Source organism: Symphalangus syndactylus, chromosome 10 (genome assembly GCF_028878055.3).
Source record: "Symphalangus syndactylus isolate Jambi chromosome 10, NHGRI_mSymSyn1-v2.1_pri, whole genome shotgun sequence".
NCBI classification, from domain to species: Eukaryota; Metazoa; Chordata; class Mammalia; order Primates; family Hylobatidae; genus Symphalangus; species Symphalangus syndactylus.
Window position 1 is genome coordinate 28,786,305 of NC_072432.2, and position 144,179 is coordinate 28,930,483.

Sequence of the window (144,179 nt, forward strand, 5' to 3'; positions counted from 1 at the left end):
TCATTAGTGGGCCATGAAATGAACTTAAGTTATAATTGACACTTAAAATAAGGAATAAAATGGAAGATAAAACAGAATGCAGTATAGGCAGTACCAATACATGCTATTTTATGAAACATCTCAGTTATACATACATACACACGCCTTTATGTAAGGATGCTATACAATTTCTAAAATACTCAAGAATAACTCATTTATTTAAATGCTATTAAAGATGTTGAAGTGTATTTTTAACATAAAAGATATTTTGACATATCAAGTAAAAAATAGATGACAGAATAGTATCCCTTTTTTTTTAAAGTCAGTGTGTGTGTGTGTGTGTGTGTATATGTGTGTGTGTATCGGGGTGTCTTAACCTTGGTACTATTGACATTTTGGGACAAATAATTATTCTTTGTAAAGGGCTGTCCTATACAGGATATGATCTTTAGCAGATCATCGATCTCTACCCACAACATGCCAGGAGCAGCTCTCCTTCCAGTTGTTAAAACTAAAAAATGCCTCCAGACCTTGCCAAACTGCTGTGGTTGGGAACCGCTGATACAGATATAATTGAAGAAGTTGTCACATTTATAGGCGGTGTTTTTTCGCTTTTGTTTTTAAGAGATAGTGTCTGGCTCTATCTGCCAGGCTGGAGTGCGGTGGTGTGATCCTAGCTCAATGCAGCCTCCAACTTCTGGGCTCCAGCTACTCTCCAGCTTCAGCCTCCTGAGTAGCTGGGACTACAGGTATGCCACACCATGCCTGGCTAATTTTTTAATTTTTTGTAGAGACATGGTCTCGCTCTGTTGACCAGGCTGGTCTCAAACTCCTGGTCTCAAGTGATCCTCTCCCTTTGCCTCCTGAAGTGCTGGAATTACAGATGTAAGCCACTGTGCCTAGTCCTGGGAGAGTTTTTTTGTTTGTTTTTGAGACAGAGTCTTGTTCTGTTGCCCAGGCTGGAGTGCAGTGGCAGGAACACGGATCACTGAAGTCTTGACTTCCTGGGCTCAGGGCATCCTCCCACCTCAGCCTCCTGAGTAGCTGGAACAACAGGCTCATGCCACCACATCTGGCTAATTTTTAAGGGTTTTTTTTTTATAGAGACAGGGACTTGCCACATTGCCCAGGCTGGCCCCGAACTCCTGGACTGAAGCAATCCTCCCATCTCTGCCTCCCAAAGTGCTGTGATTATAGGTATAAACCACCGCACCCAGCCCCTGGGAGGACTATTATTAAAAAATTGTTTCTCTCTCTCTTTTGTTTATTTATAGGTTTTGACTTTTTTGTGATGACCATGTATTATTTTCATAATAATAAATCCCATAAAAACTATTTACATTTAAAACAATGTGTTGGCTTCATAGTAGTTACATTTATAATTTCAACCAACAAGAAGATTCTTAAGGGAAAAAATACGTTCCTGTGAAAGGGAAACAATTATTTTTTCTCTGCAATCTCTACTCAACACAGAACACTTCTGTGACCAGGTGTAGGGGTTTTTCTCTACACACCAAGCAGTTCTGTGGTGGACACCAACAAGGTGTCCTATAATTCAATTTAATTCTGACACTATCTACCTGGAGTTAGAGTCAGATCCCAGAGGTTGAGTGCTCTGTCCCACAAGACTGACCTCACTTCAGACATCAATTGCAAGCAGTAGGTTGTCACCTATACCTCTGACCGACTGGTTACAATCTTGAGGTCCCATGATCCCCTACTTTAGTTTGATTAATTTGCTAGGATGGTTCACAGGACTCAGAGAACTAATTGTGTTTATTAGTGTATTATTACTAATGAAGAGTGTTACAAAGAATAGAGATGAAAAGATACAGAGGCTGAAGTATGGAGGAGAGAGAATAGAGCTTTCATTTTCCAAGAGTTTTTATGAAGTTTAATCTCCAGTGCCCCCCACAACCTCTTTCCTGGAAGTTGGTGGGTGGGGCTGAAACTTTTGACCCTCTAATCCTCTAATCACTTGGTCTTTCTGGTGATCAGCCCTATCCTGGGGCTAATCAGGGGTCCCACTCTAAGTCACCTCATTAGCAGAAACTCTGCCTCTAATCCCAGCATTTTGAGAGGCTGAGGTATGAGGATCGGTCAAGCTCTGGAGTTAGAAACCAGCCTGGGCAACATGGAGAGACCTCCTCTCTACTAAAAATAAAAAAAATTAGCCAGGCATGGAGGCACACACCTGTAGTCCCAGCTACTCTGGAGGCTGAAGTGGGAGGATCAGTTGACCCTAGGAGGTTGAGGCTACAGTGATACATGATTGCACCACTGCACTCCAGCCTGAGTGACACAGCAAGACCCTGTCTCGAAATAAATAAATAAATAAATAAATAAATAAATAGCAAAAATAAAAAAATAAGGTAGAGCTACATATTGTGACATGAAACATGTCCAGTATGTACTAATTAAGTAAAGAAAAAGTACAGTGCAGAGAAAATATGTACCATATAATCCTGTAATGCCAAATTTTTACTCACATGTATATGATATATATAATCTATATATGCATGTTAAAAAGTCTGAAAAAATATATAATAAATGTAAACAGTAGTTACTACTGGAGTGGGAGATGAGGGAGATGGGATGGGATGTAAAGGAATTTTACTTCTATTTTTACACGTGTGCATTGCTTTAATTTTTTAACACACTTTTTTTTTTTTTTTTTTTTTTTTGAGACGGAGTCTTGCTCTGTCCCCCAGGCTGGAGTGCAGTGGCGCGATCTCCGCTCACTGCAAGCTCCGCCTCCTGGGTTCACGCCATTCTCCTGCCTCAGCCTCCTGAGTAGCTGGGACTACAGGCGCCCGCCAACACGCCCGGCTAATTTTTTGTATTTTTAGTAGAGACGGGGTTTCACCGTGTTAGCCAGGATGGTCTCGATCTCCTGACCTCGTGATCCGCCCGCCTCGGCCTCCCAAAGTGCTGGGATTACAGGCTTGAGCCACCACGCCCGGCCTAACACACTTTTTTAAATTAAATAAAAAAGCAATATTAAAGTAACAATATCTATCATCTTTTTTCTTCTTTTTTTTTTCTTTTCTTTTTGGCCACCCAGGCTGGAGTGCAGTGGCATGATCATAGTTCACTGCAGCCTCAACCTCCTGGGCTCAAGCAATCCTCCAGCCTCAGCCTCCTGAGTAGCTGGGACTACAGGCACTTATCACCATGCCCGGCTAATTTTTATATTGTTTGTATAGATGGGATTTTGCCATGTTGCCCAGGCTGGTCTTGAACTCCTGGTCTCAAGCAATCCTCCCCTCTCATCCTCCCAAAATGCTGGAATTACAGGCATGAGCCACTGTGCCTGGTCCTCTTTTCTCATTTCCTTAAGTCTTGGTAAAATAGCTTCATAGTATCTGGGCATTTTTACAATTGAGCTCTTAGTCAAGAAGGGTGTGTTTCTTAGTCTGGCCTTCTACCCATATAGAAGGAGGGTGGGGTGTGGCTGTTGCCTGCTCCCCACAGAAACACCCTTATGGTCTCTAGGAGGGGTAAGTCATATTGTTATCACGTTCACTTATTTACAGACATTTAGCTACTAGGTAAACATTATAAAGATTGTGGATTTTTAAAATGTTGCCACACAAACAGCCAACTGAGTTATGTTAGAAACATCCTTGGTAACAGATTTCTGCATTTATTGCAGTTATTCAACGTTTGGGTGTGTGCGGGTGTCTTGTTTTTCCTACTTTATGTTAAGCTCTTTACAAACAAGGGACATATGATTATACTTCTATTTAAACCTGGGCAGGCCTAGTTACTGTTAGCAGACCTGACCATCGTATCAGTTAAGGCAACTAGAAGCAGGCAACAGAGCACAGAACAAAATGGTTCTAGTCTACTGTTCTCCTGTTCTAATAGAAATTAACTGAATTCAGGCAACACTTGAGGTTTTGGGGCTCCTCCCTTTCACCATATGCTGGAATGATTCAAGGCTGTGTATGGGAAATGATCATTCTATTTAAATTATGCCATTTAAGCCTCCCTGTTGAGTAACAGACTTGACTTCTCTCAACAGTCAATTGGCTCCACAAGATGAAGAATGCCATTGTGTGAGTAGAGATTTGAACCCTATTGCTAATCACTAGATGACCCCTTGGGCTATTTATCAAAAGGACCTGCACCTTTTCTAAGCCTAAACTCAAGAGTCAATGATTATCCATTTTCACCATCTTTTCTCCATACTTTGTCCTATTTTTTTCTCCTACAAAAACCAAACACCTTAGCCCAGCATAGTTGTGCATGCTGTAGTCCCAGCTACTTGGGAGGCTGAGTTGGGAGGATTGCTGAAGCCCAGAAGGTGGAGGTTATAGTGAAGTGAGATCATGCCACTGTACTCCAGCCTGGGCATCAGAGCAAGACCCCATCTCTATTTAAACATAATAATAATAATAATAAAGAAAGAAAGAAAATAAGAAATTATAGGCCAGGCATGGTGGCTCACACTTGTAATCCCAACACTTTGGGAGGCTGAGGCAAGCTGATCACCCGAGGTCAGGAGTTCGAGAACAGCCTGGTCAACACGGTGAAACCCTGTCTCTACTAAAAATACAAAAATTAGCTGGGCGTGGTGGCACGCGCCTGTAATCCCAGCTACTTGGGAGGCTCAGGCAGGAGAATCACTTGAACTTAGGAGGCAGAGGTTGAAGTGAGCTGAGATTGTGTCATTGTGCTCCAGCCTGGGCGACAAGAGTGAAACTGCCACGGGGGGAAAAAAATATATATATATATATTTTTTTTATATATATATGAAAAAAACCCCAAACATCTACTGATTATTTGATCTAGTTATCATATATTGATTTAAAGTTTCTGGAGTTAAGAGGTCTTTACATAATAGAATTTTCAGTGATTCTCTTCTTTAGCATAATGTTCAAGTTATAAAAGTAATACATAAATTCAATTTCAGAAGAGCCATAGGTTTAAATAATTAAGGGTAGCCTTCACTTCTGCCTGGTAATTTCATTTCCAGCTGGTGACATGTCAGCCTTGGTAGATGAGCTGGAGAAAGAATATCGAGGTGTTTGCATGACACGATGCTCTTTATTTGTTTTTTCACTTTAAATTGTCAGTTCAATAGAACACAAAGAATGAATATATATCAACTCCACACATCACTTCCCAAGACGCTTGCCTTTATTGCTGAGGCACCATTTTTATTTGACAGCATTCAGAAAATATTCTGGGCACTTTTCAGAATCTCATAGAACCATATATAGAACCAGCGAAACAAAATATGACATATCTGTGTACAATTCCCATATGATTTGTGGAATGCTCAACAAATGTTTACTTTACAAAATGTAAAAGTATTTTTTATATCATGAAGATTACACAAACAGTTTATAAAAAATTATAAATTCAAGTAGCATTTCTACTAGTCTAGCGCCCTAAATATCCGTTTCATCTGGGCATGAATGATTTGGTTTCAGTAAGCTTCAGCTCATTTATATCATTTAAACAATTACATTTAAGCTATCATATAGAGTACTGTGAATTTGTCAGAAAAAATCATTAAGATATATAAAATGTTGTCCATGATATATGCAATAATGTCACAAAATAAGTATTGTTGCTGCTGAGACATTTATGGTTAAAATATAATTATCTTTTTATCTCAAGCAATGAGCATAGTACCTGGCTCATGGTAAGGTTTTTAAAAACAGCTTTTATTTAGATATGATTTACATACCATAGTATTCATTCATCCTTCAAATGTATAATTCAATAGTTTTTAGTATATCCACAGAGTTGTGCAACTATCACCATAATTTTCTTTTCTTTTCTTTTTTTTTTTTTTTTTTTTCAGACAAGGTGTTGCTCTGTCACCTGGGCTGGAAGGCAGTGGCAGGATCATAGCTGACTGCAATCTCAAAGTCTCAAAGTCCTGGGCTCAAGTGGTCCCCCAGCCTCAGCTTCTTGAATAGTTGGGACTACAAGTGCACACTACCATGCTCAGCTGATTTATTATTATTAATATTATTATTATTATTTTTGGTAGAGATGGAGTCTTGAATGTTGCCCAGGCTGGTCTCAAACTCCTGGGCTCAAGTGATTCTCCTGCCTCAGCCTCCCAAAGTTCTGGGATTATAAGCATAAACCACCTTGCCCTGCCATAACCCATTTTATTTTTTCTTTCTTTCTCTCTTTTTTTGTTGAGACAGGGTCTCCTCTGTCACCCAGGCTGGAGTGCAGTGGCACAATCACAGCTCACTGCAGGCTCGAACTCCCAGCATCAGTGGATCCTCCCAACTCAGCCTCCCAAACATCTGGGATTACAGGCGTGTGCCATCACGCCTGGCTAATTTTTGTATTTTTTGTAGGGATGGGGTTTTGCCATGTTCCCGAGGCTGGTCTCAAACTCCTGTGCTCAAGTGATCTACCCACCCTGGCCTTCCAAAGTGCTGGGATTATAAGCATGAGCCCCTCGACCAGCCATAAGCTATTTTCAAACTATTTTGATCACTCCAAAAGAAACCCACGCCCTTTGGCAGTCACTCCACATACCCTCCTCATCTCAGCCTATTGTCTATTCTAGACATTTCATATAACTGGAATTATACAGTATGTGGCCTTTTGCATCTGGCTTTCTTCACGTAGCATGTTTTGAAGATTCATCCATATTGTAGCATGTGTCTTCATTTTGTTCATGGCTGAATAATATTCCATTGTCTGAATATATCACACTTGGTTTACCCATTCATCCTTTGATGGATATGTGGGTAGTTTTTACCCTTTGGATATTATGATACTACTACTATGAATATTGATATACAAGTTTTTGTATGGAGATATGTTCTTATTTTTCTTGGTTATATACCTAAAAGTGGAATTACTGGATCATACGGTAACTCTATGTTGAGGAACTGCTAAGCTGTTTAAAAAGTATCTGCATCATTTTACAATCCCACAGGCAACGTATGAGGATTTTAACTTCTTCACATTTTCTCCAACATTTGCTACTGTCTTTTTTTTTTTTTTCCCCTTGATACAGTGCCTCATTCTGTCACCCAGGCTGAAGTGCAATTGTGTGGTCATGGCTCTCTGCAACGTCAAACTCTTGAGCTCAAGCAATTATTCCCCCTCAGCCTTCCAAGTAGCTGGGACTACAGGCCTGTGCCACCATGCCAGGCTAATTTTTATTTTTTTATTTTTTGTAGAGATAGGGTCTTGCTATGTTGCCTCGGCTGCTCTTAAACTCCAGGGGTCAAGTGATCCTCCTGCCTCAGCCTCCCAAAGTGCTGGGATTATATGCATGAGCCATGGCTCCTAGCCTAGGAATTTTTTTTTCTAGCTTAATTGGATGTATTTAATGTTTATCTAAAGACACAGGATTCAGCTTCTTTGCACAGTTTTTTAAAAAATCACATTTATAGTCTTCCCATGTTTTAATATACAGTATATAGCAAAAGCTGTACTAGTTATTCTATGCTAAGCTTTGGGACCCTTCTGAGGAGCTTACAGTTGAGGAAGGGAAAACAGTCATGGAAACCATCAGAATAAAAACAGCTCACTTCCTGAAAACTTATACTCTTCAATCGTTCTGATCATGTAGCAATTTTCATGCATATTAATTTTAATTATGTAATTACATTATAGATAATTATGTGAACTCACGAGAAATCAGATTTGCCTCCCTAATCTCGTCGCTGTTACCTGCAAGGCCTTGTCTTCTCTTGGCTTCCAAGGGCCAAAAACAACATCCAGTTCCAAAGCTGCCATCATATCTGCTTTGAAGGTTTCCTGAAGTATCATCTCCTCCAGGAAGCCTTTCCACATTGAGATACAGAGTGGACAAGGATTCCTACTGCCAATATGCAGTCTTGCATAGTCCACTGCCCCCAGACAAACTAAAAAGATTTTTGAAAATACATTCATATGTTAATGTTTCGAATCTTCACCTCTTTGTTTTTGTCTGTTGCTAACTTGGTACATCAGAAGTAGTGTGTCTTCTGTGGACCTAGTGTTTGTTTGTTGTCGTTGTTTTCTGCATTTACCCCAACCTGTTAAAATCTATTCTTGCTTTAGGATTTAAATTCTAATATTTTCCTTATCTCCCTTCAGACTCCAGTTATGCTAGTCCTGCTAGGCACACGGTGGGTATGGTAAATATTATTTGATGATGGCCTTGTTAACGGTCTTGCCTTCTGTTTCAGAACACCAGCTAATGAAAGAGTTAAGCGTGAAGTTTTTCATGCACAGAGCAACAGATGCCCAACAAATCAGTGATGAAATCCAAGGATGGTAATTTCCTTTTTCTAATTAGCCATGAGAGCTTCAAGCTCCCAATGGGGTAGTTACCAGAATTTGAAAAGTTAGACAGTCATTTACCTTCTTCTGAGTTAATTTACATAAGCGGCTGAAGTGACCTGAGCTGGGACCCTGCCAGTCATACTGCCCAAAGATAATTAAAAGCCCTGGCTAGGGTCAAGGTACTTGGATAGTAATCTTGGCTTCCCTACTGTCTAACAAACCTTGGGAATTCGCTTTCCATCTACTCATTCACTTAGTAAATATTAATGACGTCCAATTATGTGCCAGGCACGGTGTTAGGGGATGGAAATTTAAGAGCAAGACCCAAGTCTCTCAATTCACGGAATTCACATTCCACTGGAAAGGTGGGGACCGGAGTACAGCCTACATCACCTACAGGTTCAGTCTCCCTATCTCTAAAATGTCAGGACAACCTCTAGGTTCAATTTGAATGTTTAGGCCCTGTTAATTTAGCATTTGATCAAAGCTCAGAATATAGCAAAAGTCTCCCACTACTCTGGCTTTCCCTTACAAAGGTGGGTATTACAAAAAGACTTGGTAGAAGTATTTTCTATAGTCTATCTTGCCTCAGAATGCAGGTCACGACTTTCTCCACCGCTTTTGACCTCTGGCTAGCAATCGCACCTATTTTCAAAAGGCCGTAAGTGATACTGCATTTGGTATTCTGAGAAAGGCTGTTTATAAAAGCCTAAAAGGCTTCCTTGCTTTCGCCCAAGCCAGATATTTGCCAAATGGCATAGGTCAGAGCTGCAGAAAAGTTGGTTTCGTCTTAGCAGGGCAGGAGAATCCACTAGTGGACTCACCCTTAACAAATGAGTACAAGGAAGTGCATAGAAAAGACACAGTGGTAAAACTAGCTGGGTACCTGTCATCCCTGCCCAAGGCAAGGCTGGGGAATGGGGATCGCTTGGGCCCTGGAGGTCGAGGTCACAGTGGGACGTGATGGCGCCACTGCACTCAGCCTGGAAGGCAGAGCAAGACCTTGCCTCAAAAAGAAAAAGAAAAAAAAAGGAAAAGACGCGGTGGTCCCAAGAGTGATGGCTAGGGCCGGTAAGCCCAACACTTTGGGAGGGCGAGGCGGGAGACAGCTTGAGGCCAGTAGTTCGACACCAGACTGGGAAACTGTAGTGAGACCCTCGCCTTAAAAAAAAAATCAGCCGGGTGCGGTGGTGCACACCGGTGGTTTCCAGTTACTCTGGAGGTTGAGGCGGGAGGATCGCTTGAGCCCAGGAGGTCAAGGCTGCAGTGAGCTACGGACTGCGCCAGTACACTCCAGCTTTGGAGACAGGTGAGACCCCCATCTCTAAAAAGATAACAGAAAAGAGGCAGTAGTGAATGCAAGCAGGGATGGTAGCCCATGACTATGCAGAGGCCAAACAGACTTTAAGGCAGCATTCCGTTCTCCACACCCATGCTGGAAGCTTTCCTGCCACGCAAGTTTTCCGAGCATGCTAACTCGCCCCAAGCAGCTTCCATCCCGCAGCATCCACTGCAGCCGCTGAGGAGAGTGGCGCAGCGCAGAAACCAGTGCCCAGGTGGGGGAAGCGGTCCGTGGGAGTCACGTGGGCGGGAGGCCCAGCTAGGAATCCTAGGACTGCTTAGGCCTCCGCGCCCCCGGCCTCGCCCCGCCCGCGCGCGCGCGCGCCGAGGGCCACGCCCGTGACGTCGGCGGAGCGCGGCAAGGGGCGGGGCGCGGGCCAGAGTGGGCGGGGCGAGCAGGCTAGGCTGAATCGGGCGCCGCAACGAGCCGCGCATTCCAGTGAGTCCACGTGACGCGGCCGCGAGGCCTGAGGTAAACAACCGCGGCCCCGCCTCCCGGGCCTCCGCGCGCACCGCGCTCCTCCTAGCCGGCGGGACGCGCTCCAGCGGGGCGGGCGGCTTCCTCCGTGAGTCCCCAGCGGCCGCCGCGGGCCGGAGCAGCTGCAGCGGGCGCGGCGCCCCGGGTCTGCGGGCCGAGCGCACCGGCAGGGGTCGAGCTCGCGTCCCGTCCCCGCCCCCCCGTGCTGTGGCGCAGCAGGAATTTGGCCGGGACCCGGGCGCTATTCGCGGCTGCTGACGCGCGGCAGCCGGCGGCCTTTCGCTCATCTCTATTCTGGGGCCGTTGGGTCACCGCGCTCCGCCGGTCCCCTCCCCCGGGCCCGGAGGGTGTGTCCCCCGCTCCGGGGCTCGCCGCGCCTATAAGGGGCCGAGCGGCGGGCAGGGACATGCAGCTCTACAGCAGCGTCTGCACCCACTACCCCGCCGGGGCCCCGGGTCCCACGGCCGCCGCCCCCGCGCCACCCGCCGCCGCTGCCCCTTTCAAGGTCTCGCTGCAGCCCCCGGGAGCCGCCGGCGCCGCGCCCGAGCCCGAGACTGGTGAGTGCCAGCCCGCCGCGGCCGCCGAGCACCGGGAAGCCGCGGCTGTCCCCGCCGCCAAGATGCCCGCCTTCTCCTCCTGCTTCGAGGTGGTGTCCGGGGCCGCCGCGCCCGCCTCCGCCGCCGCCGTCCCGCCCGGCGCGTCCTGCAAGCCGCCGCTGCCGCCGCACTACACGTCCACCGCGCAGATCACCGTGCGGGCCCTGGGCGCCGACAGGCTCCTGCTGCACGGGCCCGAGCCAGCTCCCGGCGCCGCGGGCTCCGCCGCTGCCCCCCGCGGCCGCTGCCTCCTGCTGGCCCCGGCGCCCGCAGCCCCGGTCCCGCCGCGGCGGGGCTCCTCGGCCTGGCTCCTGGAGGAGCTGCTGCGGCCCGACTGCCCCGAGCCCGCGGGCTTGGACGCGACACGGGAGGGGCCCGATCGGAACTTCCGACTGAGCGAGCACCGCCAGGCCCTGGCCGCCGCCAAGCACCGAGGCCCCGTGCCGACCCCGGGGAGCCCCGATCCCGGCCCCTGTCCGTGGGGCGAAGAGCACTTGGCGGAGAGGGGCCCCAGGGGCTGGGAGAGGGGCGGCGACCGCTGTGACGCGCCCGGTGGGGACGCGGCGCGGAGGCCCGACCCAGAGGCCGAGGCACCCCCCACCCGGAGCATCGAGGCCGTCCCGAGCAGCGCGGCGGAGCCAGTGATCGTCTCCAGGTCGGATCCCAGAGACGAGAAGCTGGCCCTGTACCTGGCCGAGGTGGAGAAGCAGGACAAGTACCTGCGGCAGAGGAATAAGTACCGTTTCCACATCATTCCAGACGGCAACTGCCTCTACCGAGCTGTCAGCAAGACGGTGTACGGGGACCAGAGCCTGCACCGGGAGCTGAGGGAGCAGACGGTGCACTACATCGCCGACCATCTCGACCACTTCAGCCCCCTGATTGAGGGCGACGTGGGGGAGTTTATCATCGCTGCTGCCCAAGATGGGGCATGGGCTGGGTACCCGGAGTTGCTGGCCATGGGGCAGATGCTGAATGTGAATATCCATTTAACTACTGGAGGGAGGCTGGAGAGCCCCACGGTGTCTACCATGATTCATTATTTGGGCCCAGAGGATTCCCTGAGGCCTAGTATTTGGCTCAGTTGGCTCAGTAACGGACACTATGATGCTGTGTTTGATCACTCCTATCCTAACCCAGAGTACGACAACTGGTGCAAACAAACTCAAGTGCAAAGGAAACGCGACGAAGAACTTGCCAAATCTATGGCCATATCCTTGTCTAAAATGTACATTGAACAAAATGCATGCTCTTGAAATGTCTCAAAACCTTACACCCTGGGAATCATTGCATATATAACTTGTGTTTGGAGAATCACATGAACTTTAATCAGGGTAATAGCACTTTCAAACTTGCTAGTAGATTTTACTGTAGGTGTAATGCCTTAATCATCTTTTTGAATGTTTTCTCAGAGCTGAAGGTTGCTGGGCACCTAAATGATGTTTCATGATAGCTTTGGGTGATTTTACTGCTATTTATAATTTGCTGTATAAAGTGAGCTCTACTTAATTTGCAAGCTGATTTCTCACAGTGTAAATTTGTTCATTCCTGGTAGTCTATTTTCTATAAAAATGTATTTTTGCACAACATTTTTAAAAACTGGTGTACCTTCATCTATGACGTGTTCCATTTTGACAAACAGCTTTCAGGCGTAAATCCAGAGAAGTGCTTTATATGAAATGTATTATTTTGAACAGAGTTTGTGATTTGGTAGTTATTTTATGTTGTTGAAATTTGAATTTCACAATTCTTAGATAATTATTTCAAATGGATATTGATGCATTCTTGTTACCAGATGTTTGGCCCATTCCATTTTGATGAAACAGAGCTGTTGTTTTGGAGTCATTATTTTTCTAGAAATGGCGAATCTTTCAAAGAAGATTACTTAATTGAAGGTTGTGGGAAGGTGTTTTTTTGTGGTTTTTTTTTTGTTTGTTTTGTTTTTCTCTTTTAAGGGATAGTACCAGGTCTTACTTGAATGAAAGTCTGATATTTGCTGATGGCAGAATGATTATTCTGTACCCTGGTTGATGTGTAGAGTAGATTGTCTGGTGCTCTCAGTTGTTTTTATTTACATTTGTCATTTTGTTGTAAGAGAATGTTAACATGGTATAAAACTCTGTGACAAGATAAGCCTCCTGCTTTATATAACTTCTTGGATCCAGCTAAGAGATTTATAAACTAATGGCATAAATGTCTGGAGCCAACCTTGGCAGTTATAGCAGGAGAACACTGTCTTAATATTTCTTTACATTCTTTCAAAAGGCAAAATAGGATTGCCCTGTATTAATGTAGAAATGTCTGTAAACAGAGCTTGGTTTGCTGGGTCAAACAATGTTTCCAACTTAAAATCTATCTTACTGCCACTTTAACTACTTTTAGTCATATTTATTAAGTAATGCAGTTTGTACTTTTTTTATTTTGTAACATTTTGTGATTTTTTTGTACAAAACTGTATTTGTACAATAGAGCAATTCCCAGCTGATGGAATGAATGAATAAAATGCAGAATTATACTTTTACAATGCCTTTTTGGATAGAGTGGTTTTTAAATTGTGATGTTTGTAGGAAACTTTCTTACTCATATGCATGTACACAAGTTTTTTTTCCGTAAAGATGCCACAGCAAGAGAGGTTTCCTAAATTCTCACATGAAGAGGATAGGCTAATCATGAGTAATTTCAAAGGATAAGCGTGAATAAAATATAATTTAAAAGTGGAATAATCCAAGAAATTGCTCTAATTTCTAATTATAATTTCTGTCTACAGTTATAGCTGTACCTGTTGGCTAATGAAAAAGGAAGTGCAAGTTTTGTGTCAGCCAGCAGAATGTTTAATTAAATGTCATACTTTTGTATTCCACTCACTCTCAGTATAGACTTTAACGTTTTAAAGAGTAACCAAAGAGATGCCCTAATTTTTGTCTAGTCTGGCCTCTTGAGACCACGGGAATCTGTTTTAAGATGTTGAAAAGTGCATGCTATAGTTTGAATATATGTGTCCCACCACCCCATATTCATGTGTTAATCCCCATTATGGTGGTATTAAGAGGTTGGGCTTTTGGGGAAGTGATTCAAGGCATGAGCGCTCTGTTTCATGAATGAATTAGTGTCTTTTATAAAAAGATCTGGAAGCAACTAGCTTAGGCCCATTTTGCTCTTCTGTTGTTCTGCCACAGGAGGACACCTAGATCGTGTCATCTGTGAGGAAGGGGCCTTCGCCTGACGTGGAACCTGGGAGCGCCTTGATCTTGGGCTTCCCAGCCTCCAGACTGTGAGAAATACAAATTTCTGTTCTTTATAAATTATAGGTATTCTGTTGCAGTAGCACAAATGGACTAAGTTGGTGCACCTGTGTGCATAATGTTGGGGTATGTTTAATGCGTAAGAAAAGCAGCTATTTTGGATATTTTACTTTCCAGTTAGTAATTTAGACAGCACAGTCATAGACACAACTGAACTTGATTGAGTTCATTGGTTAACGTTCTTGGAAGGATGCCGTTGAATATCAAGGAAAGAATTTGTCAACGGTTTCAATGTTTACTAATCACAGATCTCTAGATTTTTGTGTAGGTAAGTTTTGCTTCATGGCTTCAGTAAGTAATTTGGGAAGAAAGAAATTCTATTATTTGAATTACCTGGCTACCCCTTTTTTCCACTTTATTTAGAACTGTATAACATTTGGAGATGCTTAAAATTTTATACAAGTATGAGTAGAACACACAAGAATTCCAAAAAAGCCTTCTGTAAGCCTATTACTGTTTTAGGGTAGCTTCCTCTGTGTTCCGTTTCATTTTCAAATTAGGATTCCAAGTCCTGATTTCTTTTTCTTTTCTTTTTTCTTATGTTTTTATTGAGACAGGGTCTCCCTCTGTCACGTAGGCTGGAGTGCAGTGGCACAGTCATGGCTCGCTGCAGCCTCAACCTCAGAGCTCAAGTGATTCTCCCACCTCAGCCTCCTAAGTAACTGGGGCTGCAGTCGTCCACCATCACACCCAGCTAATTTTTTAAAAAAATTTTTAGTAGAGATGTAGTCTCACTGTGTTGCCCAGGCTGGTCTTAAATTCCTGAGCTTAAGTGATCCCACCTCAGCCTCCCAAAGTGGTGGAATTACAAGCATAAGTCACCATGCCCAGTCCTGTTTTTAAATTTAATTTTAAAATTTTATTATTTTTGAGACAGGGTGTTGTGTCCCCTAGGCTGGAGTGCAGTGGCACAATCATGGCTTACTACAGCCTCTACCTCCTGGGCTCAAGTTAGTCTCTCACCTTGGCTACTGAGTAGCTGGGACTACAGGCATGTACCATCATGCTCAGCTAATTTTTTATTGTTCATAGAGATCGGGGGCGGGGCGGGGGTGTTCTCCCTATGTTGCCCAGGCTGGTCTTGAACTCCTGGCCTCAGGCAATCCTCCCACCTCAGCCTCTCAAAGTGCTGGGATTACAGATGTGAATCACCACACTCAGCCTTGAAGAAAAAAATCTGGAGATAATTTCATTACTTTGTTCAAGTTTATCTTATGTGCTTTTTCTCTTCCTAAAAAAAAGTTAAACTTACACAATTTTTTACCAAGTTTTGCACTTTACCATGACATTTAGTGCTCATGTGGAAGAAAGGCATTAGGGAAGAAAAGTAGATTGTAGTCCTTTGGACATTTGATAATTTGATATGTAGGTAAATGTACTGGATAAATTCAAGTATGTAGCATGTTCACATTAAATAGACAGTTATTTGTTACATCCTAAGTTCAGACATCATTTTTTGTGTACATCTCTAGAGTGTCTATAAATCTCAAAGAGGCACTGAGAAACTAGATGACATTTAATTCAGTTTGATTTCCCAGATTTACTAAGCTCAATAGGCACATTCCCTGTTGAATCCCTGGGTTCAAACCCAAGTACCTAGTAGAGCGTGTGCTCAGTAAATTGCTTTTTTCTTTTTTCTTTTTTTTAGACAGTCTTGCTTTGTCGCCCAACCTGGAGTGCAATCGTGTGGTCTTGGCTCAGTGCAACCTCCACCTCCCGGGTTCAAGCAGTTCTCCTGCCTCAGCCTCCCGAGTAGCTGGGATTACAGGTGCCCGCCACCACGCCTAAGTAATTTTTTGTATTTTTATTTATTTATTTATTTACTTTATTTATTTATTTATTTATTTGAGATGGAGTCTCGCTGTCACCCAGGCTGGAGTGCACTGGCATGATCTCGGCTCACTGCAACCTCCGCCTCCCAGGTTCAAGCGATTCTCCTGCCTCAGCCTCCTGAATAGCTGGGACTACACGTGCGTGCCAGCACGCCCAGCTAATTTTTTTTTTTTTTGTATTTTTAGTAGAGATGGGGTTTCACCGTGTTAGGATGGTTTCGATCCCCTGACCTTGTGATCCACCTGCCTTGGCCTCCCAAAGTGCTGGGATTGCAGACGTGAGCCACTTGTGCCTGGCCTTGTATTTTTAATAGAGACGAGGTTTTGCCATGTTGGCCAGGCTGGTCTCGAACTCCTGACCTTGAGTGATCCACCCACCTCTGCCTCCCAAAGTGCTGGGATTACAGGCATGAGTCGCTATGCACCGCCAAATTTTTGAATGAAGGAATTAATTGAGAAATATAGCTTTGGAAAATATTTAGTTGGAGGATGTGAAATTAAATGAAAATGACTCTGAAGGTACTGGGAATTATTAATGACTATGCACGTTTTAAACTCAAATAATAGAAAAAGATATTGCAGTATTGAATTCTATAACTGACAAAATGGTTTTTGAAACGAAAAATGAGAATTCATTGATTTTATCTTTCTGTCATCTTCCAAACATCTTGAGAAACCAGGTCAACTATAATTATTTAAAAATAGAACTTCACTAATCTGCTATGATCTTGAAGGTGTTGCCTTCTCCAAAATTACTTACTCTGTTTTGCTTTGGGGGTCACTGCCATCCCACATCCAGTCTCTAGCAATTCCTAGTTTGACTGTTTTCTCTGTAGCCTGGTTGAGAAGGAAATGTTGAACAGAATTCAAGCATGAGTTAGGACTGTTGTGCTCAATAATACTGGCTGCATGCTTATGTCATTGGTCAGTGGGACCAGGGCAAGTAGTGTAAATCAGATCAGAACAGCTGTTGGAAAAAAATGTATTTCTTCCTGTTGTAAATTAGGTCAATGACAATGATTCTATGAGTAAAGGTCAGAGAGGGTTCACTGTCATCAGTTAACTTACAGTAAAACCTTATCTAGCCCTGTTTCTCACAACTGAATTTTCTAAATAACTGAACAGTTCCTTTTTGTGTAAAATATGAAACAAAAGGCCGGGCGCGGTGGCTCACACCTGTAATCCCAGCACTTTGGGAGGCCAAGGCGGTGGATCACAAGGTCAGGAGATCGAGACCAGCCTGGCTAACATTGGTGAAACCCCATCTCTAATAAAAATAGAAAAATTAGCCTGGTGTGGTGGCGGGTGCCTGTAGTCCCAGCTACTATGGGGGCTGAGGCAGGAGAATCACTGGAACCCAGGAGGTGGAGGTTGCGGTGAGCTGAGATCACACCATTGTACTCCAGCCTGGGCAACAAGAGCGAAACTCCGTGTCCAAAAAAAAAAAAAAAAAGTTATGGTGTACTGATTTTTCTTTATAAAATAACTGAATATGAGGCCGGGCACAGTGGCTCTTGCCTGTAATCCCAGCACTTTGGGAGGCCAAGGTGGACAGATCATGAGGTCAGGAGTTCGAGACCAGCCTGGCCAATATGGTGAAACCACGCCTCTACTAAAAAATACAAAAATTAGCTGGGCGTGGTGGCTCACACCTGTAGTCCTAGCTACTCGGGAGGCTGAGGCAGGAGAATCGCTGGAACCCCGGGGGCAGAGGTTGCAGTGAGCCGAGATAGCGCCACTGTACTCCAGTCTGGGCAACGGGGCAAGACTCCGTCTCAAAAAAAAAAAAAAGCTGAATATGGTTTAATCCTTTAGTGCTTGCAGATGGCTGAAATGTGACAGTTCATTTGTACTTAAAGGGATCTCAGAGTTCTGGGACTTTTTTTTTTTAAATTTGTTCCACGATGGGATCTCACTCTGTTGCCCAGGCTGGAGTGCAGTGGCATGATCATGGCTCACTGCAGCCTTGAATTCCCGGGCTCAAGCGATCCTTCCATTTCAACGTCCTGAGTAGCTGGAACCACAGGTGCATGCCACCATCCCACGCATCTCCCTGGCTAATTTTTTAATTATTATTTTTGGTAGAGATGAGGTCTCAAACTCCTGAGCTCAAGTGATCCTCACCCTTCAGCCTCCCAAAGTGCTTGGTTTACTGGCCTGAGCCACCACGCCCATCTAGTGCTGGGAATTTTATCTCTGTGATTATACTTTTCCTGTCTACTTCCTCGCATTATAAAAGCTCTTACCATTGTCACTTTCCAACCTCAATTCCCACTATGATTTTCTATGTTCAGTTAGATACACTAATCAATGTGCTTGTCAGAATTGACTCTAAAATCGTAAGAAATGGGTTTCTCTTTTTTAAATAACACAACTTGTCATACTAGAAATGAGTTTCTAATTCAGAACTGTGATGCTCTGCTGTGAGTAACGTGTTTAAGCTTAGTTTTTGGTCAACCAGAGTGCTTTTTTCTGCTCGCATTGTCTTCTCTTTTCATTGTTTAGTGGTATCCTGGATTTGTCTGATTAAGGGATCTCTGAGTGTGTGCAGTGGCATATTCAGAAAACAAATGGGTTGGCTATATTAAGTCTCAAAATTGGAGCTGATTTGTCATGGCCTAGTTAATATTTTGTTTCCTCCCTACCATATATAATCCTTCATAGTGTGTCCCTGCCATTGTCTTTCTTCTATTTATACTTTTTTTTCTTTTTTTTTTTTTAGGGCTAGGGTCTTGACCTGTCACCCAGGCTGGAGTGTGGTGGCATGATCATAGCTCACTGCATCTTTGAACTCCTGGGCTTAAGCAATCATCCTGCTTCAGCCTCTTGAGTGGCTAGCATTATGTTACCCATGCTGGTCTTGAATTCCTGGGCTCGAACAATCTTCCTATCTGGGCCTCCTGAGTTGCTGGGATTAGGCATGGGCTACTGTTCCCAGCCGTTTATAAATTTTTAATTATGTCATTTTTGAGATACGGTCTTGCTCTGTGTCACCCAGGATGGAGTCACAGTTCATTACAGCCTTGACCTCCTGGGATCAAGCAATCCTCCTACCTCAGCCTCTGGAGTAGCTGGGACCATAGGTGTGGGCCACCACATCTGGCTATTTTTTTTTCTTTTGTAGAGATGGGGTCTCACTATGTTGTCCTGGCTGGTTTTGAACTCCTGGCCTCAAGCAGTCCACCCACCTTGACTTCCCAAAGTGCTGGGACTACAGACATGATCCACCATGGCTGACATATATATATTTAAATATAGAGACAGGGTCTCACTGTGTTGCCCAGGCTGATCTTAAACTCCTGGCCTCAAGCAATCCTCCCACCTCAGCCTACCAAGTCACTGGAATGACAGGTGTGAGCCACCACACCTAGCTTGTTTATACATTTTTTATTAGTTTTCTGGTCCACAAAGCTGCGGTAATTACAAGGGAATTCAAATATTAGGTCCTCATGCAGACTCCAAATCAAATTGTGCATAGATGAGTCCAGTACAGATATGACGGTTCTCTTTGAATTTCCTCTCCCTAATACTTCTTTAATGTGTGTATATTACATCTACATAGGTAAGAAAGTTTAGTCTTCCTCCTGAACTTCCTTTTTCTTTAGAGTAAAATATTTTTTTCTCATATTGATTAGTGTTTAATAGAGTCAGTAAATACCCTGCATTGATATGCTGACAAGTAGATTTTGACAATTTGAAAAAAGCAAAGGTTGAATTAATTCCTGTGGGGGTCTATGAGTTTTATATTTTAAAGCAGTTAAAGTAGGGAAAAAAATGTACACACACAGGACATTTTATACTTGAAACGAATTATTTTGGCAAGTGAGGATGCCAAGTAGAATGTCAGTGTATAGAGATTTAGCCTTAACGATACATGCTTGAAGTAATAATTGAGTCTAAACAAATGTTCCACCTAGATTAGAGGTTGTCTGTTTGAATAATTTTAGGGATGGACAATGTGGTTGTATTTCTTAGCTTATAGGAACAAAAAGCTGGTGTGCAAAATAGGTGCTTGTGAAGGGAATTTATACCGGTGTGTCATGTGACACTTCTGCAGCCAATTTATAAAATAAATTCAAATAAGGCTTTCAGTTCTGATGACAAACAGGAAACATTCACACTTTTTGTTTCTCACAGTGAAATACAAGCTACACTAGTGGTGTAATAGGAATGAAAGAAGAAGGAAATGCCACAGTTAAGTGGACAACTGCAGTCAGGAAATTCTTAGCTGTTACTTTGCTACCTTCGCCATCTTGCTGAAAAGCACTGACTAGACCTAAAGGGAGTAAACAGTTAATGCTTTTGCTGTTTACTAAATCTAAACAATGCTCATGTCTCCATAAACAGTAGGTACAGAAACCTCAGTAACTGCTTACACAGAATTCTAGGCCAAAGAAGAGAGAGATTTAAGATGTATGTTAAACTTGTCAATATAAAGTCATTCTCTGACTGATTTTTCATTACCAGTTCATTTTCTTTTTTCTTTTTCTCTTTCTTTCTTTCTTTCTTTCTCTCTCTCTTTCTTCTTTCTTTCTTTCTGTCTCTCTCTCTTTCTTTCTTTTTTTTTTTTTTTTTTTTTTTTGATGTAGTCTCGCTCTGTCGCCCAGGCTGGAGTGCAGTGGTGCAATTTCGGCTTACTGAAACCTTTGCCTCCTCGGTTCAAGCGATTCTTCTGCCTCAACTTCCCAAGTAGTTGGGATTACAAGCGTCTGCCAACATACTTGGCTAATTTGCGTGTCTGTGTGTGTGTGTGTGTGTGTGTGTGTGTGTGTGTGTGTGTGTTTTCAGTAGAGATAAGGTTTCATCATGTTGGCCAGGCTGGTCTCGAACACCTGACCTCGGATGATCTGCTTAACTCAGCCTTCCAAAGTTGGGATTCCAGGTGTGAGCCACCCCATCTGGTCCCTGTTCATTTACTTGATCGTGACTGTTGGCAGAAGCTAGTACTGCTCAGAATGTGATTTGCTGCGATGGCTCTACTGATTTGGAAGGCAACGTGACCTTGCAAGCCTAGACAATACAGTTGTGTTAGGCCAAGCTGCTATAACAAAAAGTTTCTTTCTCACTTAACTCCTCCAAGGGGAGCAGTGCAGTCAGAAGAGCAGCTCTGCCCCCAGGGACTGTCACCATCTGCACAATGACAGTCTGTAGTCATGTCTGGTCTGATGAGAGGGAGCAGAGTGCACATGCTGAGGTGGCATCTGTCACTTCTGCTCTCTCCAGAACATGTCACGTGCAGCACATCCAACTGGAAAATACCATCCAGACAGTTCCCAAGGAGAAGGATAAATGGAGTTTGGCATAAAAATCACAGTCTTCTTTAACTTCATTTATTAGAAATTGTTTAGATCTTGCTCCTGCAAAGTAAAAATGAAAAAAAAAATTACTAAAATAAAAAACAAAAAAGAAATGGTTTACAGCATATATATACATACACACACACACACACACACACACACACATACGTTTAAAATATCTGCATATATTTTTAGAAACAGGATCTTGATATGTCACCCAGGCTGGAGTGCAGTGGCACAATCATGGCTCAACCGCCTGAACTTTCTAGCTCAAATGATTGTCCCACCTTAGCCTCCTGAGCAGCTGGGACTACAGGCATGTACCACCACATCTGGCTAATTTTCTTTTTTTTTTTTTTTCTTTGAGATGGAGTCTCACTCTGTCACCTAGGCTGGAGTGCAGTGGTGAGATCTTGGCTCACTGCAACCTCTGCCTCCCAGGTTCAAGCGATTCTCTTGACTCAGTCTCCCAAGTAGCTGGGATTATAGGCGCCTGCCACTACGCCTGGCTACATCCGACTAATTAAAATTTTTTTTAAAATTTTTGTAGAGATGGGGTTTTACTATATTTCCCAGGGTGATCTCGAACTCCTGGCCTCAAGCAATCCTCCTGCCTTGGCCTCCCAAAGTGCTAGGATTGCAGGTATGAGCCACTGCACCTGGCCGTAAAATATCTTTAAGAAGAAAAATATATCATAATATTGAAGTATCTGGGAATAAAGTGAATAAAATATACATTAACTCATTTCCCATGGCAAAGATATAAAAAGATACAGAAGTATAATTAACTGTGGCAATAATTTAGGATTCCGGTTCCCATCAGCTTCTCAACAGGTATACACAGCTGCTGAACCTTCTATATTTTGATAAGGCTGCTACTTTTCTATTTCCTTTCCTTTTTTTTTGAGACAGAGTCTCGCTCTGTCGCCCTGGCTGGAGTGCAGTGACATGATCTCAGCTCTGCAACCTCTGCCTCTTGGTTCAAGCAATTCTTCTGCCTCAGCCTCCCATGTAAGTAGGACTACAGGTGCATGCCACCACACCTGGCTAATTTTTTGTGTTTTAGTAGAGAGGAGGTTTCACTGTGTTAGCTAGGATAGTCTCGATCTCCTGACCTCAGGTGATCCACCCGCCTCAGCCTCCCAAAGTGCTGGGATTACAGGCGTGAGCCACCGCACCCGGCCTTTCCTTTTCATTCTTCTTCTTTTTTTTTTTTTTTTTTTTTGAGATGGAGTTTCGCTCTTGTCACCCTGGCTGGAGTGCAATGGCGTAATCTTGGCTCACTGCAACCTCTGCCTCCTGGGTTCAAGTGATTCTCCTGCCTCAGCCTCCCAAGTAGCTAGGATTACAGGCACACACCACCATGCCCAGCTAATTTTTGTATTTTTAGTAGAGGAGATGGGGTTTCACCATGTTGGCCAAGATGTTCTCAATTTCCTGCCCTGAGATCCGCCCGCCTGGGCCCCCAAAACTGCTGGGATTACAGGTGTGAGCCACCGTGCCCGGCCTCCTTTCCATTCTTACTTGTTCTTTAGTATGTCAGAAACATCTTGAAAGTCTGGCCTTCAACACAAACCCTGTTTTCTTCGGAAAGAACAATACGTAAAAACTTTTCCTTTTTAGGTTTCACAGATTTCGCTTCTTTAGGCTCTTGCTGGTCCTCTTCCTCTTTCTCTATTTTTAAATTTCCTTCTTTTCCACTACCCTTCTTGTTTTTCTTTTAGAATAATTGTATGTCATCTGCTCGGCTTAAAATTAGATGTTCCTCTCTAATATTTACTAATTCACCCATTTTACTTTACTAACTTACTAAGTCTTTAAAAGTAAATGACTAAGCCTCACCCCAATTCTCGAAAAAGGAAAGGAAAAAAACAAACAAACAAAAAAGCCCAGCCCATTATAGTGGGCTAGAAGCTCCATATAAGGGTTATAGTTTGGATTTAAGGATGAGGCCAATCCTCTGAAATTAAAGAATCATCATAAATGGGTCAGAGCAGAGAAGGGTAAAGATAGCCTACCCCAAGAAAGGGCCACTAACATCCTTGTTGAGGAGAAGGGGACTTCCTAGCGTAGTCAGAGGAGCTATACTACAAGCACAACCTTCATAGGAGTTAATCAGAGTGATTAATGTGAAGAAAGTTGTAATTCATTCAAACAGTATACTACTGCAGCAATGCACTGGCAGAAGAAACAGGCAGTGAGTGGTCTGCGTGAACCTTGAACCAAGAGAGCCAAGGAAGAATATCTCGGTCACTGCGACTCTCATTTTATCTAGATGGGAATGTACCCTGGGCTAGCCACACCAATGTGCTGAATAGTTAAGAACAATATAAGGAAATGCTTTTTGGAAGTAGGAAGTAAATATTCATTCAATAAATATTGACTGCCTGGAGGGTAGTAGGCACTATGCTAAGCCCTATGTAACTCTCAAGCTGTGTGGTATTAGATGCTTAGTAATTGGAGGCTATAATGATCATATCTTGCTCCCAAATTACTTTACTCGTGAGAGAGGTCTTTGTAGTCAAGCGGGTTGGGATTCAAATTGTGGCTAAAGCACTTAGTGCAAGGATACTTGTTTTGTTTTGTTTTGTTTTGTTTTTGTGACAGAGTCTTGCTCTGTTGCCCAGGCTGGAGTGCAGTGGTATGATCTTGGCTCACTGCAACCTTCCCCTCCCAGGCTCAAGTGATTGTCCTGTCTCAGCTTCCGGAGTAGGTGGGACTACAGGCACCCGCCACCACGCCCAGCTAAATTTTTTTGTATTTTTAATAGAGCCAGGTTTTCACCATGTTGCCCAGGCTGGTCTCAAACTCCTGACCTCATGTGATCTGCCTGCCTCGGCCTCCCCAAATGCTAGGATTACAGGCATGAGCCACCGTGTCTGGCCCATACTTGTATTAGGTATACACTGTACGAGTATACGTAAGTTAGGTAAGTACAAACTTACCTAACTTAGGTAAGTTAGTTAATATGTTTAACCCAGCTTCATCATTTGAATAATGGAAATAGTTATTGAAACTCCATTTCAGAGGGTGATTATAAAGATTGTATTAGAGATAACATAATGAATACATGTCAAGCATAGAGTTAGCATTCAGTAAATGTCAGCTACTTCTATAATTATTATCTTTAGAATTACAAGACTAATTTATATGCATTTAACCTGGTTTATAACTTTGCCTTCAGGTTAATCCTGAACTTCTGTTTTATGGTTATTCTAATTTCAGATTACTTTTAATATTGATTGTTAGACTGGTATTAAATCAAACTAAATTTCGGCTTTAGAGGCCTCCATACCAGTTGTGTGTAACAAACTGCAATCTAACTCAGTATGTAAACAGATTGAAAGCCTAATTTATAAGTATGATTTTGTAAATAGCTGAGTCTCAGCCAATCAGAGCAGCCGAGTTTCAGCGACTCATAGGTGGTTAACTGTTTAAACCAGGTTCAAATAAGGCTGCACTGAGTTGCAACCAATGGAACTGTTTCTGTGCCTCATTTCCTTTTCTCTGTCCATTAATGTTGTTTGACTACTTGTTGGTTGTAATGACAGAGTCTTTCTGAACATGTTCTGATTCTGGGGCCTGCCCCCTTCATGAATCATTCTTTGCTCAGTTAAGCTCTGTTGATTTAATTTGTCTCAAGTTTTTATTTTAACACTGGCATTAGTACTTTATCATTATATATTAATAGGTTTTGCTTTTCTTTATTCATGCAAATATTTTATCTTAATATTTTTGCAATGGTGTATTTAATATCAAGATTTTATTTCAAAATATGAAAATTATAGGTACTTTTGAAAACAGTGAGTATTGACAAGTTTCCATTCTGAACATTTATTCATATTTTCCTTTATTGATAGTTTCAACTGGCCTAAAAATATCAAAACCACGTTTAGCTCAAGAACAGAAAACCAAACACCGCATGTTCGCACTTACACGTGGAGGCTAAATGTTGGGTACTCATGGACATAAAGATGGTGACAGCAGACACTGGGGACTACTGGTGGGGAGGGAGAGGGAGGGGCAAGGGTTGACTAACTAAATACTGGCTGCTGTGCTCACTACTTGGGTGAGGGATTGTTTATACCAAAACTGCAGCATCATGTAATGTACCCATGTAACAAACCTGCACATGTATCACCTGAATCTAAAATAAAAGTTGATTTAAAAAAAAAAAACATGTTTAGAATGGACACTTTTTTTTTTTTTAAGAGGTAGGATCTTACTCTGTCACTCAGGCTGAAGTGCAGTGGCATAATCATAGCTCACCTCAGCCTTGAACTCCTGGGCTTGAACGATCCTTCTGTTTCAGCCACCCAAGTATCTGTGACTACAGGCATGCACCACCATGCCTGGGTAATTTTATTATTACGATTGTGCTTATTATTTTTGTAGAAATAGGTTCTTGTTATGTTGCCTAAGCTGGTGTCAAACTTGTGGCCTCAAGTGATCCTCTCATCTCAGTCTCCCCAAAGTTCTGGGGTTACAGGCATGAGCCACAGCACCTGGCCTGTTCCCCTTTTTTGCTTTTAAAATCTTGCTTCTAACAAAGGCCCAATGAGCTGATATCCAAGGTTACTTGGTTTTGAGTTTTCCAGGCAACTGTCCTCATTTTGACTCAAGAAAACTCATTAAATTATGTCTTGTGCCACAGCCTCTTCCCTTTAGGTTGACAAAAACTCAGCTTTAATTTTGTCACTAGAAGAGAGGAAAAATCTTTCTTCCTTTCATCCTTCTGGATTCCTGGCTGAGTCTTTGTAACAAAAGAGATTAATAAGAGGAAAACCAAGTGAAATTTGTTAACGTAGTTAGAGTAGGTAGTTAGGCAGACATGAGCAGGACAGGAGAGCCACCCACCCCTACGCCCTAGGAGTGTCAGGTGACCATAGGTGATGGTCAGGCCATTGTTAAACTGTCTCTCTAAAATAACACTTGGTCACAGCCAGTGCCGGGGAAGACAGTTTCCCAGTAGACAGAACACACCTGAAGCTGATGATCAGCAGCTTCCTGATAAGATCTCAAAAGTTGGACTAGTGGGCTCACACATGTACACTAATAGGCAAAATGGCAGAGTTCAGCTGGTAAATGACCGTCCTCTAGGAATGCTTAACTGTTAACTGGTAAGAGAAAAATACCTAGAATGAGCACGTGCACAACTTTAGTAAACACACCGTGCATGTGGCCCTTCCCAAGTGCTAGCAGGCCACTGCATATGCAGACAGCCCACCCCATATGCAGACAGCCCACCCCAAGGGAAAAATCAGGGGAGGAGAAATGAAAACTCTGGAACCATGCTAACGTATAAAATCTCAGGTCAAGGGCTGGATGGGACGCTTGGATCATTCAAATCACTGTCTTGGCCCTCTTCCAAGTTGAACTTTACTTCCTTTCATTCCTGCTCTAAAACTTTATAATAAACTCTCACTCCTGTTCTAAAACTTGCCCCAGTTTCTCCCTCTGCCTAGAAACTACTTCTGCCCTGTGGCTGAATTCTTTCCTCCAAGGAGGCAAGGATTGAGTTCGCTGTAGACCTGTTGGATTTGCCACCGGTAACAACATGTGTATTTGCACGTGTAACACAAGGAAATACCCAGAAATGAGTAACTCAAAGGAGTGTTTAGAATTTAGGCTTATAGCACCAGGTGCAGTGGTTCATGCCTGTAATCCCAGCACTTTGGGAGGCCGAGGTGGGAGGATCATGAGGTCAGGAGATCAAAACCATCCTGGCTAACATGGTGAAACCCCATCTCTACTAAAAATACAAAAATTAGCCGGGCATGGTGGCACGCACCTACAGTCCCAGCTACTCAGGAGGCTGAGGCTGGAGAATCACTTGAAACCAGGAGGTGGAGGTTGCAGTGAGCCAACATCCCGCCACTCCACTCCAGCCTGGGTGACACAGTGAGACTCCATCTAAAACAAAGCAAAACACAACAAAAACAACAAAAAAAAATGGAATTTAGGCTTATATACGGTTAAATGATGTTAAAGCTAACTCCTTTTATTTTTTAACTTTGGACTGAAAGTTCTCCAAAAACAGGGAACTGTAACCTAGTTGGATGTGTAAACAGACTGTAACCTACTCTTGAGCCAATCACAGAGTTTTGGCCAATCACTGATGGCCAATTGTTCAAACCATGCTCAAATAAGACAAATAAGTTGTAACTAACGTGGCTGCTTTTCTACCTCACTTCCATTTTCTGTATGTCACTTTTCTTTTTCTGTCCATAAATATTATCCCACCATATGACACCAAACAGAGTTGCTCTGAACCTATTCTGGTTCTCGGAGCTGCCCAATTGGGGAATCATTCTTTATTCAATCAAACTCTTTAATTTGTCTGAAGTTTTTCTTTTAATAATAATGACAAAGGAAAAGTGATTTGGGGCCTCTGAGCAGGGGAGGCAAGTTTTAGGATGGTGACCAGGAAAGGTATAGTAAACAAGGGTAAGATTTGTTATGCAGATTTAAGGCAGTGCATTCTCCATTGACAAGAGTTATCCTTCTCTTCCTGGTACAGAGAGAGAGGCACCCTTACAAATGGAGATTCCCGTTATAGATGTAAATTCCCCTTACAAAAAAAACCTTATACTCTGTCCTCAGAGCTTCTCTGTGTTTGCTGTTTCTCAAAATAATCAGCTGAAAATTATCTTTATGTTAAAGAGGATTTAGGATGGCATATTTAGTTTCCTACATTACTCGTACGACAAATAAATACTCGTTTTTCACATTTCACTGCCAAAAGGAAGCATATGATGATATTCTTGGTATTAAAGAAACATTATAATTTTCAGGGCAATGAAAACCCTCATAGATAGAGACCACTAGTTTCAGTAGGGTATGGGTGTGTGTGTGTGTGTGTGTGTGTGTGTATGTGCATGCGCGCACGCGCGCGCAGAAAATGGCCCCAAGAGATTTAGCGCTGGAGTGGAAATGGTCATTATATTTTTGAGTCTCCCCAGGTGGTTTTGATGATCAGCTAGGTTTAGGAAAGCTTGAACTAAGGAAGACCTTATGACTCTCAGTGAGTGAGCAAATTCTCTGTGAAATATAGAAAGATTAGGAGAGAGAAGATGAAGAATAAGAAGTATGAGGAAAATTCATAAAATCATAAATATTATGAATAGTATGAACGTAACCATAATAGGTTTGTTGCCTGATACATACAGCAAGTCAATACATCAAGACACTGGGTTGCAGCAGAGAAACAGGTTTAATCGTAGGGTCAGTGAACCAAGAGATGGGGAGAAATCTCAAGTCTATCTCCGCAAGGAATTTGGGGTTGGAGTTTCTGAGGGTTTTGGAGTGGGCCAAAGTGTGGAGATCATTGATGGATTGAAGAACACAGGGCGTCATGGAACAGGGAGATGAGGAAGTTGTATTCTCATGCTGATCTCATTCCTCTATGTGAGTCTTCAAACTGGCTGCCAGAATTCATGGATCTGAAAAACATCTTAAGCAATCCTTAAACAAAAGCCTTATGATTCTAATGTCAGAGATCCTGTCTATAGGAACAATGGGGATACAAATCAATTCTTACAGTCTTACGACCCTAATGTCAGAGATCTTAGCTATAAGAACAACAGGGTTGCAGATGGTCAGGATCTAGTGACATGTGACTTTTAGCAACAAGGAAGTGAGCCTGAGTGCAGTCTGATGAATGCTTAATTATAACTATATTTCTGTCCAGAACCCCGAGTGCAATTCTTGCCAACCCCATGTGGTGGTTTCATGAACATGGATGTGCTCATCAGATAAGAAATGCCAAGATGAAATAAATTTATTCAATTTGATTCTTGTACATGTAAATAAGTCCATATTTACACATGTATATATATACAGAGAAGATAGTGAATTCTGAGCATTGTAGAACCTTCCAGGGGAAGAGCCAATTGCCAGGTCCTAAGAGCTGCCCTTGGCCACCTCTCCAATGCTACTGAAGACAACGTTATGGGGAAGGTCAGCTTCACTCTGCTTCTTAAAGATGAAGAGTGGGGAATTATTCAGGATTCTTTAGGGTACAAATGCCAGAAACTTCATTGAAACTGGCTTTGTAAAAACAAACAAAATAAGGATTGGAAATTTATTGATCCAAGTTGCTGAGTGGGATCCTGGCATAGCTTACAGAGTGGAAGAGAAAACTACAGGAACCAAGACCTCAGGGCTTAGAATCAGGTTGATGTAGTTTGAGTATCTGACCCCTCCAAATCTCCTGTTGAAATTTGATCCCAAAATGTTGCAGGTGAGGCCTAGTGGTGAAACCGCCTTTGCAAAATTATGACTGAGACGGTGAGAGATCTAACTTAACTGACTCCATCTTGCTTCTAATTTCCAAGCTGTCCTTGTTTATTCCTGGGCGTAGGCTGAACTAACTTTGGGAGAAAGTTAGTTTATAATTTAAACAAAGACGGTAATAGCCCTTTCCCAAAGCAGACTTCCTTCTTTTTTTTAATTTTTTTATTTTTTTTATTATACTTCAGGTTTTAGGGTACATGTGCACAATGTGCAGGTTTGTTACATATGTATCCATGTGCCACGTTGATTTCCTGGACCCATTAACTCGTCATTTAGCATTAGGTATATCTCCTAATGCTATCCCTCCCCCCCTCCCCCAACCCCACAACAGTCCCCGGAGTGTGATGTTCCCCTTCCTGTGTCCATGAGTTCTCATTGTTCAATTCCCATCTATGAGTGAGAACATGCGGTGTTTGGTTTTTTGTCCTTGCGATAGTTTACTGAGAATGACGTTTTCCAATTTCATCCATGTCCCTACAAAGGATATGAACTCATCATTTTTTATGGCGGCATAGTATTCCATGGTGTATATGTGCCACATTTTCTTAATCCAGTCTATCGTTGTTGGACATTTGGGTTGGTTCCAACTCTTTGCTATTGTGAATAGTGCCGCAATAAACATACGTGTGCATGTGTCTTTATAGCAGCATGATTTATAGTCCTTTGGGTATATACCCAGTAATGGGATGGCTGGGTCAAATGGTATTTCTAGTTCTAGATCCAAATGCTCATCATCACTGGCCATCAGAGAAATGCAAATCAAAACCACAGTGAGATACCATCTCACACCAGTTAGAATGGCCATCATTAAAAAATCAGGAAACAACAGGTGCTGGAGAGGATGTGGAGAAATAGGAACACTTTTACACTGTTGGTGGGACTGTAAACTAGTTCAACCATTGTGGAAGTCAGTGTGGCGATTCCTCAGGGATCTAGAACCAGACTTCCTTCTTGCCTGGGGACTAGATTGCCTCTGTAAGCCTAACATTAGCCACAAAATTAGAAACTATTGTTTAGGAGTCATGCAGCTAGAGGCTACAGGATTCTGACGCTCCCTAAACTGCTTCTAAGACCAGTGCTTGAGATATTTTGCAGACCCTGAACTTGATGGATCAGCTGGCCCCACCCAGATCAATAAACTGGCTCATCTGATCTTGTGGCCCCCACCCAGGAACTGACTGAGCACAGGAAGACAGCTCCAACTCCCTATAATTTCATCTCTGACCAGTCAGCACTCCTGGCTCACTGGCTTCTGCACACCCATCAAGTTATCCTTAAAAACTCTGCTCCCCAAATGCTCTGGGAGACTGATTTCAGTGATAATAAACTCCGGTGTCCCACACAGTGGGCTCTGCATGAGTTATTCTTTCTCGATTGCAATTCCCTTGTCTTGATGAATCGGCTCTGTCTAGGCAGCCGGTAAAGTGAAACCCTTGGGCAGTTACAGTGGGAGGTGTCTGGGTCAAGGGGGCAGATCCCTCATAAATGGCTTGGTGTCAATCTCATGCAAGTGAGTTCTCACTCTGTTAGTTCCCATGAGATCTGATTGTTTTTTCTTCTGTCTTTTTAAATTTTTTATTGTTTTGCACACTGAAATATGTACATCTAAGAGATCTGATTGTTGAAAAGAGCCTGGCATCTCCCTCCCCTCTATTGCTTCCTCTCTGCCATGTGACACCCCTGCCACCCCCTCACCTTCTGCCATGAGTGGAAGCTTCCTGGGGTCCTTGACAGAAGAAGGTGCTGGTGGCGTGCTTTCTGTACAGCCTGCAGATCCATGAGACAAACCTCTTCTTTATACATTACCCAGCTTCAGGTGTTCCTTTATAGCAAAGCAAAACAGGCTAAGACACAGGTCTTCCATGTTCCAAGTCTGTCTCTTCGCTGGGTTACCTCTCCACATGTCTCTGCTTTTATTTAAATGTTGTTCTTATTCTTCCCAGCATGCAAAACATATCCAGTGATTGACGGTGGTCCCTAACCAGCAAACTGAAATGAAGGAGTTCATTTCCTTGTCTCTATATCAGCAGTTCCCAGACTTTAGCAGGCATCGGAATCACCTGAGCTCCTGAGCTGCTTGTTACAGGACAGATTGCAGGACCCCACTTCTAGAGTTTCTGTTGTGGTAGGTCTGAGGTTGGCCCAAGAATCTGAATTTCTGTTTTTTTTTTGGAGATGGAGTCTCACTCTGTCATCCAGGCTGGAGTGTAGTGGTGCAATCTCAGCTCACTACAGCCTCTGCCACCTAGGTTCTCCTTCCTCAGCCTCCTGAGTAGCTGGGACTACAGGCAAGTGCCACGGCACCCAGCTAATTTTTGTATTTTTAGTAGAGGTAGGGTTTCACCATGTTGGCAAGGCAGGTCTCGAACTCCTGACCGCAAGTGATCTGTCTCGGACCAAAGCAGCTCACAGGTGTGAGCTGCTGTGCCTGGCCAAGAATCTGCATTTCTAACAAACTTCCAGGTGATGCTCATGCTGTGGGTCCTAGGACCACACTTTGAGGACTATTGTTATTTATTAATCCCAGAGAATGTGATCTTTCCTGTGGCTTTGCCATGCTGTTTGCCATGTATTGTTTGGTCCTGAAGGGGAAGAAAAATGCTTTCTTCTACCATTTTAGGTTCTTTGGCTGGTCTATAAATCAAGTTGACATAAAACAGATTAATAGTAGAAAAACAATTTTAATTACATACATATGTATGGGAGTCCCACAAAAATTAGAATCAAGGGAGTGGCCGGATGATTGAGATGCATAAATCGTCCTGAGCTACAGAAAGAAATAAAGGTTTGGGGCATGAGGGTGGTGGAGACAAATTGTGGGAAGGTGAGGGGAGAAAGTGTTTGGTGAACAAAGGCTGTCTTATTATGCGGATAAGTTTCTCAGGTGATCAGAGTTGCCTCAGCATAGGTCTCCTCCTGGTATAGATATTTTATAACTGTAAATGTCCTTTATTAAACCGGAAATTTATGCTTTATTTTATGTAGTTGAGTGGGAGGTAAAGAACTTTTCCTGCATTTCTTGATTTTCAGTTTCTTTTAGCTCAAAATAATCTACCAAAGTGGCATATTTTGGGTTGACATGTTGTGAACCTCTTCATTTTCCATTGTTTTCACAATTATAATAAACTCAGTGCTTCACCAGCTTTTCCTCATTTAATTCTCAGGATAATCCCATAAGGTAGGTGCTACATTGTTGTGACATATAAATGAGGAAGAGGAGAGGTTAAGTGACTAGCACACCATAGACCTCCCATATGTTATTTAAAGTATAGAAAGAGCATTAGATTTTAAATAATGGTATATTCAGCATATGTTTTCCACCTCGACTTCCCAAAATACTTTCCAAAAAATGGTGGAAAAAAATCATAATCCCACAAGGACAAAAAAAGTGGGAAAAGAGATGACAATAATAAAATAAAATGTGGAAACGACTTATTAATAGCAGACCAAAGGGCTGAAAACCTCACCAGACTCAGGGAACAGCCAGAAGCAGCCTCATGCTGCTGAATCCCAGAGACAGCAAAGAACTGGAAGCTCTTGGTTGCCCATGATGGTGACAGTACACTTGAGGTTAATGGAATTTGGAGACGTAGTTAAGCCCTTGGATGCCTTTGCCTAGGCTACACAGCTAGATGACAATAGCCTCCCTATTCCAGCAGAACCAGACAGACTCTGACCTTTTGGACTGTGTGTGTAGGGCTAAGGATGTGCTGCTGCACTGAAACTGGGCATTGTGTGAAAAAACTACATGCTGAAAGGTAAGGCCACATGCCCCAACACTTCTCCTTACTTAAGTCTGAGAATGCTGATGCCAGGTGATTCCTCTGTCCTCAGCAGATTTCTTTCTGAGGAAACAGATCAGACCAATAGAAAAGACCACAGAGTCTCTCAGTTGGGATCCTCAGCAAAACAGCCACACCAGATCAATTAGAGTGAAGCCACCAGTGGAGAAGCCCCTTGACCCCCGCACGCAGATTCCAATCAGCTTTTCAGTGCCCCTCTCTGAAATATCAGTGCCATGAATCATGAGGCATTTATGTCATCTCTAAAACAAAAGAGAGACAAAAACAAATAAAAAAGAAACAGCTAGTGGACAGGAAAGAGAAAGGAAACAAAGAATACAGGGAATGGAAGAAAATCTAAAAAAAGAAAAAAGTAAACAAACCTCTAATTGACATCTTCAGAGAAACAAGAGAAGATCTTGGATCCTGGAGAACAAAATTCTATTTTTAAAAATGAATTCTGTAAATTAAAAATAGCATAGCTGAAGTTAAATATTCAGTAGAAGGTTGGAAGATAAAGTGGAGGAAATCTCTCAGAAAGTGGAATAAGGAACAAGGAATGGAAAATAGAGACAAAATAAGAAAATGAGGAGATTAATCTAGGAAGTCCAGTTTGTGACTAAAGTGTTTCAGAGATAGAACAAAGATACTGGTTGAGGCCAGGCATGGTGGCTCATGCCTGTAATCCCAGCACTTTGGGAGGCTGAGGCCAGCAGATCACTTGAGGCCAGGAGTTTGAGACCAGCATGGCCAACATGGCAAAACCCCATCTCTACTAAAAATACAAAAATTAGTTGGGCTTGGTGGTGTGCACCTGTAATCCCAGCTACTCAGGAGGCTGAGGCAGGAGAATCGCTTGAACCCAGGAGGTGGAGGTTGCAGTGAGCGGAGATTGCACCACTGCACTCCAGCCTTGGTGAAACTTTGTCTCAAAAAAAAAAAAAAAAATTGGTTGAGAGGAAGGATTGGGCAAAAGATTTCTGAGAGCTCAATGACAGTCATCTTCAGATTGTAAGGTCCCACAGCGTGTCCACAAGGCCATCTTGTGCAGTCATCCAAGTTGTATCTATGGACTAAGATGGGAGTAGGGCTCCCTAAAGTGATGCAGTGCACAACCTACACAACCAGATGTGGCAGCCCAAGGAATGCAAAGAGACTCATGCTTTCAACTAGGAATTTTAGAGTACTAGGGATAGAAAAAATAGTCTCAAAGCTTTCAGAGAGGAAAAATAAGTCATATCCAGAATCTTAAGAAAACGAATGGCATCAGACTTCTCAACAGAAACATTATAGCAAGAAGACCATGGAACAATGCTTTGCAAAATGTTCAGGGAAAATGATTTCTAATCCTTGATTCTATACCCAGCTATCTCCCTTGGTACTCTTAATTATAAACAGCAGAATCCATACAGTTAGTTTAAGCAGATAGGAAATTTATTGATCCTGGACTTCTTAGGTTGTTCATGGACTTTCCTGGTGAGCCAGAGAATGCAGGCTTGTATGCCACGTTGCCAGGATCCACACCCAAAGACCACTGCAGGGACTACACTGGTGAAAACATCTCCACTACCATACCTGGCACAGACATTATACCTGGCAACAATGATGAAGAAGCTCTCCTACTGCAACCATCCCTCTCTTACTCACCAAAAAGATGGATTCTAGGCTGGGTGTGGTAGCTCCTGCCTATAATCCCAGCCCTTTGGGAGGTCGAGGCAGGTGGATCACCTGAGGTCAGGAGTCCAAGACCAGCATGGGTTCAGGGATGGGAGAAATTATCGTGACCATTTCTGCAAACAATCTACCATAGGGCATTAATACCTACTGGGGTGAACTTTGGGATTAGAAAATAGAACAGAAATAACCAGCAAGCAAATCTTTCTCTCTTTTTTTCCTTCCTAGTGGGCCACAGTAGTCCCCCTTTATCTGTGGTTCCACCCTCCTTGGTTTCAGTTACCCAAGATCAACCACAGTTCAAAACTGGGTGAGTATAGTACCATAAGATATGTTGAGTGAGGCCATATTCACATAACTTTTATTACAGTATATTTTTATAACTGTTCTATGTTATTAATAGTTATTGCTGTTAACCCCTTACTGAAAGGGTCCCCAATCCCCAGGCCATGAACTGGTACTGGTCCTTGGCCTGTTAGGAACTGGGCCACACAGCAGGAGGTTAGTGGCAGGTGAGCAAGTGAAGCTTCATCTGTATTTACAGCTGCTCCCCATCACTCGCATTCCCACCTGAGCTCCACCTCCTGTCAGATCAGTGGCGGCATTAGGTTCTCACAGGACCACGAACCCTACTCTAAACTGAGCATGCGAGGGATGTGGGTTGCACACTCTTTATGAGAATCTAATGCCTGATGATCTGTCACTGTTTCCCATGACCCCCAGATGGGACCATCTAGTTGCAGGAAAACGAGCTCAGGACCCCCACTGATTCTACATTATGGTGAGTTGTATAATTACTTCATTATATATTACAGTGTAATAATATTAGAAATAAAATGCACAATAAATGCAATGCACTTGAATCATCCTGAAACCATCCCCCACCTCCCACCATGGTTCATGGAAAACTTGTCTTCCACAAAACCGGTCCCTGATGCCAAAGAGGTTGGGAACTGCTGTCTTACTGTGCTGAATTTATAAATTAAACTCATAGGGACGTATGGGAAAAAACAGTGAATGTAGGGTTTGGTAGTATTTGAGGTTTCAGGCATCCACCTGGGTCTTGGAATGCATCCCTCAAAGATAAGGGGGGACCACTGTATTCTGTGGTGCACTGGTTCTATATGCTTTCCCTGGAGAAGGCCTGTGTGACCCAGCAACTGTCTTGGAAGCTTTCCTTCCTTTCCTCCTTCGCTTCCTTGCTTCCTACTCTTTCTGCCCTGAGATTGTACTCCCCTCCAATAAAGGATTGCAAAGAGGCTTAGCTTCAGGTTTTGTTCCTTCATATTCTGAGCTAAGACAGGATCACATCAGATTCTCGAGAGCATTAAAGGGGATAGAATGCTTCTGAGATAGACTCTGTAAGTTGCAAATTTTGTTATTCTTATTACTAACAAAAGTATATTATAATAAAATATTGACAGAGTAAAAATTACGTAGGCTATATTCTCAAATCACACAGCAGTAAATCTAGGAATTAATAAGTTTAAAGAAAACAGTGTAATTCAGAAATAAAAAATAAATAAAAGACAAAACCCATAAATGTTCCCAAATAGCATTTGGTCAATAATACAGATCATCATAAAATCGATGTAAAAAACTTAAAAAAAATATCCATGGTATGCAGCAAAAACTGTTCACATGAAAAAATTCTTAATGGTCTTGGTAAGAAAGAAAACAAAAAGGAGGCTGGCATGGTGACTCAGCACTTTGGGAGACCGAGGCGGATGGAACACTGGAGGCCAGGAGTTCGAGATCAGCCTTAGTAACATAGTGAGACCCCCATCTCTAATAAAAAAACAGAAAAACCAGCCAGGCATGGTGGCATGGGCATGTAATCCCAGCTATTCCAGAGGTTGAGGCACAAGAGTCTCTTGAACCCAGGAGGTGGAGGTTGTAGTGAGCTGAGATTGCACTCCAGCCTGGGTGATGGATTCAGACTCTGTGTCCAAAAAAAAAAGAAAGAAAGAAAGAAAAGAAAAAAGAAAACAAGGCATGAAGAAAGTATCCTATTTAAGATTTTAGGAAAAATTTAAAAAAATAAAAAATAAAACACACCAAAGGAAAGAAACTACTAACACAGCAGTAATGTGCTGGAGTCTGCTCTTACTGGCTCATGAGTGCTACTTGCTAAATTGTCAGGAATTTAATGAGGTTTTTAAACACAGTTATTATTAAAAATTACATAATATAAACTATTAAAAACAAAAGCAATAAATACTATAGTCAAAACTTCATAATTATTTGCTTTATTTTACTATCATACATGTTCTTGTGTTGATTTATGTCTGTTGCATCTGTGTGGTGGAAATACTCTAGAATGGTGGCCTACTGAGCATTCGTTTTCATCACTGCATTTACTGTCACATTGGTAGCTGGAAACCATCCACAGTGGGAATATTTACACCATGGTATTTGGTAATGCTACAAATCAGAGCCTCTGCTCTCTCTTTCTTCCCCTCTTCCTCCTCTTATACAGAGCTGCTTTTAAACCTTATCCAGCACACCTCTGACCATCTGTAAATAATCTTTCAAGAAATTTGAATTTTCCAGTTTGAGATTAGAATAAAAATGAAGATAAGGCATTAAGATGCTTTAAAAGTTCATAGTCATTTAGTGTTTTGAGTGCCCTAAATTGCAGGAATAAACTTCTGTTGTTGGGATTCTTGCCATTAAATAAATGCTAATTAATGCAAGATGTACCTTAATAGTCAGGAATGACCTTCATCCCCAAGCAATTCCCTAGACTGGGAGTAAGTAATGACTAGACTCTAAAGAATCTTTCCAGCTAGCAATCCGGGTGCTTTTGACACCTCAAAATCTAGAAATGAAGGAAAATCTATTGTATAAATATGGACTTTAGTCAAACGAAACATACTGTTTTTTTTGAGACGGAGTTTCGCTCTTTTCACCCAGGCTGGAGGGCAGTGGTGCAATCTTGGTTCATCACAACCTCCGACTCCTGGTTCAAGCAATTCTCCTGCTTCAGCGTCCTGAGTAATTAGGATTACGGGCATGCGCCACCACGCCGGCTAATTTTGTATTTTTAGTAGAGATGGAGTTTCTCCATGTTGGCCAGGCTGGTCTCCAACTCCCGACCTCAGGTGATCTGCCACCTAGCCCCCCAAAGTGTTGGGATTACAGGCGTAAGCCACTGTGTCTGGCCATTTTCTTTTTCTTTTTTTTTTTTCTAACATATAGGAAAAATTTAACTAGGTTGGTGAGTAATAGTGAAATAATAATGAATAGCAAAAATGAATAAAGCCCTCGTTCACCCTGGGGATTATTTTCTTTGAATTTGAAATAATTGTTAGTAACAAAATTTCTTATAGTAATTTGTGATAAATACATTTTAAACTGTAAGCTTTGTAAAAAAATTACGTTAAAAATGTTGGCTTGAGGCTGGGTGCCATGGCTCACATCGGTAATCTCAGGATTTTGGGAGGCTGAGGTAGGAGGATTGCTTGAGGCCAGGAGTTTGAAACCAGCCTGGGCAACCAGCAAGACTCTACAAAAAATAAAAAGTAAAAAAATTAGCCAGGTGTGGTGGCATGTGCCTGTAATCCTAGCTACTTGAGAGGCTGAGGCAGGAGGGTTGCTCGAGCCCAGGAATTGGAGGCTATAGTGAACTGTGATCACACCAATGGACTCCAGTCTAGGCAGCAAAGCAAGACCCTGTCTCTAAAAATTTAAAAAAAAAAAAATTGACCTGAGTAAAATGTTTGAGGCAGCACACAATTCCATTAGGCACCAATGGTTTAAATTCACTAAATTAAATTTGGGAGGAAAGAAGAGGCTCTCTTAATCTACTCTATATACCTCATCAAGTTTAAGTTTCAGCATAACAACATTTAAACATAATAGAGAATGGATTTCGGAGAAGGAGAAATTACAACATTATGAAAGTTAACTTACACAGTTTTACACATAACTCTTTATGCCTAGGGCATTTTATCCCTATATGAGAGAGTATTATTTTTGAAGTCTTTGCCTCAGTTTTTATGAACTACTTAATTTATGCCCAAGTTTCTTGTGGCCTATAGAATATATTTCATCCTTTTATTTCTTTGCCTCTTTTTTTTTTTTTTTAAAGAGCCAGATTAGGCTTTAGTTAGTTTGTTTGTTTGTTTTTTGAAGACATTCCCTTACACAGTAACTATTTTTTTAAAAATCTCCTTAAATAATGGTAAGATTTATTTTCTTTGTGGTTTTTTTTTCTTTTTTTTTTTTTTTAATTGAGAGTCTCTGTCGCCCAGGCTGGAGTGCAGTGGTGCAATCTCAGCTCACTACAACCTCCGCCTCCTGGGTTCAAGTGATTCTTGTGTCTCAGCCTCCTGAGTAGCTGCGATTACAGGCGCGTTCCACCATACCTGGCGAATTTTTATATTTTTAGTAGAGATGGGATTTCGCCATGTTGGCCAGGCTGGTTGCCTCAGCCTTCCAAAGTGCTGGGATTACAGGTGTGAGCCACCGTGTCCAGCCAAGATTTATGTTCAAATCAGGGGATTTTCAACTTGAAAATAAGCCATTTCCAAAGGTATCAATGAGCTAAGCCTGATATCTAAACTTTTATTTTTCTTTTGTTTTCTTTTCCTTTTTTTTTTGTTTTTTTGGTTTTTTTTGCTTTTCGCTATCTCAAAGTCATCGGAATGAAGGATTTTTCCTTTTAATGATGCATTTCCTGGGCTGATTAGAGTGTGGTGAAGCTTTGTGACTCTCCTTTGATACAATAAAACACATTAATGTAAATTTGCCTCATTGTTCTGTATGTATTTGCTGATTCTGTGCACTTGAACCATTCGGATTATATTGATAAGAATATTATATTTTGAAGGTAGGGAATTAAATGATCGTTTCTAATCATGTTAAAATATGTAAGCATTTGGATTTACTTTTGGTGTACATTAAAAATCTCTGAGGTTGAACATGGTGGCCCACGCCTGTAATCTCAGCATTTTGGGAGGCCAAGGTGGGGAGATTGTTTGAAGCCAGGAGTTTGGGACAAGCCTGGGCAAGATAGTGAGACCTCGTTTCCACAAAAATAAAAATAAATTGCCAGGTGTGTTGGCACCCGCCTGTAGTCCCAGCTACTTGGGAGGCTGAAGTGGGAGGACTGTTTGAGCCCAGGAGTTCAAGGTTGCTATTAACTATGATTGCATCACTGTACTCCAGCCTGGGCAACAGAGTGAGACCCTGTCTCAAAAAAAGAAAAAAATCTCTGGGAAACAGGACTATTTTTTTTTTCATTTGCTTTTGAGAGATAATCTAGCTGACTGATAATACATGTGAAGTTGGAGTTTCAGACTGATTGAGACACAGTAAGATTTGGGCTAGTCTTATAAACAAAATAGAAATAAAGGAAATTATGGATGACACCTCTTACTGGATCAGGAAAATATATCATGGTTTGATTGAGAGCTCAGTGTGAGCCTTTAGCATGATTTGGAGAGTCTGCTTCTAGAATCTAGAAAACTCTTTCACGCCTGACCAGTGTAAATAAGTATTTGTTGAGTAAGTGATAGGTAAAATAAATCAATAAATCAATAAATAAATCTAGAAAAATAGTCTATGTTTTCAGACTAATTATATATTTTCCCTTAAAATCTTTGACTTTTCTAAATGTAAGTTTAAGTAACACTCTTATGTTATTCTTGGATTTGCCCAAGTAGAATCGAAGGCTTTATCTGCAGTCTATTTTTGTATCATGATAATTTATCCATTGGAAGCAAGTTTGACATTGTGAAAATGAAGCAGTTATCTTCTAATGAGGGTTCCCAGAATAGAATCAGCATATTAATAAGCCTGCCTGTCATTTACCTGAAATCCATTAACTGCTTAATGTTTGTCAACTATTCATAGATCATACCTGATTCATTACTGACTATTGACTTCATTAGGCATTGTTAGTAGATCAAAGGGGTAGTAAGCCTAACAAAATAATAAGCAATGGTTGGTCACTTAAATCCCAAAAGCAGATTTTTATCTACTGATTGATTGATTGATTGAGACAAGGTCTTACTCTGTTGCCTAGGCTGGAGTTCAGTGGTGCAATCATAGTTCACTGTAAGCTTGAACTCCTGGTCTCAAGCAATCCTCCCACCTCAGCCTCCTGAGTAGCTGAGACTACAGTTCACACCACCATGCCCAGCTAATTCTTTATTTTAGTTTTTATTAGAGATGAGGTCTTGCTGTGTTGCCCAGGCTGGTCTTGATTCCTAGGCTCAAGGGATCTTCCTGCCTCCTCCCAAAGTGCTGGGATTATAGACATGAGCCACTGCACTTGGCCTAAAAGCAGATTTTTAAAAATCTACCCATTTGCACACTGACCAAAAGCAGGTTCTTTTAAAAATACCTTTTGTATGAATTTAAGAGAATCTCTAATTCATATAATTATTAACTGACAATTAAATCTGTTATTATCAGAACAGCTACTACCACTTGATTGAGTTTAATAGGAATCAGCCAACTGATGATCCTTAGTACAAATACCTCTCTTCTAGCTATTTTGATATATAACTAGTATATTTAGCATATACTAGTTGGCTAATTATTATAGATATAATTGTAGGATTTTGTCTTATTAGTTGTCAGTCAACCAAGGAAGAAAAAGTAAGAGTCTTTTACAAAAAGCCTATGGGAGTGGGTAGGATGAAGCTGAACTTTCTTTTTTTGAACACAGCAGATATAGAGCTCCATAAGAAACATGTTTGCCTGTATCAGTTACCAATTAGTTGCCATCCAGATGAATACACAATGATACATTTGTTATATTTTAGCAATATGGTTTTTGTGAAGCCAGTATGTATCTTAAAAATTAAGAAAGGCGTTATTCATTTATTCATTGATATGGTTTGGCTGTGTCCCCACCCAAATCTCATCTTGAATTGTAGCTCCCATAATCCCTGGGTGTCATGGGAGGGATCTGGTGGGAGGTAATTGAATCATAGGGGCAGGTTTTTCCCCATGCTGTTCCATGATAGTGAGGAAGTCTCATGAGATCTGGTGGTTTTAAAAAGGGCAGTTCCCCTGAACACACCCTTTTGCCTACTGCCATATAAGATGTATCCTTGCTCTTCATTCACTTTCTACCATGATTGTGAGGCCTCCCCAGCTAATTGGAAATGTGAGTCTATGAAACCTCTTTCCTTTATAAATTACCCGATCTCAAGTATATCTTTATTAGCAGCATGAGAACAGACAAATATATCCATTCAACAAATATTTATGCACTGGAGATGTGGGCAGGGGCCAGGTTCTGTAGGGTCCCGTAGGTCATGACAAGGAGTTTGGACATTATTGTCATCAAACTTGGTGAAACGTCTGAAATAAACAAATACAACATTTGTTTTGCTGTCTAAAAATATCACCGTGCTGGCCAAGAATATGCTGCAGTAACGCAAGAGTTAAGGGGTTATTGCAATAGTCAGGGCAAGAAAGAATGGTGGCCTGAATCAGGGTAAATGTGGTGGCAAGGGAGAAAAGCCAGCAGGTTCATGTTGTGTAGGTTGAGAAACTAGCAGTTGAGTGAACAGAGAACCTGAACTCCCTCTGAACCTACGTATGTTTTTCTTAGATGAAAGATGATCTTATAATGATTGCTAAGGTAGAGAACACACATTTATATACCCCTTTTAATAACTGATATTTTATAACATTTGTATATATTTATGGGGTGCATGTGATATTTTGTTACATGCATAAATTGTGTAATGACTAAGTCAGGGTATTTGGGGATGTTCATCGATGATAAATACTTTGAGTATTTATCATTTCTATGTGTTGGGAACATTTCAAATCCTCTCTTCTAGCTATTTTGAAATATATAATGCATTGTTGTTAACTATAGTCACCCTACTCTGCTAGTGAATACTAGAACTTATTCCTTCCACCTAACTGCATTTACCTTTTTAAAAATGTTTACCTGAAATTTTGGAAATGGTCTACAAATCAGTGCCATTTCATCCATTCTATGGTGAAATTACTGAACAGAGGAATACTATTGGATATGCAAGACAGATAAGAGAACGTATAGACCTATTAAATATTAAGCAAAGATGCCCTGGCATAACTTTATTAAGTTCCAAGTGAGTAATTTTCAATGTATAGCACAAGGAAAAGCTTTCCCTGTGTTGAATGATCCAATTGTTGGTAAGAATACAGCTCCTATGTCCCTGGAGTCAATTTTCTACTACACGGAGATGCACCGTGCAAGGAGGTTGCACAGGGTATGAAATCTCCAGGAACAAATGAAACTGAGATCGCCTAAGCAGCAGTCCTATATTCCAGAGATACCACCGAATGGTTTATGATTCTGATATAAGAACTCTGAAAAGTCAACTTGGTTGAGCAGGTTTTTGATTTGGAAGCTTCAAGAGATGATTTAAAGAGGTTGGTTTGGCCAGGGAGAGAAGCCCTCATGTATTTTTATGTCATTTCTACCAAGAGCTTCATATAGCCAGTACAAAGAAGCACTACCTATCTCCTGTACACATGATTTTCTTTTCTTTTTTTTTTGACGGAGTCTTACTCTGTCATCCAGGCTGGAGTGCAGTGGCACGACCTTGGCTCACTGCAACCTCTGCCACTCGGGTTCAAGCGATTTTCCTGCCTCAGCCTCCCGAGTACCTGGGACTACAGGCGCCTGCCACCGCACCTGGCTAATTTTTGTAATTTTAGTAGAGACAGGATTTCAACATCGTGGCTAGGCTAGTCTTGAATTCCTGACCTTGTGATCCAGCCGCCTCAACCTTACAAAATGCTGGGATTACAGGCGTGAGCCACTGCACCCGGCCCACATGTTTTTATATCTGTTGAGGCAATAACACATAAATACATAAAACAATGAACAAAAGAGCTTGAACACTGAGTATTACAATATGATGGAAAGAGCATAGACTTTGAAGTCAGACATAGCTTCAAATCTTGCTTTTTTTCCCCCTCACCCAAATGAGTGACTTCAGGCAAATTACTAACCTCACTGAGTCTTGAGAAAAAACAAATGGAGATACTGGTACCTTTTCTTCCCCCAGTGTAGTAGGATCAAGTAGAAAAACGTGAACGATTATAGATGCTTAATGAGTATTTTAAGTTTCAATAGCGTAGTTTTGAATTACAGAACAAGGAAGAGCTTCCCCATGTTGAAGGACTTAGAATGACGCCTGATAAGAAAATTGTTAGCATACCCATTTGTTCTGAGTGTCCCTCGAGTGGCGATGAATGAAACAAAGCTTGGAAGTGTTAGCTTTGTGCTATTGAATAGTCAGAGATGAGAAAAGTATAAAATGTGCAAATTGTAAAGTCCAGGAAAGCGTAAAAGGCATTAGAAAGGGAAAGATGAGCATGGGCTTTTAGTAAACTGGAAACTATTAGTCTCAGAAGGCTGATTAAAATGTGGATAAGCAGGTAGAAGGAGGGGTGTGATAGGAAACTGGAAATATCCATTACCTTTCTCTTGTGAACTGAAATCCTCTTCCCCAGCCAGGATCAGGGCCAGGAGAGCCAGCCAAACCAGATGATATTTCTGTTTTCCTTTTCCTGGTTCAATTTCTGCTGGACTCTGATTCTCAGCCAAGGTAACTCAAAAGGTCTCTGCTTTCAGTAGCAGGTTCTACTGCCAACTTCTGTCTCCACATCTTCAAAATCAAGGTAGAATTTGACACGGCCAAGTGCACCAGACAAAAAGCAGAACGACTCTTTGATTTCTTTCTTTTCTTTCCTTTCCTTTTCTTTCTTTCTTTCTTTCTTTCTTTCTTTCTTTCTTTCTTTCTTTCTTTCTTTCTTTCTTTCTTTCTTTTTCTTTCTTTCTTTCTTTTCCTTCCTTCCTTCCTTCCTTCCTTCCTTCCTTCCTTCCTTCCCTCCCTCCCTCCCTCCTTTCTTCCTTTCTTTTTTTCCCTTTCTTTCTTTCTTTCTTTCTCTTTCTTTCTTTCTTTCTTTCTTTCTTTCTTTCTTTCTTTCTTTCCTTTCTTTCTTTCTTTCCTTCTTTCTTTCTTTCTTTCTTTCTTTCTTTCTTTCTTTCTTTCTTTCTTTCTTTCTTTCTTTCTTTCCTCTCTCTCTCTTTCTTTCTTTCTTTTTTCTTTTTTCCTTTGAGACAGGATCTTATTCTGCTGCCCAGGCTTGAGTACAGTGGCATGATCGTGGCTCACTGCAGCCTCAACCTTCTGGGCTCAATCAACCCTCCCATCTCAGCCTCCTGAGTAGCTGGGACTACAGGCATATGCCACCATGCCTGGCTAAGTTTTATTTATTTATTTGGAGACGAGGTCTCACTATATTGCCCAGGCTTGTCTCAAACTCCTGAGCTCAAGCAATCCTCCCTCCTCAGCCTCCCAATGTGCTGGGATGACAGACATGAGCCACCATGCCCAGCCCCCTTTGAGTTCTTAGAAGAAACAATATGTATGGAGCTCCACATGTATGCAAAGAACTTTGTGGTGTACTTTGTAAAATGCAGAGAACTCCAAGTCAGTGCTTAATCTCAAGGCAAGAGAGGCTCAGAATCTATAATAATTTAAGGGACTATGGATATGTAAAAGGAGATGACCCTGAAAGTCAAATGGCAAAATTCATCCTTCATGGATTTGTGAGGAAAGAAGCAGTTACTTTGTGAAATGAAGCTGATACAGTAGTGCGTGGGGTTGTTGTTAAGAGTAAATGAATAAATACACAGAAAAGCACTTAGAACACTGCCCTGCACACAGTGTGTGTTCAGTAAATGTGAGCAATTATTGGCTTCAAGCAGTGCTTCCTAATCTGCCTAATGATAAAAATCACCTGAGAGGGCTTGTTAAATTTGAAGGTTTCCAGATCCCTCTCTGAAGATTCTATTTGGGTTGGCCTGAAAAAGTGTGGGGGAGACGAAATGTTTATGTTCAGCAAGTGTCCTGGAATTCTTCAGATTTCTTTAGTTTAGAAAATACCACCTGAAAGCAATGTTTCTCAGATTATCAGTATTTCAGAGACATCTGGGTGTCCCGCCCACAGGGTCCTGGAAAATAGTGAATCATCTACATATTAACAAAAGTCTAAGATAATTCTGAAACTGGTAGAGTTGCAAAGGGGCTTTATCCCACTTCTTTAAAAGGCCCCTTAAAGAGATCCACTGGCTTCTTGTTTTGTTTTGTTTTCAAAACAGAGTCTCTCTCTGTTGCCCAGGCTGGAGTGCAGTGGTGCGATCTCTGCTCACTGCAACCTTCACTTCCCGGGTTCAAGCAGTTCTCCTGCCTCAGCCTTCTGAATAGCTGGTATTACAGGCATGTGCCTCCACGCCTGGCTAATTTTTGTATTTTTAGTAGAGATGGGGTTTCACCATGTTGGCCAAGCTGGTCTCAAACTCCTGACCTCTTGATGTGCCCGCCTCGATCTCCTAAAGTGCTGGGATTACAGGCTTGAGCCATCACACCCAGCCTCCACTGGCTTCTTATACACTATTTCCAAACTTTGGTGCTTGGTCCAAGTATCAAAATTTTGGAGAGAAAAGGAGGCAGGTAGGTATCTCCAAATTCAGATTCCTAGGCTTGTCCTGCTGAGATCTTTAATCAGTAGATTTGGGGTGGGGCCTGAGCACCTGCATAGTTTAAGTTTCTGAGGATATTCTGTTGTGCATCGTGTTTTGGGGACCCTTAGACTCTACCCCAGAGCAAGACAGCTGGGTTGGTATTAAGATACCTTGGGAAAGAATGTGTGCATTCAGAACAGGACTGGTTCCTGGAGAAATACAGGGGTTGACTGAGAGCGACAGGAGGCAGCCAAATGCCTAAGCGGTTAGGGGCAGGTCCCCAGTAAAACTTTACCTCCAAGCTGAAGACAATTTGAAACCTGAAAGCCAAGCTACAAGTTAAATCCTCAAAATGGGATTGACAACTTATCTTCCCGTTTGCTGTGCTTTCCTCTGATTGACCCCACCCTTCACCTATTTTACACATGCCTACCCTTTCCTAATTGGTTTTCTACACTGTCGTGCCCACCTTTGGGTGGTGTCTTTGCTTCAACCTTTTTTGCATATGCACAAACCCGTCAGCATGCACTCCCCATGCTGAGTCATAAAAGACCCCCGACCCAGGCACACAGCAGGAACTTTTCCCACCTTTGGGTAGGGGAACCACGTCCCTCCTACCCACAATGTCCCCACTCTGCTGAGAATTTTTCTTTTGCTTAATAAATTCTACTCCACTCACTCTCCAGCGTCCACATGTCTAATTCTTCTGACAAGAACTTGGACTTCGCTGAGCTAAGGAGCAGAAAGACCGCAACAAAATGAGAACCCTCAAGTGAGTGAAGAGCCCCAGGACCCCTGCTCATTCATTCTGAATTCTCGGATTCCAGACCTGGTGCCTCAGCTGCCGGCAGCAGCCAGCTCAGGGAAAGGAACCCGGCCACACAAGAAATCACTAGGCTCTTCTTCCAGGCGGGCCTAATAAGCCACTTCTATAGGTGACCTCTTTATACCAGGGAGGCACCCAGCAGGCTTCTCATCCTGTTTGTATTGGCCTCTGTCTGAATTGCAGCTCCTGCAATTGACTGTGATCTCTGTCACGTCCTATGAACCCCAGATATCTGAGATAGGTCTCAGTCAATTTAGGAAGCTTATTTTGCCAAAGTTAAGAATGTGCGCCCATGACACAGCCTTAGGAGGTCCCGATGACATGTGCCCAAGGTGTTCAGGGCACAGCTTGGTTTTATACATTTTAGAGTAACATGAGACATAAATCAATATATGTAAGATGAACTTGGTTTGGTCCAGAAAAATGGTTGCATTCTTTTTTTGTTTGTTTGTTTTTGAGACAGAGTTTCACTCTTGTTGCCCAGGCTGGATTGCAATGGCGTGATCAGCTGACTGCAACCTCTGCCTCCTGGGTTCAAGCAATTCTCCTGCCTCAGCCTCCTGAGTAGCTTGGGATTACAGATGCCTGCCACCACGCCCAGCTAATTTTTTGTATTTTTAGTAGAGACAGGATTTCACCACGTTGGCCAGCTGGTCTTGAACTCCTGTCCTCAAGTGATCCACCTGCCTCAGCCTCCCAAAGTGCTGGGATTACAAGTGTGAGCCACCGCGCCTGGCCAATGGTTGCATTCTTTTGAGTTTCTGATTGGCCTTTCCATAAGAGGCAATTAGATGTGCATTTATCTCAGTAAGCAGAGGAAGGCTTTGAATAGAACGGTAAGCAGGTTTGCTCTAAGCAGTTCCCAGCTTAAATTTTCTCTTTAGCTTAGTGATTTTGGGAGTCCAAGATTTATTTTTCTTTCACACCTCCCTTCTTGCAGCTCTCATTGCCCCACACAGGCAAGGAGAGCCTCTCTCCCATGGGCTTCAGCCTTTCCTGTGGCCTCCAGAGCTTCTGTTCTGTAATCAGTGTGTCCTCTTCAGCCTCAAACTATCCCGTATTGCTTCCCTCTCCTCCTCGACTCAACTTGAGACTCTCTTAAATGGGACTATTTATTTTCTTTTTCCCCAAATGCCTCAAAGTCAGGATAAGAGGGGCACTGTCTTTTGTGGTCACCCCTAAAACATTTTCAAGGTCACGAGTCTACTGTGGAAACAATTAAATTCATCTTTCTTATGGTGCTTACTTAGCAGCCCAACTCCTGACTGTTTTTAGAAAACTGCAGGGTTCACCTATAACATATCCTTCTCTGGGGCCTCTTGTTTCCTTGATGGGGTGAACGATGTTGTGTGTGTCTGAGCATACTCAGTGTTCCTAGTATCGTTACTGAAAACGGGTTTGTACTTGTCCATTTTTACACTGCTGATAAAGACGTACCTGAGACTGGGCAATTTACAAAAGAAAGAGGTTTAATGGACTCACAGTTCCATGTGGCTTGTGAGGCCTCACAATCATGGTGGAAGGTGAAAGGCACGTCTCACATGCAGGCAGACGAGAAGAGAATGAGAGCCAAGCAAAAGGGGTTTCCCCTTATAAAACCATCAGATCTTGTGAGACTTATTAACTACCACAAGAACAGGATGGGGGAACCCCGCTCCATGATTCAATTATCTCCTACTGGGTCCCTCCCACAACATGAGGGAATTATAGGAGCTAAAATTTAAGATGAGATTTGGGTGGGGACCCAGCCAAACCATATCAGGGTCCTGATCCAGATCCCAAGAGAGGGTTCCTGGATCTTTTGCAAGAAATAATTAAAGGTGAATCCATAGAGTATAGTGAAAGCAAGTTTATTAAGACAGTAAAGGAATAAGAGTGGCTACTCCTTAGGCAGAGCAGCCCCAAGGGCTGCTGGTTGGCTATGTTTATCTCCCTTCCCCTCCCTTCCCTTCCCCTTCCCTTCCCCTCCCTTCCCTTCCCCTTCCCTTCCCCTCCCTTCCCGTCCCCACCCCTCTCCTCCCCTCCCCTCCCGTCTTGCATTTTTTTCTTTTTCTCTCTTTGTCGCCCAGGCTGGAGTGCAGTGGCACGATCTCAGCTCACTGCCATCTCCACCTCCCAAGTTCAAGCGATTCTCCTGCCTCAGCCTCCTGAGTAGCTGGGACCAAAGGCGTGTGCCACTACGCCCAGCTAATTTTTGTATGTTTAGTAGAGACAGGGTTTCACCACGGTGGCCAAGCTGGTCTCGAACTCCTGATCTCAAGTGATCTGCCTGCCTCAGCCTCCCAAAGTTCTGGGATAATAGGCATGAGCCACTGTGTGCCAGGCCCTATTTCAAGAAATATGCCAAACAAAGGATAGATTATTCTTGAGTTTTCTAAGAAAAGGCTGGGCAATTCCCAGAACTCAGGGCTCCTCCACTTTTTAGACCATAGAGGGTAACTTCCTGATGTTGCCATGTAACTTCCTGATGTCGCCATGGCATTTGTAAACTATTATGGTGCTGGTGAGAGTGTATTTTAGCGTGCTAATGCATTATAATTAGCGTATAATGAGCAGTGAGGAAGACCAGAAGTTGTTCACTGCCATCTTGGTTTAGGTGGGTTTTGACTGGCTTCTTCACAACATGTTGTTTTGTCAATAAGGTCTTTGTGACCTGTACCTTGTGCTGGCCTCCTGTCTCATCCTGTGACTTAGGATGCCTTTACCTCCCAGAAATGCAACCCAATAAGTCTCAGCCTTGTTTTACCCAGCCCCTATGCAAGATGGAGTCGCACTGATTTGAACACTTCTGATAATATGTCCAGTGTGAGAATAAAGGTGGCCAGAAGTAGAGGTGATTATTAGGCCAGGTTGAATGAGCAGTGCTAGAAATGCAGAGCAGAGTAAGGGGAAGCCTGACAGAAACATTTCTTTTTCTTTTCTTTTTTGAGACAGGGTCTCGCTTTGTTGCCCAGGCTGGAGTGCAGTGGCAGAACCATGGCTCACTGAAGCCTCAAAGTCCCAGGCTCAATCTGTCCTCCCATCTCAGCCTCCCTAGTAGCTGGGACTTCAGACACACACCACTATACCCAGCTAATTTTTGTATTTTTTTGTAGAGATGAGGTTTTGACATGTTTCCCAGGCTAAAACTTAACTTTTCCTCCCCTCCCCTCCCCGCCTCCCTCCCCACCTCCCTCCCTCCCTCCCTTCCCTCCTTCCTTCCTTCCTTCCTTCCTTCCTTCCTTCCTTCCTTCCTTCCTTCCTTCCTCTCCTGCTTTCTTGTCTGTCTCTGCCACTAAGGCTGAAGTATAGTGTTGTGATGTTAGCTCACTGTAGCCTTGAACTCCTGGGCTCAAGCGATCTTCCAGCCTCCTGAGAAGCTGGGACTATAAGCAGGCACCATCATGCCCAACTTTTTTTTTTTTTCTTTTTTTTTTGGAGATAGAGTTTCACTCTTATTGCCCAGGCTGGAGTGCAGTGGTGCAGTCTTGGCTCACAGAAACCTCTGCCTCCTGGGTTCAAGTGATTATCTTGCCTGAGCCTCCCAAATAGCTGGGATTATAGGCACCCGCTACACACCCGGCTAATTTTTGTATTTTTAGTAGAGATGGGGTTTCACCATGTTGGCCAGGCTGGTCTTGAACTCCTGACCTCAGGTGATCTGCCTGCCTTGGCCTCCCAAAGTGCTGAGATTATAGGTGTGAGCCACCATGCCCGGCCCCAACTAATTTTTTAATTTTAAAAATTCTTTTAGAGATAGGTTGTCACAATGTTGCCCAGGCTGGTCTCAAACTCCTGGGTTCAAGTGATCCTCCTGCCTCAATTTCCCAAAGTGTTGGGATTACATGTGTAAGCTACCATGCTTGGCCCCAAAACATTTATTAGGGGCCATTTTTATCAAGAAATAAGCTGGCTGGGTGCTATGGCTCATGCCCATAATCCCAGCACTTTGGAAGTCTGAGTTGGGAGGATTGCTTGAGGCCAGGAGTTTGAGACCAGCCTGAAAAACATAGTGAGACCCCCATCTCTATAAAAAACTGAAAGTTTAGCCAGATGTGGTGGTGCATACCTGTAGCTCCAGTTACTCGGGAGGCTGAGGCGGGAGGATCCCTTGCGCCCAGGAGTTTGAGGCTGCAGTAAACTATATCACATCACTGCACTCCAGTCTGGGCAACAGAGTGAGACTCTGTTTCAAAAAAAAAAAAAAAAAAAAAAAAGCAAGCATTAATACCTTATATGCAGCTTCTGACTTGCCATAAAATGTACACATCATGTCGTGAAAGAAGTTATGTTTTTAAATATAGAGCAATTCTCAAAGTGCATCACAAAGGGAAGGAAGTAGTGGTGGGGATGGTTGGCCCTAGACATAAGCCATAAGAAGATGTGCTGATGTAACGAATTTAAAAACAATAATTAAACTCACAACAAATCTGTGTGCTTCTCTTAAAAATCTTAATCTGCTAGCAATTCTAAACAATATTGATAAAATATGCCTTCCAAAAACTCTGATTCTTAACAATTGCTGTGATAACTGGGTTTATGGTTGAGTAAGCTTCAAATGAGCATATTTTAATTATTTTTTTTTTTTGAGACAAAGTTTTGCTCTTGTTGCCTGGGCTGGAGTGCAATGATGCAATCTCAGCTCACTGCCACCTCCACCTTCCAGGTTCAAGCGACTCTCCTGCCTCAGCCTCCCGAGTAGCTGGGATTACGGGTGCCCGCCACCACACCTGGCTAATTTTTGTTTATTTAGTAGAGATAGGGTTTCAACTAAATTGACCAGGCTGGTCTTGAACTTCTGACCTCAGGTGATCCACCCTCCTCGGCCTCCCAAAGTGCTGGGATTACAGGCGTGGGCCGCTGCAACCGGCTTTAATTGCTTATTCTTTATTTTCATTTTTACTTATTTATTTTTAGAGATAAGATCTTGCTCTGTGGCCCAGGCTGGACTGCAGCCTTGAACTCCCAGGCTCAATTGATCCTCCCATGTCAACCTCTCAAGTAGCTGGGACTACAGGCCTGAGTCACCGTATGTGCCTAATTAATTTTTTGTGTGTGTGTGTGTGCAGATGGGGTTTTGATATGTTGCCCAGGCTGGTCTGGAACTCCTTGCTTCAAGCAATGTGTTGAGATTACAGGCATGAGGCACTGTGTTCAACCTAATTACTTATCCTTTAGTAAACATCGTATCCTAGCAGCACATTAACCTGGAACACTTGCAGGTATACAGTCAGTCATACAGTGGACTCATCTATGTGTATTCATTCACAGAAGATGCTCATGAAGGCTCAGCATCTTCGGAGGCCTTTTCCAAGCACCGTGGCACTGCATATTCTTGAGTTTCACAGTAGTCTTGGAATAAATAATGATAGTATGGGATTGCAAAGAAAAGAAACTGCCTGAATTACTTTATTTATTTATGAGACAGAGCTTTGCTCTTGTCACCCAGGGTGGAGTGCAGTGGTGCGATCTTGGCTCACTGCAACCTCCGCTTCCTGGGTTCAAGCAATTCTCCTGCCTCAGCCACCCAAGTAGCTGGGATTACAGGTGCCACCACTCCTGGCTTATTTTTTGTATTTTTTGTAGAGATGGGTTTGGCCAGGCTGGTCTTGAACTCCTGACCTCAGGTGATCTGCCCACCTTGGCCTGGGATTACAAAGTGCTGGGATTACAGGTGTGAGCCACCGCTCCTGGACCCCTGAATTACTTTAATCTGTCATTCCCTATGGCCACTTGGAGTTTCTATTTGTGTTTAAAATCCAAAAGAGTGAAAAAAAAAAAGAGACTTAATTGCATTGTATAATATTTTTGTTTGGTAAGTGCAGATTTTATTTCATACATGAAATATTTTATTGGATTTGAATAGTATCTTTTAAACTGAAATTTATTCTTTAATTTTAATAAATTGTTTTTAAACTAAAGAACAAATAAAATAATAATTATTATGAATTATTTCATGATTATTGCTTTTTGGAGCATAGATGAATGAGGTGTTAAAAATGATGCACTCTGATTGTCTAATATGCTAGAAATACTAGGTGCACGGCTGATTCCTCAAAACATCACTGTTGGCTTCAATTAAAAGAGAGCATATTAATTAAGATAGAGAGAAAGTAGTTTTTATAACCAACTTTTCATCTCCCTCCACTCCCATAGTAATTCAGGAAAAATTGAGTAACTTGTTAAGATCTCTGGATATGCTTTATCACCTATGAGAGGGCTTCAAGGACCAGAGGGGTTTGTTCCTTGAATGTTTCACATTTCAAAATTTATGTCTGTTCAATGGCAATTTGGGGAAAAGTTGTCTTTTATTTTTTATTAAAAAAATTTCTTTTGAGACAGGGTCTCAATCTGTCACCCAGGCTGGAGTGTAGTGGTGTAATCATGGCTCACTGCAGCCTTAACCTCCTGGGCTCAAGGGATTCTCTTGCCTCAGCCTCCTGAATAACTGGGACACAGGCGTGTACCACCAAGCCCAGCTAATTTTTTAAATTTACTTTTTTTTTTTTTGTACAGATGGGGATCTCACTTTGTTGTCCACGCTGGTCTCAAACTCCTGGCCTCAAGCAACCCTCCTACCTGAACCTCCCAAACTGCTGGGATTATAGGCATGAGCTTGGCCTAGACAAATTGTCTTTTAAACATGGTAAACATGTTAACGGGTATCTTAAATTTATTTATTATCTGTCATCTTGTGACAGAAAGGTTCCTAATAATTTTAAAATAAGGAAAAATGTTTGGCATTGAGTGTTGTAATTTAGGAAGTAGCCTAGGATATGGTCACCAAGTTTAAGCAGTAAAATATTTTGGGGGTATGTACGCATGGCAGCACTTAGTGAAAATTGCAGATAGTGAAAGATACTTTTTGAAATTTGTTCAATAAGTTACTTGTGAATTATTGGATTTTCTGGAGACCAAGGGTGTTGTCTCAGGTTGGTCAAGTTCTCATTCCCTACGTGTAGCTTGACCTCCTGGCCACACGCTCTTAAAACCATTGGCAGGGATCACCTGCAGGATTTAAATAGTTTCCTCTCCCTCTTCCCTTTCCCTTTCCTCTTTCCCTTCCTCACCTCTCTGCATTTTTGTCCCTCTCTTCCTGGTTTTACTTTCATGCCAAAGGCTTACAGTTAAATTCCCCTGGGTTACATTTGCAAAATTAATTTGTGTATCATCCAACTCCACAGTATTTGGCAAGTCATCGTATTTTGGCTTCTATCTTCATTTCACTTGCATTAAAACAGATTAAAACAATCCAAGGAATACAGAGTGTATGATTAAGATAAATGCATGCTACACGGGAGTTCGTTACGTGCATATTTTTGCAAATAAATCTGACCTTAAAAGGTAATTGCTTTAGGACCTTGAAAAAATCAAGGATGAAGGATTTCTCTTAAGCAGCATACTTTTGCTTCTCTAGGGTTAGCAAAGAGAAGAGCTTTCAGAACACCAAAGTCAATGATAAGTCAAAGAGTTTTGCTACATTCTCCTTTGTTTTCTACCCCAAACATATTAAGCAATATCTGGATATTACTCTCATTGGTTTTTGGGCATCCACAAATGAGATAGTTCTTTATAAAATCTCTGAACAGCCCTGGACTCGTGTTTACTTGGGCAGAGGTATATACGAAGGAATTGGCCTGCAGCACACAGCTGAATTCGGTGGCCCTGAGTGAGTATCTACTTTATAAGGTGGTGGTGTTCTGCCCTCTGCTATCACCCCTGGAATAAAAAATATAGGTGAGAAGACACCAGTCATCACTTTCTCCTCCCTGGAGGCATGCTCATTGGGCTGATTTTCTCTAATAATTTTCCTAACTGGAGAGGGTGCATGCACACATTTTAAATTAAGAGAAGATTCCTACAGGCAAACAGAACACGTTCTCCCCTTGTTGCAATATTTGTCTTCTGGGAAAGGACTTGCAGAGCCTTGTGGTAAGTTGCTTAATAGTGGTCATGGTCGGTTTATCTCATTTTTCCCTCTAAGAGAGAGGGGACAAAATAATTGCCTGGTGAATATCAGGGTCCCTAGGCTTATATGGGGAAATTGGATGAAAGGTCTTCCAGGACAGCAATGTTTTATTTTGAAATCAAAAATTGGCTTTCCAGGGCAGGGATTTTGAGGGGAGTCCATAATCCTCAGGGAAGTCCTTGGTCTTTGGGTGGGCTCCTGGATGGTGGAGATTCTTCTAAAAAGAGGCAACACAGTCTTTGTTTTTTTTTTTTTAGACAGAATCTCGCTCTTTCGCCAGTCTGGAGTGCAGTGACATGATCTCGGCTCACTGCAACCTCTGTCTCCCAGATTCAAGCACTTCTGCCTCCTGCCTCAGCCTTCTGAGTAGCTGGGAGTACAGGCACGCGCCACCATGTCTGGCTAATTTTTTTTGTATTTTTAGCAGTGATGGGGTTTCACCATGTTGGCCAGGTTGGTCTTGAACCCCTGACCTCAAATGATCCACTCTCCTTGGCCTCCCAAAGTGCTGAGATTACAGGCATGAGCCACCATGTCCAGCCTAGCACTGTCTTTTTTGTATGCACATTTTATCAGTTTTTAAAAAGCTTCTCTGACTTTTAAAATCATTTTTAGTAATTCTTCCATAGCATTCCCGAAGCTAAGACTTGCTCTGCAAATTATATTAAAAGTAATTCTTAATTCTTATGCGAAACTTTTATGCCATTATCCCATTTCGTTTTTCACAATTTTAAATAAAACAGATCAAACACCAAGTACACAAGATCAGTACAGATGGTCCCGACTTTCAATGTTCAGCTTACAATTTTCTGACTTTAGGATGGTGCAAAAGCAGTATGCATGTGGTAGAAACTGTCCTTTTAAAAATTTTGAGCCAAGTATGGTTTCTCATGCTTATAATCCCCGTACTTTGAGAGGCCAAGGCCGCAGGATTGCTTGAGCTCAGGAGTTTGAGACCAGCCTGGGAAACATGGTGAGACCCCATTTCCACAAAAAATAAAAAAATGAGTCAGGTGTGGTCATGCTTACCTGTGGTCGTAGCTACTCAGGAGGCTAAGGTGGGAGGATTGCTTGAAGCCCAAGAGGTTGAGGCTACAGTGAGCTATGATTATACCACTGCACTTCAGCGTGAGCGAGAGTGAGATCTGGTCTCAAAAAAATTTTTTAAAGAAATCTTTCCCTAGGTTAATGATACTAGCAATACGTAATGTGATATTCTCTTTCAATACTGGACGGCAGCATTGTGCTGCAGCTTCCAATCAGCCAAGTAATCAAGACAGTAAACAACTGATACTCTACAGTGTGCTATGTTGCCTTTTTTAGATATTGTGTTTTGTGTTTTTACATCCTATCATGTCTACAAATTGCCCACCTGTGTCTCCTGCTTCAAGTGAAAAGAGAAAGGCAATTACCCTTGAGGCAAACTCAAGATAAGGTGGGACACAGTGGCTCATGATTGTAATCCCAGCTACTAGGGAAGCTGAAGTGGAAGGATCACTTGAAGCCTAGAGTTTGAGACCAGCCTCTAAAAAACCCCCCAAAACAAACACAAAGAGAAACACCTCAAGATAATTGCCCATCATGAAGGACAATGTTAGCAAGCCAGTAATGTCCATTGCATGTGAATTAGGACTGTTGCAATCAACAATCTCAATCATCTTAAAGGATAAGAAGGGAATGAATGATTGAAAATGTTTACGGCAAGTCATGGCTAGTTCCAACGCTTCAAAAGACATCATAATTTTCATAATAACATGAAGGTCATCAGTGAGGCAGCAAGTGCTGACTGAAGATGTCACATCTTTAAAGGAAGAGCTGTGTCTTAGTCCATTTTCTGTTGCTTATAAAATAATACATGAAACTTGGAAATTTATAAGAAATGAAATTTATTTTTACAGTCGGGAGTCTGAAAAGTCCAAGTTTGATGGCTGCATCTGGTAAGGGCCTTCTTGCTGGTGGGGACTCTTTGCAGAGTTCTGAGGTGGTGCAAGGCATCTCATAGCAATGAGCCTTAACATGCTAACTTAGATTTCTCTTCCTCTTCTTATAAAGCCACCAGTCCCACTCCCATATAGCCCATCAATTCATTAACCTGTGAATGAATTAATCCACTTATGAGGACAGAGGTCTCATGACCCAATCACCTCTTAAAGGCTGATATGTCTTGGCTGTGTCCCCACCCAGATTTCATCTTGAATTCCACATGTTGTGGGAAGGACCTGGTAGGAGGTGATTGAATCATGGGGGCAGGTCTTTCCCATGCTGTTCTCATGATAGCAAATAAACCTCATGAGATCCAACGGTTTTAAAAAGGGGAGTCTCCCTACACAAGCTCTCTCTTCTCTTGTCTGCCTCCATGTGAGACATGACTTCCACCTTCCACCATGATTGTGAGGCCTCCCCAGCCATGTGGAATTGTTAAGTCTGTCAAACCTCTTTCTTTTGTAAATTACCCAGTCTCTGGTATGTCTTTATCAGCAGCATGAAAATGGACTAATACAAAGGACCCAACTTTCAATATTGCTACATTGAGGGTTAAGTTTCAACATGAGTTTTGGAGGGAACAAACATTCAAACCATAGCAAGCCTCATAGAATAATTGCAAGTGAGAAATATTTGCCAGAACAAATATTTAATGTCAATGAAATGAACTTGTTCTGAAAGTGTGTGCTGAACATACATACATTCATTAAGAGTTCATGACAATGCCAGGATTCAAGGCATTCAAAGACTATCTCATACTGCTTTTGGGTAGAAATGTTGCAAGATTCAAATAAAGCTTTCCTAGTCTACCATTTAGAGAACCGTAGAGCATTCAATAATGTGAGCAGGCATACATTTCCCATTTATTATTTCCATAAGAAGAAAGCCTGGATGACATCAACATTGTGCGAAGACTGGTTTTGAAATGGTTTTAGTCCACAGGCAAGAGAATATTGTAGGCAAAATAACATCGCATTCAAGATTCTTCTGATACTAGATAATGCTCCGGGGCATGCACAGCATATTGGTGACATGCATCCTGATGTAGATATTGTGTATTTGCCACCAAACAAAACTGCACTGATTCAACCAATGGACTAAAAGCATAAGAGCTGGGTTCATAGCATACTATATACACCAGATGTTTGCACAGGCTGTTTAGGTGACTGAATCTGGCCAAATGCTCCTAGAGTTTTGGAAAGGTTCTAACATTCTAAGTGCTATCCAGAATATGGCTGCAGCACAGGAAGAAGTCACACAGCAATGCATAAATTGCTTTTGGAAGAAAGCTTTGAAGACATATGTGAACACATTCAAAGGCTTTAACAAAGACCCTGCTGTTGATGGAATAGTAAGTAACAGTGTATTAGTGCTTGGGAAACAGCTGGAATTTGACATTGACGAGGAGGAAGAGCTTGTTGGCTTTGAGGCTGAAGAACTTATCAATGAGGAGCTGATCAAGTGGAGTAAGAAAGAAGTAAAGAACTTGAGGCAGAGGAAGAAGTTTTACCCAAGGCACCAAGAAAGTGCACAGCAATGAAACTGCAGAGGTGTTTGCTATGATTAGCAGTGGTGTATAGATGTTATAAGAAGTGGATGTATCAAAAAGACACATGCCCTCATATGTTCATTGCAGTACTGTTCACAATATCAAAGACATGGAATCAACCTTAGTGCTCATCAATGGTGGTTTGGATAAAGAAAATGTGGCACATACATACCACAGAATACTATGCAGCCTTAAAAAGAATGAAATCATGTCCTTTGCAGCAACATGGATGGAGCTGGAGGCCATTATCCTGAGTGAACTAATGCAATAATAGAAAACCAAATACCAGATGTTCTCCCTCATAAGTGGGAGCTAAACATTGGATACACATGAATGTAAAGACGGGAACAGTAGACACTGGGGACTACTAGACGGGGGAGGGAGGGAGGGGAGCGTGGGCTGAAAAACCACCTATTAGGTACTATCCTCACTGCCTGGGTGACAGAATTGTTGGAATCCCAAGCCGCAGTATCATGCAATATACCCATGTAACAAACCTGCACATGTACCCTTTAATCTTTTTTTTTTTTCTTGAGACAGGGTCTCACTCTATTGCCCAGGCTGGAGTGCAGTGGCATGATCACGGTTCACTGCAACCTCCACCTCCTGGGTACAAGCAATTCTCCTGCCTCAGCCTCCGAGTAGCTGGGATTACAGATGCGTGCCACCATGCCTGGCTAATTTTTTTTTTTTTTTTTTTTTAGTAGAGATGGGCTTTCACCATGTTGGCCAGGCTGGTCTTGAACTCCTGACCTCAAGTGATCCACCCACCTTGGCCTCCCAAAATGCTGGGATTACAGACGTGAGCCACCATGCCCAGCCAGTATCCTTTAATCTATAATAGAAGTTGAAATTATAAAACAAAAACAAAAGCAGAGAAACAGATGCCAATTATGAGAGATTTGCAAGAGTTGACAGGCAGATGCAATATGTGCTTCCTTTCTCTAGGGAAATATATAATGAAAAGAAGAAACAAACTCTACAGTCAAAACTTGCTATCTTCCTGAACATTATGCCTGCTAAACCATCAAGTGTTTATATCCCAGTGCCTTCTACATGTTAAGCATTCCTAATCTGAAAATCCAAAACGCAAACTTTGAGTGCTGACATGATGCCACAAGTGGAAACTCCCACACTTGACCTCCTTTAATAATTTCACAAAATCCTTTTTTACCAAGGACCCGCCAACATGGGCTGTGTTCGCACCAAAACTGTGAAGAAGGCGGCCCGGGTCATCATAGAAAAGTACTACACATGCCTGGGCAACAACTTCCACACGAACAAGCGCGTGTGCGAGGAGATCGCCATTATCCCCAGCAAGAAGCTCCGCAACAAGATAGCAGGCTATGTCACACATCTGATGAAGCAGATTCAGAGAGGCCCAGTAAGAGGTATCTCCATCCAGCTGCAGGAGGAGGAGAGAGAAAGGAGAGACGATTATGTTCCTGAGGTCTCAGCCTTGGATCAGGAAATAATTGAAGTAGATCCTGACACTAAGGAAATGCTGAAGCTTTTGGACTTCGGCAGTCTGTCCAACCTGCAGTTCACTCAGCCTACAGTTGGGATGAATTTCAAAATGCCTCGGGGACCTATTTGAATTTTTTCTGCAGTGCTGTATTATTTTCAATAAATCTGCGACAACAGCAAAAAAAAAAAAATAATTTCACAAAATTATTAAAAGTATTGTAAACAATTACCTTCAGTTTATGTGTATTATGTGTGTATAAAACAAATAAATTTTACGTCTGGACTTGGGTCCCACCTCCAAGGTATCTCATTATGTATATGCAAATATTCCAAAAATAAAAAAAAAATCTAAAATACTTCTGGTCCCAAGCATTTTGGATAAGGGATACTCAACCTATACCAGCTATTCTGTCCAGAGCATCATTGTAAGAGTGAGAAATTGACAACTCTGTGGCCGTAGCATCCCCTTCATCCAGCAATTAATTTCAGTTCAATTCTTCAAACATTCTTCAGGTCCAGTGTACTTTCATTTGTCTACATTAATGGTGAGGACCTATACAACTGTTCTGTTTTTCACAGTTTGGTGTTCAATAAATTACATGAGATATTCAATACTTTATTATAAAATAGGCATTGTGTTAGATGATTTTGTCCAACCACAGGTTAATATAAGCATGCTGAGCACATTTAATGTAGGCTAGGCTAAGTTGTGATGTTCAAGAGGATATTTGTATTTAATGCATTTTTGACTTACAACATTTTTCGTTTATGATGGGTTCATCGGGATGGAACCCCATCAGAAATTGAAGCGCATCTGTAGTAGAATATGGCTGAGGCTTGCCCAGTTTTTTCTTGTTTTTAATTTAGTGGAATTATATTGATTTCAAAAGCTTTGCACTTGAGCATATTGAAATGCCCTTACTTGAAAGAGAAAGATGTCTACTTTGTTTGAGTAAATGTATAGCAATGTGCTGGCTAAAGTCTTTGTCTTGTCAAATACAGTAAAAATTACTTACAATGTCTGGTTATATGAGAGAAATACTTTAAACGATGGAGTTTTTAAATTTGAAGAGGCTTTTTGTGTGGGCAGAGAAATTGAGCTTATTTTTACTTTTTTTTTTTCTTTGAGACATAGTCTTGCTCTGTTGCCAAGGCAGAGTGCAGTGGTGCAATCATAGCTCACTGCAACCTCGACCTCCTGGGCTCCAGTGATCCTCCTTCCTCAGCCTCCTGAATAGCTGAAGCTACAAGTACACACCACCATACCTGGCTAACTTTTTAACATATTTTATAGAGATAGGGCTTCATTATGTTGCCCAGGCTGATCTCAAACTCCTGGGCTCCAGTGATCCTCCTGCCTTAGCCTCCGAAAGCACTGGGATTACAGGCCACCTTGCCTCGCCCATTTTTATTTTTCTTTAAAGTGAGATTTTCTATAGTGCTTAGGTATTTTTTCTAAGAAGACCACATCGTTATTCATGTAAGGGAAGCCCTGCTTTAGACACTGTTGATAAATTATGACATCATTAACAGCAACAATTTGACCACAAGTAGTAATGAAGATGATTCTGAAATACCAGGTAGTGATGGACCTTTGAATAGTAATTTTGTAAAACTTGAGAAAATTGAAACTAAACATATCAGTTTAATGAAAGTTTGCTAGCTAATCTTTTTTGTTAGTTTACATATACCTCTTAAATACTTTTATTTAGGTTAAAAACATTTTTTTTAATGATTAGATAGGTTCTCACTTTGTTAGCCAGGCTGGAGTGCAGTGGTACAGTCATAGCTCACTGTAGCCTTTACTTCTGGCCTCAAGTGATCCTCCTGCCTTGGCCCCACGGAGTGCTGGGATTACCAGCATGAGACACCACACCAGGCCTTATTTAGGTTTTAACTTGGTGTCATTTCATTTCAGTTAGAAACATTTAGTCACTCCAGCTTGATGGAAATTATTCCTACAGTTAAGCACATTGGTTTATTTTTGTGTGGTTCCATTATTATTATTATGGAATCACACAAAATCAAGCACTTGTTAGATTCCAGGCCTTGTGTTTCCTCCATGGTTTATGAGGATTTTCTTATTCAATCCTTCAACAGCTTCATGCAATAGGAATTAGGACTTTCATCTCTGTTTTGCAGATGAAAAAACAGGAATGGAATCCAAATTCTGTAATTCAAGAACCTGCACTCTTATCCACTATACTAAATTTATTTCAAGTAAAATTAAAGAGTCAATAAATAAAATAGGGAATAAAGGTTTTTTGTTACAGAAAATTCAAGAGTTAAGGTGAAGCCTCATGTACACATGTCCAATCTTGTTCTCTCTATATCCTCTATCTTCTGCCCCATCATTATCATAAAGCAAGCCCCAGACATCACATTATTTCATTAAAGGGGTTTTGTTTTTGGAGTCAAGGTCTTACTCTGTTGCCCAGGCTGGAGGGCATTGGCATGATCACGGCTCACTTGCAGCCTCAACCTCTCAGGCTCAAGTGATCCCTTCACCTCAGCCTTCTGAGTCACTGCTGGGACTACAGGCACCTGCCACCACCCCCGGCTATTTTTTTTTTTCTTTTTCTTTCTTTCTTTTTTTTTTTTTGAGATGGAGTCTTGCTTTGTAGCCCAGGCTGGAGTGCAGTGGCGTGATCTCGGCTCACTGCAAGCTCTGCCTCCCTGGTTCACACCATTCTCCTGCCTCAGCCTCCTGAGTAGCTGGGACTACAGGTGCCCGCCACCACGCCCGGCTAATTTTTTTGTATTTTTAGTAGAGACGGGACTTCACTGTGTTAGCCAGGATGGTCTCGATCTCCTGACCTCGTGATCCACCTGCCTCAGCCTCCCAAAGTGCTGAGATTACAGGCGTGAGCCACCGCACCTGGCCTCTTTTTTTTTTTTTTTTTAAATAGAAGCAAGGTCTTACTGTGTTACCCAGTCTGGTCTCAAACTCCTGACCTTTAGTGATCCTCTCATCCTCTCATCTTGGCCTCCCAAAGTTGTGAGCCACTGTGCCCCGTCACTGATTCCGTTTTTTTTTTTTTTTTTTTTTTTTTGGAAACAGGGTCCCAGTCTGTCACCCAGGCTGGAGTGCAGTGGCACGATCTCGGCTCACTACAACCTCCACCTCCCACGTTCAAGTGATTCTCCTGCCTCAGCCTCCTGAGTAGCTGGAACTACAGGCTCTCACCACCATGCCTGGCTAATTTTTGTATTTTTAGTAGAGATTGAGTTTCACCATGTTGGCCAGGCTGGTTTTGAACTCCTGACCTCAAGTGATCCACCTACCTTGGCCTCCCAAATTGTTGGGATTACAGGCATAAGCCATTGTGCCCAGCCTGATTCACTTCTTAGTGTTGCAGATAAAATTGATCCTGTGACTTATTTCCTGAATGCTGTATTTATACATTTACTTTTGTGCTCACATTTGCTATGCTTTAAGTGGAAACCAAGATGAATCAAGCAAATTCTATCCTTGAGAAACTTAAAATCTTGCTGTGGGAGGCCAAGGTGGGAGGATCGCTTGAGGCCAGGAGTTTCAGATTTGCTGGTGCAACATGGTGAGAACCTGTCCCTACAAAATATTTTAAACTAATAAATAAAAAATCTTAAAATCTAATGGTAGGGATAAAATATGTACATAAATATCCCTAATATAAATAATGTGATACATGCCAAGGTCATATATAGATAAGTTTAGAAGTTCAGAAGAGAAGTATCTACCATTTGTGAATGACTTCCCTGTTAGACAACGTTTTGAACTCATAAGTGTGTTTTTTATTTTAGTGCTTCAATACCCATCTTAAAAGACAACTATTATTAACCCCAGTTATCGATGATGAAGTTGAGGCTCAGGCAGGAGGTGACAATTGAATAGGCCTGAGCGATAGAGAGGATTTGCATAACTGGCGAGTTGGGCATCCCAGGTGAGGGGAATAGCTGTGGAAAGGCACTGAAAGCACAAGGAAGCAGAGAAACAGGGTCATGGAATAGTGAATGGAAAGGTCAAAGCCATATTTTAAGGCTTCTACTTTGGATAAGGAAAGACACTGAGTGGCTGGATATGTATTGTCATGTATATGTTGAATGAGGAAAATACATTAGATACCAATACAAAGATGTGTGATTTCTACAAAGGATCTGCTTATCAGTGAAACATTAATAGATCCTGAGTGATGTGAATGTCTTGGAGAGGTCATGACCTTAGAAATCTAAATAAAAAATAAAATGAAAAGCATTAAATAAATAAATGCAAGCACAAATCACAAATCTTTGATTTTGAGACCAGACTGAGTCACAAAGCAAGACCTTGTCTTTACAAAATATTTTTTAAATTAGCCGAGCATGGTGGCACGTACCTGTAGTCCCAGCTACTCTGGAGGCTGAGGTGAGAGGATCGCTTGAGCCCAGGAGTTTGAGGCTGCGGTGGGCTATGATCACACCATGGCACTCCAGCCTGGGCAACAGAGGGCGATCTTGTCTCTAAAGAAAAAAAAAAAGAAAAGAAAAAAAGAAATAATACATCCTCTTGTGGTCTGAGTCAGCCAATGAGAATACAACAGTGGAAAGATCTTGGAGTCAGAAAAAAGTCATAGAATTCTGGGAGTGCAGCATTCATTGTCCTCTACTGTCTTGTGCTAATGCAGTCCTAGCCATTCTTTTTATCCCTCGATTTCCAAAAAGCCTTTTAGTGTTATCTTCTGATAACACTAAATCCTGATTTTATAATGGAAGTTGGCTCTTAGGGCATTTTTCTTTTGTACTTTAAAGCTTAAGACCCAAAGAAAAACATGCATAATTAATCTGTCAAATCTGGGGATAGCTCTGTACGTACTGCCAAGTCTCTCCCTCTCTTTCAATTTTTTGTTAGAAATTTGTGGCAGTAATTATATATACCTGGCACCTACTGTGTCCTTTTGTTTTCATAGGCATGTTTGACTTAAACACTCTCTACCATCACTTATTCTTCCACCTCCAAACTCATTTGTTTTGAGATTGCTTTTGTATTTTCACTATTTATTTTTATTTTTATTTTTGAGACAGTGTTTTGCTCTGTCCTCCAGGATGAAGTGCAGTGCAGTGATTATGGCTTACTGCAGCCTCAGACTCCTGGGCTTAAGTGATCCTCCTGCCTCAGCCTCCTGAGTAGCTGGGACTATAGGCACTCACCATCACACCTGGCTAATAAAAAAAATTTTGTTTTGTAGAGACAGGGTCTTGCTATATTGCCCAGGTCTCAAACTCGTAGCTTCACATGATCTCCCTCCTTGGCCTCCCAAAGTGCCGGAGTAATAACAGGAGTCAGCCATTGTGCTTGGCCTCTATTTTCATTGAGAACTCTCTTTTAGGTCTAGTATTATCAGCTGCATCATGAAAAAAGTCCAGAACAACAACAACAACAACATATTAAAACTTAGGTCAAGGTTCCTTTGTTTTTTGTTTGTTTGTTTTTAGAAGGTGTCTCACTCTGTCATCCAGGCTGGAGTGCAATGGCGTGATCTCAGCTCACTGCAACCTCTGCCTCCTGGGTTCAAGCAATTCTCTCACCTCAGCCTCCCGTGTGGCTGGGATTACAGGCACCTTCCATCATGCCCGGCTAATTTTTGCATTTTTGTAGAGATGGGGTTTCACCATGTTGTTTGCCAGGCTGGTCTTGAACTCCTGACCTCAGGTGATCTGCCCACCTCATCCTCCCAAATTGCTGGGATTACAGGCGTGAGCCACATGCCCAGCCTCTTTGATATTTTTATATGATTGATTTCCTGCTGAGCTTCACTGGCCGCAGACACATTTACATTTGTTCATGGTTCTTGGGCTGATAATTTCACTTCTTTAAAGAACAACATAACTTGTTTAGATGACATGTGATTATAGGAAGGGACTAATTGAGCCAGGAAGTGAGGATCCCCAATCAATCATTTAGTCACTTACTTGTGGCCCAAAGTGAGATCAATTAAGTCCTTCCTGAATAACTTTTTTTAATTGTGACAGTGCCTCTCTCTGTTTGTTACCCAGGCTGGAGTGCAGTGGTGTGATCATGGTTCACTGTACCCTTGACTTCCTAGGCTCAAGGGATCCTCCCATATTGATATGGTTTGGCTGCGTCCCCACCTAAATCTCAACTTGAATTGTATCTCCCATAATTCCCACGTTTTATGGGAGGGACCCAGGGGGAGGTAATTGAATCATGGGGGCTGGTCTTTCCCATGCTATTCTCGTGATAGTGAACAAGTCTCATGAAATCTGATGGGTTTATCGGGGATTTCTGCTTTTGCCTCTTCCTCATTTTCTCTTGCCACCACCATGTAAGAAGTGCCTTTCACCTCCCGCTATGATTCTGAGGCATCCCCAGCCATGTGGAGCTGTAAGACCAATTAAACCTCTTTTTGTTCCCAATTTCGGGTATGTCTATTAGCAGCATGAAAATGAACTAATACATGTATCAACCGCCTTAGTAGCTAAGACTACAGGCACGTGCCATCATGCCTGGCTAAATTTTTAAAAATTTTTTTGTAGAGATGGGATCTCACTGTGTTGCCCAGGCTGGTCTGGAACACCTGGCCTCAAGCAATTCTCCTGCCTCAGCCTCCCAAAATGCTGGAATTACAGCCGTGAGCCATTGCACCCAGTCTTCCTTGTGTAATTCTTAGTGTAAATCTGGAATCATCCAGATCAATCTTACTGAAAAATAAGGAAGAAAATTGGTATGCATTTGTTTGAAGGAGACAAAATAATTATACATCTTGGATTCAACTGTTACAATGTTAGCAGAAATGACAATATGTACTTTTAGAATGCTTTGTTTTGTTAAAAAATCCAAGCACAAAGACTTGAAAATCCTTTTCTACCTAATCTTTTTATCTTGAAATTTACTGTCTCTTGAGCGAAGATATGGTTTCAGAATTTTTTCTTGCATCACAATCTGCCAACCACAGGGAAATTAAGTGACTGCTTAAGAAACTAAGTATGATCTTCTATATTTCTTTTCAGCATAATATTTTACTAATTTTTTCCACCATCTATAAAATATCTATGATGACTATGTCTAAAAATCTTACCTTTTTAAAGCTGCATAATTGTGTGATTTCTAGCTGCTGCGCTCTTAATCCATTTGCAAATGTTTATCACCATTTTGTTCAAATGGAATGTCCTGGAATTACTCGACCCATCAAAAGTCTTCATATTCTTTTGGCTGTTTAAGTGATGAATACTGATCTCTAAAGTGACTGTTTATAATTTAATTTTTCCATTAGTCTTACTTTTTAAGTAAGAAAGAAAAGCTGTATCTTCAAAATACATGATTTGACCAAATATTAAGGAGATCAGAGGTGTTTCCTATGAGTGCTTACCGTATATATTAACATGACATAAAATGCGTAACTGGCTCACGCAGTTATTTGTGGTGGTAATATTTAACAATCTGAAGGGCATGGGTGCCAACCAAACAGAAGAAGGCATTGGTCTTAGTGCTAGAGAAGATTGCCGGATCATGAGGAGGGGGCTCCTGGAAGGGGGGCCGGGGTAGTTGAGAAGGGATGGAACTAAAATATTCAGAAAGCTGTGCTGTGTTTCACTATTTTAACAATAGCATGGCTGTACTAAAAAGACCCCACCACCTATCAGTTCTGTTGTTTGAAGAACTGTGTCAAGGGTCTAGATTTCACCTGGATGTAGACCAGTTGACAGATACAGCAATTTACAATGCGTTCTAATAAAGCAGCATGATGATGAGAGAAAAGAGCACAGACTCTGGAGTCAGCAAGGCTGAGTTTGGATCCTTTCTTTATTCCTTAATAGCTGTGTGATCCCAGGAAAATTTCTTGTGCTCTATAAATGTCAATTTCCTTCTCTATAAGAGGAGACAGCAATGCCCTCCCTGTGGGGTTGCTGAATGGCTACAGGTGAGATGGGTAAAGCTTCTGACAGCACTGAGCCATAGGGAGTAGGCACTGAGAGCAGCTGCCATCATTCCCTTTATTTCTGTGACTCCATTCTCTTGGGTTGTTTTTTCTTTCTTGGAAAAACTTTTCTTGAGCTTTTTGTTTTCTGCTCCTGCCTTAAATATTGGTGATCCTTGGAATTCCTTTCTGCTAGTGTCTTGTTCTTTTTCTCTCTTCATTCTCTCCAGCAGCCTCATCCACAACCACGACTTCTGCTATAACTTTAGGGATGACTTCCTAATCTGAAGCATTGTTGGAACATTTCTCCTGAGCTCCAGATCCAACTTCGTACTAGTGTTCTCTGCTGGACTATCCCTCAGGCCTCCCCAGACCCCACATGTCTGGAATTGAACTCATAATTTTTCCCAGCACCACACTATTTCCTGCCTCTCCTACCTTGGTTGAAGGTAGCACCATTCGTTTATGTTCTTAAGCTGGGAACCTGGGGGTCATCTTTGAACACTAATCTTCCCTCTCCTGCCCTCCCCTCCCCTCCCCTCCCCTCTCCTTCCCTTCCCTTCCTTTCCCTTCCCTGCCCTTCCCTTCCCTTCCCCTCCCTTCCCTTTCCTCTCTCCTCTCATCTCCTCTCCTCTCCCCTCCCCTCCTTTTCTTTCTCCCTCCCTCCCTCTCTTCCTTCTCTCTCTCTCCTTCCTTCCTTTCTTTCTTTTCTTTCTCTTTTCCTTTCTTTTCTCTTTCTTTCTTTCTTTCTTTCTTTCTTTCTTTCTTTCTTTCTTCTCTCTCTTCCTTCCTTCCTTTCTCCTTCCTTCCTTCCTTCCTTCCTTCCTTCCTTCCTTCATTGATGTTTCTTTTCTTTCTTTCTTGAGGATCTTGCTCTGTTGCTTAGGCTGGAGTGCAGTGCTTTGATCTCAGCTCACTGCAGCCTTGACTTCCTAGGCCCAAACAATCCTCCCACCTCAGTTTTCTGAGAAGCTGGGACTACAGATATGTACCATCACATCCAGTTAATTTTTGTTTTTTAAGTAGAGATGGCTGTTGCTCAGGCTGGTCTCGAACTCCTGGGCTCAAGAGATCCACCTACCTCGGCTTCCCAGAGTGCTGGGATTACAGGCATGAGTCACTGTGCCCTGCCAATTACCACTTTTCTATCCAAATATGTCATCTATTCCTGTTAATTTAGCCTCTTAAGTATCTTTTCATCCATATGGTCTTACTTCAGGTCTCCAATCTTTCTCTACTATTAACTTGACTTCCTTGCTTGTAGCATCAACCCCCTCCAGACTATACTATAAAAAGCCTAGAGAGGCTGGGCACAGCAACTCATGCCTGTAATCCCAGCACTTTGGGAGGTGGAGGCAGGCAGATCACCTGAGGTGAGGAGTTCAAGACCAGTCTGGCCAGCATGGCAAAACCCTTTCTCTACTAAAAATACAAAAATCAGCTGGGTGTGGTGGTACACGCAGGTAGTCCCCATCACTCGGGAGGCTGAGGCATGAGAATCACTTGAACCCAGGAGGCAGAGGTTGCAGTGAGCCAAGATTGCGCCACTGCACTCTAGCCTGGGTGACAGAGCAAGACTGTTTAAAAAAAAAAAAAAAGGCTAGATAATAATCCTTTTCTTTTCTTTCTTTCTTTCTTTTTTTTTTTTTTTTGAGACGGAGTCTCACTCTGTCGCCCAGGCTGGAGTACAGTGGTGCGATCTCAGCTCACTGCAACCTCCGCCTCCCTGGTTCTTGCCATTCTCCTGCCTCAGCCTCCCGAGTAGCTGGGACTACAGGCAGCTGCCACCACCCCGGCTAATTTTTTGTATTTTTTATTTTTGTATTTGTAGTAGAGACGGGGGTTCATCATGTTAGCCGGGATGGTCTCGATCTCCTGACCTCGTGATCCACCAGCCTCGGCCTCCCAAAGTGCTGGGAGTACAGGCATGAGCCACCACTCCTGGCCAATCCTTTTCTTTTTGATATTATTTTATTTTATTTTTTTGGTGGCAGGGTCTCACTCTGCCACCAGGCTGGAGTGCAGCAGCAAACATAGCTCACTGCAGCCTCACACTCCTCGGCTCAAGTAACTTTTAAAATTTTGGTTAGCTAAAAATGGCTATTCATTGTAAAAAGGGAAAAAAATTATAGGTAAATAAAAATAAAAACTACCTATAATCCACCAACCAGATAAAACAACTATTAAAAATTTGGTACACATTTTTCAGATTGTTTTAAACATATACATAAATACGCTGTGTAAGGTTGAACTCTAGTAATTTTTGAATTGTTCTTGTGATGAGAATTAAAATAAATTAAACTAAGATTTGCAGTCTGAACTGCACTGGGCAATTGATGGTACACACTCTGTGTAATGAATTCAAGTTAAACCATTGGTTGCTGACTGATTATTGGTTGATTGTGTTTTAGAGACCATCTGGCCAAATCACCTACTTTTGTTGGGGCTAAAAGGGTTTCTCCTAAAGGAAATAGATGTATCTGCTGTCAGTCGTCGTAGGGAGTGTTCAATCCTTGGAGCATGAAACTTGGAAAGCAAGCTTGATGAGGTTGAAGGCTTTTCACTAACACCAGAAGTACTTTTTAGTAAACTCTGAGGAATGAGATTCAAGGGGCATTTCCAGTGAAGGAACAGACAAGGGCTGAATGAAGGAGGCTGGGAGCAAACAAGCTCTCCCCCAATCCTTTTTTCTTTCAGAGACTGGGTCTCCCTCTGTCTTCCATGCTGGAGTGCAGTGATGCAATCATAGCTTATAGGAGCCCCGAACTCCTGGGCTCAAGTCATCCTCCCACCTCGGCCTCCCTAGTAGCTGGAACCTCAGGCATGCACCACCACACCTGGCTAATTTTTTCATTTTTTGTAGAGACAAGTTCTCACTATGTTGCCTAGGCTGGTCTTGAACTCCTGGGCTCAAGTGACTCTCGCACCACAGCCTCCCAAAGTACTGAGATTACAGGTGTGAGTCACTGAGGTCGGCCTTGCAAACCAGCCTTGTTAGGGATCAAGGATGTACCTGGGCATGCAGAGCTGTGGGTGTTTCTGTGGTTGGTGGTGCCCCACACAACATTCCCATGTTGCCTTCAGTGATGATGTTGCTTTGGCTCTTGTTATATGACCTATTATCTTGTGAAGGAATTTGCAGCTCTTTAATTTAAATCTATCTTGTTGGCCAGGCATGATGGCTCACGCCTGTAATCCCAGCACTTTGGGAGGCAGAGGCAGGTGGATCATTGGAAGGCAGGAGTTCGAGACCAGCCTGGCCAACATGGCAAAACCCTGGTTCTACTAAAAATAAAAAATCAGCCAGGCGTGGTGGTGTGCACCTGTAATTTCAGCCACTTGGCAGGCTGAGGCCCAAGAATTGCTTGAACCCAGGAGGCAGAGGTTGCGGTGAGCTGAGATCACACCACTGCACTCCAGCCTGAGCGATAGAGCAAGACTCTGTCTTAAAAACAAAAACAAACAAACACACAAAATCTATCTTGTTAATGTTTCCTTGTTCTACTAGTGAAAAGTAGATCTGAGATTTCCTGAGTCTCAAGAGACATTCTATATGCTAATTATTTTAACTTAATATCTTTGAAGACAGTAATTAATGCAGTATATTTAAGTTGCTAAGTTTTTTCTCTGCATACCCTGGACTTTGAAATGACACTGGTTATTTGTATCACATGCTAGTTAGACCAAGAGAAGATGTTTCAAGTTAAGTAAAACAAGTACAGACTTCCCATTCTTAAAGTTATTTTTTTAAAAGTTGTTATATAATAGGCTTAAGTAGGACTCTGTTACGTATGTTACCTTTGTGTCCTACGAATAGTCTTTTCACAGTGTTAAGACAGGTACCCTTTCAATCTTCTTCTAAATATATTGTATTCATGGATATGAAATGGGAATATTTTTAGTTTTGTATGAACTTATTATAGTGAAATAATAATATACCCTAAGATAATTTCTGTTTTATAAATTTTTTTGTGCTGATTGAATGAAATTACTCATGTTCATGTACAGTAATATATAAATGTTTGTCGTCTTCTAAGGTCCAAGATGACAGGTTGTTTATGCCAGTGGATCTCCAATTTTAGCATGCATCCAAAATGCCTGGAAGATGCTGGCTCCCACCCTGAGTTTCTGACTCAGTAGGCCTTGGGAGGGGCTGAAAATATGCCTTTGTAACAAGTCTTTAGGTTATGCTGATTATTCTGGCCTGGGGACCCCACTTTAAGAACCATTAATTAATTAATTAATTTAATGTATTTATTTATTTATTTTTTGAGATGGAGTCTTGCTCTATTGCCCAGGCTGGAGTGCAGTGGTGCAATCTCAGCTCACTGTAACCTCCACCTCCCAGGTTCAAGCCATTCTTGTGCCTTAGCCTCCCAAATAGCTGGGATTACAGGTGCCTGCCACCACACCTGGCTAATTTTTGTATTTTTAGTAGAGACAGGGTTTTGCCATGTTGCCCAGGCTGGTCTCAAACTCCTGACCTCAGGTGAGCCACCCGCTTCAGCCTCCCAAAGTGCTAGGATTACAGGTGTGAGCCACTGTGCCTGGTTGAGGACCATTAAACATTCAGAAAGATGCTCTGCATAGGCTTGCCTGAATGCTGGAAAATTTCTGTGACTAATAGACACAGAGAGAGGATCCCTCACAGATGTTCCAGTCCTAAGTGCTTAGGTCATATATCCCCATTTAATTTCATAACACATGGAATGCTGGCTCAGGTGATGGGGACGGGTCTAAGGCCATAAGCCCCACTTTAGCTACTGGAGAGTGCAGGCAGGAGTGGAAGAATGTGTTAGTTTAGCTTTTTCCAAATTGAATTGGAAGTTCAGGTGGAGCTATGCTGAAGGGAAATAAAAATTATGGACCAACACTCAGGAACAAGAACAGGGCTGCAGAGAGAAAGAAAACTAACAACTTGTTGACTACCTTATGATAGATGCCTTCATTGACTCATTTCATTTAATCCATACCAGTCTCCTGAAGGCAGGGAATAGTATTCTCATTTTTATAGATGATGAAAGAAACTGAGATTCAGAAGGTTACGTGACTTACACAAGGACACTCCCAAACTGCAATTGTCTGGGCCTTAAATTGAACGCCAGCTGGTTTGTTTCTAAACTTACTATTTGATCTGTGGATGAGGGTTTGAGAAGGGAAGTTAGGCAGAGTGTCACGTACTGCAAAGAGATCAGGTGGGATGAAAACTCAGAAAGGGCTACTTAGATTTGAGGTCTGAAACAAAAAGCTTTAGCATTTTGGTTATCAATGCAAGTTCCCCAGCTGCAGAGGGCAAAGAAGGAGAAGCAGTAAGTGAAGACTCACTTTTGAAAAGGTTGAGTTTGGCCGGGCATGGCTCATGCCTGTAATCCCAGCATTTTGGAAGGCCCAGGCGGGAGGATCCCATTAGGCTTAGGAGTTTGAGATCACCCTGGGCAATATAGTGAGACCTTGGCTCTACTAAAATTCCCCCAAAATTAGCCCGGTGGTGTGGTGTGTGCCTGTGGTTCCAGCTACTGGCAGGCTGATGCCTTCATTGACTCATTTCATTTAATGAATGAATGAAATGAAATGAGGATCACCTGAGCCTGGGAGGTCGCGGCTGCAGTGAGCTATGATCACACCACTGCACTCCATCCTGAACGACAGAGTCTCACCCTGTCTCAGAGAAAGAGAGACTTTAAAAAGGAAAAAGCAATAGAATGATACCTTGAGGATTAAGATCTTCCCTTACATAGACACCCATGCAAATTGGTGGGCTGTTTATTCAGACACGGGCCATTAAAATGTTGCTTCAAGGTTTTGGACTACACTGAACTGAGGTCTCTTGATAGATTTTTTCCCATCCCTACATCTGTTGGAACACTTACAAACAAGCAGGGTATTCCAGTCTTGTCAGACTTCTCCTGCCAAATATGCTTAATTATGTAACTGGGTGAGGTGTGCATTGTCTCTTACATAAGAACCGGTTTTTCTCTTGTTTATCAAGCTGGATTGGGCCACTTCTCTTCTGCTTGTGTGCATGTGATCTGTGATGGGGAAGGTGCTGGTAAAAGCATTACTTAACTGACTTTCAGTTTTAGTTTAAGCCTTAGATCCGATGAACTCAAGTTCTTAAAATGCTTAACACGGAGAAAATCAACTGTATTATATTTAAGTGCTTGAAGTGTTTTGCTAATGATCCAAAATAAATGAAATAATGAAATATTAAGTTATTGATTCATATGGGTTCACATAAAATGTTGTGTAAAATATTATTCCATTCCTGCTATAAACTCATTATTTTACCTTTTTATTTTGGAGTTACTGTGGAGATAACTTATAAATGACTATAGATCTTTTTTTCTGCAGTATGACTACAAAAGATTCTTAGTTGATTTATCATTGAACTCCCAAATATTTAACAGGTAGAGCTAAGAGAGTGAATAATATATTAAACCTGAACCTAATGTAGCTCAAATTCTTTTTAGAACCTGTCAGGTTATAAAGTAATTAACACATTACTGAGATACTAATCAGTAAGGGAAATGAAATTGTTTCTATCACATGAGTTCTCTGAATTGAAATAGATTTTAGAAGTGATTTATGGATTTTTTTGTCTGAAGAATATTCTAGCTACATTTTCAAAACTGCTAGAAATTCTCCCTGAGGATTAGCATAAAAGTACATGTGAATCTATGCTCTTCTTTTATTTAATTGAATATATACATTTATATATATTTGTATTATATATAAATATATATAAAATATATATATATATATAAACATATATATATATATATATATATATAGAGAGAGAGAGAGAGAGAGAGAAACAGGGTCTTGCTGTGTCACCCAGGCTGGAGTGCAGTGGTGTAATCACAGCTCACTGCAGCTTTGACCTCCTGGGCTCAAGCAGTCCTCCCACCTCAGCCTACCAAGAAACTAGGACTGCTGGTGCGCACCACCATGGTCAGCTACTTTTAAAAAATGTTTTGTAGAGATACGGGTCTCACTGTGTTGCCCAGGCTGGCCTTGAATTCCTGGGCTCAGGCAATCCTCCTGCTGTGGCCTCCTAAAGTGCTGAGATTACAGGCGTGCGTGACTGCACCTGGCTAAGCTGTGTTCTTTTTATTCTTTACCAACGTGAGAACTCAAGAGTAGACAGACACTCAGACTTCCCCCAAAGTCAACCTTGCGCATAGGTGAATTTTAACAGCTACAAGATTTATAGCGTATAGGTGAATTTTACAGCTAGAAGATTACAGGACTATCAGCAGTTCTATTTTTTTTCCCCCATTTGGTCATTTACAAGCCAGTAGTGACATCATCCTTTTCCCTGTAAATCACCTGAAAGAAATCCCAAATATTAGACTATTGCTTTGGGTTACACACTAAACAGGTAAATGATCTCCTGGACCACTAGAACCCACTACTAAAATATATATTTGGTAACTTAGTCTCTCTGGTCTGTTTCCTCATCTGTAAAATGGGGATAATAGTAGTATCCACCTAATAGAATTTTTTAAAGTAATTATTTGTAATATGAAATAGATACAGGGTCTCCTTGTGTTGCCCAGGCTGGTCTCGAACTCCTGGGCTCAAGCAATCCTTCTACCTTGGCCTCTCAAAGTGCTGGGATTTCAGGTGTAATCACCATGCCCAGCCTACAGCTATCATGAAGAGTAAATATTAATACATGTAAAGCCCTTAGAACAGTGCCTACCATAGAGCAGTCCACCAATTAAAGTGACACATTTATTACCTAAGAGAGAAGAGAGAATAAGCCATCTTCCATGAAGCTGTCAGCAAAGAGTGGCAGAAAAGTGGAGGTGATTGAAACTGGGTGAATTTGGCAGTTCAGAGTCAGATTTCATGGCATTAGGGCAAAGGAAGCTGCCCAGGAGGGGTGCACCATGACCAAGATTGATCTGTCTGCTTAGGAGGGCATTTCCCGTGGACATGGTGTCTCCCAGTGTGTGGCCAGGGGAAGGCAGGGGCAGCCCACATCTGCCTTCAGCCTGTTGTCATCTCTGAGCACAAGCCCCAGCCTGGGCAGCCTTTGAAGGATGCTGCTTTCTTCCACTCAAGATACAGGGTCCGTCTAACATTAAATAGGATGATACTTTTTTTTTTTTTTTTTGAGACTCTTGTGCTGTTGCCTAGGCTGGAGTGCAATTGCACGGCCTCAGCTCACTGCAGTCTCTGCCTTCTGGGTTCAAGTGATTCTCCTGCCTCAACCTCCTGAGTAGCTGGGATTACAGGCATGCGCCACCACACCTGGCTAATTTTTGTATTTTTAGTAGAGATGGCGTTTCATCATGTTGGCCAGGCTGGTCTTGAACTCCTGACCTCAAATGATCCACCTGCCTCGGCCTCTCAAAGTGCTGGGATTACAGGCGTGAGCCACAGCGCCCGGCCAAGGGATGCTACTTCTTTTTCAGGCTCTCATTTCACATATCCAAATGGTGGTGGGGGGGAACCATGTTGTTTACCTCTTTAAGCCTGTGTAGTCAGATACTTTTCTTAACCAACCTCTTTACTCAAAGAATTGCAATGCCTCCTCCAGGTGTATATTTAGAAATGTTGCCATGGTCACTGTTTCCAGTTTGGGCGTCTGTCATTTGGCTGTTGCAGCCTGCAGGTGAGACACTTCTCATGGTCTCATCACATCATGTCTGGGCCAGCATGGGGGTGGGGAGTGAGGGGCCCAGAAAAGCCTGTTACTGCCATCAACACCCTTGCTGATTGCTTTATGATTTTACTTTAATTGGGCAGGTCACATGGCCTCCCTGGAGTGACATTCTGCCCTTTATGAAATGAGAGTGCTGGCTGAGCCTCTAGAGCACCTTCAAGCTCTGATGTCGTATTTGATTGATGTGACCCCAATCACTAAGAAGTTGACTTACTCTAGGGCTGCTAACGTATTTCTTACATACCCGTTACAAAAGCAAAACCAGAAACCTCTTCTACTCAGTAACAATCTCAAATAGATTGGATCTAGTGACCCCGAAACCACTGTGACAGTTGACTTCTCCCTGGGCTCCATTCCCTCTGGTCTGACCCCTACTGTCCCAATTGACTTGAAACAGGCTTTGCTGTTATTTACTTTCTGAAGACTCCCAAACTTTAAGCCGGTTCATCAGAAAACCTCCTGGGCTCCTGAGACTTCATGGAAGTAAAAAGTTTTAATTCTAGTCTTTGCAGGATCGGTCTGAACATGGCAAGACTGTTCAAAATAAGTATCATCTAGGACTCTTCTGTTATTGACAATAGCTGATTTAATAAGTGCCCAGTAATACTTTGAATAGGGTTGCTTTCCAGACATGATCCTGATAACATTCGCTAGGCATTTGGCAACATTGCTTCATGAAATTTATAAGCAAATTGCTTAGCAACTGTGGAGACAGGGCATTCAAAGAAAATTACTAATATGGGACTATGAGGTTGCTGTGAAATTGCACAATTGTGGTTTGTTTTTTTTTTTTTTTTGAGATAGAGTCTTGCTATGTCATCCAGGCTGGAGTGCAGTGGCACAGTCTCAGCTCACTGCAAGCTCCGCCTCCCGGGTTCATGCCATTCTCCTGCCTCAGCCTCCCGAGTAGCTGGGACCACGGGCACCCACCACCACACCCAGCTAAATTTTTGTATTTTTAGTAGAGACGGGGTTTCACCGTGTTAGCCAGGATGGTCTCGATCTCCTGACCTCATAGTCTGCCCACCTCAGCCTCCCAAAGTGCTGGGATTACAGGCGTGAGCCGCTGCACTCAGCCCCAATTGTGGTTTTTAAAATGTATTTTAGGAATGACAAAATGACCATCAAGAAAGATTAATGCTGACTCCATTAATGACTGGAGAAACACTAGGGCAAATATAAATGAGCTCATGGATATGATTCAGAGGCTGATGTGGTTTGTTACCTGTATATTTCTAGCAGTCAGGTGTTTAAATATCTTGATATTCTGTATCTGGAAAACATGCACCTGTCATCTTTGGATGACAGGTTTTGTGAGTTATTTTGTAAGCTTTTTGTGTTCAAGCGTGTTCATTGAGTGTTCACCTTTGGATGAAAGGTTTTGTAAATTATTTTGTAAACTTCTTGTAGGATTTTCTAATATTCTTTGTCTTACCCCAAGAACCTGAATTCATTATATTCACTATATAGATTCAGCTATTTGAAATGCTTTTTAAGATGAAAAGAGAAAATATCTACATACATAAATAGATTACATAGTGTGCTTCGTAAATATTTTAGGTGGAAAAGTGTTCCCCTTCTCTGTGAAAGAAGCCTGCACAGGTTCTCGAGTAAATTTGTTTAAAATGTTCCATTTCTATTTTACCATTGCAGGGTGGGGACCTGGAAGATTTAAGTAATCTAAATGCATAAACCCCAAATTTCTTTAATATAAGTAATGTATTTTATTTGAGGTTCTGGGGTACATGTGCAGGTTTGTTATATGGGTAAACTCATGTCATGGGGGTTTGTTGTACAGATCATTTTGTTGCCCAGGTAGTAGGCTGAGTACCCAACAGTTATTTTTTCTGATCCTTTCCCTCCTTCCACTCTCCACGCTCACATAGGGCTCAGTGTCTGTTGTTACTCTCTTTGTGTCCGTGAGTTCTCATAGTTAGCTCCCACTTATAAGTGAGAAGATGCGGTATTTGGTTTTCTGTTCCTGCGTTAGTTTGCTAAGGATAATGGCCTCCAGCTTCATCCATGTTCCTGCAAAAGACATGATCTCATTATTTTTTATAACATATATTTTTTCAATATCAAATGATTTAAAGTTAGAAATGTTTCATTTACTAATAACCCAAGCAGTTGCAGAAGTGTCTTCTCTGTTCCTGAGATTTTCACCAGGCCCAGGTATATATACCAGCCTATTCTTCAGCACAACTTAGAAAGTGTTTTAAAGTTTCCTCTTAAAAGACATGGGTATTGGGATGTGCTTATGGCTCACCATAGCATGTATTTCATTAAAAGAAAAAAGAATATGGGGATTTAAAGATATTTGGATATTTTCGAGTTTTCAACATTATGACATATTATAGATACATTAAAAAGTATAGGTGATAGTATTATCAATACCTAATGTACTGATCATCTAAGAAAATTATTGCAACCATAATTGAAGCCCCTTGTGAAACCTACCTCCTACCCTCCTTCCCTCTCCAGTTCTTTTTTTTTTTTTTTTTTTTTTCAGATGGAGTCTTGCCCTGTCACCCAGGCTGGAGTGCAGTGGCGTGAACTTGGCTCACTGCAACCTCCGCCTCCACCTCCCAGGTTCAAATAATTCTCCTGCCTTAGCCTCTCGAGTACCTTGGATTACAGGCACCTGCTACCATGCCCGGCTAATTTCTGTATTTTTAGTAGAGACAGGGTTTCACCACATTGGCCAGGCTGGTCTTGAACTCCTGACCTTGTGATTCACCCACCTCAGCCTCCCAAAGTGCTGGGATTACAGGCTTGAGCCACCGCGCCCAGCCCCCCATCTCCAGTTTTTATACTTTTACTATATATATATATATACACACATACACATAGCCTTAAAAATTATGCTATCTTTGGCACGTTTTAATTTTTGTATAAATTGTATCATTAACATACATATCCCTACTTTCAAAGAGTTCAAACACTTTTATTGCTATTTAGCAATATATTTTTTAGATATCCATTTTGGCAGATCTGGCTCTATTTCATTCACTTTCACTGATGGTTGCTATTTATCGGGTGAATAAATCCAAAAAGTTTTCAGCCATTGCTATTTTTTGTTTTGTTTTTGGGATGATATTCCTCTTCTGCCCAGGCGGGAGTGCTGTGGTATCATTTTGGCTCACTGCAACTTCTGCCTCCTGAGTTCAAGTGATTCTCCTGCCTCAGCCTTTTGAGTAGCTGGAATTACAAACATGCGCCAACACGCCCTGCTAATTTTTGTATTTTTCGTAGAGACGAGGTTTCACCAAGTTGGCCAGACTAGTGTCGAACTCCAGACCTCAAGTGATCCGGCTTCCTCGGCCTCCCAAAGTGCTGGGGTTACAGGCGTGTGCCACTGCACCCAGCCCCTCTCCAGCTTTGATTTTCATATAAATTGTATCATAATATACATAACCTTTCTTTCAAAACGTTCAGAAACACTTTTATTGTTGTTTAGCAATATATCTTTATTTTATTTTATTTTTTATTTTTTTCGAGACGGAGTCTCGCTGTGTCGCCCAGGCTGGAGTGCAGTGGCGCGACGTCCACTCACTGCAAGCTCCGCCTCGCGGGTTCACGCCATTCTCCTGCCTCAGCCTCCAGAGTAGCTGGGACTACAAGCACCCGCCAACACGCCCGGCTAATCTTATTTTTATATTTTTAGTAGAGACAGTGTTTCATCATGTTAGCCAGGATGGTCTCGATCTCCTGAGCTCGTGATCCACCAACCTTGGCCTCCTGAAGTGCTGGGATTACAGGCGTGAGCCACCGCGCCCAGCCAGCAATATGTTTCTTAGATTTATCCATGTTGACAGCTCTGGCTCTATTCACTTTCACCAATGGTTGTTATTCATTGGGTGAATAAATCAAAACATCTTTCAGCCATTCTTATATTGATTGATTATTTCAAAATTTTTTTTCAGTTTCAAAAATATTGTATTAAATATTATTTTACAATTATCCATATCTCCTTAGAAAATAATTTCTTTAGGAATATATATGTAGCAATAGGATTGCTAGGTTATAGGGTACACCCATCTTCACTAGATGTGGCCAAATTGTCCTCTAAAGTGATCATATTAATACCAATTAATAGGCTCCACTAGCAGTGTTCCCTTACTGATTCTCTCACTAAAATGTATCATCAGAATTTTGTATTTCTTCCAATCTGCTGAGTGTGAATAGAATAACTTATGGTTTCAATAGGAATTTCCCTGGTTGTAACTGAGGTTGAGCATCTTTTTATATATTTACTGGCCATTCAGTTTCCTTGTTCTGAGAATTGTATCTTTTTTCCTTATTTCTTAGGTTGCTTATGTTGTTAATAATTTATAGGAGTTCTTTATAATATTTGGCCATGAATCTTTTTTCTCCCAATCTGTGGCTTATCTTTTGATTTTTAAATGCTATTTTTTAGGCTGGCCATGGTGGCTCATGCCTGTAATCCCAGCACTCTGGGAGGCCGAGGTGGGCGGATTGCTTGATCCCAACAGTTCAAGACCAGCCTGGGCAACATAGTGAGACCTCTACAAAAAATACAAAAAAATTTAGCCAGGCGTGGTGGCAGGCACCTGTAGTCCCAGTTACTGGGGAGGCTGTGGTGAGAGGCTCCCTTGAGCCTGGGAGTGCCACTGCACTCCAGCCTATCTTAAAAAAAAAAAAAAAAAAAAAAAGCTATTTTTCAATTAACAAAACATTCATTAATTATTTGAACTTTTTTTGTTTTATAAAATTTTTCATACCATGAGATCATAAAGCTATTTTCCAATATTTTTCTAAATGTTTTAAATGTTTTGTTTTCTTCATTTAGCTTTTAACCTACCTGCAGTTGAATTTTGAAAACTGCATGGGATAGGGATCTCATTTTATTTTATTTTTCCAGAAGAACAACCAATTATTGTAGCACAACTTATTGAATGCAAATTTCCTATGCTGGGAATGGGAAAATGTTTGTTAATCCTGTTTGGGCTTTTCTTCTTGAAACTAAGAGCGTTCAGTTATTGTCATTTCTGAGAAAACTTAAGATATTATTGTCTCTTTGAATTATTTTTCCTGAATTTTTTTCTACTTTCTCTTTCTAAAACTCATATTAGAACTACATTAGACCTTCTAATTCTCTTTTCCACGTTTCTTAACTTCTTTTTCATGGTGTTTTTCACTGATTCTCTATCTTGCCTTCTGTGCAATTTCCTTAGATTTAAGTTATCACTTATTATTTCTTCAGCTGTGTCTAATATTCTCTTTAACATTTCCATTGAGCGTTGGTTTCAATAACTACATTTTTCATTTACATGAATTCTATTTTTCTTTTTCAAATATTTTTCTTTTTAGTCCTTATTAGCCTTTAATCAAATCTTTTAATCCTTTTCTATGTGTCATTAGTTTTACAGATATCCAATTTTTCTTTCCTCTTAATTTAAACATATTTTAAAAAAAATCTCTGATAATTCTATTACCTGAGTTCTTCCCATCATGTGTTGTGTAGATCGATTTCATTAGAATATCCTTCTTTATATGCAGAGTTTGAAAGGTGAACTTAAGTGGGTTTTTTGGGTGGGAATCTTGTACAATCTCCAGAACAGATTTTAATTTCCTTCTACCAAGGATATTACCAGCTTGCAGCAATTTTTGTTGTTAGGTTTTTGGCTTAGACATCTCCAGACAATTGAATATAGTAATTTATGCCTCTTTTATGTGTTTATTTACTTGGGGGACTGGATTAAGAGACTGGCTAATTTTTGTATTTTTGGTAGAGATGGGATTTAGTCATGTTGCCCAGGCTACTCTCAAACTCCTGGCCTCAAGCGATCCACCCACCTCGGCCTCCCAAAGTGCTGGGATTACAGGCATGAGCCACTGTGACCGGCCTCTTTCGCTCTTTTGGATGGCAGTATTTAGTATACCCTTTGCAGAGGGGAAAAACTTTAGGGCACCTTTCTTGATTCAGGAGCCTCAGTTGCATCTCCTTTTCTCAGAAAGACTCCAGGCCTCAACTGTTACTCATGTGGTCATTAAGATCGTAGCCTTTTGTTTGCAAAGACAAATAAAACCCTGTAGAGCTGTCTAGCATTACCAGCTCATTCTTACCTTTCTGGGTGAAGCTTCTTCATCATTTTTGGCCACTGTAGACCTGTTACCTTACTACATTTTGTTTTATAGCAGGAACGTTTTCCGGTTTTCCCTGTAGAGGGTTAGGTAACTCCCTCGTTGGCAGAAAGGGAAGTCCATTTACTTGACTCTGCAAGCTTGGCTATCAGATAAGAATCTTGGCTTAGAAAGAAAATGACTTAAACAGTAACAGAACTAAACAATTACAGAGTAGAATATAAATGTTTACTTTATAAACATATAATATATTCACTTTAAAATCGGTATTGTGCTTTTGACTGCATTAAACTGTAATTTCAGGAAAACAACTTACTCTTTACTGAAAATGTTTTTACCCTTTCAACAGGTAGTTACTGAATGTCTACTGTTTGCACAACAGCATGTGATACGCTTCAGATTTCAGCATGTTAACTACTGACCTATTTCTCTCTCTCAGCCAAAGGATAAACAAACTGATGTTTGAATCAGAAAAATGATAATCAATGCTGTGTGTGTCTTCCCTGTTAAAAATATGTTCTTAAAACAAAACAAGAAAGAGTGTAAATGGTGCTGGAATTTTGATAATCTTGTCATGAGCATACTACCCACTGAAAGTAATTAGCCCTCTTGTTCTTTACTAAGTGGATATGTAGCTTAGTGGAGTACCAAGGGCTTGCAACCTGAATCTGATTTTATCTTTTATTTTTTATATAATTATGACTCAAGGGAAGAATCAATGGATATATCTATACTTATACAATGGATATATCTATACTTATACAAAATGAACTTATGTGTATGTTGGTTTTGCTCCCTTAGAAATAATATCCTGTTATTTGTACCAATGTTCTAGAAATCTGCAAGCCTGGTTAACTCAGTAAGAGAATGAACATGGACGCCAGTTCACATCTATTGATTTGGTAGAGAGAGAAAGCAAGAATACAGTAGTCCCGGCATATTTAGTTTTTGCTTTCTGTGGTTTCATTTATCCTTGGTCAACCACAGTCTGAAAATATTAAATGGAAAACTCCAGAACTAAACAATTCATCAGTTTTAAATGTCACGCTGTTCTGAGTAGCATGATGAAATCTTGCGTCATCCTGTTCCATCCTGCTCAGGGTGTGACTCATCCCTCGGTCCAGCGGATCCCTTCGGTCACTTAGCAGCTGTCTTGGTTATCAGATCAACTGTCCTGTTGTTGCATTGCTTGTGTTTGTCACCCTTATTTTACTTAATAATGACCCCAAAGCACAAATAGTCTACTGGCTATTGTTGCTAATCCCTTACTGTGCCTAGTTTATAAATTAAACTTTATCATAGGGATGTGTGTATTAAAAAAAACATAGCATATATAGGATTGGGTTCTACTATGGGTTTCGGGCATCCACAAGGAGTCTTGGAACTTATCCCCTGTGGATAAGAGGGAACTACTGTGCTGTGAGTAATGCCTGCATCCTGTCACCCTTCTGAAAGGTCACCACAAACGGGGTTTGAAGCAAAGCATTGTCTTGAGAAGAAATAATCAGAATTGACCAAATAATTCACATCATATTGTTACCGGGGGGGTCCTTGCTCTCAGAACTCCCAAGATGGTGGCAGGCCGCTTCCAAGATGGCGGCAAGCCTCTTGTTCCCTAACCTGGGGTTCTTAGCCTCATGGATTCCAAGGAATGGAATCTTGGGCCAGGCGGTGAGTGTTATAGCTCTATTAGAAGCCATGGGTCACGGAAGAGAACCGTAGAACCCAGCAACTAGTATTCAGCTCGATTAGGACGAACCCAGGCACTTAGCCATGCAGCAACAATGGCAAGCCTTTAGCCCACTGGGCGCCCCACTGCATCAGAAGCACAGCAGACACCCTGCCAGATCCGGAGGGGTGAAAGTCAGAACTTGTCTGCGATGGAGGCAAACAGCAGTGGTGGAGGGCGAGCGAAAGCTCAGCTCCAGCCTAACAAACATGGACCAGAAGAGTGTGCAGCTGCAAGATTTAATAGAATGAAAATACAGCTCCCATACAAAGTGAGGGGATCCAAAGCGGTTAGCCATTGCCGGCTGGAATGCCTGGGTTTATATTCTGATCATTGTCCCTCCCCCTGTGCTCTCAGGCCATAGATCATTGGCTATTTCTTTACCTCCTGTTTTTGCCTAATTAGCATTTTAGTGAGTTCTGTTTACTACCTGATTGGTCGGGTATGAGCTAAGTTGCAAGCCCCATGTTTAAAGGTGGATGCAGTCACCTTCCCAGCTAGGCTTAGGGATTCTTAGTCTGCCTAGGAAATCCAGCTAGTCGTGTCTATCAATATGACTATACCAGAATGTTTCTGTGCCTTTAAATGCCTAAAAGCTCTCTAGGTATAAGGATTATACAACAACTATTCTTTGAGTCAACAGAATTCATAGGAAGTTTGAGTTGGGCACGGTGGCTCACGCCTGTAATCCCAGCACTTTGGGAGGCCAAGGTGGGCAGATCACAAGGTCAGGAGTTCAAGACCAGCCTGGCAAAGATGGTGAAACTCCATCTCCACTAAAAAAAAGTACAAAAAAATTAGCCAGGCATGGTGGCGGGCGCCTGTAATCCTAGCTACTCAGGAGGCTGAGATAGAGAATTGCTTGAACCCAGGAGATGGAAGTTGCAGTGAGCCGAGATGGCGCCGCTGCACTCTAGCCTGGGTGACAAAGTGAGACTCCGTCTCAAAAAAAAAGAAGTTTGTTTCAAGGTCACTGTGACCTTGAAGCAAGTTGGCACACAAGCAATCTCCAAATGGCTCTTCCTGTGGTCCCAAACTATTGTGAGGTGGCTCAGGAACTCCAAGGGACACCCCAGGAGTATGAAGACAGAAGGACAATCAATGTCCATGGCTGCATTGTGTGGCCTCTCTGACTTTCTTTCCCTAATGCCTGAGATGTCCATGGGACCCCCACACAGCCCATGACAATGGAAAAGCCTGTGGGGCTGTTTTGCTTTTTCCCATGGTTTAGTTGACTAGCAGGTCTGAGATGGTGCCATCTTTCTTAGAATTGAATTTGTGATTTATCTGACCACAAACCATCAATGAATGACGAATTCATTTACAAACACTTGATGAGCATCTACTAGGTGCTTGGGTTGAAGTGACAGAGGCTATTAAGAAATGGTTCCTGCCCTGAAGAAATTCAAAGGATGGTGCAGGAGTCAGAGGGGTCAATAAATCTGTTCAATACAATATGATGAGGTCAATGTAGCCAACCTTGGGAATGTGGGGGAAAGGGTCAGAAAGGTGGTCCTGGAAGAAGTGACCTCAGACTTAAGGAATGAGAGATTTGCCTGGGTTTGCCAAGTAAAGTTTCCTCAACCACATGAGAAAAGCAAAGCTTAGGTATTCTTTAGTTAGGAACAGAGCAGGAGTAGCTATTTCCTCTTATTACCCCCATACTACACAATGTAAGGTGTAGTTCTTTTCTTTTCTTTTCTTTTTTCTTTTCTTTTCTTTTCTTTCCTTTTCTTTTCTTTCCTTTTCTTTTCTTTTCTTTTCTTTTCTTCCTTCCTTCCTTCCCTCCTTCCTTCCTTCCTTCCTTCCTTCTTTCCTTCCTTTCTTTCTCCTTCCTTCCTTCCTTCTTTCCCTCCCCCCTTCTTCCATCCTCTCTCTCTCTTTCCTTCTTTCTTTCTCTTTCTTTTCTTTCCTTCTTTTCTCTCTTTCTTTCTCTTTCTCTTCTTTCTTTCTTTCTTTCTTTCTTTCTTTCTTTCTTTCTTTCTTTCTTTCTTTCCTTCCTTCCTTCTTCTTTCTTTCTTTTTTCTTTGAGACAGGGTCTCACTCTGTCACCCAGGCTGGAGTGCAGTGGCACCATCATGTCTCACTGCAGCCTCAACTTCCCCGGCTCAAGTGATCCTTCCTCTTCAGCCTCCCAAGTAGCTGTGACTACAGGCACATTATCACTCTGCCTGGCTAATTTTTTTATTCTTTGTAGTGATGGGGGTCTCCCTATGTTGCCCAGAATGGTCTTGAACTCCTGGGCTCAAGTGATCCTCCCACCTTGGCCTCCCAAAGTGCTGGGATTGCAGTCATGAGCCACTGTGCCTGGCCTGGTGTAGCTGTTTCTTGAAGCAAACTGTTCCACTTGATTCTCCTAGTTTTTGTTTTCTTTTTATTACCTTGACAACTTAGCCCCTACAAATATGTACAGTCTAATTTTCAGAAGCAAAAGGATTTCATCTTCTGAATGGCTTAGATGTTGTATATCATAATTGACATCTAGAAAGTGCATGTTCCATCTTCCACTGCTGGACCAGGGCTGATTTGCCCAGAGAAGATGTCACAGGAGGGTGACAATGGATATTGCGTATTCAGTCTGTCTCCTCTCAGCCAACACATCAACTGGAAAAGACTTATAGTGGCTGCAGTCTGAATCTCAGGCTGGGGTCTGGGTCAAACTCAATGCATCTTATAACTGCAGTGATTAGAGCAAAGCCTTGACCATTTGCTTTGAACTCTATTGATGAGTACAGGAATTCAAACAATGAATGGAAATGAAGGATAGCTTTAGATTGGAGGCATGGAAAATAGTTGGCAAGCTCTGAGAGTTTCCAGGGACAAAGTGTTCTTGATCTTCACTCCAGTGAATTGACATCTTCCCACATTTTGAAAATTTTTATTTTTACCATTGAAAAGAAACAATTCAATTTAACATGACTTCACTGAGTGTTCACTCTTAGGAAGCTACTTTAATGAGTACTGGGTTTAGAAGGATGAAAAAGACTTATTTTTGCTTCAAATTGCTTTCAATGTAGATAGACTCTTGAATATATAACCATAATGCAATGATAGAGTAGATTTCGCTAATAGGTGAAAAAATTATATTTCTGTGACATTATTACTGCTGATTCCAAGAAAAAGTGTGATAAAATGCAGGAGTCACAGCCAGGCCCATATCTCCCCAGAGCTGTTTGTTCCATGATTTTGCTTGCATGCTGCACCTCCAGATCCCAGTCATCATTAATATCTATGGATTTACTTTAGCACTTCTGTGGAATTCTGCAGCCACATGCAGACTCAGCTCCATAATTGACACAAATAGATGGTCTCCAAACTCTGTGTTCCCGGAATCCCCACCTCTGCTTAGTGTCTTCTCACTCCCAACACTAACCTTGGCCCCAGTTTATTCTCAGTCTTTGATTTGTCCCCTTCCTCTGCCATTCAAAATCATTTATTCAAGTCCTACCATTCTTGAACCTCCGTGGGTTTTAGCACGATGTAGCTAAAATAAAAAATGGAAAAAGCACTCCTTGGAGTTGCAACCTGGGCAATTTAAACCATTAGTGCAAATTTCAACAATAGAGACAGAATCCTGAAAGAACTGAGGGTGGCAGTAGAGGAACAAGCATGCTATCTGGCCTTGGTGCTGAAAACAGCCAGATACAGGAATTCCAGCTTCATTCAATTTTCTCTCACAGATGGATTATTTCTCTTCACGTTTCCATTTCTCTTCTTTTTACCCCCTTTTAATTCAGTTTTTTGTCTTTTCTCCCTGATTCTCTTCCTCCATGTCTTCTCAATTGCTTTTGAAGAGTGTGCAATTGGAGATATCATTTCTAGTCTTTTTTCCTCTTTCCATCAAGAAATATTAAATCTGCCATCCTGTGCCTTTTCATCCACTTAAGACTTAAATAAGTAGGCTTTTCAAACTTATATAATGAAGTTCATTCTCTGTCATCTTTAATGCAAAACTTAGAGAAATAATACTGGGCAGGTAAAATTAGAGAAGATATGGATTTAGGGAATTGCCTGTAGAGTTTTTAGCAAGCAGCCAAACTGCTTAAGTATCTGCATGAGGGGTTGGCTAACTGTGGCCGGTGGTTCAAAACTAGTATGTTGCTTGTTTTTGTAAATAAAGCTTTATTGGAGCATAGCCATTCTCACTTCTCTACATATTATCTCCCAGTGCTTTTGCACTTCAATGGCAGAGTTGAGTAGTTGTGACAGAGCTGTATGGCCTGCAAATCTTTAAATATTTACTTTCTGGCCCTTTCCAGAATTTGCTGACCCCTGCTCTAGGTGACTGTGTTAGTATGCTGAGGCTAAAGTATACTGAAGCAGCAAATAATTGCAAAACCTCAGTGGCTTAGAACAAAGGGTTATTTCTCATTCACATGACATGATCTTTGAGAGTCAGTTTCAATATGTCACTCCAGAATGCAGGCTAAAGGAGCAGCCCCTATCTGGAATATTACTGATTTAGTAAAGAGTTTAAAAGCGAGAAATTGGAACCACAATAGCTCTTACAACTTTTCTTAAGTGGCACATGTCACTTTCACTCATGTTTCATTAGCCAAGAAAGTCACAAGGCCAAACCTGGGGAAGGAAGTGTATTTCTCCTGCAGGGACTTCTGGTATAGCATGCTACATTCCCCACCAGCTTACTTAAGGATTTATACTGGCTGCTTGAATCTTGAAGGCCAAGTGGTGAGCTAAGTTCATGGGGCCCAGCCGAGAAGCAGGTGTCTCAGATCTCTGCTCAACCCAAACTGAGAGTATCTGAGAACCTACTATGAAAAACAGTCTCATCACCCAAACACAGTAGGCAAAGAGCCAGAAAATTATCTTAAAAGCATTTGAGAGATGGGAGGTGACGCGCATCTCTAGATCTGTGCTGCTATCATCTAGGAGTACCACGTATGTAAGTCCTAATAAACTCATCTACTCACCGAGCTGGACTTGTCAAAGTCATTTTTTTTTTGTATCTCTGTTCCTTCCCAGTTTAGGGAAGGGGGATGTTATAGTCCTAGGTTTTTCTTGTAACATCTGGGAGGGAGGTCCTGGCTAGGAAGTTCTGGAAAATACTTTGACAATAGGATACAGTTGGTCCTTGAACAAATTGGGGTTTGGGATGCTGACCACCTGCACAGTGAAAAATTCATGTATATCTTTTTTTTCTTTTTCAATTTTTTATTTTCAATACAGGAGGGCAAGTGCAAATTTGTTACCTGGGTATATTGTGTGATGCTGAAGTTAAGAGTATGAATGATCCTCTCACCCAGGTACTAAGAATAGTACCCAACAGTTTTTTTTTCTCCCTTCCTTCCTTCCTTCCTTCCTTCCTTCCTTCCTTCCTTCCTTCCTTCCTTCCTTCCTTCCTTCCTTCTTGCCTGCCTGCCTGCCTGCATGCCTGCCTTCCTTCCTGCCTTCCTTCCTTCCTTGCTTCCTTCCTCCCTCCCTCCCTCCTTCCCTCCCTCCCTCCCTTCCTTCCTCCCTCCCTCCCTCCCTCCCTCCCTCCCTCCCTCCCTTCCTTCCTTCCTTCCTTCCTTCCTTCCTTCCTTCCTTCCTTCCTTCCTTCCTAATTCCTCCCTCCCTCCCACCTTTTTTTTGAGATAGGGTCTCACTCTGTCGCCCAGACTGGAGTGCAGTGGCATGATCTTGGCTCACTGCAGCCTCGACCTCTCATGTTCAAGTGATTGTCCTGCCTCAGTTCCCAAGTAGCTGAGACTACAGGTACACACCACCACACCTGAGTAATTTTTGTATTTTTTTTTTTAGAGACAGGGTTTTGCTGTGTTACCTAGGCTGGTTTTGAATTCCTGAGCTCAAGCAATCTGCCTGCCTCAATCTCCCAAATTACTGAGATTACAGGCATAAGTCACCATGCCTGACCAACCCAACAAATTTTTAATCCTTGCCATCTTCCTTCCCTCCCCTGTCTAATGGTTTCCATTGTCTATTGTTGCCATCTTTATATCCACGAGTACCAGATGTTTAGCTCTCACTTGTAAGTGAGAACATGTGGTATTTGGTTTCGGTTCCTGTGTTAATTTGCTTAGGATAATGGCCTCCAGCTGCATCTGTGCTGCTGCCAAGGTCATACTTTTATTCTTTTTTATAGCTGCATAGAATTCCATGGTGTATATGTACTGTATTTTCTTTATCCAATCCACTGTTGATGGACACCGGATTTATTCAATTTCTTTGCTATTGTGAATAGTGTTGTGATGAATATGCAAGTGTGTGTCTTTTTGGTAGAATGATTTATTTTCTTTTGGATATATACCCGGTAATGAGATTTCTGGGTCAAATGGTAGTTCTAAGTTCTTTGAGAAATCTCTCAACTGCCTTCCAACTGAGATTGTTGAGTGGCTGAACTAATGTTCATTCCCACCAACAGTTTATAAGCATTCCCTTTTCTCGACAGCCTCACCAACATCTGCTGTATTTTGACTTTTTAATAATGGCCATTCTGGTATTAGATGGTATCTCACTGTGGTTTTAATTTGCGTGATTCTGATGATTACTGATGATACATTTTTTCGTGTTTGTTGGTCATTTGTATGTCTTCTTTTAAGAAGTGCCCATGTCCTTTGCCCATTTTTTAATGGGGTTATTTAGTTTTTGCTTGTTGAATTGTTTAAGTTCCTTATAGATTCCAGATATTAGACCTTTGTCAGCTGCATAGTTTGTGAATATTTTCTCCCATTCTGTGAGTTGTCCATTTACTCTTTTGATAGTTTCCTTTGCTGTGTTGCAATTGTTTTTGAGGGCTTTGTTATAAATTCTTTCCCAAGGCACATGTCCAGAATGGTTTTTCCAGGGCTTTCTTCTAGGGTTCTTATAGTTTGAGGTCTTCATATGTAACTTTTGACTCCTCCAAAACTTAATTACTAATTGTCTACTGTGTCTGGAAGTCTTACCAATAACATCAACAACCAATGAACACATATTTTGTATGTTACATGTATTATATACTATATTCTTACAAAAAATAAGCTAGAGGAAAGATAATGTTATTCAGAAAATCATAAGAAAGAGAAAATATATTTACTATTTATTAAGTGGAAGTGGGTCATCATAAAAGTCTTCATCCTTGTTGTCTTCACGTTAAGTAGGCTGGGAGGAGGAGGAAAAGGAGGGGTTGGTCTTGCTGTCTCAGGGGTGGCAGAGGTGGAAGAAAAACCATATATAAGTGGACCTACTCAGTTCAAACCCAAGTTTTTCAAGTGTCAACTGTAATCTATTACAGTGCCTATTCAGCTTTTGTTAAGGATTCACCATAAAAATGAAAACTTCTACAAGATCTTGGGGCAGAAAGGCTAATTTTTGTCCTCTTTTTCCTTGGAGCATATTAACAGTATGAGTTCTACAATGAGTACAACCACAGAATTCTATGTGTTCGGGGTGAAAAGGAAACTTCAGAGCACGTGGATTCTTAGAAAGACTCCTGACCTTGCCCTTCTCCATCCTGCCCCTCACAGTCACCCCCTCTGCCTATTTATTTTGAGAGTCTCAAGATTGACCTCACCCTCCCTTTATCCCCACGTTGCAGATTGAGTTTTTTGAGAAGGATATTTGAGTGCAGGTGGTTTACAGGGATGTACTCTGATTATCACCGGTAGTGGAGGGAATGAAATGCAGTTGCAATAGGATTCTCCACAGATCTTGCAATGCTGAAGAAGCTCTGAAGCTTGGATCATCCTTCAAAGTGGTTGCCAAGGGGCCAGGCATTGATACCTCAATATTGACCAGTCATTGGATTGGGCTAAGACACTGGGCAAGGTGGCTTTTTTTTAGCCACAGGCAATTCCTGCAGAGGGGCTCAGCTAAGAGCTGTCAGCACTGATACTCCCAGCCACTCATAAATTCTCAGTTAAAATGAATCCCTGTAACAAGAGATGGATTAACAAGAGAAAAACAAACAGAACTTTATTAACATGTTTATTTCATATATTCACAGGAGATACCCATGGAATGAGCAAATCTCAAAAAAGTTGGCTTTGAATTTGAGCTTCAATAGAACCTTGAACAAAGAACAGTACGTTTTTAGGGATGTGACAAGAGACAAAGGAAAAGGACTTTAATGCGCTATGGGTGGCAATTTATAGGAAGGCAAATGACCTTCAGATAAACTCTGGTGAGTAAAGCTTATTAATGTAGATTTCCCTGGTGCCATCTCCAGGCCCAGAAGGGTCTAAAGTTGTCTCCACTGGTCAGCCTTTGTTCTCCCGGGTAGAAGGGGATGTGGGGGGCGGGTATCTTTAGTATTTGTAAATCTATGTTTTGCTTTTAGGCAAATTGAAGGAGGGCAGAGTGCTTTCCTGCAACTGCTTCTTCTTAATTGCTTCAGCTCAGCAACCTTTTGAGAGGCATATTTTGGGGTGGCATATTCTAGTATCCCAAAAGCCAATAGACTGAGATCATCAAAGGAATGGCAGGTAGAGAAGAGGTCTAAGAACCAAACCCTGGACAATAAAAATAAGAAGCCAGTAGGGTCAAATGCTGTTGGAGTTAGGGTAGAAGAAGGTGTGAGCTGGTGGTAGGAGAGTAGGATGCTGGAAACTGGGGATTTGAATGGGATGCATTTGTTGGTAATGACAGGGGCTAGGGTGTGACCATGGAGGTGGGTGGCTGTGGGGAGAAGGAGGACAAGATCCTTGTTGGTGAAGAGCCAAACATTGGCAAGCTAATGGGTTGAACATATCACCTATATTAGATATCAAAATCCCCAAGAATTATGGCAGGAATAGCGTTGGAGAAAGACAGTGAGTTGGGTCTAAAATCTTCAGTGACTAAGAGGTAGTGACTGTGATTCCTCTCAGTGATTGCAATAATTAAAGTAGTAAGTATCTTCTAGTACTATTTGTATGAGCTTGGTTATTTCAATTTCAATTCAATTAGTATATTCAACTAGTACAGGTTTCAGTTTCTTGTCTAAAAACAGAGAAGTTGGTCCAACGTACCTCTAAGTTCCCCTTTTGTTTTAAAATTCTCTAACTTGAAAAAATATGTAGATTGCCATCTTTAAAAGCTCTTATTGTTAACTGGAGAAGAGTTGAACTCTAAGCATTTCAAATCTACTTAGTTCAGACTGTAATGTATAATCTTGCTAATTTGCAAGGGCATTTTCTTATAGCTAACAAGACAAACTAAGGGCCTTGATAGGTTAAAGGGGAGGACGATGAGGGAGGGGGAGGCAAGATTTAATTCTACAAGTGTACTAAGTACCAACCAGGGAAATTTGGAGTTAATGTTCTAGGAGGTTTTGCCATTGAAGAGAGAAAATTGTGTGGCTGTAAGTTTATGAAATGAGCCATTAGTGAGTCTTTGGCATGAGAACTCTAACTGAATGAACACCCACACATATCAGAGAGGATTCCCTCGCTCCTCTGTTCTCCCTTGATCTTGCAGTCATGCTTCCCCACTAGAGATCTTTCCTTGTTGCATCATAGTAATTTGTTTTTCTTCTCTATTACCCTGCTAGGAACTGGAACTCCATGAGGAAAGGATAGTTTTTTATTCATTTATGCACCCATCTTCAAGCCCAGTGCTTCTAATATGAGTCACTTAATAAATATCCTTTTTAAGTGATAGGGTCTTGCTATGTCACCCAGGCTGGAATGCAGTGGTGCAAGCATAGCTCACTGCAGCCTTGCACTCCTGAGCTCAAGCAATCCTCCTGCTTCAGCTTCCTGAGTAGATAAGACTACAGGTGTGCACCACCATGCCAAGTTAATTTTTAATTTTTTTTTCTGTAGAGATGAAGTCTATGTTGCCCAGGCTCATCTTGAACTCCTGGCCTCAAGTGATCCTCCTGCCTCAGCCTCCGAAAGCACTGGGATTACAGGCATGAGCCACCGTGCCCGGCTGATAAATATCTAATTAATGCAGGGTTGAATAGGTGAATGGAATCAGTAGGCACTTATTTATTTGCTTTAGCATCTATTAAATAATAACCATCTTGTGGGTTGTAGTTACTGTACAACGGAAGTGTTTGTAGTTGTTTGACATGCACATTTGAAGTAGCACAGTAAAAAGCCACCTGACTAGGCAGTGTGATAGGATTACTGATTTCTGCTGATAGCCATGCCTACCTCACTCTGGGATTCCAGGATTATACTTTTGCATGGAACATCTCTCCTTGTGCTAACTCCTGATTTGACTTGCATCACATCACCAAAATGTTTCCGGTCATCTAGGTCTTTTGGAAACTCTGGGGCCAAGAATCCTTGAAAGACCTAAAGGAAGCATTTTGAGGAACTGGGCCCCCTCATGGCCTGTCCTTGGCAGGGGCTTTGGACTGGGATGGAAGTCTCCCATATCCATGCGTCTGGGCAAAATGCAAATGAAAGTAATGCCACCAGCTCCTTATTTCTCACTGATGCTGGACAGAGACCCAGCAACCTTCGCCCTGGAAGTAATCAAGTGGTTTTGACATGAACTCTGAGGTGGGGCTTGGTTTTTCAAGAAACCCTCTCTCCTGTCAAGCCAGGTCTATTCTGGATGCTGGGACCAGAGAAGTGGCCACCACCACGTGGAGCAATTGAGACCACTGGTGAGGTGAAGATAAAATAATTCATTATCTTGCTTTCATCTCTCATTGGCTGAGAGAACATAGGCACGTTACTTCCAGCTATGAACTTCTCTTCTCAACTGTAAAATAAGAGGGTTGACTCAAGAGGATCTGAATAGCCTTTTCCAGCTCTGTCATTCCTGCAGTACTGTGCATTTTCCTTTTAGGGATGAAAATGGGTTCCAGTACAAGTTGTTGTCCTCACTCTAAGGAAGCCCTGGCCAGCCACTCCCTTCTCCTCCTGAGATAACATTTTAGTTCTCATCTTTCTCAGTCACCACCTCTGTCTTACAGTTTTTATTTTTGACATCATTGTTTTCTTATTTACATCAAATGTGGGTTAGTTTACAAACATTCTGGGAAAAGTGAAATCGACTCAGCATAAATTTATGTGGGTAATAACCTGCAGCACACAGTGAAGCAAGTACATGGTATTAGGCCATTCTCGCATTGCTGTAAGGAAATACCGGAGACTGGGTAATTTATAAAGAAAAGAAGTTTAATTGGCTCACAGTTTTGCAGGTATACAGGAAGCATGATGCTGGCATCTGCTCGGCTCCTGGGGGGAACCTCAGGAAACTTACAACCATGGTGGAAGGCAAAGGGGGAGCGAGACCCCTCACGTGGTAGGAGCAGGAGCAACAGCAGGGGTGGGGTGCGGGGGCGGTGAGGTTTTACACACTTTAAACAACCAGATCTCATGAGAACTCTCTCACAAGAACAGCACCAACCAGATGGTGCTAAACTATGCATGAAGGATCCACCCCAGTGATCCAATCACCTCCCACCAGGCCCTACCTCCAACGTTGGGGATTACGATTTGACATGAGATTTGGGTGTGGACACAGACCCATACCATATCAGACATGAACAGGAAAGACAGGGCTCTGTCTCCCAGGATCACACAGCCTGGCAGAAAAGTCTGTTAGCTCCATTGCTACAATTCCATTCTAAAGACTGTAGGTGCTCAATAGCATTTCTTCTCCCTCCCACCCTGGGAATTTTATTTATGCTGTACGAGGGGAAACCATCTTTTCCTCACCCATCCTAGGTTCATGGCTGAGGCCCCTGTAACAAAAGACAGATGAACAAAATAAAAAACATGCAAATGTATTTAATATAAGTTTTATGTGACACAGGAGCCTTCATAGGGAAATGAAGATTCAAAGACATTGTTAAACTCAAATGTTTTTAAAAAATATTTTAAAATTTTTATTTGAGATGGAGCCTTGCAGCATTGCCCACGCTAGTCTTGGACTCCTGGCCTCAAGTGATCCTCCTGCCTTGGCCTCCCAAACAGCCAAGATTATAGGCATGAGCCACTACACGCAGCCAAACTTGAGTGGTTTTTTATAGCTGGCTTGATCAAGAGTGGACAGTCGTGGAGAAATATGAGTGGGAAAAAAGGGTATGATCTAATGGTAATAAACTTGGGGAAACTTAGCAAACTTATTTGTTCAAATTCTTCTGTGTCCCTGTGTCTTCAGAGATAAGGTTATTCCTTTTTTCTTTCTGGGTATAGAGTGGGTACCTTTCACATGAGATTCTTACACCTTGCTTCAGGAGAAGACAAATGAAGGCCAGAGAGACCTTCCTGTTTCTGCTGTTTTCTCACATTCCTTCATCTTGAAATATTCGGTATGTCAAGGTGCCATACTTTGGGGTAGGGTGTTTGGAAATCACCAGCGCATTTCAAAAGGAATATGAGGACGTTACCAGTGGCTATAAATACGTAGAGTAATGTAGAGTAATGGTCATTTTCTTTTCTTTCTTTCTTTCTTTTTTTTTTTTTAAGCAAAGACTCTGTGTACCTTCTATCTGGTGTTAGTTTGGTTAGGTTCTTTTAGTTTTGTAGAATGTTATCTTGCTGTGATTATGTTCTTTTAACAATAAGGAAAACCATGTAAAAATCAGGGTGTTCAAAATTCTGGGGACTAAGACTTGGAAAGAAATCAGGCCCAGCAAGCCAGTTTCGCAGGGCTGTGATGAGAGTTGACTTCGGTAGCACAGAAGGCACAATAGTGCCCTCTAAGGGTGGTAGTTACTGAATTATTATACTTCACTGACATACTGTTTACTCATTAAAGGTCTTGGAAGAGCAAAATTTTAACTACCTTTGTTCCAAGAGAATAAACTCTATTTAGAACAAGGGAAAGCTTTCTATTTTTACCCAGGAAAGAGCTAACCCAGGTGTGGACTGGGAAATGACAACTTCCTAGGTTTTCACAGTGAGGTTCATTTTGTGATCTGGTAATAGGTCATAGAATATCAAATACTTATACTCTACAGCATTAAGCACAAAAGACTTCCAAGGAAGATTGCAATGATTTTTGGATAGCGCTCACTTCTGCTTCTCTATATTATTTCAAATATTACAGATTTGATAGCATCACACACACACACACACACATTTTAGAGATTTTTTTTTTTTAACAGTAGTTTGAGGTTCACAGCACCCATCACATGCTTGGCTACCCCACTATCAACACCTCCCATCGGAGTGGCATATTTGTTACTTGATGAACCTACACTCACATGTCATTATCATCTAAAGTCCATAGTTTACATTAGGGTTCACTCTTGTTATACCTTCTACGGATTTAGACAAATGCATGGTGATGTGCATCCACCATTGTACTATCATACAGAGTAATTTGACTGCCCTCAAAATTTTCTGTGCTCCGCCTAATCATCCCCCCACCCCCAACCTCTGGCATCACTGTTTTTTTTTTTTTTTTTTTTACTGTATCCACAGTTTTGCCTTTTCCAGAATGTTATATAGTTGGAATCATACAGTATGTATATTAAACTAAATATGCTCTTATAAAACTAAACATTTTTAGCTTTTTAGGCTTTTCAGATTGGCTTCTTTCACTTAGTACTGTGCATTTAAGTTTTCTCCATGTATTTTCATGGCTTGACAGCTCATTTCTTTTTAGCACTGAATGATATTCCAGTGTCTAAATGTATCACAGTTCATTTATTCATTCACCTACTGAAGGATCTCTTGGTTGCTTCCAAGTATTTTAGCAATTATGAATAAAGCTGCCATAAACATCCATGTGGGCCAGGTGCGGTGGCTTATCCTGTAATCCCAGCACTTTGGGAAGCCAGGGCAAGTGGATCACTTGAGTCCAGAAGTTTGATACTAGCCTAGGCCACTTGGCTAGTGGTGCGTGCCTGTAGTTCCAGCTACTCAGGAGGCTGAGGTGGGAGAATCACTTGAGCCAGGGAGGTTGAGACTGCAGTGAGCCATGGTGGCACCACTGCACTCCAGCCTGGGTGACAGAGTGACAGAGTGAAACCCTGTCTCAAAAACAAACAAAAAATCCATGTGTAGGTTTTTGTGGAAACATAAGTTTTCAACTCCTTTGAGTAAATTTCAAAGAGTGAGATTGCATGGTAAGAGTATGTTTAGTTTTATAAGAAACTGCCAAACTGCCTCCCAAGTGGCTGTACCATTTTGCATTTCACCAGCAATGACTGAAGGTTCCTATTGATCTACATCTGGAATTTGGCCATTCTAATAGATGTGTAGCAGGGTAACATTATATTTTACACACTTTATAGTTGAAATTTGGTTGGTTACCATTCCTGTCTTATTTATTTGGTAGTTTGATTGTTCTGATTATTAGTTATTAATGTCAGCCGGGCATGGTGGTTCACGCCTGTAATCACAGCACTTTGGAAGGCCTAGGCAGGTGGATCACGAAGTCAGGAGTTCGAGACCAGCCTGGCCAACATGGTGAAACCCCATCTCTACTAAAAATACAAGAATTAGCTGGATGTGGTGGCATGTGCCTGTAATCTCAGCTCTTCAGGAGGCTGAGGTAGGAGAATTCCTTGAACCTGGGAGGTGGAGGTTGCAATGACCTGAGATCATGCCACTGCACTCCAGCCTGGGTGACAGAGCAAGACTCCGTCTCAAAAAAAAAATTAATTATTAATGTCATTTATCATTAATGAATAACTATCCAGAAAATTATGTCAACTTCATTTGGATGTGAAAAATACTACATGATGTGCTTGCTATTAAAGAATATTTAATTAGGAAAAATGTCATTTTAGGAAACATATCTTTTTATGTAACTTATCCCATCTGTCTGTTACCACGATGTCTGGGCTCTAATTTCCTCTCCTGAATTGCTTGCTCTTTCAAAGTAGAACATCATTTTGTTCACTTTTGTGTTCTCTCCAATTCTTTTCACGTGCCTCACACAAAGAGAGTGTAATAAATGCTTGACTAAATACCTTGGATTTTAGAAAAAAAAAAACTCTATGATATAAGCAATTAAGCAAATCATTGGCCCACTTGTTACTTGATGAGAGAGGTCAAGTACCTTGCACCTGGTAATAGAGCTAATAAATGGTAGAACTTGGGTTCAAAATCAGGCAGTTTGATCCCAGAGTTTCCCATCCATAGTCAGCTGCATGTATGTGTTAGTAGCCACCTCTACCCCCTAAATGATATCTCCACCTTTTCCCTCCTATAGGAGCAACCCTCCCTCGTACACAGGTATCCACAACTCCTTTATACAGCCCATCTGCTGCGGGGAGCTGATTCTGTTCCTGGCTACTGAGATGGGGCATGTACCCAGGTGGAGCCTATACCAATGATGGACAACCATTCCCTGATCAGAGTTATTGCGTCGGGGGTGGGTAGCGAGCCTGAGACCATGTTTGCCGAGTAATTTCTGGTAAAGAAGTGTCCTCTGTTTTGGAAAAACTGGGAAACCAGCTTCTTTCTCTATCCTTAGATATAAATGGAGGCAGGGCCCAGGCAGTTGTGGACAGCCCAAATAGGACTGCTGGGATTGAAGATGACATTGCCAAAGGCAGACGGATGTTGAACTAAACTTGGTCTTGGATGACACTGTTGAGCAATTGAACTGAACCAATCCTGAAACTAACCTTACTTCTAGCACTCAGTCATGTGAGCTATCAATTCTCTTTTATCGTTTGAGTTTTTTTTTCTCACCCAGTGGAAACTATTCATGGCCACAGTAAGGGAAGATAATATTTCTTTCTCAAAAGCTAACTGGTTAGAACTTTGACAGAGTTATTTATCACGCTTGGAAAGAACTAATTAGATCTCGGTATTAAAAAGCTATGTGATAACTGGTTCATGTTATATTTACAGCTCTATATTCAAATAAAACCCAAATGTCAGATGCTTGAATATGAATATAAAAATATCAGGACCTGCTGTTACTGCAGCTGAAACTGAATTATAGCTCCCTGAGAGAGAATCAATACTTTTCTTTTAAGCCAAACTCAAGATTCCTAAATGTACTTCCAAATAACAAATAATAAATGACCAAGGGAAATATTTGTAAAATACCTCTACAGAGGATAAAAATTAGGGGGAGAATGCTACTTGTCTGTTATAAGAGTTGGAAAAATCCTCCCTTAAGCTTTTTCTATATATCTTTCTTCTCCCCCAGGGTAGAGCCAATTAAATAACTTTCATGGTGAAAAATTCAGTTGTTTGGGATCATAAAGACAAATAATCAAAGATAAAATCATTACCTTGAGGGCCAGCCATGGTGGCTTACATCTGTAATCCCAGAGCTTTGGGAGGCTGAGGCAGGAGGATGGCTTGAGCCTAGGAGTTCCAGGCTGCGGTGAGCTGTGATGGCACCACTGCACTCCAGCCTGGGTGACAGAGTGGGATCATGTCTCTTAAAAAAAAATTATCACTTTGAAAGAGATTTTCTTTAAGATTTTTTTTCATTGGTACTCACCTTTAAACTAGAAGGGCAGAGCTTCTATTGGTACAGTACTAAGAAAGCACAGAGAACAACAACAAAAATACCTTCAGAATAAGGTGAATTTGTATTGATTATTCTTGGTTAGAAAACATACAAGGCTCTCTTAGTCCAAGGACACCATTATGTTTTCCTTTTTTTTTTTTTTTTTGACAGAATCTACAGGCTTAATACTTTCCTTTCCAGCCTGAAAGGATCTCTCCTCCTTTCTCCTCCTTGATGCTCTATCTTGAATAGTCAAACAGAATTATAAGATGCTTGTTTAAATTGGGAAGAAAACAATCATTTTCTGCTTTTATTTGTATCAGCCAGAGTCAAGGGCCTCCAGCCAGCTAATGTGATGGACACAGTATCTGGAGAGTCCTGCATTTCAAAACTTACTCTAAGGAAGACTGCTTTGATTTTCAAAGTCTCTGGACTACGGAGAGATTGAGCTCTGGCTGCAAGACACTGTCTATCATAGAGCCACGTGGCGAAATTGCCGTAGAGAAGAGACATAAATAACCACAACTGCCAGAAAATAAAGCTGGTAATTTCTCTAGAAATGCCTGGATACATTAAAATGAAATATAACCCAATACTCTGGTTCTTTAGATCCTGTTGAGTACTTTGTTCTCAGTCAGCTGATAAAATTTTAATTTATTATTGCATGTTTATGACGAAATGTAACGTAACTCATTCATTATGTCCATTAATCCTTTCTCATTCCTAAAAATAGCATATGTGTTGATGATCTACATTAAAGTGATTGTTACCACGTGTAGTATTATAGTGATAATCTATAAATAATGTGAAAGTTTGTAGAAAATTAAAGTATATAGAACTGTAGAAAGAGATAAATCTCTAAATATTTAAGGTTTTGATCTGCTTATATAATGAACTGGTGTTTTAGCCATTTGAGCCACCTAGTGGTAATATACATGAGATATGATTTCTTATTCTGAAAAACAATGTAAAAGTTTAAGTTTCCAATTTCAAAGGAATGAACTAAGTAAAGCAAATCATAACCATTATATATTATACATTCAGCTTTTGAATTATTATTTATTGGTAGAAGACTGAGTATTAGAAAATAAATTATAAAAACAGTTCTTTGCTTATTTTGTTTCTTCTAATGGAGACCACATAGCCAAGAAAATTAAAATTATAAAAAATTATTATTGAAGGGGATGCTTTCAATATGTATAAGAAAGAAAAAGCAATCAAATATTTAGTGGACTAAAATGAATAATACATTTTCCAACTTAATTGTATTCCAATGTAATCTTTGATAAGTGGTCTTCGGTGTAGTCATATTCTCTTAAGTCTGTCTTTTAGCCGATCATTAGTCTGTCTTCTTATATTCAAGGAACAAAACTGAATCACTAATCTGCTCAGTGGTCCATTAGAAATACTCTGTAACTGATCACATTGTGTCTAATTTTAGATTTCTTTTACTGGGAACTGTAGATCAAAGCAAGTTTCCATTTTGGCTCTATTCTGGTATAATAACTTCCAGCAGAGCCAAATCATGAAATACTGCTAACTTCACGTGTTAGAATCCACATTCATCTTTGCCTTGTTAACATTTAAGGAGATTTTTATTTGTTGTTCCAAGAATGCCAGGTTCTTTGGTTTCCTGCTTTCTTAAATTGCCATATGTCTCTAAATAGGTTTTTTTCAAAATCAGAATTAGCACAAAGATAGATAGATTTGTCTTATTTGAATTCACCAGCCTCCCTACTTGGTAGGATTGCAAAACTATCTTAGGAACCCAGCAGAGAAGATATCCTCTCTTCTTGATGATCCTGCTTGTTGGAACTCTGACCTCTCCATTTCTTCTGTGGTTTCACTGGGTAATCTGAAGACAAGTCTTCACGTGTGGTTCCTGGAAGCAATGACATCTAAAGTTCATCTAAAGTTGACCTAAAGTTGAGAGGATTGAAGCGTGCCAGCCTGAGAGCAGACAAAACCTTTAAGGAGTAATTGAGCAGGGTAAAAAGGGAATAGACTCTAAAAGAGGAGGAACTTTCCTGATACATAAGGCACCCAGGAAGATCTGTGAGAGAACAAGATAACAGAGGGAGAATTCTGCTACAACAGAATGGTGTCTGTTATTTTGCTCCCCTCCCTCCACCTTGTTTTTAGAAATAGCATTTTTCTGGATAGAATGTGTGGTTGTGGGGTAGACGTGTTTCCTAGGCTGGGCCAATCAGAGAATTACCTGAGTCGTTTTGAACTTAGCTCTAGTGAGAAGTCTGAGATATTCTCTGGTGTCAAACTTAGAAGATGTGAATTGTGGTGCTGCTTCCTGCTTTGTGGAGAAAATCAGTTCAGAAGATGAGATGGCAGCTGAGAGCAGAAACAGGCAGAGACACAGAGCAGGGAACATGCCTGAGCCATGCTTTTTGGAACCAGTACATTTCCCCTTTTGCCTCAGCTAGTTGGAGTTGGGTTTCTGTCACTTACATCCCAGAGTCCTGATTAGTACAGAGCAGATTCCGCCTGCATAGTCAAGTAACTTGTTCAAGGGTTATCAGTGAACAGAACATTCTGGAAGGTAAGGGAAAACAGCAGGTTCCAGAGTCCCGAGAATCAGGAAGATGATGATCAGGAATGCCCACCAAGACCTGATAATAATCAAAACAGGATAAGTGACTGATTTAATATTCATAAGACACTGAGACGCAAGAGGATATGAACTTTTCATTTACCTTAAAATGCTCATTCCAGACCATACATGTTTCCTTCATTTCTTTTCTCAATATTAAAATTTTTACTAATATATCATGATGACTAACTTTTGCAAGAAGGAAGTACCAAGATGCCTAATAATAGCTTCTGGGTTGGGGCTGATGCTAGCTGTATCAATATTGCATGTGTTATGCCCATGGCCCTATCTCAGTAAAACTGCCCCATTGAGTAAATGAGGGTTTTCCAAAACCTTCAGTTCCCAGCCGTGTTTGGTATCAGGTGACCTGCCCATCCCCATCCTGTCCCCATCTCACTCATAGTTTATTAGGCCAATTTGAAATTTCAAAAGTGGAGTCTTCATGAAATGAAGACTAAACACACAAAATTCCAAAATGAACTTCAAAAACCCACAAAGACTGCAGAACAGTAAGTAAACCCAGTTAGGGAATATGAGGGAGCAGGGCTTTCCTTTCTTCTGGGTGCATTTTTAATGCGGAGTTGCGGACATCAACCAATGCTAGGGTCTGGCTCCTGTTCAGGTGGCCTTGGTTTCCCATCTTCATCTCATTAGCCACAGGCTCTTTGAATGAGCTTATTAACTATCACGGGTTTAGCTTCCACCAAGGTGCTAATGGCTCCGAAATTTACATCTCTAGTACTAAACTCTTTCTTTCTTTCTTTTTTCTTTTTTGAGACAGAGTCTTTCTCTATCACCCAGGCTGGAGTTGAGCTCTCAGCTCACTTCACCCTTGGCTTCTGAGACCCAAATGATCCTCCCACTTCAGCTCCCCAAGTCGCTGGGACCACAGGTATGTACCACCATGTCCAGCTAATGTTGTTTCTTTTTTTGTAGATACAGGGTCTCCCTATGTCGTCCAGGCTGGTCTCAAACTCCTGGGCTCAAATGATCCCCCTCAATAATAACTTAATTGTATATTTAAAAATAAAGAATGTAATTGGATTGTTTGTAACTCAAAGGGCAAATGCTTGTGGGGATGGATAGGGTTATTCTCCATGATATGCTTATTTCACATGGCATGCCTGTATCAAAACCTCTCACATACCCCATGAATATATACACCTACTATGCACCCACAAAAAATTAAAACATAATTAAAAAAAAATCCTCTTGCCTCGGCCAAAGTACTGGGATTTACAGGCATGAGCCACTGTACCAGGCCCTAAACTCCTTCTCATACTCAAGACCTGTGTATATAATTGTGTACTGGACATTTTTTCTCATAAGTCCTGGGGAAACCTGAAAGTCAATGCATCTCACAATGAAACTCTTCCTAAGTTCTTCGTAGTCCCTGTATCAGGGAGTAGTGTCACTACCTACCTGATCACTTAAGCCAGAAACCTGTGAATCATCAGCGATGCCCTCACTTATTGACCCCTATGTCTTCTCAGTCATTATGATACTTCAACACTATTTCTATTATTTCTCAAAAGCACCTCCTTCTATCCCCACTACTACATCCTTAGTTAAGATTCTTCTTATTTTTTTGTATGTATTCTTATAACAGCCTCCTAATTTCTTTTCTCAGCCTTGAGTTATTCACCTCTCACTATCATTCTCCTTTCTGGAGTTAACTTTCTAAATTGAAGATCTCATAATGTCAGTTTTAAAATCATTCATGAGGCTGGGTGTCATGACTCATTCCTGTAATATCAGAACTTTGGGAGGCAGAGGCAGGGGGATTGCTTGAGGCCAGGAGTTTGAGACCAGCCTGGGCAACATAGGGAGATCCTGTACCCCAGCACTTTGGGAGGCGCAGGCGGGTGGATCATGAGGTCAGGAGATCAAGGCCATCCTAGCTAACACATTGAAACTCTGTCTCTACTAAAAATACAAAAAATTAGCCGGGCGTGGTGGTGGGCACCTGTAGTCCCAGCTACTCGGGAGGCTGAGGCAGAAGAATCACTTGAACCTGGGAGGCAGAGCTTGCAGTGAGCCAAGATCGCGCCACTGCACTCTGGCATGGGCGACAGAGGGAGATTCCATCTCAAAATAAATAAATAAATAAATAAATAAATAAATAAATACATAAATACATACATAAATAGAAAACAAAAACATTAGCCAGGTGTGGTGGTTCAAGCCTGTAGTCCTAGCTATTTGGGAGCCTGAGGTGGGAGGATCACTCGAACCCAGGAAGTCGAGGCTGCAGTGAGGTATGATTGCACCACTGCATTCCAGCCTGGGTGACAGAGTGACATGCTGTGTCAAAAAAAAAAAAAAAAAGAAAAGAAAAAAGAAAAAGAATATCTTGCATGAGCTCATTTGCTAAGGAGCCGTGAGTTCTTTTGCACGACCTTTTCATCCTGTCCAACATGGTGGTTAGCCAGTCCTTCCCTACAACTCCACATTCCAGCCAGGCTAGTTGCTCCTTAAATGTGCTGTGCTCCTTCCTGCCTCAGTGTGCTGGCTGCTCCTTCTATGAACATCCTCCCCACTGCTTCTGCCTGCACAGCTTCAGCTCAGGTGTTTCCTCCTTTAGAAAGCCTTAAACTTTTTTCTCTGTGAACAAGTCTACTATAGCCTTGCTGTGCCATCATCTGCTTACTTCTAAGTTTCCCCAAATATGCTGTAAACTTCTTGAAGCTAAAACCAGCACCTGGACGTTCAATGACTAATCAAATAGAGTATTTTATTCAACCGGTAAGTTCAAAGATGATTAAAACCATGAACTCTTTACTAATTACCCTGTTTGGTGTTTATACTCTGGGCAGAATCAATTCTGAAACAAATAAAGAAAAAGGAAGATAGCAGTGGTGTTATATTAGTATTGATAAAAGACACTGCAAAGGAGGAACCTCCTGCCATTATCCACCCACTTCTAGCAGAAGAGATTGGTGGGTGAGAGAAACGAAGTATGGTAACCTAACCTGACATAAGCTAGGGTGGGTGGAAGGCAATCATTGCATTCTGATGGAGTAATACCTAGGTAGAGGTTCTGCTCCATTGTTAGCTGTTAAGCAGCTGTAACAAACATTGGCAGGTGTCTGAAACTTTAAAAGCCTTTGATTGTCCAAAAAAGACTGGAAAATACCTTTCCAGAAGAAAGAGAGAAGAGGAGTTGTGTAGCACCCTATGAGGACTTAAACAGAAGAGTGAGTGTGATTTGGATTTTTATGCTCCCAACTCAAAGGAGTTGGCCAGGTAGCTGTTTTCAGTCTGTTTTCTGTTTTATCTATTTACGCTATTACTCAGTAACATTTAGCAGATAGCTAACAAGATAGCATTTAATTCTTTTTTTTGTATTTTTTTTTAAGAATAGAGACAAGGTCTCACTATGTTGCCCAGGCTGGTCTCAAACTCCTGGGCTTAATGATCCTACCACCTGGGCCTCCTGCAGTGTTAGAATTACAGCATGAGCCACCATGCCCCACCAGCATTTAACTCTCTCTAGGTCAACTATATTAATCCTTAAGATCTCTGCCCCTTTCTTTCTGGGACCCTTACCCATCTGAATTATCCACAAGAGATACCCTAACCTTTACCCTCCACAGAGGGGAGCTAGAGATACATCCAAGGGATATAAAATAGAGGACCTATCATACTGGTCAAATAAGAAATTTTCAGCAATATTTATTTAGCACCAACTCAGAAGTTGCTCTAGAATTCCTATAAAAAGGGGGATTAAGGACACAATTTGTTTGAGTGGGGAGGGGCTAATGGAGATTATGTAGTAGTAGGTGAAGCTAAGTCTTTTCTGAGTCCTTGAATCTCCTTCTTGTGTTGCCATGGTATCTATTTTCTTACTGTATTATGCTGGGCATTGTGGGAGATTTTTTCAAAAGCAAGTTGATAAAGATGAACCCTGCTGTCAAGAAAATTAGAGTTAAGCTGGGGGAGACAGAAATAATAAGCTTAAGAGGCTGTTAATTTACCAAGAACAATTTTCTGAAGACAACTGAGGTATAGGAAAACTCTAATGTAACTTGATAGATGAGAGTCTAACAATTTTAATAGAGTAAATATGGGGTCCATATTATTGCAAGATAAATGAAATAATGAGGTGAGCCTTTGTGGCTGGTTGACCAGGAATTCTGGGTCTGACTACACTATTTAATGCTTTCAGATACAAGTTGGTACTCCTTGGTGGCCATTGTGTTTAATATCTGGTTAAATATCAATGAGAATCATTCCGGCTCTTGGGCTTGGATGAATTTTCAGGGCAGTGGCAGGGATTCTGGGAATCCCTTGGTAACTTGGTGCCCATTTTTTCAGCCTAAGGCAGGGAGATTGGGCTGAGAGATTACTGGGGATGTGGGCATACTTCCTTCATTTTCCAATTTCCTGAAACAGGGTTGCTTTCAGTCTTTCCACCTGTCTTGCCCCCTTCTGTATCTCATGTGTCTCCTCTCCAGAAAATGAAAACTTGCTGGCTCTGCCCCATTTGAAAAATGGGGTTGAGCACAGAAAAAGACAGTGCCAATGTCCAATCACATTATATCTGAATTTACATTATCAAGGGGCATGTTTATTAAGGGATTTTCCTATAATCATGTTCTCTTTGAGTTGAAAGAAATCAAAGTATTGCCTTTGAGGAGAAAGAAATAAGATATAATTATTGTATAGGGTAGATATGTGTGAGTAATCAAAACTAAGGTTTTTGAATGCATACTGTAAGCCAGACCCTGTTCTAAGCAATTTATTTCTCAGTGGCCCAATGAGGTCTGTACTATTAATATCTCCATTTTAGAAATGTGGAAATTTAGGTATTAAAAAATGTAATTTTTCCCAAGAGCATGTAGCTAGTAAGTGACAAAGTTAAGATTTTAACCTCAACCAGTCTTACCCTAGAGACCACGTTTTTTTAACTACGATGTTATTGTGAAGTGAACAAGTCTAGGTTGCCATGTTTTTGTTTTGTTTTTAAATTAGCTCAAATTCACAGCTGGACCCTAATAATTAAAACTCTTAATAGCTAGCTTTGTTATAAATGAAAAGAACACAATGAGGGTAGGAAAACCCTGCAAATACTTGGAATTTTGATTTCTAATTTCTAAAGAAATTCTGATTTGATTTCTAATCCTAGCCTCTTATGTTTTCCCAGAGGCATCTTCCTATCTTACTTGTCTTTTCTTTCTCTAGAATCTTCAGTTTTTCTCTTTTAATTCCTTTCTCTTGCCCATGTCTACTCCATCTTGGGAAAAACCATGAGTGACCTAGTCTTGACTGTACCTGCTTTCTCTAGTTTTTAAAAAATACCTGTTTCTCCCTTCCACTCCCTCCATTTCCTCAAGCTTCTTCTCTTGAAGGTCCAAGTAACCTCTCTGTGAAGTTCAAAGACATTTGTCATTTCTACTATTTCTTGCTCCTTTATTTTCTGTAATACCGCAAAGTCCAGCACTTTTGCTTCTTTTTTCCTTTTTTTCACCTCTCGTCTTCCTCCCACCCTCTCACTGTGGGTTTCTCCAATGCTTATTTCTTAGAACTCTGTTACTCTTTTGATGCATTTTCCCCTTTGCAAAGGTCATCTGTTTTCAAAGTTTCATCTCTCCCTTTCATACAGGCTCGTTTAGATCTATCTATACCTTTGTAATTTCCTCTTACGTGAATGTCAGTATTTATTTCCAAATTCTTCCTGGAAATTTCCATTTAAATATTTTACGGTCACCATTAAGCTCGAAGTGCAAAAGCCTGAGCTTACAATCAGTGTTTTCCACATGGAAATAAATTTTTGAAGAAAGATGAGGGGTCTATTGGGAAAGAACTCACTTAACGGTGAGAAAATTGAAACTAATAAAATATCTAATTATTATTTTAATAACAATAATAATAGAGAAACACAAAGCATGTGCATTAAACCTGGCACCATTCTAAGTACCTTATATGGATTAACTTATTTAAACCTTAAAACAATTATTATTCTTATTTTATAGTTGAAGGAATTCAGCCTAGAAATGTTAAAGCAACAGCCCCCCACCAAATGACATCACATGGCTGTTAAGTGGAGGATACGAATTCATCTCAGGCAATGTCCTTGAATTAATAGAGTCTACTCCTAACCGATACATTATATTTCCATGCCCTGTTTTCTAATTTCTCATGCTCAAAACTATACTCATTAACATTTTTTTTTTTTCCAGTCCAATCCATAACTTCTCTACTTTTCTTTCAAAATGTTTTTGGTGTGTCTGTCAGGGTCTGCAAAGGCACAAATGGTCCATTCCAAAAAGACACAGAGGCATGGTTCAGAAAACCAAGAAGAGATGAGGAGGCTCCCAGGTATTAAACTATTGGGATGCTGTTACCACTTCTAGTATTGAAAGGACAAAAGGGATGGGCAATGCTCTGGGATGCCAGTCCAGAGAAAGCTGATCAATGGAGCTGGATCTACCCACCAGTTCCCAGAGGAACACAGCTGCTACCGAACACTGCGGAGGCATGGCATAGGGTGAGGAGGTGAGTGTGGAAAGCAAATGCCCAACCTCTCTCTCCAACAGCCTTCCAATTTCTTGCTTGGGCTTCATAACCTCATGCCTGGATCCTTACTACCTCTTCAATAACCTTACTTAATTCCCTTCTGCTCTATCCCACCACACATTGCCAGATCAGTCTCTGAGATGCTGCATTCCTTATGCCATTTTTCTTCTCACAACCTTGAATGGCTGGGAACTGCTCCTCATTTTGTTGTTGGTGATCCCCAAATCCTGAGTCCAATCTCTCATTCCAATGTTATCTTCTGCAGCTCTCCTAGCCTCTTGCTCTAATTGGCCTCCTCGCCATTCCTCTCTCTACACACAGCTCATTTTCCTGCCTGCTTCAAATGCCATTACATAGCCCTCCGTACACCTGGAATAATTTTTGTCTTCCATCTACATATTATATATCCTTCAAGGCCCATCTCCTCTGCAGACCTCCTCTGACTGCTCCTACATACATGGGTTCCTCTGTTTTCTTGTTTTTTTGTTGAATTGTGGGTAGCACCTTATCAATCGTGTCTTAATTATGTTTGTGTTTGTTTCATGAGTGTGCAGCTTGTCTCCTCTAGCTGAAGGGTGAGGATTCTAAATCAGTGGTATGGTCCATGGTTCATTGGTGTGACTCATTTTTTAAGCTGTAACAAACAGTTTGAAGGGGTATAGTTCATGTGTCTCAGCAAAGAGTGATCTATGCTCTAAGCTTCTTACTATAAAATCAGGGGAATCCCAGCCTCAGGTACCTCCCTCTCCTTGCAGGGTCCCAGCTGTTCCCCTTTGCTGCTAGAAGCATGTCAGATCAGTGCCCCAAGATCATCTCTGCAGTGCTTGGTCTTTGCTGCTGTAGGTTGTAGGCCTTACTGCAATAGGTCTTTGACATTGATCAGTTCTCAGTAAACACCTTTCAACTTTCTTTCTGGGGATTGTTCATTTCCACGGGTTCTGCATACTTTTCAATGTTCATGGTGCAAACCATCCTGTTTGCCAAGAATTGCCTTTTGCCTTTTGGGATGAGATTATTTGAAGTATAACAAAGCTTCATACCTCCAGAAAATTCTAGCCTCCTGACCCTTAGTTAGTATCTGTGGTTTAAGTTGGTCCATGTCAACTCTTCCCCACTCCAGGGCAATGCTGGGGACATGGTCTTCATTTCTCTTCTTTGCTCAAGAATTTCAGTGCTGGAGTTGACTGTGAGCTCTGTTCAACTGGGAAACCTCTGAGAAACTCTCTGTGACATGCTTGGACATACTTAGTTCCTCTAACTGGCGAAACAATGTGTTCTCACAAGGCCCTTGCCAGCTATCATCTGCAGCATTGTTTACATGTTGGTTTTTTTTTTCTCTCTGTCCTTTTCCCAATCACATACTTTAAGGTTCTAGAATGTCCTTTACTTCTATGGGAAGGTTTAAAACTCAACCTTATGGTAGTTAGGTAGAGGCAGGAGGAGTTAGAGAAAATAAGTGTATGCATTACATTACTCTTTTAGATGATTTCTCTGGCCTGATATCTGGAAGCTTTTCTCATCTTCTTGTATTTTTCTACCCTGTCTTTTTCACAGAATGCACCTTAAGATAACAAAAAATGACACATCTCCAGAAGCTCAGTCTGAACTGGAGGAATTTTAATCCTAAGAAAGGCCAAAGTATTTCAGAGGGAGAAAGAATTTGCATGGTGGAATCAATTAATAATGGATATCTTGAGGTCTTCTGAATTACATACATACACTTGAAAAATAATTGTGCTCATTAATTTTGGAGCAAACAAATTCAACTTTCATCTTTAAAAAATCTACTAAGATTTGTAATTAGGTAACAAAATGCACTATTCTCCAAATTCAGCAGCAGTTTGCTCACTGTCTAGATGTTTCTTCCTATCAAGTGAAAGCTATATTGCCTTTTAAGAGTTGATCACAGAAGTGAAAAACATCACCAGACTAGTTAAATCCAGACACAGGGAATGGAGGTAAAAAAGAATCCTTTAAAAAAGCTATTATCCATACAAGACCCTTCTTCTCTGAAGATTTTGGCATCATGAAGGAACTTATCTGTCTGCCTCAACTGTCATAAAATTGCACCATGTGAAACAGGAAGCAAGAGCTAGAGGGCAGCAGAGAAGGGGGCTGGGTGATTTCCTTTTGCAAACACAAAGACCTTCTTTCGTTGGAAGGAAAGGGAAAAAAAACAAGCCAGAAGCTGAAGTTGGTGGGTTTGAGGGCTTGCAAATGCAGGCAGCTGAAACTTTGTAAACAGTTAGCATAAAACTCATTTTTAATCTCATAAACTTAATTTTTTCCCCTAGCATATGGGATGCATAAAAAGGAAATAAAACTTTAGTAAATTGAGCCTTACTTGTGCTTTATAAAAAAGAAATTGAATTGCTCTAATGGCAGCTGCAGCTGGCTTTCAGCTTCGAACAACCAGTGTAAATCTAGTTTTTACTGCTTGATTTAGTAAACACTCAGCTGCAAACAGGCTTCCACAACAGCTCTGAGTGCAAGGTTTTCTGTAAAGGTGGTTATGTAACCTCTGTGTGTTATGTCTTTAAAATATGTGAAGGAGAGCAGAAACCTTGATTGAGATATCTTACAATTATTCTTTCCTCTGTATTTAAAGCTGCATAAACTTTGCTACTCATTATACATAGAGCTAGCATGAATGGATCCTAACAGGCCATGAATTTAAATTTATGTGCACTAGTCATTAAAAGTAAACAAAAGTAGAGTACTAATAATGATCTGGGAAGCCATAGTTGAGTTGGACACATTGGTTGGTTACCTCAAAGTGATCATCACAGCTTGTTTGTGGCTCTGCCCTTCTCTGAGCCTTATGTCAGGCTCCCACACATTGAAGAGCCTTGAGGAATCATATTCTGCTTGGCAAAGGCTGCATGTGCCCGGCTTGCAATTTTTGCTAAAAATAGGGGGAAAGTCTTGTTCCTGATGAGCAAGACGAAATGTCCAACTGTTTTTAAATGGATGCATAAGTAACTGTTGAGATTATAATGCTAGTCTATCTAAAATATTTCCTAGTGACCTGGACTTCAAGGGGGATTTGTAGCGTTCTGGTGGTTCTCACTTTTCCCATCACTAGACACCAACAGGTAGACAAAGTGAGAGTTGGTATCTTATGGCATTCTTGCCCAAGGAACGTTTTAAAAGAATCCTGGGTAGGATGGCCAGGGTTAACCCTGGGAACAATTTTGAATTAGGATAAATCTGTGCCTGTTTCTTTCGCCCTTAATTGTCTTCCAGTATCTCAGGCTTATTTTTAGCTGGCTGTCAACCAAACCTGCCTAAGGCATTAATTGATAAGTGTTAAGGTACTCCATTTCTCAGGGATATTTCCAATTTTAAAAGAGACTCGTGAATGTGGAAAAGTCCTAAGACCCCCAATTTGGGATATTTGCACGACAGGTTCTGGGGTTGATCTGGGTAGAGGGCAACTTGTTCTAAGGCTGGCTCTGGGCACAATGGCCGGAGTTTCGAAAAGTAAATTTACACACACCCTTTTTCTTTTTTCCCACCATCTGGTTGTTCAGCTGCCAGCAACTGGAGCTATTAAACAAACGGGGACTTTAGGAAATTTGAAAACCAGACTGCTGCTCAGTATGGTAGGTGGAGAGTCACTAGTGATGCCTCTACTTGTGGCTTGCTGTTACAAGCTGAGTGACCTTAAGGAAGTCACTTCAACTCTCTGAGCTTCCGCCTGGCCTTTGGTTTCCCGAGTAGCTGGGATTACAGGTGGCTGCCACTACAGCTGGCTAATTTTTTTTTTTTGTATTTTTAGCAGAGACGGGGTTTTGCCATGTTGGTCAGGCTGGTCTCGAACTCCTGACCTCAGGTGTTCCGCCTGCCTCAGCCTCCCAAAGTGCTGGTATTACAGGCATGAGCCACAGTGCCTGGCCCATTGATCTTTTAAATGAGACATTCTATTAAAGCCTCATCATGCTTCATCCATAGGCTCCATCCTAGTGATGGAAACTCCAGTCAATTTCCAGGCACTCATCCAATAGTACCAGGGTAGGCGGGCAATATGTTTATTAGGATTGTCTTAAATTACAGTTTGAATTGTTGTAAGTAGACCCTCAAATATATCATTATATGTATTCAAATTATGTTAAATTAAAACTAGAATTTTTAAGTAGACCCTCTTAATATCTGTTAAAGACCTCTGCCACACTTAAAAAATATTTTAAGCAATTATAGGGCATTTGGGAGATAATATTTAGTTCAGCTTTCTTCTTAAATAGATTCAAGGGTTCTTTCCCCCTCCGCATCTTTATTGAAGTTTAATTGACAAATAAGATGTACAACTTGATGTTTTTCTGTATGTATACATAGTTAATAATACTGTATGGTATACTTGAAATATGCTAAGAAGGTGGATCTTCAGTTTTCTCAGTTTTTGGTGACAATCATTGACCTATGTCCCCTCTACACACACACACAAACACACAAAGACAAAAAAATAGAGAAAAAATAGTAATCATGTGAATTTTGTGGATTTTTTTTTAAAGGGTAGAAAGAGGGAGGTAACAAAAAGTCCATAAAAAATGCCTCTGTGTGTGTGTGTGTGTCTGAGTGTGTGTGTGTGTGTGTGTGTATTTGTGTGTTATGTGTACAGCCCTGTCCAAATTGCTTTTCAAAACACACTGTTAGACTCTCCCCAGGCCTTGGTGGAAACAGGGTCAGCCAGGAATAAGGAAAGGCCAAGAGTTCTGTCTTCAGTTGTCTCCTTTCTAAAGACATCTCACACTTTAGAAAGACGAAGGTCTCCATGATCTTCTCCTGTTATGGTTCCTTCTTGGTAACTCCCTTTTATTCAGCAACCACTAGGCTTAGAAGCCACACAATAACAATGAACCAATAAGGTATTTATTTTAACTGTTTATAAGAAAATGATAAAGTAGAGAATCAGAATAGGTGGTAGTTAAAACCACAGGCTTCAGAATGAGACAGATTTTAATCCCTTACTAGCTGTGCAGTCTTTGTACATTTTAAATCTTTAATTTCTTATCTAAAAAATTGGAAAGAATAATGGTTCTCAAGTTACAGAATAGTGAGGAACAAATGAAATAATTATTATATATTATATAATATCTCACTACAAATTAATGTTTTAATGAGAATTTAAATAAATTATTTTTATCATTTTAATGACCATATCAACATTTCATTAAACATCCCTTATGATACCTTTCTATGTATGTAAGTTCACAAAGATAAGGAAATCATTTTTTAATGTAAATAGGGTCGAAGTATACATGCTGTGATGGTTAATATTGAGTGTCAACTTGATTGGATTGAAGGATACACAGTATTGTTCCTGGGTGTGTCTGTGAGGGTATTGCCAAAGGAGATTAACATTTGAGTCAGTGGACTGGGAGAGGCAGATCCACCCTCAATCTAGGTGGGCACCATCTAATTAGCTTCTAGTACGGCCAGAATAAAGCAGGTAGACATTGGAAGAACTTGACTTGCTGAGTTTTCCAGCCTTCATCTTTCTCCCATGCTGAATGCTTCCTACCTTTGAACATTGAACTCCAAGTTCTTCAGCTTTTGGACTCTTGGACTTATACCAGTGGTTTGCCAGGGGCTCTCAGACCTTTGGCCACAGACTGAAGGCTGCACCGTTGGCTTCCCTACTTTTCAAGACTTTCTTACTCCTCAGCTTGCACATGGTCTACTGTGGGACTTCACCTTGTGATCATGTGTGTCAATACTCCTTAATAAACTCCCCTTCATATATACATCTGTCCTATTAGTCCTGTCCCTCTAAAGAACCTTGACTAATACACTGGCTATTCTCTTACCTGATTTATTCACTAGACTACATGTTGTAAGACATTTTCCAAGTCAAAAATATAAGTCTTCATCATCTTTTCAATGGTTATAGATAATTTTAATGTATCTATAATAATTATACCCACCCCTCATATGTGAACCATTATTTTGTGTCCTTTTTTAAAATTAAAACATTCTGGAATGGATATTCTTATGGCTACACTTTTTGTGTGTGTGTACACATGCATTTTTCTCCTACAAGATAAATTCTAAAGAAGTGAGATCACAAGCTCTTTAAACACTGTTATTTTAACTAAATTGGTCCCCTTTAAAAAATAGTTGCTCATCTCTGCTTGACACCAGTGCAAAGTGTTGTTTTGATAATTTTCTCATAATGCTCCTTACTAACATATTGCATATTCTTGTTTTCATTTATTTTTAATTATACAAGTTATAGAAAATTTTCTGGTGAAAAAACAACACAGATACAGAAAAATTCTTGATGCCACCAATCTCTTCAAAAACAAACAGATAACCACTGCTATTAGTTTCTATATCAGTAAATATAGATCTACCCCATCCTTTGAAGCCCTTGTACGTAGATATACTATGAAGTAACCACGTTCTAAATTAAGGGCATTAAAAATAATTTATAATGTTCACTTTCATAAGTAATGCTCCAGTGAAAATTCTTTATATGCTCCTTATGTGCATGTGTGAATATGTCTCAGGAACAACTAACTAGAGTGGAATTGCTGGGCCAAACGGTATGCACAAATGAAGCTTTAATGGATAACTGCACAATTGTCTTCCTCCAAATATTACAAATAATTCACATTTCATCAACAATGCAGGAGAATTCTCATTTTTTAGACACTCTTGCCAATGCAAAAATATCAGTCTAAAATAATTTTTGCTAATTTGATGGGTAAAAGAAATGTTGTTTTACGTTGTATTTTAAATTATTACTATTATTAATTATTATTTTTATTATTTGAGACAGGGTCTCACTTTGTCCCCCAGGCTGGAGTGCAGTGGTGCAAACACAACTCACCTCAACTCTGAACTCCTGCATTCAAGCAATCCTCCTGCCTCAGCCTCCCAAGTAGCTGGGACCATAGATATGCGCCACCATGCCTAGCTAATTTTTAATTTTTTTGTAGAGATAGTGTCTTGCCATGTTGCCCAAGCTGGTCTCGAAACTCCTGAACTCAAGCAATCTTCCTGCCTCAGCATCCCAAAGAGCGGGGATTACAGACGTGAGCCACCGCTCCCAGCTGTATTTTAAATTAATAGTGAGATCAAATAATTTTTAAACCTTAATGTCTTATTCATAGCTATTGCCAATTTTCTATTAGGTTGTATGTTTCTTATTGACTTGTAGTTTATTTTATATGTATGTTTGTACATGTATGATGTGTGTCCATATATCAATTATTTTTCTTTTGTATATGTTGCTAACATTTTTTCTAGTTTATTGTTTGATTTTTAACTTTTGGATAAGGTCCTTTCATGTATAGTTTTCGAAGTTTTATGAAGTAAAATTGATTAACACCCTTTTTGGGTCTGTGAATGCATTTTCAAGTACAAGGTAATAAACACATTCTCTTATATTTTTGAATTGTTTAGCTTTATATATCCTTTAACAGCTTTATTGAGATGTAAACCCTATATCACACAATTCATTGATTTAAAGTATACCATTCAATGTTTTTTAGTATATTCTTAGAATTGTGCACCCATCACCACGATCAATTTTAGAACATTTTCATAATCCCAAGAGAACCCCATACTCATTTGCAGAAACTTGACATTTCACCTCAACACTGTTGGCCTTCTGCAACCTACTAGGCAACCATGAATCTAATTTTTGTTTCTTATTTTTGCTTATTCCGAGTATACCATACAAATGGATCCATATTACATGTGGTCTTTTGTAACTGGCTTCTGTCATTTAGTATAATGTTTTCATTTCATCTATGTTGTACAGCTTTGTATTTTACAATTAGATTTTTAATCCAACTGGAATTCATTGATCTCTATCAATTGGGTAAATAGTTATATATAAATTTATCTTTTAAAGAGGGATAGCCAGCTGTACCAACACTATCTACTGAAGATTCAGTCTACGCTTTTCCCACTAACCTAAGATGTCTCCATCATCCATATGTATGGATCTATTTCTGGGTTTTACTTCTTTACTCTTGAGCCTGTATCACACTGATTTAAGGATTGATAGAGTCTCGCTCTGTTGCCCAGGCTGGCGTGCAGTGGCCTGGTCATAGCTCACTGCAGCCCTGAACTCCTGGACTCAAGCAATCCTTCTACCTTGGCCTCGCAAAGTGCTGAGATTACAAGCATGAGTCACCATGCCCGGCCCTCTGCAGTAGAATTTCACTAACTAGTAGGGCAAGTCTTCCCTCATTTTCTTTTTTCCTAAGATTTTCCTGATTCCTTCACATTTTCTCTTCCATTTTAATTTTAAAATTGGCTTGTCAAATTTCATTAAGATATTGTTTAAATTTTGATTGGAACTTCATTGAAATTAGAGTTTATTTTATTTTATTTTATTTTTTCGAGATGGAGTCTTGCTCTGTCGTCCAGGCTGGAATGCAGTGGCGTGATCTCGGCGCACTGCAACCTCTGCCTCCTAAGTTTAAGTAATTCTCCCACCTCAGCCTCCCTAGTAGCTGGGATTGCAGGCGTGTGCCACTACGCCTGGCTAATTTTTGTATTTTTACTAGAGACGGGGGTTCACCGTGTTGGCCAGGCTGGTCTCAAACTCCTGACCTCAGATGATCCGCCTGCCTCAGCTTCCCAAAGTGCTGGGATTACAGGCGTGAGCCACTGTGCCCGGCCTAGAGATTAATTTTTGAAGAAATGTTATGTTACCTTTATAATATTGTGTTTTTCTCTATTTTTATCAAATTTATAGCTGTATTTTAATTCATTCAAAGGAGGATAGATATTCCATCTGGAATTAACTTTTTAATTGTTATTGATGTATAGGAATGTCATTTACTGAGGTAGAAACTGTAGAGGGAAGTGTAGAACTTGATCAAAAGATAATGAGATCTGCTTAGATCCATTCTGCCTAAGATGTTTGTGAGAAATGAAGGTGGAAATATACACACCAAATATTGCATCATTAATATTGGTGACTTTTTTGGAATGGCAATAGGAAGGTAGACGGTCTGTAAAGTCTTTTGAAAAAGAATTTGACATTTGGGCCAAACATATGTGAAACTATTGGCTTTGAAACCAGCAGAGCTTCTAACTTACTGTTGCAAATTGTTATTTTAATAAAGTAGGGAAAACCACAATGAACAGTTTAATTGTATTATCTCAAGTTGAAATCAATAGCTATTCTTGAATTCATAGCTGGTCACACAACTTCCTCTTTCTCCATGGTTTTTATTTTTTAGTTTTTTTGGGGCAGGGAGTGGTGGGGGATGAGGTCTCACTTAGTCACCCAGGCTGGAGTACAGTGGCTCAATCATGGCTCACTGCAGCCTCGACCTCCTGGGCTCAAGCAATCCTCTTGCCTCAGCCTTCCAAGTAGTTGGGACTACAGGCACTTGCCACCAAAGCTGGCTACTTTTTAAATTTTTTGTAGAGACAGAGTCTCACTATGTTGCCCAGGCTGGTCTTGAACTCCTGGACTCAAGCAATTCTCCTGCCTCAGCCTCTCAAAGTACTGGGTTTACAAGTGTGAGCCACCATGCCCAGCCTGTCTCCAGGGTTTGGTTGCAGTTGTATCCTTCCATTATCTCAGACGTCAGCACAGCAGGTTGTAACCTAGTTTTCCTAGGGCACCTAAATGGTTAAATCAAAGGGATGATAATAGTAGCCAGTGATATTTCTCTTCTCAGCAGACACAAACTCTTGTAGGACCCCCAATTTCTCTCTTTGATGTTCTTCTCAGATATCTCAGGAAACCCTCAGGGGAATTTTGGTGGATTTTCAAGCACAGTCCTCTTCGGTTCCTTGCAGATCCTGATATTGCCCACTCTCCTGCTAGCCTCTCCCGTGGTGACCTGCTGCACTGTTCTTTGATGCCCACCATGGCACTATGAAGGTGCCCAGCACAGTCAGGCTACCCTTTGGTCAAGCCACATGGACTGTCTACCTGCTGTGTCACTGATGCTGCAGATGTTGTATTCTCTACCAAAGTGCAGAGAGTCTGTCCCCTTGTACTCAAACATCATGTAATACTCTCACCTGGCCAGAGCAGTGCTGCCTTGGGCTCTAAACACACTCTTGTCTGCATGCAATTGAGTAGCTGGATGGGCTCAGTGATATGCTCAAAGTCCTCCTTACTCTGCAGTTGGCCAATAGTTCTTGGGGCCTTGACATTGAACCAAGCTTGTGTACCTGACTTCCAGCCTCTTCCATCTTGGTTCCATGCATAAATAGACTCTAGGGTCCCATTGGGGCCTTCCAGATACCACCAGAATGCCTGAATCTTAAGCTGACTACAGTTTAGGTTCAAGCTAGAATCCTTTCTGCTCATCTGAGGAAATGTCTAAGGAAATGACTCAGAATCACGTATTAAGTTTGAATCATCCTAGTAGGCCTGGGCCATCTGCTCACACGTGGTAAGGAAAGAATTGTGGTTTCAGGCATATGGCTTTTGCTATCAAGCTTTATTATCGTCTCTTATTGGTGAGAATGATATATTGTTTAAAACTAAGGAGTTGTGATAGCATGTTACTGAACCTACAGCAAAATACCATCTCAGTTACATTTATGATTTGATGCCTAAACTAATGGAATGAGCATGAGAGCAGCAATGGATGGTGCATGCAAAAAATTGGGACATGGACAAAAAACAGGCTATTTCTTATTTATTGGCAACTTTTTACAAAATTGAGAGTGGCTGGGAGTTGTCAGAAAGAAGGCCTGGATGGTCAATCTCCTTGTACCAATGGTGAGTACTGACAATAATTTTTTTTTGTATTTGTCTTTTCACTTCAAAAGGATAAGGAAATTTGGTGACCTCAACCTGTCCAAGTCTTCAGGATCTGCTGCTGCCACTGTTCACTGCAATTCGTTAGGTTTAGATTAATTGGCACCATTGGGAACATGTACAAATTCATTTTAGAGAGTGCTACCTTGATGACTTAACAGTCTTACAATAGTAGGCAGAGATAGAAAGGTGAGTATCAGATATGTACTTTAGAAGCATGTTGCTTTAATCCAATCTCCGCTTTTAGACAGACCTCATGATAAAAACTTCCTTACAGCTTTCTAACCTATTCTAATATGTATCCTAAACACATCCTGTGGTTACATATCCTGTGTCTCACAGGCATTATTATTTAGAGAAAGCTTTCCAACTTTTGAAACTTGAGTCATTTATTCCAGTTTTATCTTTGGTGAAAATGACAGATTCTTATTTAGTTCTTCTGGCTTTAAACTGCATGTGGAAAGGGATGTAAAGGAATGCATCTAAGTTCTGATGTCAGACAGACCTGAATTTAAACCTTGGTTTCACCACTTGCTAGGTGTGTGACCTTTAGCAAGTCACTTAACCTCTCTGAATTTCTCTTTATTCAACTCTAAAGTGGGAATATAATGCACATATTGTCAGGTATCATAGAAATTAAATAAAATAATGGATGTGAACATGGCTGGCATACCTTATTGTTCAACAATTGTCCTTGCCCTATGTGTTATTTTCAGATATGCTGTAAATCCTAGTCATTATTTCATATTGATCTGGCTGCTTATGTAACAGATGACGTCAGCAAAGAAAGAGTTCATTACAGTAAAGGAAATCTTTAAAAAGCTAGTTACAGCTTGAAGATTGGACTGGGATCTGGGAGATGGAATTATTTTGCAGTGGCTGGTACCGGTTGTTCCTTTCCGTGTTTAGTGCTTCTTTCAGGAGCTCTTTTAGGGCAGGTCTGGTGGTGACAACATCTATCAACATTTGCTTGTCTGTAAAGTATTTTATTTCTCCTTCACTTATGAAGCTTAGTTTGGCTGGATATGAAATTCTGGGTTGAAAATTCTTTTCTTTAAGAATGTTGAATATTGGCCCCCACTCTCTTCTGGCTTGTAGAGTTTCTGCCGAGAGATCCGCTGTTAGTCTGATGGGCTTCCCTTTGTGGGTAACCCAACCTTTCTCTCTGGCTGCTCTTAACGTTTTTTCCTTCATTTCAACTTTGGTGAATCTGACAATTTGTCTTGGGGTTGCTCTTCTCGAGGAGTATCTTTGTGGCATTCTCCGTATTTCCTGAATCTGAATGTTGGCCTGCCTTGCTAGATTGGGGAAGTTCTCCTGGATAATATCCTGCAGAGTGTTTTCCACCTTGTTTCCATTCTCTCCGTACACCAATCAGACGTAGATTTGGTCTCTTCACATAGTCCCATATTTCTTGGAGGCTTTGTTCGTTTCTTTTTCTTCTTTTTTCTCTAAACTTCCCTTCTCACTTCATTTCATTCATTTCATCTTCCATCACTGATACCCTTTCTTCCAGTTGATTGCATCAGTTCCTGAGGCTTGTGCATTCTTCACGTATTTCTTGAACCTTGGCTTTCAGCTCCATCAGCTGCTTTAAGCACTTCTCTGTATTGGTTATTCTAGTTATATATTCATCTAAATTTTTTTCAAACTTTTAACTTCTTTGCCTTTGGTTTGAGTTTCCTCCTGTAGCTCGGAGTAGTTTGATCGTCTGAAGCCTTCTTCTCTCAACTCGTCAAAGTCATTCTCCATCCAGCTTTCTTCCATTGCTGGTGAGGAACTGTGTTCCTTTGGAGGAGGAGAGGTGCTCTGCTTTTTAGAATTTCCAGTTTTTCTGCTCTGTTTTTTCCCCATCTTTGTGGTTTTATCTACTTTTGGTCTTCGATGATGGTGATGTACAGATGGGTTTTTGGTGTGGATGTCCTTTCTGTTTGTTAGTTTTCCTTCTAACAGACAGGACCCTCAGCTGCAGGTCTGTTGGAGTTTGCTAGAGGTCCACTCCAGACCCTGTTTGCCTGGGTATCAGCAGCGGAGGCTGCAGAACAGTGGATTTTCGTGAACTGCGAATGCTGCTGCCTGATTTTTCCTCTAGAAGTTTTGTCTCAGAGGAGTACCTGGCCGTGTGAGGTGTCAGTCTGCCCCTACTTGGGGATGCCTCCCAGTTAGTCTGCTCGGGGGTCAGGGGTCAGGGACCCACTTGAGGAGGCAGTCTGCCCATTCTCAGACATCCAGCTGCGTGCTGGGAGAACCACTACTCTCTTCAAAGCTGTCAGACAGGGACATTTAAATCTCAGATGGAAATGCAGAAATCACCCATCTTCTGCATCGCTCAGGCTGGGAGCTGTAGACCAGAGCTGTTCCTATTCAGCCATCTTGGCTCCCTCTCCCATTCCTGGCTAATTTTTACTTTTTTTTTTTTTTTTTTTTTGGTAGAGACAGGGTCTCACATTGTTGCTCAGGCTAGTTTTGAACTCCTGGGCTAAAGCACTCCTCCCACTTCGGTCTCCTAAAGTGCCATGATTACAGGCTTCACTGTTTTTATATTTCTGTCATTCCTACTAGGCTATAAAACCCTCATGGGAAAGGAGCTCCCTTTTCATATCTCTGAAATTCTCTGAGTGTCTTCCTTGCACCTAGTGGGTATATTCAATAAATGCCTTCCTTGCATCTAGCAGGTAGTCAGTGAATACCTGTTGAATGAAGAGGCACTGAAGAAAATCTTTACTTTTTTTTTTTCTTTTTTGCCTAGGACTGAACTTCAGAATTCTATTTCCATTTGTTGCTTCACATAACTACCCTTCTGTGAAGTCCTTTCTATTTTCTGCCCAGCTTTGGACCTGTCTTCTCCTTCCTTTTGATCTTCATGGCCATTACCTCCAATACATCTGAACAGTCTCACTTCTCAGGTGAAGTATATGGCTGTTTTTGCTTTTTCCTTCTCACTAAACTCTTGGCATCCAACTAATGCTCATAGTGACCAGGAAGAAATCCACCATTTCACTTCAATATCACATGAGCAGGAAATAATCAGAGTTCATTATGCTTTTGAAGTGCTCTTTAAGTTCATGTTACAGTATAAAAACGAATCAACTTACTAATAAAGGCAAACAAATATTATTGAACATATCAATTATATGTCAAGTCTGGAAACAGACAGTAGGCAAGATAGATGCTTTAGGGTACTGCTGAAAGCACTTCGATGACTAAAATTCCATTGTCCTGAACAATTTTTAAATCTGGTCAGGAATATTGGAAAGATTTTTACATTACAGTAAAATTCATCTTAATGTTTCATTGAAGTGAACTGCATTGATTCTTTCTCCCTTTTTTTCCTATGAGGGAAAAATATGTTCAGGTATTTTTTTATGATTAAAATTTTGATTTTGAAGTGACCACAGATTCATTAAGAAATAATATAGGGGGACCCCATGGACTCTTTATCCAGTTTCACCCAATGATAACATCTTGTAAAACTGTAACACAATATCACAATAGGATATTGACACTGATACCCTCAAGATACAGAACATTCCATCATCATTAGGATCTTTCATGTTACCCACTTCTTTCCTGCCAACTCCCTTCTTAACCACTGGCAACAACTAATCCATTTTTTGTTTCCTATAATTTTTTCATTTCAAGAATGTTCTATAATGGAATCATTCAGTCTGTCACCTCTGAGATTGTCTATTTTTCACTCAGCATAATTTTCTGGAGATTCATCCAGGTTATTCCATGTATTAATACTGCATTTCTAGCCAGGTGTGGTGGCACACCCTATAGTCCCAGCTCCTAGACAGGCTGAGGCAGGAGGATTGCTTGAGGCCAGGAGTTTGAGGCTGCGGTGAGCTATGATTGTACCACTGCACTGCAGCCTGAGTGGCAGAGTGAGACCCTATCACAAATAAGTTCATTTTTCATATTACTACAGTGTAGATGGTACAATAGCTTGTTTAACCATTCACCCGTTTTTAGCTTTTGACTATTTCAAATAAAGCTATTATAAACATTTGCAAATAGGTTTTGGTGTGAATATAGTCTTCATTTCTCTGGGATAAATACCCAGCAATGTGATTTTTGGGGTATATAGTAGTTACATGTTTAGTTTTTAGGAAACTGCCAAACTTTTCCAGAATGTCCATACCATTTTACATTTCCACTATCAAGGTATGAGTTATCCAGTTTCTCAACTTTCTTGGCGGCATTTGGTGTTATCATTATTTCTTATTTTAGCCATTCTGATATGTGTGTAGAGGTATCTCATTATGGCTTTAATTACGTTTCTCTAATGGCTAATGATGTTGAATATTTTTCAAATGTATATTTGTCATCTTCACGTCTTCTTTGGTAAAATGTATATTCGTGTCCTTTGCTTATGTTCTAATTGAATTGTTTGTTTTTTACTTTTGAGTTTTGAGAGTTATCTATATTGTCTAGATACTAGTGCTTTGCCAAATATGTGACTTACAAATATGTGGTTGCAGATATTTCCCTGTCTTTAGCTCGTATTTTCATCTTCTTAGTAGGGTTTTTCACAGAACAAAAGTTTTAAATTTTTATAAAGTCAAATGTGTCCATTTTTACTTTGTGGATTGTGCTTTGGATGTCAAGTCTAAGAACTCTTTTTCTAGAACTTTAAGAATTTCTTCTATGTTTTATCTAAAAGTTTTATAGTTTTACATTCTACATTTAAGGTTTGATATATTTTTAGTTAATTTTTGCATATATTAATTTAGTTAATTTTGTATAGTGTGAGACAGATTGAGGTTTATTGTTTTTGCCTGTAGATGTCCAATTGCCCCAGCACCATTTGTTGAAAAGGTTAACTTTTTCTCTATTGAATTGTGTTTGCACCTTTGTTAAAAATCAGTTGGGCATATTTGTATGGGCATATTTGGGTTCTGTATTCTTTTCCATTGACCTATGTGTCTTTTCCTTTACCAATACCACACAGTTTTGACTACTATAGCTCTATAATATGTTTTAAAATATTTTATTCTTTTAAAACATTGTTTGAACTATTCTAGTTTGTTTGCTTTTACATATATATTTTGGCATAATTTTGTCTGTGTTTGCAAAAAGTTTCACCGGGATAGGAATTGTATTAAACATGTATATCAATCTGGGGGAAATCTGACATCTTTACCATACTGAGTCTTCTAATCCATGAATACAGAATATCTTTCTATTTATTAAGATCTTTGATTTCTTTAATCAGATAGTGTTATGCAGTTTTTATCCTATGAGTTCCACACACATTTTGGTAGATTTTCACCTAAGTAATTAATTTTTTGAGTGATTGTGAATGTTGTATTTTTATTTTTATTCTGTCCTCCTTGTCAGTTTTTTTTTGGGGGGGATGGGGAGGAGGTGACAGAGTCTTGCTCTGTCACCCAGGCTGGAGTGCAATGGCATGATCTCAGCTCAATGCAACCTCTGCCTCCCAGGCTCAGGTGATTCTTGTGCCTCAGATTCCCAAGTAGTTGAGACTACAGAAATGTGCTACAACACCCAACTAATTTTTGTGTTTTTAGTAGAGATGGAGTGTTGCCATATTGACCAGGGCTGGTCTTGAACTCCTGGCCTTAATGATCTGCCTGCCTGGGCCTCCCAAAGTTCTGGGGATTACCAGCATGAACCACCATGCCTGGCCCTAGTGTTGTATTTTTAATTTAGGTATCCATCCGAAATCACTTGAAATCACTTATTAGTTGTAGCAGTATTTTTTTTTATAGATTCCTTTGACTTTTCTGTGTAGAAATAATGTCATGTGCAAATAGGGACAGTTTTATTTCTTCCATTCTGATCCACATGTCTATTTTTCCCTCGTCTTGCCCCGATTGCACTGACTAAAACTTCTAGCACTTTGTTGAATAAGATTGGTGAGAGTGAACATCTTTACCTTTTTCCAATCTCAGGAAAGTATTGGTAAAAGTATTCAGTCTTTTACCATTAAGCATGTTAGCTCCAGCGTTTTTTAGATGCTCTTTATAACTTCCCTTCTATTCCTAGTTTTCTGAGAGCTTTTATTATACATGGGTATGAAATTTAGTCAAATGCTTTTTCTTGATCAATTAATATAACCATGTATGGCAGAATATATAGATTGATGGCCAGGCACACTGGCTCATGCCTGTAATCCCAGCACTTTGGGAGGTTGGGGCAGGGGATCACTTGAGGTTAGGAGTTCAAGACCAGCCTGGCCAATATGATGAAACCCCGTTTCCACTAAAATAAAAATTAGCCATGCATGGTGGCAGGCACCTGTAATCCCAGCTACTTGGGAAGCTGAGGCAAGAGAATTGCATGAACCTAGGAGACAGAAGTTGCAGTGAGCCAAGATCGCACCACTACACTCTAGCCTGGGTGACAGAGGGAGACTCCATCTCAAAACAAACAAACAAAAACCCCAAAAAACCCAGAGAATATACAGATTGATTTTAAATGTTGAACCAGTCTTGCATTTCTTAACTAAACCCGACTCGGTCATGTTGTCTAATTCTTTTTATATTGCTGAATTCTCTTTGCTAATATTTTGTTATGGATTATTGTGTCTATATTCATGAAGAATATTTTTCTGTAGTTTTCATTGTTTGTACTGTCTTTGGTATGGTATTAGGCTAATACTAGCTTCATAAGTAAATTGGGAAGTCTTATTGCCTCTTCTATTTTCCAGAAGAGATTGTGTAGAATTGGGGTTACTTATTCTTTAAAAGTTTGGCAGATTTCTCCAGTGAAGACTTCTGGGCCTGGAGATTTCTTTTTTGGAGGCTTAAAATTATGAATGAAATCTCACCAATGTTATATATAGGGCTATTCAAATTTATCTATATCTTATTGATTGAATTGCAATAGTGTTTTTTTCAAGGAAGTAGATTTTTTTTTCTGAGTTAAATTTATGCATGTAAAATTCATAGTATCCATTTTACTGTGTATAGCTCTGTAGTGATATTCCATGTTCCATTCCTATAAATATTGGTAATTTGTGTCTTCTCTCTTTTTTCCTCCTCAGTCTTGCTAGATTTTGTCAATTTTATTGATCTTCTCAAAAGACCAGTTGTTTGTTTCATTGATTTTCTCTTTTGTTTTTCTGTTTTCAATTCACTAATTTATGCTATCATCATATTTTCTTCTGCTTGCTTTGGATTTATTTTGCTCTTCTTTGTCTGGGTTATTGAGGTGGGAGTTTGGATTATTGATATGAGAGCTTCTTTGTCTCATGTATGCATTTACTACTGCAAATTTCTTCTTTCTCATTGCTTTAGCTATGTCCTATAAATTTAATACATTAAACATTTTTATTAAGTGCAATGCATTTTTTAAATTTCCTTTGAGCCTCCCTCTTTGACCTATGGATTATTTAGAAGTGTGTTGTTTAGTTTCCAATTGTTAAAAATTTTCCTTTTGTCTTTATGTTATTGATTTCTAGTTAGATTTAATTGTGGTCAGAGAAAACACTCTGTAAAAGTTCAATTTTTTGAGATGTTTTGAAATTTGTTTTATGGTCCAAGATTTTGTCTATCTTGATATATCTTTCCATAGGAACTTGAAAGAGCATACTGCTGCTGTTTGATGGAACATTCTATAAATGTCATTAGATCATGTTAGTTGATGGTATTGTGGAATTTTTTCACATCCTTACTGATTTTCTGTCTACTTGTTCTATTAGTTGTTGACAGCAGGGTATTAAAATCTCCAAATGTGGATTTGTCTATTTATGTTTTTAGTTCTATTAATTTTTGTTCACACATTTTGCTGCACTGTTGTTTGGTGCATACACATTTAGGATTGCTGTGTCCTCTTGGTGAATTGACCCTTTTATCACTATATACCATTCCTCTCTGTCTCTGGTAACCTGCCTATATTGTTACACTTGAAATGAGTTTCTTATAGACAGCAAACGTTGGGTCATGTTAATTCACTCTGACAATCTCTGTTCTTTAATTGGTATATTTACACCATTTTCATTTAATGTAATTATTGCTGTGTTAGGGATTAAGACTGACATTTGCTGTTTTCTGTTTGTTCTTGCTGTTTTTCATTTTTCTGTTTTATTTTTTCCTGTGGGTTACTCAAACAGTTTTTAAGAATTCTATTTGGATGTTTCTATATAGTGTTTTTGAGTGTATCTATTTGTAGGACTTATTTAGTGGTTGCTCTGGGTATTACATTATAGATACATAATTTATCATTGTCTACTGCTATTATTTTCTGGTTCAAGCGAAGTATAGAAATCTTACCCTTCTTTACCTTCCTTCATTCTCTTTTTTTATATGCAATTCATTGTCATTATTGTAGTAGTTGTATTCTACAAAGTCTCTCTGAATTAGCAAATACTATACCATTGCTCCTAGGGGAAATACAAGGTTAGATTCCTGGGAGCCTCAGGTCATAATATTATCAACTGATCAATACATAACCTTGTTTCATAAATGTTTCTATTTAAAGATACCTTTAAATTCAATTAGCCTTGAATTCGTGGCCAACAGCACTGTTAAGTCATGCCCGAATAAAGCTTATCTAACACACATGGTTTCTCCATCAGGCACATCACAGCTTTCTTGCACTTAGAAACAGAGACAGCATTTCAGCACTACATTGGGGATCATTTTAAAGAGTGCATTAGCCAACAAAATGTAAAAAATTGCAAATAACATAGCATTAGATAGACTACGAAAAAGACACTTGTTTATAATATGAGCTGAAACAAAAGGTGACAGCCATGTTCAACCTCAACTTGAAATATATTGGAAGACTCAAATTTTCTACCACTCTGCACATGTTTGTGAATGACTATGAAAGTGCTGTGAGTACTAATTTGATGGTTACAAATAAAATTCAGTGAATGGGAAGATTCACAAATACAGAATCTATAAATAATGAGATCAACTATACTTTTGTTCTTGCTTATTGGTATAAAATTTTCTTCTTTTATCATTTCTTTTCTATTTAGGGAATTTTCTTTATCCATCCTTTCAGGATAGGTCTACTGATGACAAGTTCTCTTTATTTTTGTTAATGTAAGACTCTTGATTTCCTCTTTATTCCTAAGGCATATTTTCACTGGACATAAGATTCTGGGTTGCCAGTTCTTTTCTTCCAGCACTTGAAAAATGTGTTGCTTCCTTCAGGCTTCCTTGGTGTCTGATGAGAAATCTACTGTCATTTGAATTTTTTTTTTTTTTTTTTTTTTTAGTATAGGTAAAGTTTAAGATTTTTCTGTCTTTAGTTTTCAGAACTTTAATTATGATATGTTTTGGCATGGATTTCTTTGAGTTTGTCCTATTTAAGGTGGACTCAACTTCTCAAATTTGTAGGTTTATGTATTCTGCCAGATTTGGGAAGTTTTCAGCCAATTTTTGGTTCAACAACTCTTTAGCCCTATCTTCTTTTCCTTTTTTTTCTTGGATTCTGATGACATGAATATATATATATATATATATATATATATATATATATATATATATATCTTCTTAAAGTCCTACAGGGTCCTGAGTCTCTGTTCTTTGTTTTTTTGATTTGTTGTTTAGACTAAGAAATTTTTATCATTGTGTCTTCCTGTACACTAATTCTTCCCTCTGTCTTCTTCATTCTGCTGTTGAGTACATCTACCAGGTTTTTAAAATTTCAATTATTGTGTTTTTCAGTTCTAAATTTTCTATTTGGTTCTTCTTTATATATTCTAGTTCTTTGCTGAGACTTTCTATATTACTTGCTAAAGCTTTCTGCTTTTTATTTGTTTCAAGTGTGTACATAATTGTTCTTTGAAACTTTTTTTTTTTTTTTTTTTTTGAGACGGAGTCTCGCTATGTTGCCTAGGCTGGAGTGCAGTGGTGCAATCTCGGCTCACTGCAAGCTCCGCCTCCTGGGTTCATGCCATTCTCCTGCCTCAGCCTCTCCGAGTAGCTGGGACTACAGGCACCCGCCACCACGCCCGGCTAATTTTTTGTATTTTTTTTTTTTTTTTGTAGAGACGGGGTTTCACCATGGTCTCGATCTCCTGACTCATGATCCGCCCGCCTCGGCCTCCCAAAGTGCTGGGATTACAAGCGTGAGCCACCATGCCCGGCCTGAAACATTTTTATCATGTCTGCTTTAAAATATTTTTTAGACCATTCCAACAACTCTGTCACTTGATGTTGGTATCTATTGATTGTCTTTTTGCATTCAGTTTGAGATAGTTTTGCTTTTTGGTGTGATGAGTGGTTTTTGATTGAAATCTGGACACTTTCATAGTGTACTAGGAGACTGGATGTTACTTAAATCTTCTGTTTTGCTGGCAGATTCTGACACCACTCTGGCAGGGAGAAGTGAGCATTGCCTTGTTACTGCCTGGTGGAGGTAGAAACTCATGATCCCTGTTTGGCTTCTGATGACACCCAAGTAGGTAGCTCAGCTTATAACTTGGAGGGGATAAGGGTTCTGGCTTTCCATGTGGTCTCCACTGATACTGCAGTGAGGCTGGCCTTTTAACCACTGGGACATCATGAAATTTCTGACTCTCCACTAGCCCTATTCTGACATTACTCCAGTGAGTTATATTTATATTTTTAAAAATTTCCCTTATGTCTAAGAAATAGATACAATCAAGTTTTCTTAATGAACTCTGTCGCTTTCCATTTTTATCATCTCCCTGCTGACTGGTTTTTTATTTACGGTAAATCTCTGTCTGGGGGGTGGCAAATGCCTGGATGCTTTTTTTTCACCCAAGATAAATTTTTATATGTGCAGCTATTATTTTGTTTCATCTTTATTGCAGTTTTTTCCTGCTCCTCCTGTGGTTTATCACCATTGACCTACTCTGTGCCTTGCTTCTCAGTGTTTACTGCTTTTGGGTCTTTATTTGTATTTCATGTGCTCTCTTCAGAGCATTTCTTTTTAAAACAAACAACAAAAAAGGGGGTTAAGTTGAAGTGCTGAAAATGCAAATCAATGCACCTTGAGCAAAGGTTTCTCCCTCTGGGTGGAGGGGATATCTCAAGTTGACTAGGGAAGAGTCAATAAGAGAGAGTAGCTGAGGAGCTGATTTTGAAGACTAAAACCCATTTCCTCTGAGGAAAGGAAATAGTCCAACACTATTTTAGATCATATTCCCCTGTCTCAGCCACTTGGTTGCTGTTGTGGTAATCAGAAGCTATAAATAGATAAAATTTGCTAAAAGCATCTTTAAGAACCATCAGGAAATGTCTAGCCTTGCTCAGGACATTTTGGAAACTAGCATGTTAGCAACCGATACCATTATCCCTAATTTCCCTTTTACAAATACTGTTCATGGTAATTGTCACCCCTTTGTCAATCTCTGGCATTCTCAGAGATATCCTTTTAATTAATGCCCATATCCCCTGTTCTGCACACTCTTAGACTTCTGGATGGCCAAATAGGATTTGAAGGATTGATAGTAAGTTCTGCTAATGATTTTGATTAGTTCTATTTGTTTTGCATGAATTATCTTTTCTCAGTAATTAGAATTTAGTCACAATATTCATACTTGATATAATTTTGTATAAAGATTACCCTAGTTAAAAACTCAGATATATTTATAATTTCCAAACAATTACAGAACAATTTATCAAACCTATGGTTGTTCTGTCTTTGAAAGGAAAAAAAATGTTTTGTTTTGATTTGTTTTAAAATATGAAGTATTTTTTTTCATGTGAAAGACAGCTGATAACAAAAATCGATTGTGCTTTTGAAAATAATGTTTCCTGACAAATTATTTGCTGGATAAAATTGATATTAATCTATGACAAAATAACCTTTTCTTTGGAGAAGGATTTGAATGGGTTGGCATTTGAATGTGTTTATCAGATTGATCTCATTTTAGAATTGTAATTATGCCATAGCTGGTGTCTAGAAAAGGAGGTATGGATATGTTTTTCCACCTGTGTTCATAATCTTTAATAAAACATTGTATTTGTGGACTATAGCACTCAGCGAGTGTCTGAGCAGGTCTCTCTTTATCCCCTTAGGGAAAATGAACTCGTTCTCTGGATTTATTCTAGTCAGACACAGCCAGGCTGAACAGGGCTTTTGCTGCTCCATCTCTGAGTTCCTGGGCAGCTATGTGGCTCCCTGAGCTTTTGTTAAGAAAAGCAGAAGCACCAGGGCACCCAAATCCTGATGGCATGTGGTAGGTGGAGATTGCTCTCCTGCCCTGCAAGTTGGGCAAATAGGATGAAAATTTCTGCACGTTTGAAGGTATGTATTCTGTCAGCAATCTATTTCTGCAAGTTCTCTTTTGGAGGCATTAATGATGAATATGAGCTGCTTTCTACAAATCTTTTAAGGTCATCCTAATTGGCATTCTTTTTCTTGTTGTTATAAAGCCTTTCAGAGACTTACTACATATTCTTTTATTCACAGCTGCATATTAATGATTCTTCCTTTGGAATTTGATTAAAGCAGCTTCAACTTAAATTTTTGTATGATTTCCTAGTAGTTACAGAGTGATCTAAACTAAAGTTCCCAGCCTGACACAACAGAGTAACTCCCGTGCATGTGCTTTATGGGCAGCCTGGTTCTTGTAAATGAAGCTTATAAGCAGGCAAGGATGCTGCCACTGGGGGAACTCACTGTCAGCACTAATGCTGCTGTCTAAACAGTTTAACTCCCTTTGGCTTGGTTTTCCCACAATCACTGCCAACTGTGACTGCTGATAAGCTGAATAAGGCTGGAGGTCAACAATCCGGACAGAGCTCTTAATTATTAAAGGATCAACATGTCTTAACATGCACATCCTCTGAACTGGGCATCAAACAACAGGATCTCAAGGAGAGAAATGTTCCCTTTCTCTTAAATTAGCAACAAACAAACAAAAACCACAAACATAAAACAAAGCGGTTTCGGGAGAGGTATAGAGTTTTCCCTAGACCCTTTTTTTTGTTTTGTTTGTTTTTGACACAGTGTCTTGTCCTGTCACCCAGGCCGGAATGCAGTGATGTGACTCCAGAACATTGCAGCCTTGAACTCCTGGGCTCAAGTGATCCTCCCACCTCAGCCTCCCAAGTAGCTGAGATTACAGGTGTGTGCCACCTCACTCGGCTAATTTAAATTTTTGTTTGTTTTTTTGTTTGTTTGTAGAGATGGAGTCTCACAATGCTGCCCAGGGTAGTTTCCAACTCCTGGTCTCAAGCAATCCTCCCGTCTCAACTTCTCAAAAATGCTGAGATTACAGACATGAGCCACTGTGCTCAGCCTCCTATGTCCTGATTCTAAATTTGGAGCTTAAACTACTGAATGAGGAGGAGACTTTTAATTACTCTCCAGACTCAAGCCTTTGTTTAATTGTATCTCTTTGTCAATGTGATCTATACTTAATCAATTTAACCTTGAATCAGCCTGATACCATGGGGCATTGTGAACCCAACAGCACAGGGCTGTGTCAATGTTTCATGTGTCTGCCATGAATTTGTGGCTTCTCTTAACCTAAATTAAACTCCTCAACATACAATTATCCATCCTACACATTGAGCCTATCTCCAAGGTAAATGTTTCTGCATGGCTAAAAGCTGGTTTATAGCACAAAAACAAGCCCTCCTTTTTCTGCCTTCTCCCTGTCCCCACCATCAGAAAAATTGTGCATCCTTACTCAGAACTCTGTTCTTAGAGCTTCAGTGCCATAATGTTTCTAACTTTAGTGATTACCTAAAAGTTAGCCAAAGGAAGTGTTTATTGCTCCATTTTCCTCTTTTTCTTTCTTTCCTTCCACAACTTGAGGGGAAAATGTCAAGATTTGTTAACAGTAAAAAAATTGGACTTAAAATATTAAGAGACTACCCAATTGAAATAGTTTACAATGCTACAGAAGGGAAAATAATGCTTCACAAAATTAGCATCTGGGTGGGTTATCTCCAAATGCGTATTGCTTACGACATGATGAGACTATACTGAATGTTTGGCTGGAATGAGTAATCAGCAGTCTTGATTCCAAATCTTAGTGAGACCTGTGCCAAACCTTGGTTTATGGGAGTCTTCACAAGCATCATGAATAGATGAAAGTTTTTATATTTAGTTGTTGTGCTGTTTCACTTCAGTAGCAGAAAGAACAAAGAACAGAGACAGATGGGGAGTGGAACAAGATGGTGGAATATGATTCTGTAGTGATCGTCCACCCACAGAAACATCAACTTGCATTACTATTCGCATGCAAAAAAACCTTCACAAGAGCTAAGGAAACTAGGTGAGAAATCACAGTGCCTGGTTAAAGCATGATAATACAAAAAGACACATTGAAGAGGGTAGGAAGGATAGTTTTACAGTACCCATATCACCCCTCCCCCAACTCCAGGCAGCACAGTGTGGAGAGAGATACCATTTGCTTGACATAAAGAGAAGGAAGTAAATATAGGAGTTTTCCTTGGACCTCAATACTGGGCCTGCCAAAGTAAAACCCAGTGCCAGGCAGAATCTTTCAGCCCCTCACTCCAGGTTAGTACTTCAAGACTGAACCTCTAGGGCCATCCAGGCACCACATGGGAATTCATATTCCCTGCAAAATGGACTTGAGGTTTAGCCTACATCACCATTGGTCAAATACAGTGGCTGTGGGTACTGAATAACACACAGTGACAGACAGGCCTCTGTGGTTGGGGGCTTGGAATTCAGCTTAATGCTGCACGAGCCTCAGCAGTCAAGGGATTTCAGACTGGCTGCAGTGATCCTGGGCTTACAACCTCCCCTAGCACTGCAATAGCTGTGGCCGTCACAGGCTTAGGGACCGCAATTAATGACCTGCCTAGAATTTCTAGACAGGCTTACTGCTGAAGAACATTCCCAGATAAAGCCAGACTACGAAAACTGGATTAAGTGCCTACTTCTTCAATGCATAGACATTGCTGTATGACCATAAGCATCAAGAACAGTCAGTGAAACATGACGTCATCAAATGGACAAAATAAAGTGCCAGTAACCCCAAAGAGATGAAGATGTATAAATTTCATGAAAAGGTATTCAAAATAGCTATTTTAAAGAAGCTCAATGAACTTGAGAAAATATGAGAAAAATTCAATGAAATGAGAAAACTATGAGTGACCAGAACAAGAAATTTAACAGAGAGATTGAAATAATAACAATTACCAAAAAAAAAAAAAAAAAAAAACAAACAAACAAATCCTGGAGCTAAAAAATGCAATAAGCCAACTGAAAAATGCAATAGAGAGCATCAATAGCAGAATTGATCAAGCAGAAGAAAGAATATGTGAGCTCAAAGACAGGCTTTTTGAAAATATACAGTCAGAAGAGGAAAAAGGAAAAAGGGTCAAAAATGAACAAAGTTTATGGGATTTATGGGATAGCATCAAATGAGCAAATCTGTGAGACACTGATGTTCAAGATGGAGTAGAGAAAGATAAAGGACACAAAGTTTATTTAAAGAAATAACAGCAGCAAACTTTGCAAACCCAGAGAAAGGTATAAATATCCAGGTACAGGAAGGTCAAAAGTTGCAATCAGATTTAATCCAAATAAGACTACTCCAAGACATATTGTAGTTAAAATGTCAAAGATCAAAGAGAAAGAGAAGATGCTGAAAGCATCAAGAGGAAAGAAGCAAGTCACATACAAGGGAGTTCTCAAATGCCTAGCAGACAGAGAAAGACAACTCAAAAAAAGCATTATAACAAAATGGCCAATAAACATAGGAAAATGGCTTCAAACTAATCAATAAACTAGGAAATGCACATTAAAACCATCTATCTATTTTTGCCTATCAAATTAGCAATATGTAAGAAACAATAATATCCAGGATTGGTGAGAATACAAGGAAGTTACTAGAGTCAGACTGGTTTTGCTTCTTAGCTCCTCCTCCTACTAGCTGAGGGAACTTGGGCATGCCATTTAATTTCTGTAAGACTATTGTCCTCAGCTGTAAAATGCAGATAACGTTAATAACCACCTCACAGTCTTTTTGAGGGGATTAAGTGAAATAACGCTTATAAAGTGTTTAATGTCTCATCTGGCATATAGCAAATGCTCTGTTAATATTAGTATTGTGTTTATTATTATTATTGGGAGCTAGAATCCAAATACACTGATGGAGAAGTATAAATTGGTAAAACCTTCCAGAATAAAAAATTGACATATGTACTAAGGCTTTAATATTGTGCATACATTTGACTTAATAATTCTACACTATTAATTTGTTCTGAGGAAACAGGACACAATGATATGTTTGCAAAGATATCTTTTATGACATTTTTTATATTGACAAAAATTGAAACAATTTAAATACCTAACAGTAAGGGAATGGCTAAAAATTATGGTTTGTCCTTCTACTAGAATTTCATTCCGGTGTTACAAAACATGATTTTTAAAAAATATTTAATGGCTGAGAAAAATAATACTATGTGAAAATAGTGGCTATCATCGGTCAGTAAGACAGGATTACTTGTTATTTGTATTTTTTATTAATACTCATCTGTAGTTTAAATTTTTCCTGTAGTCAGTCAAATACTTTTTTTACATCTGTTGCATATTAGGTACTATGCAATGTGTCATAAATATGGAAGGGCACTGCACCCATGCAGCTTCCAGTCCATCCATTGGAATATTTGGAAGATGTGATACTTTTATAATAAAGAGGATCATTTCTAAAACAAAAAGGGAAATTATATTAATTTGCAAGGGTGGCCATAACAAAGTGCTACAGAAATTTATTTCTCAGAATGTGGGTGTGTTTTGTTTTTAAGAGACAGGATCTTCCTCCATTACCCAGGCTGGAGTGCAGTAGTGCAATTAGAGCTCACTGCAGCCTCAAACTCCTGGTCTCAAGTGATCCTCCCAGCTTGGCCTCCCAAAGCATTGGGATTACAGGTGCAAGCCACCGTACCCAGCCTATCTCCCTTTTAATGAAACTAAAATTGGGTGCATATAATAAAATAAGCTTCTGTTTACAGAGTTACATGACCATTTTCACTATTGCTGTTCATCAATGTCTCATGTTCCCTGCCACACCCAAAGGCAGATTTTATTATCAAAGGATGCACCTGAATCTAGTCAGATGCTAGAACACCACCTCCTACCTCAGGGGGTCCTCCCAGAGTGCCTAATTCTGGGCTGAGATAGGATTCCTGGACTACACAGGGGCCCCCAAGTCTGCAACAGACTTGAAGTGCCAGGAAAACCCTGCAATGTCACTGTTTTCCAGAGGTGATTTAGAACTGCCCATATAAGGTCACCTTCACCTAAACTGAAATCACAGCTGCCAATGCTGTGGCTTTCAAAGAGAGGTCCATGTTCTTAGTCTTCATAAAGGGGCTCTCAAAGGGGCTAAAAATATGCCATTGAAGGGAAAAGGAAGAAATACATTGTTTCTCAAAAGAGAAACTATCAAGGAAGAAATATTATCACATGGTTTCTGTTATGGGCTGAATTATCTTCCCCGAGAATTCATATGCTGAAGTCCTAACCCACAGAACCTCAGAATGTGACTGTATTTAGAAACAGAGTCTTTAAGGAGATACTTAATTTAAAATAAGGTCTTATGGATGGGCCCTAGTCCAATATGACTGGTGTCTTTATAAGAAGAGTAAATTTGGATTTAGTTACAGAAGGAAAACCACACGAAGGCCCAGGGAGAAGACAGCTATCTACAAGCTGAAGAGAGTGTCTCAGAAGAAACCAACTCTGCCAACACTTTCAAGACCAGCCCGGGCAACATAGTGAGACTTTGTCTTTTTCATTTAAAAATAAAAGATATATTTTTAAATGGATATAAACTTTAAAAAATGGAAATAGGTGCTTCTTCTCAGCTGGAGGATAACCATCTTTTCAGATTAAAGTAGAAGCAGAAGTGAACCTAGAGAGTTCTACCCCTTGTTTCAAAGGTTGGGAAATCGGCTCACCAAGGCTTCTGGATTTGCCTCAAGTCACACATCTGATGAGTGGCAAATGTTGATCTCAAGTCCAGGGATCAAGATACTGGTCCAGTGTCATTTCCATGATACTCTGTGAGGGATAGAGGAAGCCTATGTGCTGGAGGAAGCATCGGACCTGGGAGTTAGGAACCCTGAGGTTCCACCCCAGCTTGGCCACTAAGCAGCTACATAACAATGGGCAACCTGGGTCTTCTCTCTGGGCTCCTGTTTTTTATTTTGAAAATGAAAGTTGGATAATACAGTCCCTCCCATCTCTAACATCCCCCAAGTCTTTCATGGGTGCCACTCATTCTATATTCAGGCAGGCAGAGTTGGCAAGGGGTCCAGATGTGTTCGGTAGAGAATGGTTACATGACAGTGTCTAGCATACTAAAGAAAAGACCAGTGGCCTCAAGGCTTGTCTAAGGAATTAATAAAGATTGAGAATTAGGAGGTGCTATGGCTTGACTGTTTGTGCCCCCTCCAAAATTCACATCTTGAAATTCAGTCACCAATGTGATAGTTTTAAGAGGTGAGTCCTTTAGGAGGTGATTAAGTAATGAGGGCAGAACCCTCAAGAATAGTACTAACAACATTTTAAAAGGGCTGGAGGGAACGAGCTACATCCATTTGCTCTTTTTCCCTTCTGCCATGTGAGGACACAGTGTTTTTCCCTTCTAGAGGATGCAGCACACAAGGCACCATCTTGGGAGCAGAGATCAGGCCCTCACCAGATACCAAACTTGCTGGTGCCTTGATCTTTGACTTCCCAGTCTCCAGAAATGTAAGAAACATATTTCTAATTTTGATTAATTACCCAATCTTAGGCATTTTGTTATAGCAATCCAAACAGGCTAAGACAAGAGGTTAAAAAAAAGATTTCAAAAGATAATAAATTACAAAAGAAAATAAATGAGATTTGCCATCTTGTTCACCTTCACTTACATTAAAAAAGTGAGCTTCCACCTCACTACTCACATATTAATTAAATGCTGACACATTTTGCTTGCTTTCTTACAGGTGAATTTCTATAACACAATCTTCACTTATGTTTTTATTAACACGTAAAACATCTTTACCTCCACTGTCTTCTCTTCATAAAAAGGTACGCTACTAGGTTGTCAATGTGCTAAACGTCAAGAAATTGATGAAAGTCATTTTAACTCCTCCTTTTGGTTAGGTCTTCTTTTCTTCTTTCTTTTCTTTTCCTTCTCTTCTTTCTTCTTCAGTGCGTGATTAACTTTGTTTTCAAAAAGTATTATAGCCTTACCAAAATTTTCATTAGCATTCCCCATGCGTATTTTAATTAAAGAAAACTCATGTTTTGCTTGAGTCACTGGAGAAATGAAAGGTATAATCTAATGCTAAACGTGCTTGTACTTTGCATTAATTTAAACTGGACTCCCTTTTCTGATCTGAGAACAGAAACAAGGCCACAGACTAACACTCAGTCTCAGAAAAAATTCATAAGTAGCACTGTTCCAAGACTATTTCCAATTATCTCACGTCCTTTTTGGTTGTAAAGGACAAAGATCTAAATGAGGCGTTGTACTTTCCCCTATGAAACAGAGCATTAATTGCTACCATTTTTATATGCTGCTGGAGTGTACGTGAGGTATAACATACATATTTCTACAAGGTGCCTACATCAATTGTACAATTTTTACTTGTGTTATTACTTGCATTAGTACTTTTACTAAATTGATGTTAATTTCATTCATTTTACAAAAACTGAAATTGTAAACCATCATCAGGCTTTTCCTTAAATATATGGAAATGTATTAAACTGTTTTTCTACTTGTCAAACTGTCTTTCATCGTACAGAGTGATTATGAAAACAAGAGGCCCTTGGAATTTCCCACTGCTTTTTTATTCTACCAACAAAGGAAAGTTATCCATTCTCTTTAGGTATAAACTTCCATTGCTGTAATTTTTTAAAATTTTATTTATTTCTTCTTCTTCTTATAGAGAGGAGGTCTTGCTATGTTGCCCAGGCTGGTCTCAAACTCCTGGCCTCAAGTGATCCCCCTGCCTTGGTCTCCTAAAGCACTGGGATTATAGGTGTGAGCCACTGCTCCAGGTTCTCCATTGCTGTGATATTTTAAACACACTATTGCTGGCTTGAAATTACTGTGATTTTAAAAATGTACCGAAAGCCTTACTCTGTAGCATCAGATCCAAGAGCCTATATTTCTAGTGACTTTGATTGACTTGGCCACTTTTTTTTTTAAATGCTTTTAGAAACCTTTCATTTCCGTTATTTTGGTCAGTATGTCTTAGAAATCACTCAAGATGGTGAGTAAATTCAGAGATAACTCTCTTGATCTACCAGACAATGATGTTATAAAAGCATCCTGCTTGTGAACTGTGGTTCTTTGGCAAATAATCCTGAACTAGCTAGGAAGCCGCTGAGGGCAAAAAAGAATTAACAGTTACAGGGCATGGTCCCTGCCAAGGTCACATTCCTTCCACCCTTTGTTGTGAGCATCCAGGGCTTGCTTCCACAACCTGTGGCCACTGAACCTAAGAAGCAAAGTAAGAGTGGTTGAAGTGTCCAAAGAACAAATAGTGGATGAGATCCACTTATCGTTGGCTCATAGTGAGTGTACACCATAATCCGCAATTTATTAATTCCCCATGAGAAATTAACATCACTGAGACCTGACATACTCCAAATTTGCATATCATTCTCCCTGTAGACAGACTTACATGGGAAACCAAATAATAATTACAAAATTGCTACATGGTTATGGAATTACAAAATAGGAAGTTAATGACATTTGACTAAAAAAGCTGGATATGTCCATTTCATAAATGGGATTTTCTTACTAATGGGACCATAGTGTTTGAAGTCCATTAGTGAATATTCCTTCATTTCTGAGTATGTTTGGATAAGCACTGTAACATTTACATCAATAACTCACCTTGTCCTATGTTTCCAAACTGTCCAGCTCCTTTAATGATTGATGCATTCTTTATTTAGACATGTCTATACATTTAATAATATTATGGTGAAATTATCCCTGCCTGGGAGCCATTCTGTCTCTTTAAAATGATGGTCATTCATTCATCAAATATTTATGGAGTGTCTCCTCTGTGCCAGACCATGCATTCTGTATTATGCATACAGCAGTAAGTGAGACAAACAAATTATACAGTCTAGTGGGGTAAATAACAATTAAACAGTCTAGTGGGGTAAATAACAATTAAACAAGCTATTACAGTAATGCATGATAAGTGTAAGAATAAAAAGAGCAAGGAGCAATGGATCACCTTGCCTCTGCTCTAGGGGACTCAAGAGGGCTTCTGGGAGAAAGTAATGCCAAATTCGAGACTTGAAGGATGGAGTTGGGAAAGGTAGAAAAGGTTTTTTGATAAAGGGAATTTCCTGTGTGAAGGCCCAGAGGAGAGAGTGCAAGCTACCTTTAAGGCACTGAAAGAATGTTTTTAGGGCTGTAATTGAAGGTGAAGATGATAATGGCTGTGAGCTAAGCAGAATCTGATTAGACCTGTTAAGGAGACTGGATTCTATCCTAAAAGCAATGGAACAGATTGATTGGTTTTAAACCTCACACTGATTAGGTTTGCAATTCAGAAAGATCATGCTGGCTGTAGCACAGAGAAAGGATCTGAGTGCAGAAAGATTAGAAAAAATAAAGCCAATTAGGGGGCCATGGCATGATTTCGGGCAAGAATGGATGGTGGGTTAGTAGGATTAATCAAGGTAGTGGCAGTTAAGATTGAGAAAAATGGTGTTTTGAGATATATTTATGAGGGAGAACAGGTAGAACTTGATGTCTAAATGAATGTGAAAGGTGAAGGTGATGAGGAATCAAGAATGACTCCAGGTTCTGCTGAGATAGGGAATACTGGGCAAGACTGGGTGTGGGGAGGAGATGAATATAGGCCAGGATATGTTGTGCTTGAAGTGTTTGCCATGGGAGACAGTTGGATACATAAATCTGCAGCCCAGGAGAAATGCCTGGGCTGGAGATAAGACTTTGGAATCATTAGCAGAAGGAAAGTCTTTAAAGCCACAAAAATAGATGAGCTCACTTGTGAAAAATATGGAGAATCTGAAAAGAAACCAGCATTAAATCTCAACTGGAAAAAGAGCAGGCTAAAAGGTAAAAGGAGGTGGCTCAGATGAAAGGGGAATGTGACCCTTAAATTCTGTCCTGCAGGTCTGCTTTGTATAACCACGTTCCTATTCCAATTATATATATTTTTTATTTCAATAGCTTTTGGAGTATAAGTAGTTTTTGGTTCCACGGATGAGTTGTATAGTGAAGTCTGAGATTTCAGTGCACCTGTCACCCGCTGTTCCAATTTTCTTAGCGTAGTTGTCTATGCTAAGAAAACTTTTCCCTCAGAAAATATTCTAAGGGAGAACTAAAGAAAGGTTCATGCTTTATATGGTATGTTTAGGCCTAGAGAAGCAAGGATGATAAGAAACGAAGAGAAGAAAGGAAAGATGAAAATGAATGCAAGATGCATAGTCATACTTGCTACCTCTTCATGGTGAGCAGGAAGCAGCCCAGGCCACTCACAGGTGTGCCCACTTGGCACTTCCCTGGCTGGGCTTCAGTGAGGCACTACGTCTTGGTGTAGTCTTTGAGCAACAGGAAAGAGGAGGGATTCGTGTCTCCCTCTCTGCCATCTCTTGTTTCCTATTAGTGAAGGTTAGCCCAGGTGTATCAATTATGGTTTAACCAGAGAAGCAGAGCCAAGAGAAATATTCTACATGGGATTTGTCATAGGGAATTGGCTTATGCAGTTGTGGGAGTTGATAAAATGGTCTTCAAAAAGCTGTCTCCATATGTAATGCTGGAGCTTCAAGTCCACTGGGCAGGCGATCTGAAAGGGAAGCTCATGAGCAGGCTGTGAGCCCTTGAGGGTGGGCTGAAGCTGCAGCCATTTTTGTTGCCTCTCACTCTCATGAAGAGGGTGGTCTTGTGCAAACTGGAGCTCTTCCTCACGGAGCTAAACACATACACCTGGCCCAGGAGTCAGAAAAGCTGAAGGCAAACTGGGAAGGTAGATCAATTTCAGGCCCACATGCTGCTTCAGGCTAATGTGATGAATCAATGCCATCAGCAACAGGGGTCAGCTGCAAAATGGCTACTGCCTTCCTTCTTGCCTTCTAAATCTCAAAATGATCACTGCCTTCCTTCTCCATTCCAAATCAGGTAAGTGTCTCCCAGTGACCCAGCCTGGGGCATTGCTTTTAGAGTTCCAATTCTCTCCTATTTCCCTCCAAGCCTGTTTCTTGGATCAATTCTTGAAAGCACAGGACCGGGTGGGAATTTAAACTCCCCATATTTCTGGGTTGCATCATCTGGGCTCTACAAGTCTGGTGCTTCAGCCAAGTCTCAAATGATGGGAGACGTCAGAAACTGTGGGTGACTGCCTGTCGGGAGAGCTCGACACGTCCAGAACAAGTGTTTGTTTGGTTCTTAGTTGTAGCAGAGTGTGCTGGGAGGCAAGGGTATTGGAGGGAATCTGAGTAGGCTAATAGAATACAGCTATCTGTTGCAGTATTTCAATGCATAATAGGACCTTTAAATCTGAGAGGAAAATGTTTTAAAACTAGTGCAGAAGACTTCAAAAGGCTTAATTTTGTTGAGTAAAGAAACT

At 40.8% G+C, this 144,179-nt stretch overlaps 2 protein-coding genes across 7 annotated transcripts; both read left to right on the forward strand.

Moving 5' to 3' along the window:
• The first annotated feature begins 9,186 nt into the window (after positions 1 to 9,186).
• LOC129492003 (small ribosomal subunit protein eS17-like) lies at positions 9,187 to 101,750 on the forward strand. 6 transcript variants are annotated; one of them, XR_008660685.2, is made up of 5 exons: positions 9,987 to 10,054; positions 13,833 to 13,927; positions 35,067 to 35,148; positions 35,562 to 35,619; positions 53,654 to 53,840. XR_008660685.2 is itself a non-coding variant. In XM_063611109.1 (4 exons), the coding sequence occupies exon 4, from the start codon at positions 59,828 to 59,830 to the stop codon at positions 60,233 to 60,235; it is 408 nt and encodes a 135-aa protein (XP_063467179.1). In that variant the 5' UTR covers positions 9,187 to 9,550; positions 13,833 to 13,927; positions 35,067 to 35,148; positions 59,817 to 59,827; the 3' UTR covers positions 60,236 to 61,360. The 6 variants fall into 6 exon arrangements, 4 of the variants coding, with proteins under 4 accessions (XP_063467179.1, XP_063467178.1, XP_063467180.1 ...); XM_063611109.1 differs by lacking the exons at positions 9,987 to 10,054; positions 35,562 to 35,619; positions 53,654 to 53,840 and adding exons at positions 9,187 to 9,550; positions 59,817 to 61,360; XR_010114043.1 differs by lacking the exons at positions 35,067 to 35,148; positions 35,562 to 35,619; positions 53,654 to 53,840 and adding exons at positions 92,454 to 92,630; positions 101,143 to 101,750.
• Positions 10,049 to 13,180, forward strand: OTUD1 (OTU deubiquitinase 1). Its single transcript, XM_055296764.2, has one exon. The coding sequence runs from the start codon at positions 10,467 to 10,469 to the stop codon at positions 11,910 to 11,912; it is 1,446 nt and encodes a 481-aa protein (XP_055152739.2). The 5' UTR covers positions 10,049 to 10,466; the 3' UTR covers positions 11,913 to 13,180.
• Positions 101,751 to 144,179: the final 42,429 nt, after the last annotated feature.

What these genes read in the sequence shown, in the direction of transcription:
- OTUD1 (XM_055296764.2), top strand. Translation starts at nt 10,467, where the DNA reads ATGCAGCTCTACAGCAGCGTCTGCACCCACTACCCCGCCGGGGCCCCG.
- LOC129492003 (XM_063611109.1), top strand. Translation starts at nt 59,828, where the DNA reads ATGGGCTGTGTTCGCACCAAAACTGTGAAGAAGGCGGCCCGGGTCATC.